A 144,179-nucleotide genomic window follows, 5' to 3' on the forward strand; every position below is an offset into this window, starting at 1 on the left:
AAAAATATGCTAATCACTAATAGTTAAAACCTTAAAAAATGTTGTAATGTATTTATGTTGTTTTTGATAAGTTGTGCACTATTAATTATGATTATTCAGTCATAGTAATTTTTTAAATAACCATAGAAAATTTTTCAAATATTTAAATTTATATACATATTTTTGTTGAAGAAAAGGATGATAAAGTAAACAGTAAGACTTTCAAGGTTAAAACTATATTGCCTGGGCTTCCCTGGTGGCGCAGTGATTGAGAGTCCGCCTGCCGATGCAGGGGACACAGGTTCGTGCCCCGGTCCGGGAAGATCCCACATGCCGCGGAGCGGCTAGGCCCGTGAACCATGGCTGCTGAGCCTGCGCGTCCGGAGCCTGTGCTCCGCAACGGGAGAGGCCACGACAGTGAGAGGCCCGCGTACCTCAAAACAAAAACAAAAACAAAAACAAAAACAACTGTATTTCCTTAGTGTAAATTGTTGTGCACTACTCTTTGTTGCAGTGTGCAGGCTTCTCATTGCGGTGGCTTCTCTTGCTGCGGAGCATGGGCTCTAGAGCACAGGCTCAGTAGTTGTGGCACACGGACTTAGCTGCTCCGTGGCATGTGGGATCTTCCCGAACCAGGGATCGAACTTGTGTCCCCTGCATTGGCAGGTGGATTCTTAACCACTGCGCCATCAGGGAAGTCCCAGGCCTTTATTTTATTTTTAAAAAAATATTTATTTATTTATTTGGTTGTGTGGAATCTTAGTTGCGGCACGTGGGCTCTTCAGCTGTGGCATGCATGTGGGATCTAGTTCCCTGACCAGGGATGGAACACAGGCCCCCTGCATTGGGACTGTGGAGTTTATCCACTGTGCCACCAGGGAAGTCCCTGGGCCTTTATTTAAAATGCTACTATTTACAATAGAATTCATTGTCAAAATTTCTTCTTTTCAATTATTTAAGTAATAAGGGGAAATTTTAGATGCCACCCTAAAATTGTGCAAATGAGTTACATTGTTTTTCAAAAAAAATTTTTTTGGGGGAGACCTGAACAAAAACCTGTGAAGTCACTGTCCTAAGGAAATCAGAGGAGGTAGAATCTTTTGGTATAGGGATAAATCCTATCTCTAGAAGATAGGGGACAGGTTGCCTCATTCTCCAAAATGCAAGGTGTAGTATTATACTGGACCAGATCAGCTTTTTGCCTTTCTCCAGTGATATTTCGGAGGGGAAAAATAAAATGAATGATGGGGTTTGCCCAAGGTTGGGAATTGATTGGTACTGTATGTAAGAGAGAAATCAAGGAAAGAAAAACTTGAAGGTGCTAATAAGGATTCATTGCCATGAACATAAAGTGGTCAAAAACTTCGAGGTGATGATGAGGATCTAAAGTGTATTCTATGTTCCTAAAAATAAAGGTTTAAGCTAATCAGGATTTCGTTTTTCTCATTCAGTAATAAAATCGGAATCAGGCTGACCATAGCTTGTATGGCAGCTCTCACAATACATTCAGAGACCTGGCCTTGTGCTATGTTTCTGCTTAAATGGCCTGTAGGTATGTCATATTCACAACATGGTCACTGGAGCTCCAGCCTTGTCTAAATTCCAGGCAGAATTAACAGAAAAGGCAGGAAGCAAAAATGACATATCTGTTGACTCAGACCTTTCTAAACAAATTACAGCTATTGCGTTAGTTTCTAGATGCAGTCAGCCATTCCGCAATTGGAATTGCTTCAAAAATTGCTTTTCCACAATTTTCTATGTTCTTTCCACCCAGTCTTCTAATAGAGAAGTTCGAAGCTTCTATGTTTTCAAACTTATTTTTTGTATTTTCTCTCTCTTAATTCTTCTGAAAGACATACTTTTAGCATTCCTCTATCTCCCAATTTGCTAATTCTCTAGTTTGCTATGACAAGCCTACTGTTTTACTTGGTTATTAAAATTAAAAATAAAATGTTCAATGATTAAAAAAATGTACTCCAATCTACAGGAATTAGGAAAAGAGAGGAAAGATTCTATATGGTGGTTAGAGACTGATGTTTCTGAGTTCAAGTTTTAGAAAGTGGAATGTTTTGAGTCATGACATGGTTTTATGTGCCATGAAATATGTCTTCAGTCAATAACTGACCGAAAAGAGCAGAGAAGATCATTAGGGTTGTGCCTCTGTTGGCAGATTGGATCCAGTCCCTAACTTTTTCAGCAACCAAAACAATTAGACTTACTTATATAAAGTCTTATTTATATTAGACTTATTTATATAGAATTTTGGCTTGTCTGGGGCTCTTTGGGAATGGATAATTGAATCTTTTAGGATAGCTGGATTTTCTAGATAGCTTAGAATTAAACCTTTAAGCACCAGAAGTTGCTTACTTATTATAATCATTTTAGATGAAAAGCTTTGTAAAATATACTTCATACTTCCTTGATTTTTCTTGCTTGAAATTAGACATAATTTCACCATTTCTTTTTTTTTTTTTTTGGCCATGCCACGCAGCTTGTGGGATCTTAGTTCCCCAACCAGGGGATTGACCCCAGGCCCTTGGCAGTGAAAGAACGGAGTCCTAACCACTGGACCACCAGGGAAGTTCCTATTTCACCATTTCTTGATGTCAGGATTAGCACCATAAACATCACTTATTCAAGTGAAATGATTTCAGGGCCTATGTGGTGGGTAGTGCTTTCAGTACTTTATAAAATAACCCCAGCATGCTTTGCTTTTTGAGTTCTTATAGCTTCTTTTCATAGTTTTCCTACTTCTTCCCTTGTTTTCAGTGTGTCCGTTAGTACTTTTGTCATCCATGTACCTGCCCAGAAGAGTGCCCTCTAATATTCTGCTTCTACTCTGCTTTGACTGACTATGGAAGCAAGATTGTTCACCTTATCAGAATCATGCAGGCATTTACTGTGAGTAGGACCTACAAGAGGGAGAGGGGACTTCTAAGGAGTAAAATACAAATTTTTAGTTCTTGGATTTTGTGATATATTATTTTGGTTTCTCATTGGCCTTTCTTGGCCCCCTCTTACCCTCCCCCAATTACTTCTTGTCTGTTTTTTGAAACTGAAAATTAGTTGATGTACAATATTACATTAGTTTCAGGTGTACTACATAGTGATTTGACATTTGCGTACATTACGAAATAAATGATCACCAAAATAGGTCTAGTAACCATCTGTCCCCATACAAAGTTATGATATTATTGACCATATTTCTTACGCTGTATATTTACATCCCTGTACTTATTTATTTTATAACGAGCTTTGTACTCCTTAATCCCTTTCAGCCATTTTGCCGTCCAGTCTCCTCCCCTCTGGCATCACCTGTTTGTACTCTGTATCTATGAGTCTGTTTTCTTTTTTTAAAATTAATTAATTAATTATTTATTTATCTTTGGCTGGGTTGGGTCTTCGTTGCTGTGCACGGGCTTTCTCTAGTTGTGGCCAGCAGGGGCTACTCTTTGTTGTGGTACGTGGGCTTCTCATTGAGGTGGCTTTTCTTGCTGCAGAGCATGGGCTCTAGGCACATGGGCTTCAGTAGTTGTGGCTCACAAGCTGTAGAGCGCAGGCTCAGTAGTTGTGGCACACGGGATTAGTTACTCCGCAACATGTGAGATCTTCCCAGACCAGGGATCGAACCCATGTCCCCTGCACTGGCAGGCGGATTCCTAACCACTGCGCCACCAGGGAAATCCTTTTTGTTCTCTTTGTTTTGCCTTTTAGATTCCACATATAAGTGAGATCATATGGTATTTGTCTTTCTACGTCTGACTTATTTCACTTAGCATAATGTCCTCTAGATCCATCCATGTTGTCCCAAATGGCAAGATTTCTTTCTTTTAATGGCTGAATAATATTCTGTATACATGTATCCATTTCTTCTTTACCCATTCATCTACTGATGGACACTTAGGTTGCTTCCATATCTTGGCTATTGTAAATAATGCTGCTATGAACATTGGGGTGCATGTATCTTTTTGAATTAGTGTTGTTTTCTTCAGGTAAATACCCAGGAGTGAAGTTGCTGCATCATATGGTAGTCCTATTTTCAATTTTTTTTTCAAATTTTTCTTTTGGCCGCACTGCACAGCTTGTGAGATTTTAGTTCCCCGACGAGATATTGAACCCAGGCCCTCGTCTGTGAGAGCACGGAGTCCTAACCACTGGACCGCCAGGGAATTCCCCTATTTTCAATTTTTTGAGGAACCTTCATACTATTTTCCATAGTGTCTGCACCAATTACCATTCCTACCAATGGTTCATGAGGGACTTTCTTGTGGATTTTTCTTTTTCTTTTTTTTTTGGTTGCTTTGGGTCTTCGTTGCAGTGCACAGATTTCTCATTGTGGTGGCTTTTCTTGTTGGGGAGCATGGACTCTAAGCACACAGGCTTCAGTAGTTGCGGCACATGGGCTTAGCAGTTGTGGCTCGCAGGCTCTAGAGTGCAGGCTCAGTAGTTGTGGCACATGGGCTTAGTTGCTCTGCAGCATGTGGGACCTTCCTGCACTAGGGCTTGAACCCATGTCCCCTGCATTGGCAGGCGGATTCTTAACCACCGTGCCACCAGGGAAGTGTCCTGTCTGTTTTTTAAAGTTGAAATAAATTCTAGATAGGAAGTATCTCAAGGCTACTATTTAAAACCATAGTGCCTAGTAAGATGATGACGTTATTTAGTGGGAAAAATAAACTATAAGTAGTTTGAAGGAAGAAGCAACTATAAAAAAGCTTGAAGAGTAGTGATTAGAAGCAGCATTGTAAGCTGCTATAAACTACTGTATATAATGAGATGTTAAAGCCATCTCTTTTTTTGCCTAACAATTCCATGTCTACATATAGAAATATGTAACTTCATAAAGATATAAGAATGTTTTACAGTAGCATTGTTTGCAGTAGTGAAAAATTGTAAAAACTTAAATGCTCATCAATAGGAGAATGATTAAATTTTGTCATGTACTTATCATGAAAGGTTTTTTTTTTTTTTGCAAGTCTTTGGAAAAGACTATCATGCAGTCATTTAAAAGAATGAGGTAATTCTGCACATACAGATCAGAATGGTTAAGAATGTAGACTCTGGGGACTTCCCTGTGGCACAGTGGTTAAGAATCCACCTGCCAATGCAGGGGACACGGTTTCGAGCCCTGGTCCGCAAAGATCCCACATGCCACGGAGTCACTAAGCCAGTGCGCCACAACTACTGAGCCTGCACTCTAGAGACCACAAGCCACGACTACTGAAGCCCGCGTGCCTAGAGCCCATGCTCCACAACAAGAGAAGCCGCTGCAATCAGAAGCCCATGCACCGCAACGAAAAGTAGCCCCTGCTCGCCGCAAGTAGAGAAAGCCCCCGCGCAGCAACGGAGATGCAACACAGCTAAAAATAAATAAATAAATAAAATAAATTCATTAAAAAAAAAAAGAATGTAGACTCTGGATCCACACTGTCTGGGTTCAAATTCCTGCTTCAGCGCTTACTAGTTTGTGGCACTTTAGTTTTGTTCCTCAATCATTCTGTATCATAAAAATCCCTACTTCATAAGATTGTTGTAAGGATTAAATGAATTCATCCAAGTAAAATACTTTAAATAGTGCCTGGCACAATTAGTGTTAGCTATTATTACTGATATAGAAGGATACTTGTGATATATAGTTTGGTGAAAAGGTAAAGTTACACAGTAATATGTATAGTAGGATTCCATTTTTGTCAAACAAAATCTGCGTGTAAATACCTATATGCGATTTGCACACATGTGGGATTCTGGAATGTCTATATAGGAGGAATTTATGAGTTGCTAACTGGCCTTGTCTGGAAGTTAAAATTTCAAACGAACTTTTTTTTTTTTTAACTTAGATTCTATACTTTTGGCAGGGGTTGGGGGGTGGGTGGTGGTGGTGGGTTGGCTTTAGAAGGATCTGTTGGAAATTACGGGAAGTCAGTTTCCCCATACTAGTCCTTGGTACAGTCACTCTATACATTCATAGAAATGGTCAGGAGAGGTTGTATGCACCAAACTGTTAACAGGGATTATTTCTAGGGAGTACGATGAGGGGATGGTGAGCAGGAAGGTGGCGGACAACCTTTACTTTATACACTTCAGTATTGTTTGCGGATACTTCATTGTGCATCGATTTTGTGTCACCATCAAACAAAAAGAGCCAAAATGTGCTCACAAGAAGGGACGGGTTAACGTAATACTATGAAGTCATTAATAAAAAGAGTGGTGGTGGTGTAGAGCTTTTTGAGTTAACGTGGAAGAATGTCTATGGAGGAAAAACACTGATACAGAACTTTATCATGAGTCTGAACCCCCTCCCCACTTCGTTATTTTGGGGGCCATATACACATGTGCACAGAAACAAGACCTTGGAGGGTGCATGCTCAACTGTACCTGTTAACCATAGTTTTCTTAGGGGAGTGGGATGCTGGGAGGGGAAGCAAGGCCTTTCACTTTCATTTTTAAATTCTGAACCATATGCAATTTTTACAAAGATCATGTATAATCGCTATAATAAAAGCAATAAAGGACATAAATGTCTTTAATGTTGTGTTAAGTACCTTGTACTTGCCCAAGTTACATCTGGAATGACATATATTCATTTTGCAAGACATTAACTAGGGCTTTACAGATTTCTTTTAGGGATAAAGGCAATTTCAATTCAGTTAGGATCTTGATTTCTTCCTCTTATACCAAAAAAAAAAAAGTGTATCTGACCTTGTACCTAATTTATGACAGTACTGTCACTTAAAGTACAGCAATTATGCAACCCCTTAATTTGAATTCCAGATTGCAAGTGTTTTTCACTAAGTGAACTCACGGACAAACTGAAGGCATAAAGTTAAAATCGCTATATTCAAAATAAATCACTCGGGTTACCGAAAAGAACGTAGGGATTAGAACTAAAATCTAAGAAAACAACCCCTATAAGCATATATACTTGAAATTCAACTTTAAAAATCTTGGCTTATTGAACTTTAGTGCGGCTTAGTGATCTTCCCTCACTCGGTAGTCCTAGTTCTAGTTTCGAAGAGCATCAGAAACCTACAGTTTATCACCATCTTTAAGTAAAAAAAGGCGCCCTGGGCACCCGGGCTCGCCCGGGACTGAGTCAGCGGCGGGGCCGAGAAGTTCAGCGGGAGGCGCAGGGCGGGGCTTCCTCCCGCCGACTCCGAACCCGGCTCAACTTTTCCGAGTCCACGTCTCTTCCTTCGGACAGGCGTGTTTCTCCAGGTCGGGACCAGCCAACGTGACAACCACAGACCTTTACAGAAAGAGCTCCCGTCCCGCCTCGAGGACCTCCCCCGGCCGGGGCAGCCCGGGCCAGCTCGACCAAGCCCCTCACGGACTGCGGCGCGCGGCTCCCCGAGGCCGAGCCCGCCTCTCGCCTCGCTTCTGGGCGCCCGCGTCGCGGCGCTGAGCGCAGCATCCCCGGCATGGAGACCGGCTCGGACTCAGGTCAGAGGCCTGCGCGTCCGTTCTGCGCCGGGGCCGCCGGAGGCTGCGCGGGCAAGGAGGGGCGGCGAGGAGCGGCTAGGCCGGGCCGCCGGTGAAGGCCGCCGCGTGCCGGGTCCGCGCAGGGAGCGCTCGCGGGCCGGCTCCCGCGCGCGGGGCGGGTGGCGGCAGGTGGGCAGGACGAGCCGCGAGCGAGCGAGCGAGGGCGGGCGGGCGCGCGAGGGGCCCGGCGGGGGGGCCGCTGGGAGGATGGCTCAGCTCTTTCTAAATATAAAACCGGCGTGAGTTGGGCGAGCGCGGCGCTGAGCCGCAGAGCCGCCGCGCGGGCCGGGCGTACCGGGCCTCGGCCGACGGACAGCGGCGGCTCCGCAGAGGCGCCGGACTGCGGGAGCGCCCGAGTCGCGAGCTCGCGGGGGACGGCGAGAACTACGCGTGCAGCGAGGAGGACGCAGGCGGCGACGGCGACGGCGGGCGGGCCTCGTGGGCGCAGCTCAGCCCGCGCCGAACTACCAAAGGCGGCTGCCGGCCTCTGCTGCACCGAGAGCGGCGAGCCCCCAGTGCCGCCCGTCCGTGCCCTCCCCCTCCGGCCCCTCCCTCCCTCCCCGGCGCAACATGGCTGCGGCCGCCGCCTCCGCCTCCCAGGACGAGCTGAGTAAGTGCCACGGCGAGCCTGCGGCAGCGAGCCGGAGCCGGCGCAGCGCCGGGCCGGGGGCGGCGGCCGGGGCCGGGCGGGAGGGCCGGGGAGCAGGGCCTGGCTGGCGGGCGGGCGGCGGCCGCGGCGTGCGGGGGGCTAGGGCGCTCGGGCCTGGCGGGCGGGGCGCCGGCCGCCGCCGGCATTTGTAGGCCTCAGGTTTGCACCGTCACGTTGCGAAATTGAAACCGGAGCCCCGGGCGGAGCCACCTCTGTGTGCGATCCGCCCCGGCCCGGGGGTGGGGGGAGCCTAGCCCCCTGCCCGTAGGAGCTGGGCTGGCTGGGCGGCCGGAGTCCCATGGGGGCGGGCTGTGTCTGCCGTCCCGTCAGACCCCTCCGTGGACCCCGGGCCCAACTGTTGGGCGAGTTCTAGAAGTGGAGCTTTCGGGGAGGAGGAGAAGGTGCCGTGTTGTGACACCAGAAATCAGCGGAAAGGTCAGGAACAGGCGGTGACCCTCAGGTGGAGCAGGAAGGACGGGTGGGCAGGGAGCGTCGCGGCGCTAGCCGCAGGGGAAACCTCGGGGTGACGGCGCTTTCAGAAATGAGAGCCAGTGCACACTTGACCTTAAACGTTGCAGTTTTCCGGGGGACGGCGATCCACGCTCGGGGAGAGCGTTGGTCACCCTGAATCGCAGGCCACCTCGCCCGCCGCCCGGGTTCGCCTCGGTGCTTTGTGGGAAGTGTAGTCCCCGGACGCCGCAGGCCCACGCTGGGGTCATAAAAATTGAATTTTCCTAAGACATGCAAGACAATTTCTGATTGCCTTTGGGGTGGTTAGGTGAAAAGCTTTAGGCTGAGGTGTTTCCTCAACGCTGCCCTTCAGTTTATGAAGAACAAGAAAGGTGTTATTTAGGGGTGAGGTGGGTTTTAAATGGAATGAAGCCTGGGTGAGGTGTCTCAAGCCTTGTGAAGTTTCTGTTGTTACAGCCCCCTCTGAATTTTCATATGGAAGTAGCTATACGCACAATAATTTCTGTTTCTTTGGTGCTGGCAGTTTAAAGATACTTTTATATACATGATCTCACTTTTGTCCTCCTAACAGCCTAGTAATGCAGGTAGGTAGTAATTATCCGTGTTTTAAAGAGGAGGCAGGCTTAGAGAGATAAGTTCCTTGCTGCTTTGACACAAAACTGGTGTAGCAGCAGTGGTGTTTGCTCATTTTGAGGCTGAAATAAAGAATTGGTGTCACCCTGGGCACGATGGAGAGTCTTGAGTAGACAAGGTCTCATGCGGTGGTTAGAGATAGACAGGGCCTGATAGCCACAGAGTTGATTGCTTGTGTGTCAGTTCCAAGCTGGAGCACCACCAGGCCTTTTGGGGAGATCAGCTCCCTGATCTTTTTTCTTCCATTTTTTGTTATGTGGTAAAATACACATAACATAAAATGTACCATCATAACCATTTCTAACTGTACAGGCCAGTGGTCTTAAGGACATTCATATTGTTGTGCAACCATCACCACCGTTTATCTTCAGAACTCTTTTCATTTTGCAAAACAGAAACTCTATGCCCACTAAACCCTTCCTTTCCCCCCTCCTCCCAGCCCCTGGCAGCTACTGTTCTACTTTCTGTCTCTATGATTTTTTTAGAAAATAAATTTATTTATTAATTTTTGGCTGCGTTGGGTTTTTGTTGCTGTGCGTGGGCTTTCTCTAGTTGCGGCGAGCGGGGCTACTGTTTGTTGCAGTGTGCGGGCTTCTCATTGCGGTGGCTTCTATTGTAGTGGAGCACTGGCTCTAGACGCACGGGCTTCAGTAGTTGTGGCACACGGGCTCTACAGCGCAGGCTCAGTGGTTGTGGCACACGGGCTCAGTAGTTGTGGCACATAGGCTCAGTAGCTCCACAGCATGTGGGATTTTCCTGGACAGGGATCGAACCCATGTCCCCTGCATTGGCAGGCGGATTCTTAACCACTGTGCCACCAGGGAACTCTCTGTCTCTATGATTTTGATATCTCTAGGTATCTCATGTAAGTGGACTCATACAGGATTTGTCTTTTTGTGGCTGGCTTATTTCACTTGGCATAATGTCCTCAGGGTTCATCGGTGTTGTACCATGTGACAGGATTTTCTTTTTTAAGGCTGAGTAGTATTCTGTTGTATGCATATGTCATATTTTCTCATCCATCTGTCGAGGGACACTTGGGTTGCTTGTATGTTTTTAGCTATTGTGAATAATGCTGCTATGAATATGGATGTACACGTCTCTCTTTGAGACTGTGCTTCCAGTTCTTTTGGATATATACCCAGAAGTGGGATTGTTGGATTATATGGTAATTCTATTTTTAATTTTTTGAGGAACTGCCATACTGTTTTCCACCGTGACTATACCATTCTATGTTCCCACCAGTGGTAACAAGGGCTCCAGTTTTTCTAGGACCTCGCCAACACTTGTTATTTTCTCTTTTTTTTTTTTGCGGTACGTGGGCCTCTCACTGTTGTGGCCCCTCCTGTTGCGGAGCGCAGGCTCAGCGGCCATGGCTCACGGGACCAGCTGCTCCGCGGCATGTGGGATATTCCCGGACCGGGGCGCGAACCCGTGTCCCCTGCATCCACAGGCGGACTCTCAACCACTGCGCCACCAGGGAAGCCCTATTTTCTATATTTTTGATAGTAGCTATCCCAGTGGGTGTGAGGTGGTCTGACGTTTTAAGTTGTTCCACAGCAAGATATCTGAGTTCATGTTGTAGCACTAAACACATTAAAATATAAATTACTAGTTGGAATGGGGAACAAAACTAGAGGAAGAATTGGATATCATTCTTAAGTGGCTGATGTATTTGTATTGTGCTCCTGTACATCAGGTACCTGTTAAAACGTTTTTAGTTCTTCTGGTTGAGGAATTTACTGGCTTTAGCAGCTACTGGAAAAGTTAGGAAGAAATAATTCCAGTGCTTGCTTTTTCATTGTTTTGTTTGGTCAAGTCACCAGTCTTTGGCCACAGATGTCTGTTAACTTGGTTTCTGCATTTCTTCAGGGGAGATTAAATACTTGGCAGTTGGTACCTTGGAATAATTTAACTTGAAATCACACTCATATATACCGAACATGTATATAAGGAACTTCAAATAAGCCATTTTCAGTTTCAGAAAGGTTATAGTAAGAGGAGAGATGGCTGGTAACAAGGTGCTTTTTAGAATTCTGCTATAAGAGAAAGGAGCTAAGTATCTGAATATTAGCTGGCTATTATTTGTGACTAATAGATGATAAAAAAGCAAACTACTAGATGCCAGCATTGTTTCTCCCCCTAATATTTTATCATAAAACTCTTCAAAAATACGGAAAAATTGAAAGTGAGCATTCATATACCCACTACCTAGATTCTACATGTGATATTTTACTACTAGCTTTATCACATATGTGTCCATTTTCAAGCCACATTTAAAAATGTTATTTTATTTTAGTTATTATTTAAAAACGATTGTGGTAAGATACACATATATAACATAAAATTTATCATTGTAACCATTTTTAAGTGTACAGTTCAGTGGCATTAAGTACTCAATCCATCTTATTTTGATGCATTTCAGAGTGAATTGGAGACATCAGTACCCTTCCCCCTAAATATTTCAGCACTAGCATTTTTTTTAGCACTAGCATTGTTTTAAATGCTTTGTATATATTCTTTTATTTAAAGATTTTTTAATATTTATTTTATTATTTAGTTTTGGCTGTGTTGGGTCTTCGTTGCTGCATGCGGGCTTTCTGTAGTTGTGGTGAGCAGGGGCTACTCTTTGTTGCGGTACGTGGGCTTCTGACTGTGGTGGCTTCTCTTGTTGCAGAGCACGGGCTCTAGGTGTGTGGGCTTCAGTAGTTGTGGCACGCAGGCTCAGTAGTTGTGGCTCGCAGGCTCAGTAGTTGTGGCTTGCAGGCTGTAGAGTGCAGGCTCAGTAGTGTGGTGCACGGGCTTAGTTGCTCCGCGGCTTGTGGGATCTTCCCGGACCAGGGCTCGAACCCGTGTCCCCTGCATTGGCAGGCGGATTCTTAACCACTGCACCACCAGGGAAGCCCCTGTATTCTTTTATTCATTAAAATAATCCTAAGAGGTAGGTAAAGTTCTTATTGCTGTTTTATGGAGTGGAAAACAGACATTTTAGGTTCCCAAGGTCCCTCAGCTAGTAAGTGGTGGAGTTGGAACTGGATTCCAGGTGGCTCACAGGCACTCATGACCAGTCTTTAGGCTGGGTTACCTCCATGTACCATAGAGTGTTCATGCTGATGAAGAGATCAAATCAGATGCATTGCTAAATTCTCAGCTACTTGTTACTTTAATCCAATTATTTGACTGCTGTTTAACACTGCTGTGGTGTACAAAAGAAGCATGAAAACTCTACTGATGGAATTATAATACTACTGAGAAGAAAGAGGAAGAATACTTGTAAACAGATATGTAAGGACCAAAGTGTATGATTTGTTATAGTTAGTAATGCTAGAGTAATACTATCATTTTTGGTTCCCAGGTCTGTTATTTTGAGATGTATAACTCGTAACACTGCCTTTCTCTAGATTTTAAATCAATGCATTTTACCTTTGCATTTGAAGTCATATACATGTCATAAATTTAAATGAAATCTGTAGCTGCTTTCAGTTGTATTTGATACTACACTCTGTAGGAGCTCCTGAGAAGCAGAATTGACAGGTTTGTCTTTTAATTATCTCTTTTCTTTCTTTTTCTTCTTCTCTTTTTTTGTTTTCGAGTAGTATCATGGAGTAGTATCATGTATGAAAGTTGTCAAAAGGTAAGCAGGATAATCTTGGGTTGGGGTTTGTTATCCTTTCAAAGATATCCTGTAATTGTCACTTTGAGTCAGGTGATTGTAATAGAATAATGGTAAAGCTAATGTTTTTGAGAGCTTACCATTGTGTTCTACACTTTGTACGAATTAATTGATTGAATCCTTACAACAACCCTGTGACTTTGGTACTATTGTTGTCTGGTGTTGCTTCCCTCATGTTACAGAGTTAGGGCTTGAACTCAGATTTTTTGATTCCAAAGTTTATGTTAATTCTGTGCTGCTACTGTACTAGTGTCTCTGAAAGGGAAAATATAGTTTATAAGAAGATCAACATGGCTTTTTTCCCCATGTCTTGATAGCCTGCAGAAGAAACGTGCTATAGTGTATAAAATGTGGCAATATTCTGGTTCATCCAATAGGACATATTAGATTTGGGGGTAAGATGCCAAAATAGAGAACAATTAGTTCTGACTGTTAAAGGCAGTTCTGAAATCTAGTTTGTAAATTACTTAAGGTCATAGTCTGTAGTTTTCTTTCTTTATATTTAGGGTAATATAACTGTTTGGAATGGAATGAAATTCAATGCAAGGCATGTGGGCTAGTTTTTCTTCTAATATTATCCTCTGCCAGTTCATGGAAAAGTTGACATTGTAGTTATATTTCAGCAATGGGTAGGGAGATTTCTGACAGAGGGAAGGAAGCATTTGAGACTTTTCACCTGGTCAGCTGTTCATTGGTTTCATGTTCTGGGCTTTATAATTCTAAGGCATCCTTAGAATCTGATCTTCATTGGGATAAAGACAGCTCATGAAGGAGCGACAGCCTATAATCTTAAAGCACATTGATGCTATTCAACTTGACCATTCAACATAGCCACTTCAGTTGCAAAGTTGGCCAGGTAATCAAAATGTCAGGTGTCTTCTGAGAGAGTCTCTGCCGGTGACAGGCATCCTAGTGGCTCTTTTAGAGATGAGATGGGGAAGCTATGTGTGTAGCTGTGTAGGTGAACGTGATTCTGTGAGCATACTGAAACAGCCCCAGAGAGATGGCTGCTTTAGTGACAGCCAAATATGCAGCTGAGCTGAGCTATGTAGAAAGGCAACATCAAGGCTGTATTATTTTAATTTTGGGTACTTAGCCAGATCGGAAGGTTAAAATGGAAAATAGTGATGATATTTCTGTTTTTTTATAATTTCTAGTTTTCCACTTCTACCCCATCTTGTTTTGAATTATGCCTTCAGTAAATTGTAATATTTAATAAAGGCCAGTGTTGGTGAGAATAGTTGGCACTGGGACGTTCGACCTTGTTGAGAAGATAGATGTTAAAATTGTAGGCACTGCCAGTGTGCTCAAAGGGTCTGATCTAAGTTGTTGGTCTCTGTTTTCAAGCCTGGCCGGTCTCTGCCTTGGGCTTGCCATCTTATATGACTTGTTTTCCCCACACATTTTCCAATTCAATAAGCAGTCTTTAAAAATGGAGTTACTGGGCTTCCCTGGTGGCGCAGTGGTTGAGAGTCCGCCTGCCGATGCAGGGGACGTGGGTTCGTGCCCCGGTCTGGGAAGATCCCACATGCCGCGGAGTGGCTAGGCCCGTGAGCCATGGCTGCTGAGCCTGCGCGTCCAGAGCCTGTACTCCGCAACGGGAGAGGCCACAACAGTGAGAGGCCCGCGTGCCGCAGAGAAAGGGAAAAAAAAAAAAACCATGGAGTTACTAACTTATGGTCCTGGCCTCACAGGGCTTATAATTCAGTATAGAGGCAGATTTATATATAAATATAAATAGCTAATAGGAAGTATGATATGAAAAATGCCTAACACAGTTCTTTAGAAATGTCAAGGAGTGAGGATAGTATTCCAGGCTAAGGGAACAATAGCTTGAGCTCTGTCATAGAGTTTGAAAACTATTGTGCATTTTCAGGGAAGGTTGGAATGAGTCTGATATGCTAGAATGGGGGTACTATGGCTGCATGAAGTACTAGGAAAGGAGTTAAAATTTGGAGTCTGAGACTTGGCCTTTTCTGCCTTTTACAATTTGGGATCTTGAGCAGATTATTTTACCTCACTAAGTTTAAGTTTCTCATAAAATTGGGATAATTAGAAATACTCATAGTGTTGTTAGGCTTAATGTACATGTTAATGCACTGTGTAAACAATTAAATTCTGTATAGATTATTATTTTTAGTGGAGGGGGTGGTAGGAGAGAAAGCTAAGGATAAGGTTGGGACCAGCTTGTCTAGGAATGCCAACACAACTGTTTTTATTTATTTTTTTGGCTGCGTTGGGTCTTTGTTGCTGTGCGCAGGCTTTCTCTAGTTGTGGCAAGCGGGGGTTACTCTTCGTTGTAGTGCGTGGGCTTCTCATTGCGGTGGCTTCTCTTGTTGCAGAGAATGGGCTCTAGGCATGTGGGCTTCAGTAGTTGTGGCACGCGGGCTCAGTAGTTGTGGCTCGTGGGCTCTAGAGTGCAGGCTCAGTAGTTGTGGTGCACCAGCTTAGTTGTTCCGCAGCATGTGGAATCTTCCTGGGCCAGGGCTCAAACTCGTGTCCCCTGCATTGGCAGGTGGATTCTTAACCACTGTGCCACCAGGGAAGCCCCACACAACTAGTTTGAACTTTGTTCTGTAGACAGTAGAGGACCATCAAAGGCTTTCAAGCGGGGGAGTAACCTGAGTAGACGCTTTTTATAAGGATAACAGGTGGCAGTGATATAACATTGATTGCAGGGGTCCAGAGACCAAGAGCAGCAAGACTAAAAGGAAGATATTACAGTAGCCAAGTTAGAAGAAACCTAGGGTCTGAACTGGGATAGTGGAAGTGGATTTGACAGGTAATATAATCTAGAATCCCTAAAATATGCAGAAACTATTGGCTGAGTAGTGGAGAGTTATTCAACAGAAGGAGGAGTTAGAGAGGATTCCCAGAATCTGCCTAGAGAGTAAGGGGGTCGAGAGTACAGCCTCTAGACAGATTGGGGGAGGTAAGAGTAGAGAGAAGAGAAAGCAGGTTTTGTTCAAGAAATAAATCATTTGTTGAATGAATGGGTTGAATTATTGAGGCATCCATGTTGAGTTGTTTAGGGAAACAGTTTTGAATAGTGACTAAAACCTCTGGTGTTGAAGTCAGAACTGATTTTGAATCTTGACTCTGCCACCTTTTAGTTTTAATGTTAAGGGATCTAACTTTTAAGCCTTGGATTTCTCATCTGTAAAATGGGATAACAAAACTATTTTACGGGGTTGCTATAAGAATAGGAAGTTAAGAACTTGGTATAGTGTTGGGCACATGGATTACAGGTGTGTGGGAGCTTTGGTTCTGAAACTTGGGCGAGTGTGGGGTGATGTGGACAGATTGTCCAGAGGACAGCTGTCTGGGGGCTATGAATGTATAGGGATGAGAAGAAGACAGAAAAGAACCAGGGAAGGGGATCAGAAGTGCCTAGAGAGGGCAAAGGTTTCCCAGGGTTATGACTATCAAATGTTTGCATTCTCAGTTGTTATAATGTGTTAATCAAGTGTGCCCATCCACTAATACTCTTCTTATAAAATTATTATGTAAATCAGACACTTTGTTCTAATTTTAATGTAAGGTTTTGTATGTTTATGATATATATGTACACACACACAATGTATGTTGTATTGGAGTTTTTTAGCCTTCAGTGAATAACTATTACTATATATGTATTTTAAGTATTAACATATTTGTTCTACACACTCAATTTCTTTAAATTGAGTATTGTTAATTTACAATGTTGCATTAGTTTCTGGTGTACATCAAAGTGATTCAATTATACACACACACACACACACACACATACACATATATTCTTTTTCATATTATTTTCCATTATGGTTTATTATAGGATACTGAGTATAGTCCCTGTGCTGTACAGTAGGACCTTGTTTCTACACACCAGATTTTATTTATGGACATATTCCTTACTATTTCTCCAATTTGGTAATCACTATGATTTGCCCCCCTCATTCTGAATTTGCAAAACAGGGCATCAAATTAGGAGCTCTTAGCATGGAAATGAAAAGTGTTTATTTTGTTTTTTTAAATGGTAGCTATGAGTATAAATCTTTTAATTGTTTTTCTTTCCCCTGGTGTTCCAAATAATAGATTCTTTATACAATTGCATATGTACGAGTGGATGAACACACCATTGGTGATCCAGAGGATTTTTGTCAAGACTGGATAAACCATGTATCACATTGATTGTAGAGGTTAGTAGATTTAGTTCCTTAGGATGTGTGCATTTTTTGTAGTAACATTTAAAAATGCATAGGTTATCAAGTAGCAATTTCCCCCCAAGATCTTCATGGGTTTTTCTCCTTTTTTAGCTATCCTCAGAGAATCAGTGAAGTTCATTTTAGCTTATATATGCTTGAAGCTTCTATTCTCTGTCATCACATAAACATTAATTAAAAAAATTAGCAAGCAAAAGATAAAACTTGAAGATGTTCTTTAGCAGTGTGTGCAAGGAAAAGGCTGTGGGTGTTAGTTTACAAGTAGTATTGTCTGCCATGACCATGAAGTATGATGTTATGTGCTCCAGGAATGTCATCATGATTTAATTGTTTTATTTGTGAAAAGAGGTAAGGAGAAAGGCAGCATCATGGTATTTGGATATTCCTGATTCTGCCATTTTGACATGCGCTGTGATGGAAAAGCCACTTAATTCTACTTTGTTCTGAGGCTGAACAAGAATATGGTGTCAGGGGCTTCCCTGGTGGCGCAGTGGTTGAGAGTCCGCCTGCCGATGCAGGGGACACGGGTTCGTGCCCCGGTCCGGGAAGATCCCACATGCCGCGGATCGGCTGGGCCCGTGAGCCATGGCCGCTGAGCCTGCGCGTCCGGAGCCTGTGCTCCGCAACGGGAGAGGCCACAACAGTGAGAGGCCCGCGTACCGCAAAAAAAAAAAAAAAAAAAAAAAAAAAAGAATGTGGTGTCAGTTTCACTCTTGGATGATATTGGATGGTCCTTTGGTTGAAATTCTGTAAATTCAGATTGTAATTCTCTGATATCATGAGCTCAATATCCAGGGAGTACCTGAGATTTTGTAGCTTCAATCCAAAGGTGCATTTTGTTGCCGTCTTTCAGTTTAACTGCTGGATTCCCCTTCTCCCAGTGCATTCTATTGTTTTTTGGTGTGTATGTTGCTGCCAATAGTGTATGATGCCTTAATTCATTAGGTGGAATTTTGAGTGATGGAATGAATGGAATATTTTATAAACCAAAGTTCAACTTTAGAATAAACTTTGGCTTAGTTTTACTATTTCACATATCTTCATTCCATTATAGAGGAATGGAAAATTGGAAGGTTGGAGAAAGTGTTTAGAAGAGAAGTGACATTATTTACACCTAGATTCTTTTTTAGAGCTTTTGGACCTGTATAGATGTGTTAATTGCGATATACCGAAGGCAAGCAGGTCAAACCACAAATGCTGGGATTTAAATAGTGACTTAAATAAAAAACATTCTAGAGTTTACACATCCAGATAAGCATTGTTCTAGGTAATTAGCCGCTTTGGGTGGATCTTAGCTGTCATACATTTGACTTGTATGCAGTCTGAACCCTTGCATAGAATGTATCATCTCCTTTAAGCTGACTTTCATAAGCTGAACTAATCTTTCTTCTCATCAGTTTACTAACACTGATTTCTAATTGGGCTTCTGCCAGCTGCTGTATCTGGGGGAAAGGGCCTCCTTGGGAGTTGGAAGTGTTTGTGGACCTCAGTGCATCTGGAGTCTGGCACTTATTCATTAAATGTAGGGTACAGATGAGCGCTGCTGTTTCCTCACTTGACCCAGCCATGCCAGGGTAACGCTGTGATGTCTTCCGTCCCTCCCCCTTTGTGTGTGGTGTTGTGGGGGTTGAGGAGTGATGGGCAGGGGCTGTGTGTGAACAGGGAGGCATCGCCTTACTTTGGGCTATACTGGGTTGGTATGGGGCTTAAAGTAGCCTGACATCATATGCAAATGGCTAGGACTTCTGAAGTGGCAGAAGAACGGCTTCTTTCCCTTCCCTGGAAACAGTCTAGTCACTAGTGCATCCTGATGCAGGGGTTTCCACATTGGGGTATCTGCTTGGGCCCTGGGGGTAAGACTGGTGGGCTAGGGAACAGGAAGATGGCTTGTCGGATTGCCTTAGTTCTGGGGGAAAGGAGTATCAGCAGGGACTTTGTCAGCAGGAACCTCCTGCTCAGGACCTCATTGCCTGCAGAGGTTCTTATCTACTGACGCCTTGGTTCTTGGACTGCCCTGGGTGGAGGGAGGCAACTCCTGCAGGAACCATGATGGATTATCTCTTTCTGGGAATGAATCCTCCCCCAACCCCTGACTTAACTATATTTGTGTTTACTGCTGGACTTTTCAACATTCTCCTTTTAATACATTGGTGTTTAATGAGTTCTTTTTAAAAAAAGTGGGGAATGGGGGCAAGCCTGTATTTAAAAACACAGAAGTAGACATCACAGTTCTAAGCATTAATTCCTAAAGAAGTATCCTACTGGCCTCATTTAGATTTTGCCAAGTATTAGAGTGGCATATAGTGAATTGAAATGGTATATAGGAACCAATAGATGATGTGGACTTTAACTACCAGTTAGTATTTGGTTAGATTTTTTAAAAATTAATCAGTTTATTTTTGGCTGCGTTGGGTCTTCGTTGCTGCACGTGAGCTTTCTCTAGTTGGGGCGAGCGGGGGCTACGCTTCATTGCGGTACGTGGGCTTCTCATTGTGGTGGCTTCTCTTGTTGCGGACCATGGGCTCTAGGCGCGCCTGCTTCAGTAGTTGTGGTGTGCGGGCTCAGTGGTTGTGGCTCGTGGGCCCTAGAGCGCAGGCTCAGTAGTTGTGGTGCAAGGGCTTAGTTGCTCCGTGGCATGTGGGATCTTCCTGGACCAGGGAGTGAATGCATGTCCCCTGCATTGGCAGGCGGATTCTTAACCACTGCGCCAGCAGGGAAGTCCTAGATTTTTAATTCTGGTAGATTGATCTACCAGAAGGGATTGAGTATTACATAGAAAATCTAGATACCAGCTAGGGCTTCCTTATTCATAGTTTTAGCCTCAGACTCCTAATTGAAGATTGTCAAAGTCCAGAGGTACTCACCCACCTACCCCTGCAATCTATCACATCCAATTTTTGTGAATTTCCTAGTTTAGTTTAACTTACGCTTTTCTTAGCTTCTGGGCTCCCATTTCTGAAAATGGTGTTTTGGTTCCACCCATGTCAGTTTGGACATGAAACCCGCTTGTTTCACTGGCACGCACACACACACACACACACAGACACACAGACAGACACACACACACACACACACACACACACACACACACACCTCTTTTCCCAAGCATTTCAAGAATTCACTTAGCTCTTCAAGAGCTCTTAGCTCTTAGATGTGGTGAGTCATGGGGAAAGGGCTTGACTTTCTGCCCTTTCCTGGTCTGTCTTCCCCTTCTATCTTTTTTTTTCTCCTATCCTCCTCTTTGCAGTAACTACTGCACCCTTCCTGATTTGGAGCAGAATAGTTCTGTCACACAGTCAGACCTTCCGGAATTTATCTCCTCCTCTTCTTTTTTTTTTTTTTAAAAAAACCTTAAGCACTTATCATGATTTTAAAACCATAGGGCTTCCCTGGTGGTGCAGTGGTTAAGAATCTGCCTGCCAATGCAGGGGACACAGGTTTGAGCCCTGGTCCGGGAAGATCCCACATGCTGCGGAGCAACTAAGCCCCTGTGCCACAGCTACTGAGCCTGCGCTCTAGAGCCCGTGAGCCACAACTACGGAAGCCTGTGTGCCTAGAGCCCGTGCTGTGCAACAAGAGAAGCCACCGCAATGAGAAGCCCACGCACCGCAACGAAGAGTAGCCCCCGCTCACCGCAACTAGAGAAAGCCCACGCGCAGCAACAAAGACCCAATGCAGCCAAAAATAAAAATAAATTGAAAAATAAAAAATAACATGTGGTCCAAGAGATTCTGATGTCAGGTGTTATGAATTGCAACTAATCCCCTCATTTCCTTTGCCACAGATGTTAGATGTATAAACTTCTAAATGGCTTTTCCAAATATGAGGAATTAACATTTCATACACTCAACAGAGATTTGAGCAACTTCTTTCTGTAAGGCACTGAATTAAATGCTGGGATACCAAGAGACTACGTCAGTTTCTCAACCTGAGGAGCTCTGGAGATGGATGGAGCAAATGAGTAGGCACTCAGGTGGAGTCACACCTCAAAGAACTGTTACGGTCTAGGGAAGGGATGATCGGGCAGTTAAATAATGTACAGCAAAAGATAACAAGTGCCAGGAGAGATGTAGAAAAGGTCTGTGGGAGTTTGTAGGGCCAGGATGGGATGTGTAAGTGTGGAGCATGTAGTATTTGAGCTGGGTCGTGAATGGAGAGGATTTGGATATGTGGAGATGGAGAAATGGTCAGGAGAGGTTGGTAGAGTATTCCTGGATGAGGGACTTGGTTGATCAAAAGAATTGTGCAAGAAGAACATATGGTGCACTTAAGAAGCTCTTGCAGTTTGGACACCTGTTGGGGAGCGGTGTGATGCATGGTCAAGAAGGTGCTTTGTGGCTAGATTGGTCTCCTCTTAGGAAGGACTTCCTCTCTCATCTGATACTCACCTCTGGCATATGCTACATGTGCCAGCTGCTTATTTTTAATGTACTTTTATGGAAGTAGATTTTTTTTCCCCCTTGGCAAAAACCTTCCATTTGCATTTGGACACAGTGCTAAGGTGGCATAAGCAAAAATGGGGCACTTACTGTAAGGAATCATGGAGTCTTATGGAAATAAGAGGGACCCTCAGGAGGGGTTTGGAACTAAGGACTAGATGTCCTCCAGTTCTTCACCTTCTCTCTGCACCCCCTGCCATTCTTTCTTCAGACCAGCTTCTTGTGATTTTGTGCTCCATGGCGTAGGCTGAAGATGCCCATGTCATATCTCCTGGCTTACTCTTAGAGGTCCAGGCACTCAAGGGAGGCTTGACTCTTTGGTCCCAATTCTGAGTTCCTGAGGAAAGGGACCATTCCTGGCACATTGGCTGTGGTCAGGGTACAAAGTCATGTTGTGCATAGTTATCTAGTAAGGCTTAGTGTCATCCCCGCCTACTTTCTCTGCCTCAGCTGTGCTGTAATTCAGCATACTAGAAGGAGCATTGGGTTTGCAGTTGACCGCCTGGAGTTTGAATCCTAGCCCTGCCACTTACTTACTACCTTTGTAATCTTCGTCAACATTCTCATTGAATTCTAGGCTCTGTTTCCTCATCTGTAAGTTGAAGCTAATATTACCTACTTCAGTAAATAGTACTTTAGAGGGAGGTACTGTGTTCTGTTGTGCACTTGGAGGATAAAGACCTCTCTAGGTTCAACTTGTGATTCTTTGTGTCATTAGCTTGGTGACCTTTGGCAAGTCAGTCAGATCCTGAGCCCCAGTTTTTCATCTTCAAATGCAGATAATCCCTGCCCACCTCACAATGTTTTTCTGAGGCTCAGAAGGCCATGTGAAACTGCCTTGTGACTATAATGTATTTACATATGTGTGAAGCAGAAGAAGTTAAATACTATTAGGGAGACTGTTTTCCTTGTGAAATTATTCTGTTATAGTCGAATGTATTTTGGTAGTAACTTGACAGATCTTTCTCAAAATACCCTGTAATGGTAGATTATTAATTGATTTATGAGGCAATGGGCAGTGGTCCAAGTATTTTCAGCTTTCCCTTTCAATCTCAGCTTCCACTTAAGGCTTCTAACCTGATTTATAATTTAAAATTTACTTTCACATTCAGGAAAAAAATGATGTTCTTTGTAGAAAATTTAAACAAATGTAAAGAAATCTTAAACCTGTCACACTGGAATAACCATTTTCTCTTTTTAATTCACGCTCATGAAATAAGTTAGTAATGACATAGAATTAAACCAGTAAGCCAAAAAAGAATCCTCTGAAATTCCACCACATAAGGATAACCACTACCTTAAATATAGCCCTTTCCCTAGTCTTTTTGACAGTAATGTTTTTCTTGCACTTTCTAAGGAACGTTTTGATGTTCAAGTTGTCATGAAGAGGTGATTCATCTGAGGAAAGTGATTTATTTTTCTTTCCGTCTTTTTTTTTTTGCGGTACGTGGGCCTCTCACTGCTGTGGCCTCTCCCGCTGCGGAGCACAGGCTCTGGACGCGCAGGCTCAGCGGCCATGGCTCACGGGCCCAGCCGCTCCGCGGCATGTGGGATCTTCCTGGACCGGGGCTCGAACCCACGTCCCCTGCATCGGCAGGCGGACTCTCAACCACTTGCGCCACCAGGGAAGCCCCTTTTTCCTTCTTTCTTTTTTATTTTTTAAAATATTTTTTCCGTAAGTGATGATATGAGTGAAAAGCCAGTATTTGCCTTTTATAATCCTGTGAAAAAATAGCCTTTCTTCCTTGACTCAGAAGCCAATGTTGTATTTTTTTGGAGAGATATGAAGAATGAGTGATTTACGTGGACAGTTTTATTTCTCAGGAATAATTATATGTTTTCAGAATTATCAGTGGCCAATGGTAGATAACACTGAAGTGAAGTCCTTAAACCTTTACTGGTTATTTCTTCCTTGTGGGGTAGAAGGAAGGAAGGTCCCATCTTTCCCTTTAGATAGAGAAATTAAAGACAAGCAAATAATATGAATTAGAGAATTATTTAATGGAAAGTAAATGAATATATTTATTCTTTTTTTAAAATCTTTTTTTCTTTCTTTTAGTATTTATTTACTTATTTATTTTTGGCTGCATTGGGTCTTCGTTGCTGCGCATGGGCTTTCTCTAGTTGCAGCGAGCGAGGGCTACTCTTGGTTGGGGGGTGTGGGCTTCTCATTGAGTTGGCTTCACTTGTTGCAGAGCACGGGCCCTAAGCACACAGGCTTCAGTAGTTGTGGCATGCAGGCTCAGTAGTTGTGCCTTGTGGCTCTAGAGTGCAGGCTCAGTAGTTGTGGCGCACGGGCTTCGTTGCTCCGCGGCATGTGGGATGCTCCCGGACCGGGGCACGAACCCGCATCCCCCGCATCGGCAGGCGGACTCCCAACCACCGCGCCACCAGGGAAGCCCTAAAGACTATTTTTTAAGAGCAGTTTTAGGTTTACAACAAAATTGACAGGAAGGTACAGAGATTTCCCATACAACCCCTGCCCCCATATTTGTATAGCCACCCTCATTAGCCACATCACTCACCAGAATGGTACATATTTTACGAAGGATGAACTTACACTGACATATCATAATTACTGCACATCCATAGTTTACATTATGGTTCACTCTTGGTGTTGTATATTCTGTGGGTTTGGACAGATGTATGATGATATATATCCACCATTGTAATATCACAGAGAGTATTTTCACTGCCCTACAAATCCTCTGTGCTCTTCATATTCATCCTTCCTTTCCTCTTCCTCCCTGGCAACTACTGATCTTTTTACTGTCTCCATAGTTACGCCTTTTCCAGAATGTCATATAGTTAGAATCATACAGCATGTAGCCTTTTCAGATTGGCTTCTTTCACTTAGTAATATGCCTTTAAGGTTCCTCCATGTCTTTTCATGGTTTGACAGCTCATTTCTTTTTAGTGCTGAGTAATAGTCCGTTGTCTATATGTACCAGTTTATTTATCCATTCACCCACTGAAGGACGTCTTGGTTACTTCCAAGTGTTGGCAATTATGACTAAAGCTGCTGTAAACATCCATGTGCAGGTCTTTGTGTGGACATAAGTTTTCAACTCCTTGGGTAAATATCAAGGAGTATGATTGCTGGATTGTATGGTAGGAGTATGTTTAGTTTTCCTAAGTTGTTGTCTTCCAAAGTGGCTATACCGTTTTGCATTTCTACCAGTAAACTTTCTTATTTTTGTTCTACCATATTCTTTTTTTTAAAATTTATTTATATATTTATTTTATTTATTTGGCTGCATTGGGTCTTCATTGCTGCACGTGGGCTTTCTCTAGTTGCGGGGAGCAGGGACTACTCTTTGTTGTGGTGCATGGGCTTCTCATTGTGGTGGCTTCTCTTGTTGCGGAACATGGGCTCTAGGTGCGCGGGCTTCTCATTGTGGTGGCTTCTCTTGTTGCGGAACATGGGCTCTAGGTGCACGGGCTTCGGTAGTTGTGGCTCGTGGGCTCTAGAGCGCAGGTTCAGTAGTTGTGACGCACGGGCTTAGTTGCCACGCGGTATGTGGGATCTTCCCAGACCAGGGCTCGAACCCCAGTCCCCTGCGTTGATGGGCGGATTCTTAACCCCTGCGCCACCAGGGAAGTCCACTTCCATGTTCTTTAAGGTTCCTTTCAAGTTGTAAAGTTCTGTGATTTAAATTTCTTTATCCTTGAAACATGGATTCATTTAAAAAATTTGTATGTTATTTCTGCTAAAAAGAAATGTATTTTTACTGGAGTATTTGAAAAGTACGTGAAAATATAAAGAAGAAAAATTACTGATGTATTTTCTTGTTTTTATATAGTATCATAAAACAATTATTATGGTGTATATATTCTTCTTAACTAATGAAATATTTCAAGTATGAAGAAAAGTATAGAGAATTATCTTAGGAACACTTAGGTATGTCCCACTCATATTTGTCAAATCTGTACATTTTTTGCTATTAGCTTCAGGTCTTTTATTTATTTAGCTATTATTATTATTTTTTAACTTAAAAAATTTTATTTTAATTATTTATTTTTTGGCTGCGTTGGGTCTTTGTTGCTGCATGCAGGCTTTCTCTAGTTACAGCGAGCAGGGGCTACTCTTTGTTGCAGTGCATGGGCTTCTCACTGCAGTGGCTTCTTTTGGTGTGGAACATGGGCTCTAGGTGCACGGGCTTCAGTAATTGTGGCATGTGGGATCAGTAGTGGTGGCTCGTGGGCTCTAGAGCACGGGCTCAGTAGTTGTGGCGCACGGGCTTAGTTGCTCTGCAGCATGTGGGATCTTCCCGGACCAGGGATCGAACCCGTGTCCCCTGCATTGGCAGGCGGATTCTTAACCACTGCGCCACCAGGGAAGCTCCAGGTCTTTTATTTTTTAAAGACATAAACATTACTGATACAATTCAAACCCCCTGTGCTACCCCTTACAAATTTTCCTTTTCTTTCTTTTTTTTTCTCTCCTCTCCCCTTCATTTTTTCTTCTCTTTTATCTCCTTGACCAAGGGTTGTCATTCCTGTGCTGTACATATCATAAGCAATGCATGTATTGCATTTAAAACCTTGAAATAAGTGGAACCATAATGTACATATCCTGCAACTTGCTTTCTCTGTTTGATCTTAGTTTTTAAGATATTGTCATGTTGGTCCATGTGACATGTGACTCTTGCTTATTTTCATTGTTGTATGACCCTGCCACATTTTCTTTATCCATTTTCCTGTTGACTGACATTTAGATTGTTTCCTTTTTTTTTTTTTTTTTTGCATTTACTGACCATGTGGCTATGAACAGTTTCTTACAGTGTCCTTGTGCTTGTCTTTCCCTGGGAGTTTTTCTCCAGGACAGTGATACACAAAGAAGTGTGGTCTGAGGACTGGGGAATTATGTCTTGCAAATAGGGAACTTGTGGCAGAATGTAAATCAACTCTCACTGTTAATTTATTTACTGTTTCTTATCCTGGTAAGACTTTCTCAGTGAAGCAAGAAGTGTTCTTTTCTCTTAGAGGGCTGGTGACAAACAGTTTGCAGCTGTGCTACTTTGCAGCTGGGCACTGCTCTAGAGTATGTTCCCCTGGAGCAGGAGTGCTGGGTTGAAGGGGATGTGCCTCTTGAACCTCACTAGAGGCTACTGAACTAGAGCTTTGTTCCTCAGAGATTGTATCAGTGTACACCCCATCAGTGGTGAGCCTGAGTTCCTCTTGGTTGGTTTCCAGTCTTTGCCAACATTTGAAGAGTTTTTCTAATGTGTAGGGTGCAAAATTGTATCTCATTATTGTGTTAATTTTACGTGTTCCTGATCAGTGTGATTGAGCATCATTTTATGTGTTATTAAATATATGACTCTCATCTCTGAATTGCCTGCTTATATTCTTTGTCCATTTAAAATCTTTGGATTAATTTGCTTTTTCTTGACTTGTAGGAATTTTAAAAGTATATTCTGTACTCAATTTCTTTTCATTTAAAAACATTGTAGCTATTTATAGCTTATTCTTTTACTTTATAGTGTGTTTTATGATATTTTAAAATCTTAACCTGTTAGTCTTTAATGCCTTGTGCTTGCGTTTTAATTTTCCCTTCTCATTTTTCTTTTAAAAGCTTTAAAATCTTGCTTCTTACACTTGTGTCATTAATTTACCTGCAAGGATTTTTTTAGGTTTTTTTTTTTTAAATGGGCAAACGAACTTTTTCCAGTTCTTCCTGACTAGTTCATTTTTTTCTTTCCTGAGTTGTTATGACCCCATACTCAGTTTTCTTCCTATTTTTGTCTGTTGCCTATCCTTCCCTTTTTCAGACTCTCCTTCCTCCATCCTTAAATGCTCTTGTCTTGAGCAGTCTATCTCAGGCCTTCTGTTGTTTTCTTTCTACTGCAGTTACCGTACACGTGTGCTAAACCTGGACACCAGCCTTGCCTCGTCCTTCTCTACTCTGTACCCCTGACCACCAAGCTCTGGCACACAGTAGGGCTTCAGTACATACTGAATGAGTGTGTGAGTGAATGTGTGATCTAGATAGGGGAATTAGTGCTTCACAGGGTGAAGATAGCAGGGTGCTGGGCCTTGATGGAGGAGAGAATTTGGCAGAGCAGGGAGAAGGAGGAAGGGTAAATTTAGTTTGACATGTTTGGTCTTAGCTTCTTATTCATAGTAGTGAGCTTTCTCTGGTGTTGTTTTCTGACCTTTGAATTTGTACATTTTCCCGTTGTCATAAATACCACTTGAATGAGGCAAATTCTTATGACCTTTTGGTGATTCTCTCAAACAGGGCTCCCTGGAGAAGGTGCAGTATACAGGGATAGTATCATATAAAATACAGGGTCAACGTTGTAGACAGTTGCATGGGTAGGTAAGGGTTTTTAGACTGAAGGTCAGAAGACCCTATTCTAGTTCTTGCTTGGCTGTAATTACCTCCGTGACCTTAAAACTCACTGTGCTTTTTTATATTCAACAGTCTTTCAGTCCTCTCCAACTCCAAGTGGAGTAGAAACCTTTCTTTGTACAAGTTTCATAATAAATTTTTTTTTCTTGACTTGGGCAATAGTTACATAGGTGTTTATAATAACTCATTAAGTTACACTTATGTTGTGTACGCATTTTCCTAAATGTTTTATTTCACAATGAAAAAGATTTAAAAAACCCACAAAAGACTAGGTTTCTTACATCCCTCATGTGCCAAAAAAACTCCAGTGGGATTAGAGACTTGGATACAGAAAGGAAAATCTTAAGAGCTAGAAGAAAACATAGATAAATATGTGTGTCAGGGTTTCCAGAACCACCCCCAGGTTCCATGACTTGCTAGGAGGATTCACAGGACTCTGCAGATATTTGTACTCATGGCTAACATTTATTACCGTAAAAGGATAAAAAACAAAATGAGCAAAGGGAAAAGGCACATGTGGTGGAGTCTGGAGGAAACCAGGTGCAAGCTGCCGAGAGTCCTCTCCCAGTTGAGGCACATGGGACACGCGTAATTCCTTCAGCAGTGAGTTTTGACAACACATGTGAAATGTTGTCTACCGGGGATATTCTTTAGAGACTCATTACCAAGGGTTTTTATTTGGTGCTGGTCACGTTGGCACCTTCTGCCTAACACGTACTAGAATTCTAGGTTCTCAGGAGGAAAGCACGGTTGAGCGTAAAGCATATTGTTTGCACAAACAGTTCAGGCACAGCGAGTAACTCTCATCAGTTCTGGGAACTGTGGGAACCCTCCTGAAATCCAAGTCTCCAGATGGCAGACAAGGACCAGCCTTGGCAAACAAAGCCTTGTAAGGATAGCAGTCTCAGGCGCGCTGTGTTAACTCTTCTCTGCAGAATATAATATTTTTTATAATCTTAGAGTTAAAAAGGCATTTCTAAGCATGACTAGAAACTCAGAAACCATAAAACAAAGGAATGGTAAATTTATGTTTAAAAAACTTAGATATGAAAAGAAAGAATGTGCTGTAGAGTCACAAGGCATACTAGGAAAAAAGTATTTTAATGTATGAAAGAACAGGGGGTAGTTTTTTCAATATTGTATAAAAGCTTTTAGAAGTCAGCAACTCAAAAGAATAAAGTAATTTGCTGAAGAATGTATTTCAAATGACCAATAAGGGACTTTCCTGGTGGTGCAGTGGTTAAGAATCCATCTGCCAGTGCAGGTGACATGAGTTCAAGCCCTGGTCCGGGAAGATCCTACATGCCACGGAGTAGCTAAGCCCATGCACTACAACTACTGAGCCTGCGCTCTAGAGCCCGCGAGCTACAACTGCTGAGCCCAAGTGCCACAACTACTGAAGCCCACGCGCCCTAGAGCCTGTGCTCTGCAACAAGAGAAGCCACTGCAGTGAGAAGCCCGTGCACTGCAACGAAGAGTAGCCCTCGCTCGCTGCAACTAGAGAAAGCCTGCGCACAGCAACGAAGACCCAACACAGCCATAAATAAATAAATAAATAAACAAACTTTGCCATAGTAATAAAAGATATAAAACAACAGTGAGATTTTTTAAATTTATCATAGTCAGCTAAGGTTGATTACTTATAAGATTGATTACTCATTGTAGGAGTGAGTATAGGGAAATTGGTACTTACATATACTGCTGGTGGTATAAATGAGCACAGCCTTTTTGAAGGACATTTTTCCAAAATCTCTTAAACTTGACACTCCTACCCTTTGACTCAGCAGTTTCATTTCTAGGGTTTTAGCTTACAGAAACACATACAAGTGCACAGATACACATGGATAAGGATGTTCTTTGTTTTTTATTTTATTTTTTTAACATCTTTTCTTTTTAACATCTTTATTGGAGTATAGTTGTTTTACAGTGGTGTGTTAATTTCTGCTGTATAATAAAGTGAATCAGCTATACATATACATATACGTATATCCCCATATCTAAGGATGTTCTTTGGAGCATCGTTTGTGGTACTGTAAATCTGGTAATAGCACAAATAGTTAAATAAATCATACTACTTCTATAGGCATAGTTTTATCAATTAGATCTTTATTTAGTGCTGTGCAAAGATATTTACGATTTTATACATATCCACACTTTTTTTTTTTAGTGTAATTCTTTGGGTATTAAAACCTGACCTGAATGGATATGAGGTTCTTTAAAATCTTTGACTATCCCACTTAGTGTGAGCATCCGTATGTCTTATTGCAGTAATCTGAATGTATTTAATTATAGGAACTGCCCTAGAACACACAGGGTGGATAGGGTTATTTGAAATACACAGCATATACACTTTATTTTAATTCAAAAATCTGAAAAGTCCTGAGACATCTATTGCTCCAAGGGTTTTAGACAATATGTTTGTGTTAACTAAAAGAAAAAAAAGGCAAATTGTAAAATAGTATGTGTCATATTCCAGTTTTTAGGTTAAAATAATGTTAGTGTATGAATAGGAAAAAATAGTTCAGAATATATTCCCCACCTTTAACAGTGACTATCTGAGGTTATAGTGATGTCTTTAATTTTCTTGTAAGTGAAATTAACTCAATATGAGTTTGAATAAGAGGAATAATATCAAAATTGTGGAGAGGGTAGAACTTGCCCCTGACTCTAAAGTAATGTTTGTCATACCTCAGATACTTTGGTGATGACCTGGAGGATCTCAGTTCCTACAACTAAACACTGAGTCCTTGTGAAAGGTGAACTTGAGTTTTAGATTCCTTTTGAATTTTCAGAACTTTTGGTTACATCCCTTCTTGTTTCTGAATAGACACGTTTGGGGGCAAAGGCCTAATTTGGATTGTCACTTTCACGGGGCTCAGTTTCCAGGGTTGAGGGTAGAGGCACAGGGTTCACCCTTCAGTGCCGTTAACAGCAGGATTCAGGCACCACACTGTTGCTGAATCTTTGCCCATATTTTGCTAACTTCGGTAGGCTGAAAAAGTTAGTGGTTGATTATATCTGCACTTGTATTTACATTTCTTTTCATAAAGTTTGAACATGTTTGATGATCGTTTATTTAAAGTATAGATGTTTGTCAGAATGACGCAGCAGTGTTACATCGATCCTCTTCCTTTGCCTCTTCCTTGGGTATGCTTGACCTCTTTGACAAGGACCCCCGTGTGATGTTTGGTGCCCTTTCTTTCCATTCCCACATTCGCATCATAAACAGTGTTACTGCGTTGAGGATGTTATCTTTTCCTTTCTAGTGAGGGAGAGTAGAAAGTGTTAGGTGCTATGCTGGGGATACATAGGAAGCACCCAAATGGTTGTATGAAAAATGAAAGGACCAGATATCACTTGGTTTTTTTTTTTTAAGCCTTGGGCACAGATGTTGCAGGTCAGTTTGTTATGAAGAATTTAACTTTCGGCCTTCTTCCGCAGAACGGTTCTTCTAAGTTTCTGTAGCTAAAATCTGCAGGCAGTTTCCACTGCCTAAGATCTATAAGGCGCTGGGGCAGAGACTCCTTACCTGTAACTTCCATGGATGTTGTGGATTGAATCCACTGTTCCTAGGAGCTCCTTTTATAGTAGCATTCAACTATTAGCAAATAGAAGCATTTGGTCTGATAATCTCAGAGTCAGCCTGCCTGCCTTTCCTCCCTTCCTTCCCTTAGTATTAATTTTAAAAGCTAAACTCAAGACTTTATTTGGATTTCATCAGTTTTTCCGTTAATGTCCTCTTTCTGTTCTGGGATCCAGTCCAGGGCACCACACTGCATTTAGATGTCCTGTCTGTCTCCCCGGACTCCTCTAGTCTGTGACAATTTCTTAGTCTTTCTTTTTTTTTTTTTTTCTTCACAGTCTTGAAAGTCTTGAGCAATACTGGCCAGGTAGCCTGTAGAATGTATTTTAACTTGGTGTTTCTGTTGGTTTTTTATTTTACTCATGAGTAGATGAGGGTTATGAGTTTTTGGAAGGAATACCACAGAGTTGAAATGCCTTTCTTGTCATGTTAGTGATCCTGATACCACATGGCATCGCTTGGTTAAAACAGAATTTATCAGGTTTCACCACTGTAAAGTTAACATTTTCCTCTTTCCCTTTTCTGTTCTTTGGAAGCAAGTCACTAAATCTAGTCTACCCTCAAGGGGTGGGTAGAGGCACGAATTAAGCTCTACCTCCTGTAGGGGGAGGTAGCTACATAATTATTTGGAATTCTGTAAGAAAGACTTGTCTCTTTTCCCCAGTGCATTTAATCATTCAGTCATTTATTTATATCATGGAGTCATGTAAATTTATTTTATACTTTGGGTTAGAATCCAGTACTATGTTATTTATTTGGTTCCTCAAATTTATTCCAGCCTTGGCCATAATGGAGCTCTTTCAGGGTGGTTCCTGCATCCCTTTGACTTATCAGGCCCTGTTTCCCTTCTGGCCCTACAGGATGCTTCAGGTTCATCTTGTTTTTTCCCTGCCCCAGCCCTAGAATCAGCCATTTCCCCAAGAGTCTGGCTCCTTTTGCTGGAGAAGGGTGTTTAAAAACCCAGGATCCGGGTGCTGGGTGCGCTTGTTGCTACTAGGTTGTGCCAGGTTGTGACTGCTTCTAGGCTCCCTCTGGAGACACATATCTATATCTATATGTGTATATATATCTCTTCCTGTAAAAAATTATTATGGAAATTTCCAGCATATACAGAAGTACAGATTCTAAATATCTATCACATAGCTCGAACAGTTATCAGCTAGTGACCAATCTTGGTTTCACTTATATGGCCCCTCCCCATTTCTCACCCCAGCACCCCCAATTATTTATTTATTTTAAAATGAGGACCTGAATGAGGCCATGACTTTATTTTTAGTTTCTGAAATAATTATATATATTTAAGGTGTACAATGTGATAATTTGATACACATATACATAATGAAATGATTACTTCAGTCAAGCTGATTAAGATGTCTTTTTCTCACAGTTGCCTTTTTTTTTTTTGTGAGAACGTCTGAAATTTACTCTCAGCAGATTTCCAGTACACCCCTGATTATTTGATGTAAATCTAAGTAACTGTTATTTCAGTTATATTTTAGTCTTTATCTCTGAGAAAAAGGACTCCTTTAAATAAATTTTTTTGTTTTTTATTTTTAAATTTTAAAATTAAGGTATAATAGGTACAGTAGAAAGCATGAAAGGATAGAGCTTGTGAATTTTTATAAATGTATATAGCTGTGTAATCATCATGCAGATTGAGATGTAGGACATTTCCAGTGCCTTAGAATGCTCCCTAATCACTTACGGATAATTTTTGTAAGAACCCCTAAAAAACAAACATAACCACAATACCATTGTAACACCTAAAAAATTAACAATAATTTAAAAAAATCAAGTATCCAGTCATTTGCCCTTGATAGGTTCCCCTTTCACCTCAGCACTCTCCCCTCCCCTGCAATGTATTGATTGAAGAGACAGAAGCTCTGAGTGTGTTAGTTGCTTGTTCTGTAGTTGCCTGGGTTTTGCTGAGAGCATCCCTTTGGTGTTAATATGTTTCTCAGTGGCTTTCTTCGTGGAAATTTGTCTCTCACATTCTGGTTGGCTAATTCCAGCAGTAATGGGCAGTGATTCTGTCTTTGAAGAAATTTCATCAGTAAGATGGTTTCACCAAAGATATAATATTATCCCTGGTATATGATTAAAGTTCTCCTGCATGGCTCTGCTAGCTAGGTCTAGACGATTTCTTCAAAACTTTTGTATCTTTTCTGGTATCCACATCCTTTAGAAAAACGGAATAACCTTGTAAATAGGAGAGAAATTTGTTGTTTTTGTCTTTGTTTTCCTCTCTTCTAGAGGTTAAATGACCAGGACAGTTGTAAGACAGTATAATTAGCTAGTAAACCTTTTTAGTGTTGTTTCATTGCTGTGTCAAAATCATCTGCATACAGGGCTAGCTATGGTTAAAGTTCTGGCTGAAGGATCTGCAGTATAGAAAAAAGGATTAAGCTATAAAAGTGATTAGTCTTAGTTCTGTTTGATGTGCTAAGTTATCCTTTTCTCTTTTTGTATTGTAGATCAGCTTGAACGAGTCTTTTTACGACTTGGCCATGCTGAAACAGATGAACAATTACAGAATATTATATCTAAATTCCTTCCTCCTGTTTTGCTCAAGCTGTCCAGCACCCAAGAAGGAGTACGTAAAAAGGTAAGCATGCTGGGACAGTTGGGGGAATTAAATAGTGAATAAATGGATGTATTTTATGAAGTGAGTTTTCTGTTCCCATTATTGAAATCTAGCTTCATGATCCCAATTAGGCTTTTCAAAATGGACAGTAAGTCTAGGACCAGCTTCCACGATTTAAAAGTACCTTTTGTATGCTTAGCACAGCTGCATTTAGCTCCAGCTGTACACGAGGCATCGGTACTGGATGACATAATTGAGATATTTATTCTGGAATGTATGGAGGTCTGATTTAAAATCTATGCCCTTGAGTCCAATATGAAAGTCAGGTGGTAATGGGTCAAAAATATTCTTTAATCATTGGCTGACGGTGAATATGGCCTTAATTAAAAGTAAGCAAAAGAAATGTTTTTAAAAGCAAGATACTGTTGTACAGCTCCTGTTTTAGAATTTTTTGAAGAACTGTTAGTAAAAGCTGGGTAACTGTCACATCAAGAGTTTCTTTTTTAACCTAATGTTCTACATGGAACATTTGGATGCTTCACCTTTAAAATAATTCATTTGTCTTCTCGTGTATTTATACTAGACCTTTGGGTTTTTGAGCTATCATCAGGTTTCAATCCTTGAGCCACTGTAATTGATTGGCAGTGACCTTCCCGGAGGTCTGCCCTGAGAGGGATTCTGAGGCCTGATTTGAGTTCAGTGGAGAAAGAGTATCTTTAAGAATGTCTGTTATATTTACAGGAAGGAATAGGGCATTCTTGTCACGTATTTGACATGCCTGTTGTTAATACTGCTTTGCTAAGATAGATAACGTGTTTGATCACGTCATTCTCCTATTTAAAACTCTTCTATGGCCTTTTCTTACCCTAAGAATAACTAGGTATAAAAGGCCTTCATGTGTTGGTTTCTGTTTCCTTATTTAGCTTCATCAGTCTCATCATTTATTTGGCAGATATTTACTGGGTACCTTCTATATGCCAGGTGTTAGGAATACGTTGGTGAAGGAAAGAAACGTGTACTTGGGGAGATGAGTATTAAACAATAAGGCAAAGAGTATAGAGTTAAAATGGCAATAAATGCTAAGATGGCAAAGGATTGTATGAAAGAATATATTTGGGGACTTGATTTAAATTAAGTATAGGGTGTAAGGGAGGTGTGTAGGAAGTAGCCAGGCATAGAGATGGGGAGACCACTAAAGGCAGAGAAGGCCCTGTGTAGAGATTCTGAGCCCGAACTGAGTATAAAACCTTCAGGGAGCTGAACAAGGCCACAGAGATGCACCCTGTGCACCAGAGGAAGAGTGATAGGAGTTCAGGCATGGGGATTCCAGCGGCAGCCATTTGAAAGGGTATTGGTGGCAGTGACATAATCATTCTGGCTGTGGGGTGGAGAAAGACTTGCAGTGGCGCAGAGGAGAGTAAACAGAAGGAAGTTTTTGCATTAGTCCAGGCCTCTCGGCTGAGTATTTTCAGTAGGGTTTTTTCTTTTTTTTTAAACTTATTTACTTAGGAGTTTTATGTTTCCTTGTATTTTATCTTCTGTAGAAAATCATTCGTCTCTAACCATCTACTTTATATGTTCAGTTGTATATTATTCACGTCTATCATACTATTATTCTTAATATTCTGTTACCATTCAAGTGGAGAAATTCCATTCTTGTTTCTAATTTTTTTGTTCCTACCAAAGGTTTGCTTTTTTTAATGGGCCAATTTAAAAGGAAAAAGAGCTTTTATATTAATTTTTTCAAGTGTATTTTTCTTCTATTTTTATTCAAATTACTCCTTTTTTTGTTTTCCTTTGATATGTTTTTCTCACATAAGATTTCAGTTTGTAAAGTACGTAATGGTAAAGGTCATTATGTGCCAGGAAAAATGCTAATCACTTAAATACTCACAAGATTATGTGAGGTGTAGGTGTTATTTCCATTTTATAGATGGAGCTGAGGCTTGGAATGATTAAGTGACTTCATTAAGGTCAGATAACAGAAAAACAGAACTGAAAATGACCTCAGTTTCCGGATTTCTCTTTGATTACTATTTTGGTTATACCCCATAGTTACACTGGTGAGCAGTATTAGGTTATTTTATTTTTGACCTAATAATTAGTTTATAAGAACATTGTTTTTGGTTTTAAAATAGTGTAAAATTTGTCTGGTTTTACTGCATTCTGATTTGAAACCACAGTGAGCAAATGTTCTAGTCTTTTAAAGCATATTATTTCTGATGTTCATAAAAACTATTCATAAGATTAAAAAAATATTTCCTATTGGTGGAATATGGAGCTCAGTGTGTGGATAGGCCACTCAACACTGCTCTCATTTCTCAAGAAACCTATCTTCCAGTCCTGTTGTAAATTAATAGTGAATTACAATCTCCTGCTGCTGTTGTAGTTTTTCTGATTTTCCTTTTAGTTTTAATAGTTTGACCTTGATGCGCTTTTTTTTTAAGTGTCCTTATTTATTTATTTATTTTTAACATCTTTCTTGGAGTATAATTGCTTTACAATGGTGTGTTAGTTGCTGCTGTATAACAAAGTGAATCAGCTATATGCATACATATATCTGCATATCTCCTCCCTCTTGCGCCTCCTTGATGTGTTTTGATGCACAAGTTTAAGGTCTTGTGTTTCTTAGTAATTTGTATTGTATTACTTACTTTTCTTTTTTTAAATTTTATTTTATTTATTTATTTTTTTACTTACTTTTCTTATCTTTCAAATCTCATTTAAGATTTCTTTCCCCAATACCTCTATCATCTAAGACTAGTATTGTAGCCAGTGTTTTCCTTTGGTGTAAGTTAGATTGAGGAATCTTTGCCCCAGCCAGCAATCTTAACCTTATTTACTTTAGCTGCATATCTTCATCAATGTAATTGAGATGTCACATTTTTTTTGAGGTTTGGATTGAGGGCATGTACATCAGTTCCAGTTATTAACCTTTCTCATCACTTGATCTGTTCTCATTCTTTCCATCTCTCCCTCTTTTCCCTTCTCTCCTCTTCCTGCCACACATTTTCTGTTTAAGAGTTTGATAACCTATATTCTGTTTTAATATAATGATTAATCAAGCAATTCTATCCACATTCTTAACATTTCAGTCATTAATTTGTATCTAAGTAAACAAGATGTTTTACTCAGTTACCCATCAAGTAAATTATTTTATCTTGTTCAGATTTCTTCCTTCTCCCCCTTCCCTTATATTTCTTACTAGAAATAGTAATTACCTTCTTATTTCTTCGTTTTTTCATTTATATTTATTTTTCATGTTGTCCTTTATTTATCTATTTATTTTTTAAACATCTTTATCGTAGTATAATTGCTTTACAATGGTGTGTTAGTTTCTGCTTTATAACAAAGTGAATCAGCTCTACATTTACGTATATCCCCATATTTCTTATTATTTCTTACTAGGTTTTTCCCTAGAAATTTTCCTTTGATTTTCTTCTCATATTCCAAATAATGCTGACTTTGATCTATTGGTGAATTTTTCTAAACTTTTTACAAAAAGCTTGAAGGAAATATACGAAAATGTGTTTACTGTGATGAGTCGTACAGATGATTTTTTAAAAACAACTTTGAATCCCATGGAATATTATGCAACTACTACAAAGAATGAGTTAGGTCTAAATTAAGAAGCTTATATATTTTTAACTGGAAACAAAGCAGACTCTGTGCTAACGTGAATGACATATAGCTCATTTTTGTAAAAAGTAAACAAGTAAAATCTAAAGATATAGCTAGTGGGAATCAGCAGCATAGCACAGAGAGATCAGCTTGTGGTTTGCGATGACCTGGAGGGGTGGGATAGGGAGGATGGGAGGGAGGCTTAAGATGGAGGGGATATGGGGACATATGTATGCATGTGGCTGATTCACTTTGTTGTACAGCAGAAACTAACACAGTATTGTGAAGCAATTATACTCCAATAAAGATCTATTTAAAAAAAAAGATATAAATATGTTTGTAGAAATTTTTGTGGATACAGAGAAAGATGTGAAGATGAACACCGAAGTATTAATACTGGTGTCTTCGAGTGGCTATGATGGACTAGGGAAAAGGGATAATTATGATTTTTCACTTAATTTATTGTAATAAATGTGTTTTTCTATTATAATTTGAAAAAGCAAGAAAATAGAATAAAGAGAGATATAATCATTGTGAACTTGTATATTTAATTTATATTGTAAAATACTAATTTTGTTTGCTTTTTTTACATATCAGATTTCTCTTGGTAAAGGGGTTTTGTTGTTAAGTAAGTTTGAAAGCTTCTGGAATAAGGGAAAAGAGATCTAACAGCTGAGACACCTGTTTACATTCTAAGCAGTATGCTAGACTCTGACATATCCTTCCATTTAATCCTCATAATAGCCTGTGAAATGTTATCATTTGATTTCTGCAAATGGGGGAAAGTGATTCAGAAAATGATAATAGTGCAAAGCATTAAATGCCTATGTGGACATTGTCTCAGTTCATTACAACTCATCTAACAGCTCTGTGGGGTATAGGTGCTCATGTTATTCCCATCTTATCTAGGAAGAAACTGAGGCTCAGAGAAGTTAAATAACTTGCTTTGTGTCACATGACTAACAAGCGACTTTACACATGAGAGATAATTCCAAGACTAAATGATTTCTGCCAGGCTTTGCCTTCACCTGATGGCAAACACGTTCATTCTTTAGCTTATGTGTGAAAGTGAATTCAGTACATGAGGGGTCAGTGAATGAAAGTTGAGGATAAAAGAATGTCTGAAAGCAATAACATAATTTGCCTGCATGTTATTTTGACTCCAGGTAGTAGAGGCTCGATGTGTGTTTCCCTTTTATTTGTTTTGAAGTATAGATACTCGGTCAGACTTTTATTTACTTTGAAATATAGCTACCTGGTCAGACTTTCATGATTTGTACAGTCCTGTACTCATACTAATACCTCTTGCAAGTAGAACCAATATGATAATTGGGAGTTTTGGTTATTATATAATTGTTAATAAAACAAAGGATGTAGATATTGATCACAAATCTAGAATGCAGTTACAATTATTAGACCTTTTATTACCATATAAAATAAGACTGTCGTGAAAGCAGAGTATTTTTTAATAAAAGCTTACATATAAATAATTTCAGTATGTAAAATTTTGTAGTCAGTGACACTAGGGATTAATCTAGTATTGACTTTCAGTTCTGTAATTTTAGGGCTCCTGACTGTCAGTTTCATAATGTTTGTTAGGCTTAAGCAGGATACCTGTAGAGTAGCAGCTGATAATTTGTGGATAAATTGGGTGAAAGAGAAATGTTTTATTTTTGATTTATTTATTTTTTGGCTGCCCCGCGTGGCTTGTGGGATCTTAGTTCTCCGACCAGGGATTGGCCACTGGCCCATGACAGTGAAAGCGCCAAGTCTTAACCACTGGACTGCCAGGGAATTCCCAAGAGACATAAGTTTTAGACTTCTACTGACATATCACTATTTTAAGGAAAATGAGATATGTTATGTAGAATTCTCTTTTACAGTGAACCTTGTATATTCTGACTTCTTAGAATAGGTAAAAATTAAAAACTGACCACTGCTGGTGGGAGTGTAAATTAGTATAACCACTTTGGAAAACTGTTTGGAAATATTCTAAGGCTTATCATATGTATACTTCATGACCAGGCATTTCCAGTCCTGGGTTTGTATACAACAGAAGTGTGTATATCTGTGCACCAGAAGACATAGCTAAGAATGTTCATAGCATTATTCATAATGGTCCAAACTGGAAATAATCTTATATCTATCATGATATAGGAGAATGGATAAATTCTGTTTTTTTCCTACTAGAGCAGTGAAAGTGAACAACAACATGGATGAATCTCAGATATAATATAGAATGAAAAACACAGGAGTTCATCCTATTTGTTCCATTTATATAAATTTAAATATGGTGTTAGAAGTCAGGAAGAGGGGTTAGTCAGTGGGGTGCAGGGCCTTTGTACTTCTGGTGGTTACAAAGGTGTGTTTACTTTGTGAAAATTTATTAAGCCATACATTCTCAATTTTGCACTTCAGCTATATGTTATACTTCAATTAAAAAGTTTACTAATGAGTAAATGAATATAAATGAATGAGTAATAAGGGGAACTGATAGGGACAAAATACTATATGCCCGAGGCTGGTAATTCTGTAGGCTTACTGACAGAGGTTAACTGTTGTCAGTTTAGCTGGGAGAGGGACTGGTTCAGCGGATTTCTTAATTTTTATGGGTTTATAGAGGATTGCAGGCAGTGGATAACCGAATATAGGAAATGAGTCAATATTTAAGGTGATAATATTGCTAGAAGAAAATTAAGTAGTTAATCTACTTAAAATTTAAAAAATTGTCATAAAAAAGAAAGTATGTAATTGTGGGCATGATTGTCTGCCACCATCAATAGTGATATTCCATAGGATCCTTCTAGGAAGCAGCCTAGCTTAGATCATCAGAAGAGGGCTGTTGCCTTTAGCCTGGCTCCTTCTGATTTTTTCCCCTGTCATCCAGCTGAATCACAGGTCTGGACAGGCAGGAGGTTGGGTGAGGTATGTGTGGTCATGCAAGTTTCTAGGTCTTTGTAATGTTTGAGGGCTCCCGAGGGTGTCTCACAGTGACAGACACTTCAGCTGAATTAAGCTCAACTGTCAGTGTCTGATAAGGTTAAAAATATGGATTCTGGAGTCAGATCTTGACTGTGCCACTTGCTGGCTCAGTAACTTGCTGGACAAGTTAACTTCACTTCCTGACCCTCTGCTTCCTCACAGGGTAAAATGGGAATGACAATAGCACCTCTCCAGTTGTTGTGAGAATCAGATGAGCTAAGGAATGCAAAGGGCTGTCCTGCGTGGAAACTGCTCAATAAATGTCAGCTATTTTACGATTATTCTTATCACTCATTTAACAAACATTGATTTTTAGATTTGTTGTTATTTTAAAAATTCACTTATTTCATGATTGCTGTAGATAACTTTGAACTGTTGCTGTTGCTGTGAACATCTCTACAGCTCTCCTTAATACTTGCTTTGAAGCTAGATCTCAAATTTCAGAAGTGATGGAGAGTAGTGTAAGCCTGGCCCTCTGGAATAGTCACTTTAAATTCTTGAGTCTTTAGGTGAGGCTTTCTAAAAATCCTGTATCTCAGTGCTCCTTTCTTAGCAAGATAATCCCACTTTCATTGTAAGCTTGGGGTCATTTGATGTAAACCTCTGTAGCTTCCTTTCCACCCATGGGTATTGTTGACTTATTCACCTCTATTTCTGTCTTTTCCCACTTAAAGGAGAGGAAGTTTGATATTACTTACTTAAAACTTTTTAGTAGAACCAGATGATCTTCAAAATAAAGTAAAAATTTCTCAGCATTTTACCCAAATCCTTCTGTAACCTAGGTCCTGCTTTTATCTCTTACCACTCTGTGTTTCAGTCAGATGCAGCACACCATGTTCTTTTAGACCTCTTATACCTTCTTATAACTGATCTTCTGCTTGGAATTTCATCTGCTCTTTGGGACTTAGTTTCCTGTCAGTTCCTCCGGGAAGTCCTCCTTGATCTTAGTAGATAACTTTTTCTTCCTGAAACTCTCAGTACCTTGTATATTTCTCTTGCTGTAGTGTTCACGTTGTATTTTAGTTAGTTTGGGCTGCTATAACAGTATACCACAGACTGGATGACATAAACAGCATTTGTTTCTCACAGTGTTGGAGGCTGGAAGTCCGAGATCAGAGTGCCAGCGTGGTCAGGCTCTTCGTCGGGAACTTTTCATCGTGTACGGAGGGCTGTCTTCTTGCTTTATCCTCAGACGGCAGAGAGAGGAAGAACTCTGATACCTTCATCCCCTTAGAAGGGCACCCATCCCATCGTGGGCCCCCCGCCCCGCGATCTCCTCCAAACCTGTTTACCTCTCAAAGCCGTCACAGTGGGGTTTAGGGCTTTAAAGCGTGAATTTTGGGAGACACAGACATTCAGTCTGTAGCATAGTGTGTTGCTATCATTTGTTCACAGGTCTTCTGGGAGACTGTGCCTCAGTGTAGGCCCATCTGGAATCTCAAGTTTAATTAACTAAAGGACATTGTAAAAATAAATTCACTACTAAAAATCTGGTGCATGGATTCTTGGGGATAACATTTTGGAACAAGATTTTAATATTGTATACTCCCTTTCTGGGATGTCAAATTTACCTCCTTTAAGAGAACAAAGTAGCTACTATTCATTAAAATAAGTAATATCTGAGAAATGAATTCGTTTTTAAGATACGATCAATAATTTCAGTTTATATCTTCCTGTATTTTAGGTAATGGAACTGTTGGTCCATCTGAATAAGCGTATAAAAAGCCGCCCCAAGATACAGCTCCCAGTAGAGACACTCTTGGTTCAGTACCAGGACCCTGCTGCAGTTTCCTTTGTCACAGTGAGTGTTATCTTGGAATATTTTCTGACTTACAGTAAGTTTTCTTTCATAACATGTATTAGATGCCATCAGTATATTGGCCAGCCTAGAATTTCACCTTAGACTAAATGAAACGTGAGGTGTTTTTCTTCAAAAGGACACACTGTTTTTCCACTGAGTATTGATCTGGAGGAAATGGTAGGAACAGGATAATGTATGGCCATTTACACAGGGCAAAGGAATGTTGGTGTAATGACTTGTCAGGTATGTTGATTTACAAAAAGAATGATTGATTCTTAGTAAAAGATTATGAGAGGTCAATCTGAATTAGAAAGAGAAGGTTATTTTAGTAATTGACCAGTTGGGAAATGGCAGCCTAGGATTTAACATGGGGTCTCCACTTAGCTTGAAAGGATTAATGTAACAAACTGGGAGAGCTGATACTGATGTGTAGTATGTAGGTTTAGGTAGGTCAAATGATTACTTTTTTCTTTTCAGTGAAAAGTAATTGCACATATGAGTACTTTATTTTCTCCCCAGCTTTATTGAGGCATAACTGACAAATAGAATTGTCTGTATTTAAAGTGTACAATGTGATGATTTGATATACGTATAAGTGCTTTAGACTAGATCATGCTCTCTCATATGAAGCCCATCTTAAAAGTAAGCATTTTGAGTAATTGGGGCTGGAGTTCTTCCTGAGATATACTAGTTGGTCAAGCTGTAACAAACAGGTGATAAACATGAGGAAGGAGGATTCAATTTCTTTGTTATAACAAAGCTGCCTAGGTTATTAGTCATGTGTTTTTGTTGAAATCCTAGAGTATTTCTTTCATACTTACTTGACTTTCTCTTGTTGCATTAGAATTTTACTATAATTTATGTTAAGATGGGCTATCCTCGCCTACCAGTGGAAAAACAATGTGAGCTGGCTCCTACGCTTCTTACTGCCATGGAAGGGAAGCCTCAGCCCCAGCAGGACAGGTATGCTTTCCTCAGTTACCTTATTGCCCACCTGTGAGAGTCAACAGCTGCCATTCAAAAATAGATCCACACATTTGGTTTCACTTGGGCAAATACAAAGGCTTGAGTTGAGCTCTTTGAGTTGACAGTTCTGTGTTACCTCAACATTACTGTTTTGTTAATTTTATAAATTATAAAATTTCTTGTGAGCATATCAAAAAATGTATAGAACTAACATTTTTCTCAATCTAAATGCATTTTTATTTCGGTTAGTTATTTTGAAGCAACTGATTTTCTGTGATTGCAGAAATTTGAGATCTAATATGCTTTTCATCAGACATTTCTTTCTTGGAGGATATAAAGTTTCAGAGCAGTTTTCTTAAGGAACTAATTACTCGTTTGTATTAATATGGGAATTGGAGAGGTGAAAAGGAATATCATCCTTAGTTTCTAGGCTTAGCTCAAAACTTCTGTATCCTAAGCCCTGTTGTGGTGACAACCATGAAAAGAAGTTGTGGAGGAAAGATGGATTTAAATCATGTTTTCACTTCACTTTTTAGAGCATAAACATTTTTAAAAGATTGTAATACAGATATTTACAAGTAAAATTAATAGACATTGTAAACACTGTTTGAAATTTTCATGTTTTAATAGCAACAGGTTTAGTGAAAGAAGAAAAGAATCTGTTACTTAAATTCACACAGTGGAAATTTAATATTGTATTCCAAATATTGACATGATTGATGTTTAATTTCTTTAGATTTAGAATGACTTTATTTTTAATTAAATGTGGAAAGGAAAAAAATGATTGACAGGACATGTTATAAGTTGAACTTTACCTAAGGTTTAATATTAAATCTCTTGTGGTAATAGATATTAACACTGAGCCCATATTATGTACATTTTTCTCAGGTGTTTTTGGTGATGAGCCAGATTGGCTAAATGTCACTTATTACTCAATATCCTGAGCTTTTAATAAGAAGGAAATAAGAATGAAGTCTAGGCCACTCCCTAGATTAGGACTTTGTAAATTAGTGGTATTGAAAATGAATGGCCCTTGCTACGATGGCTACTTTTTGTTATGTGGTTTTATTTTTTTTTGGTTTTGTCTGTTATTTGCATGTATAAAAAACCTTATTTTTTAAATAGTTGCAATAAATGTAATTGTTTTTTCAGCTTAATGCATCTTTTAATACCAACCCTTTTTCACATGAAATACCCTGTTGAATCATCAAAATCAGCTTCTCCGTTTAACCTTGCTGAGAAACCAAAGACTGTGCAGCTGCTTTTGGACTTCATGCTAGATGTCCTTTTGATGCCTTATGGGTAAGTAAAAAAAAAATAAAAACGAAACAAAGCAACCTTGTTCTTGATTGCTTTTACTGTGTGCAGTCAAGTACTCTTTTCAGTGATTCAATTTTCACTTGAAAATGAATGTCTCAGATTTGCTTTGCTGCAGCCCTGACCTCTTCTAAACTGCAGCGCCGCTGCTTACTGACCTTATGGGTGTGGAGCTGCTGCTGTGCTTTCAGACTTGCCCCGTCCAAGCTGAAATCAGTCTTCCCAGTAAACATAGTTTCTCTTCTTTAACTACCATCAGTGCTGTGATGATTCTCTTAGCCTTGTAGGCGCTCAGTTATAAATTGCCTCTAGCTTTCTCTTCCTCGTTGCTGCAGTATCAGTTCCGTAAGACCTCCTTCCTCCTCCTCCATGTGTCCTGGAACCATTCCCACTGCTGCCGTTCTAGTTTCGGCTCTTTTCAACTCTTTTCATCTCTTTTCATGACTTTCTCACCAGCTGCTCTTCTTCAAAACTTTCTACACTGCCACAGAGTTTCCTGATTTTTAAAACACAGATTTTATCAGTGACCCCTTAAAATCCCTGGGCTGTTATTTTCCAGTCATTACATGCACTCATGCATTTCATGTACTCTATATCTCCTTGCCTGTCTACATTTTAAGAGAAGACAGTTTTCTCTGCTTAGAATGCTTCCCCATCAAGAAAGAAAGAAGGAAAGAAAGAAAACAACAGAAAACGACAGCCAGGAAAACCACTTTGAAAAAGCCTCACAGACTAGCTTAGAGGCCAGTTCTGTTGTCTCTGACTAACTCCCTGCCCTACGCACAGGACTCTTCCTTGTCCTCAAAAGGCTAAGCACCCATCTGAAGTGCCACTTTGTGCTTTTATTGCGTTGTTGGCTTATCCCATCCTAATAGATTGGGAGCTCTTTGAAGTCAAGAGCTGTTTACTCTAGCTCTGGTTCCTGGCGTAGCGCCCACGTTGTCATCTGCTTCCAGCCTGCTCCTTTTCTAGGTTGTCCTGCTGCCAGAGAGATTCTTCTAACATATTGCTTTCATTACATTTCTTCCCTGACCAAAAATGCAGTATACACTATGAGCGTGGCATGGGGGGGCTCCACATCACCTGTCCCTCCATCCAGCCACGAGAGTTCACGCTGTACGATTTCTTTCCTCTCCTTTTTGCTCTCCTCCCACTCCTCTAATTTGGCGGCTTTATTTTTCTGGACCTTCCACTACCTCTGTCATATCATTTCTTACTTCCCTGCAGTTTCTTTGTCATCTGATAACATATCATATGCTGTTGTACTAGTTGTGTTGTTATTGTCTCAACTTGCTCCAGATGGCAGACACTCAGTCTTACACCTCCTGCTGTTCCTCTGTCTTGTGATTAGGATGGTGTTTTGCACGATGTTAGCTGTTCAGTAGTTATTAATTGATTTACTTACTGCTGCTAGTCTTGCTATAACTGAGAAATAAATGAAAACCTCCTTTTATAGTTGTTGAATCAGGAGGCAGCCAGAACTGGCAGGTGATGATGGCTTTGGTAATTTAACTTTGAAATCCAAATTTAACTTAGGCACACAATGTACCCAAGCCAGTAGTTCCTCACATTTTTCTTACCAGTGAGAATTTGCCTTGTTTATATAAAAATATTAAAACGATTCTTTAACAGGTTTTTTAAAAAAAATTAGATGAATTTAGGAATGGAACAAATATGGTATATAGTAATGTGGAATAATTTACTGTGCCATTAGGCTTCAGGTGTTTTCTTTAATTTTTATTATAACAGGTATTTTATTTTAATATCCAGTCTGGTAATTTGTCAGCATAGAATTTTAGAGTTCAGAAGGACTTGAATTAATATTCATATCAAAATTTTCATTTTGTAGATGAGGAATGCTAGTTTAATGGTTCAAAATGAATTTATCAGAAATCTTATTTTTAATCTATAGAAGCTAAAAAAGAAATGGGATGATAAATTAATAACTAGCTGCAAAGCTGTATGCTTTGAACATATAATGGAAAAAGCTGGTCCTTATTATGATTTTTTTCCTCTTTGGATCCTTTTGAATTTTTTCATTTTTGGGGTGTATGTGCTTGTATGGTAAGTGGTTTGGAGGTTTCAGTGAGTTTTTCTATTTTTTAAAAATAAATTAATTTTATTTATTTATTTTTGGCTGCGTTGGGTCTTCGTTGCTGCGTACGGGCTTTCTCTAGTTGCAGTGAGCGGGGATTACTCTTTGTTGCAGTGTGCGGGCTTCTCATTGCTGTGGCTTCTCTTGTTGTGAAGAACAGGCTCTAGGTGTGTGGACTTCAGTAGTTGTGGCACGCGGGGTCAGTAGTTGTGGCTCGTGGGCTCTAGAGCGCAGGCTCAGTAGTTGTGATGCATGGGCTTAGTTGCTCTGTGGCATGTGGGATCCTCCTGGACCAGAGCTCGGACCCGTGTCCCCTGCATTGGCAGGTGTGTTCTTAACTACTGCGCCACCGGGGAAGCCCTCAGTGGGTTTTCTAATGCAGAAATATAAGGAGTTCAAGGAGAATTGAACAGAAATGGGAATGACTATATTCTCTGCTTTGGGTATAAAACAGTAGTTCCCCCTCCACCCCATTACAGTCAGTAAACCTTTGTATTTGTCAACTAAAAACTTAAAATGTAGTGGGTCCATAGTGGCTTTTAGAACAATTATTTATAGATTGAGAGTGAACAGAATGTTTATATTCATTGTTGGTAACTGTTACAGTTCATTTGTAACCAGGTTGAGCAGATGTACTCTAATGGTTAATTTGCTGAAGATGTAGATACCTTTTTTAGATAGTTCTAAAATTTTTCTTTATGATAAAATTTTAATTTCAAGTGTTTATTCTTCTAACAGCATTCTGTGGGAGGAAAGTATATAACTGAATGTGCTATATATATGCATGTGTTTGTATGTGTTTATAGAGAGGTTAAATTCCTGTTTCCTTTCCAGATACGTGTTAAATGAATCCCAGAGTCGCCAAAATTCATCTTCAGCACAGGGTTCTTCTTCAAATAGTGGGGGAGGTTCTGGAATACCACAGCCTCCCCCAGGAATGAGCTTTTATGCAGCTAAACGAGTTATTGGAGATAACCCATGGACACCTGAACAATTGGAACAGGTATCACACACTGCTTGTTCATACGGAGCTTAACCCTGCACACTTGCCCCTTTGAAGTCCGTGGAAGTATGTGTTACATAATGCCAGCGTATTCAGGCTCTGTAATGAGATACGATTGATGTAATGTGTTCTGGTCATCATGTCATTTATTGGTTAAAGCCCCAGGGAAAGGGAGGAGTGGGAAATGCTGTTTAGTTTTTCTAATACTGCTTACATATTTCAAGTATAAAATACAGCCCATTTATAAATTGAGTAACTTTCATTTTAGTTTTTAATTACAGGTTTAATAATTATCTAGCTGCTTTGGTGCAGTTGAAGTACAATTTATCTTACATTATTCAGCTTTTTAGGGCTGTACATTTTGTGTAAAGTGAGGAACAAGTGACCATATGGGGGAAAAGCATGACCCCCTTTTATATTTCTTCCTGGGAATTGAAAAATTGGCATTAAGAATTTTATTCTGGATTTAAACAGGACACAGATGTTCTCTGAGCAGCTTTTAAAAAAGATTGGTGCTCTACAGAGAAGGTGCCTCACTGTGTCTGTGTCATCAGGCACCTCAGGGAAGAACAGATGAGATCAGTATGTAATTATTTTGGAATTCAAGCAACATGGGTTAGTCTTCCAATCCTTCCTTTATCTCTCCATGGCAGTCTAAATGATTTGATCCTTTTCTTTTTGGCAGTGTAAGTGATCACTGATCAAAACAGTGTTCCCAGGAAAGGGAAAAAGGCAAGTGGGCATTCTTGCCACTCAACAAATTTATAGAATGATTTGTTCAGCAAGGGCTCTATTTGATTAGATTAACATCTTCGTGTTTTATAGATCTTTTTTCTTCTTAAACCATGATGTAAGTAAGAAAGAAGGGTAAATAGTAACAGAAGCTACTCTTTACTGAGTGTGATCTGTGTGACAGACTGAGTACTGAGTACTTTGAATACATTATCTCATTTAATCCTCACAGCAGCCTGAGAAGGTATAGAAATTTAGTTCCATTTTGTAAAAGGAATTGAGGTTTTGAGATTCACCACAGTCTGACTCCTAGTAGTAGGCTTATGAATCTAGGTCTGTCTGAGGGCTAAAGCTATAAGTGCTGGAGAATCATTGTTAACATTATAAATTGTAATCTTACGTTGGTCGTTATTTGCTGATTCCTAAGGGCTCCTGTATGCCTTTTGTCAATTTCATGATCTAGTGTTCAACAGTTTAGTTTCAAGGATGACAGCTGTTTTCCTCTAATTTTTAAATATCTCTTTTGTTTTTTACATTTTTTTCTTTCAGATAAGACAGCTTTTATTTTTTTCAAATTATAAAGTTAGTGATAATGTAAATGTTCAAGTAATATAGAACATTATAACGAGAAATTAAAAATTACCTGGAATCCTGCCACCCTAGTTTGTCATTCACCTACAGCCTGCTCTGTGTACATGTGTGTGTACACAAATATAATTTTACACAATACATTTTTACGTATCACATAACACATTATTTGAACTTCATTTTTTTCATTTAATAGTGTATCAGGTTTTTAAATAATGTCCTTTTTAATGTCTGTATTAAATGTAATTATGTGTAAACCACATATTTTTTAAACTAGTCTCCTATTGCTGGACATGAGTATTGTTCTCAGTTTCCTTTGCACACTTTTTTTTTTTTTGGTGGTACGCGGGCCTCTCACTGTTGTGGCCTCTCCCGCTGCAGAGCACAGGCTCCGGACGCGCAGGCTCAGTGGCCATGGCTCACGGGCCCAGCCGCTCCGCGGCATGTGGGATCTTCCCAGACCGGGGCACGAACCCGTGTCCCCTGCATCGGCAGGCGGACTCTCAACCACTGCGCCACCAGGGAAGCCCCTCCTTTGCACACTTTTTTGTGTATATCTTTGTGTAGTTGACTTCCATAACTGTGGGTGCAGTAAATGCTTGCATCTTCTCTGTTGTAACTCTTGTTGCAGGTCAGTTGTGTTGAACATGGGGAGGGAAGGCAGGCATTTTTATGATCCTTTTTAATTGCATCCTTTGTCATTTAGTTATTGTAAACTTTATCAGTCCTAATTCATATACATGAGAACTATCATGTAACTGATTCTTAAAGGTAAAGTTTCATTTTTCAGGTATATTTATCCTAAATAGTTATTTGTATTGAAATTCATAGCTCCTTCACATTGCATGAAGTTCTAAGCAGAATCTCTCTTCAGTCTGTGTTTCATTTTAGCCAGTTAGATTGAATACTGTTTGATTAGAATTTCACTTGCATTTGCAATTCTTGCATATGTTTGAAATCATGTTTTTTTCAGTATGTAAGAATATTGAGGGCAGAGTTAGTATGTTAACAATAGATTAGAACTTCATGGAGTGTGAGTTTAGTTCTTTTTGAACTGTCAGAAGAATCCATGGAGTACTTCTGATGTACCCCCACTTCTACCTGGAGGCTCCAGATTTGGACTTCAGTTCAAGGCTTCATCATTTTAGAGAGGCTGTTAACCTACGTAGGAAGGCTTCGTATCATAATGGCCTTGGAGTCCAAGACTTGGGTTTGGATTGGGCCTTCATCGTTTACTAACTGTGTCTTAATCTCTTCAGCCTTGCCTCAGTTTTCCTTATCAGAAAAATAGGTATAATGGTACTCATCTCACAGATTGTGAGGGTTCAATGAAATCATGAATATATATGGTTTAGTATAGCCCCAGGCACATTTAAGCCTAAACAGGAGTGGCTGCTATTGTTTTATTAATCTTTGCTTTAGGAGCATACTGATACGTGAAACAGATGTTATAGGTTGGTGGTCTTTGTTTCTCTGATAAGTGGTTTTCCTTCCCTTCATTTATCTACAGTGCAAATTGGGTATAGTGAAATTCATAGAAGCTGAGCAGGTGCCTGAGCTCGAAGCTGTTCTCCACCTGGTGATTGCTTCTAGTGACACACGCCACAGTGTAGCCACAGCGGCGGACCTGGAGTTGAAAAGCAAGCAAAGGTAAACTGCTTCCCTTTTAAACTTTCGAAATTAAAAAGAGGCCAGATTTCTAAAAGCTTGCCTAGCACATATTGGTTCATGTTGGGTTTTGTGTAGTGAGACATTCAGTTGATGAGATTGTGAAATATACCTAATTTGTATGAAAGACAGTTTGCTAAAGAGCAGAATTCTGTATAAGACAAAGAAGAAAAGCTGTTTGGAGAAGTAGTTTAAAATTGGAATGGGTCAGGATTATAACCGTAAGAATTGAAACCTTTGTCTAGGTAAGTGAACTTAAAGAACTGATGTTAAGAAAAATGTCAAAACCCGGAAGTTATTCATTTTTGATTCTTCCTCTATCTCAAATTATTTGAGATGGCTTTTAATAAAGGATATGTAGGTATTATGGTTAATATGATGAAAATCAGGTCCCGTGAAAAGAGGTGTTGAATAGATCTTAATTTACGCAGGAGGAAATACATATAGTAAATAGGCTCATAGAAAATATTGTGTTTAAAAAATCAAATCATGCACAAAAAGGCAGTGGTATGCCAGTTTGTACCCATTGGTAAATAAAATTGTGCAACATTTGATTACTCCATTTAAGTTTCTGTTCAAACTGCTATTCTTATACCCTGTTGATTGACACTGTAAGTTGAAATAATTTTTGGAAAGCAGTTTGTAGTAGGTAATGAATCATAAAAATATTTACAATCTTTTATCTGAATCTTCTGGGAAGTTATCCTAAGAGAATCATTCAAAGAAGAAAAATATTTAGAAAAATGTTACAGGTTCATTCATTATACCATTTCCTGTAGTTGTTCAAAAAAAAGGAAACAAATTCAGATTTCCACAATAGGTAAATAAATAAATTATGTGACGTCTATGGAATATTATATATCTGCCCAAATAATTATAAAAATAATAAAGCAACATGTAAATTGCCTCCAAGTAATGGCAAATGAATAAAGCATAATACAAAATGATATACGTACTGATTTTAATAAATGACATGTGCAAAGACTGGAGAATACATGAAAAATTGAAGATACTTCGTTAAAAAAATCAGATTATGGAATAGTTCTTTTTTGAATTTAATGCTAAATGTAGTTAACAAAATGGGATATCTCTAGGTCCATCCACGTTGTTGCAAATGGCATTATTTCATTCTTTTTTTATGGCTGAGTAATATTCCATTGTATATATGTACCACATCTTCTTTATCCATTCATCTGTTGATGGACATTTATTTAGGTTGTTTCCATATCTTAGCTATTGTGAATAGTGCTGTTGTGAACATAGGAGTGCATATATCTTTTTGTATTATTGTTTTGTTGGGATATATGCCCAGCAGTGGGATTGCTGGATCTCACTGGCAACTGTCTTTTTATTTTTTTGAGGAACCTCCATTCTGTTTTCCAAAAAATCTTCTTTTAAAACTTCTCATTGTGTTTGAACTGACTCCATTCTTTACACCATACAGTAGATTGGATTGTTGGAACTATAAATGTGGTGCTGAAGTATTCTAATTAGTTTTGGTTTTGTTTATTAAAACAATTGTATTTTCCCAAAAATAGCATAACATTGTTAAGAGGTAAAAAGTGAGTTGAGAACAATATGTAGATATCCCATTTTGTTAAATAAAAGTATCTCTTCAAGTGATACGTCTGTTTCTTTATCTACCTGCCATGCCCATCCAACTATTTTACATGCATAGGAAAGAAGTGTAGAAAAATATACACCAAAGTTAGTTGTTACTGAAAAGGAATAGAGAGGATTATGGTGCAGATTATAAGGAATTTTATTTTCTGTGTTATTCATTTCTGAATTTTCACAAGCATGTAATCAGGAAACTAAAACTAGAAAGGTAGCAAGAGGAAAAGTAGAAGAAACAGTGAAAATTATCCTTATTAGTTAATCACTATTAAGTTTTTAGTTTGTTTTACTAAAGTGTGTGTGTGTTTTGTCAAAAATCTCTAAACCTGAAGTATTTATAGGAAGGAAACAAAGATGGAGCTTGAGGATTAGTTAGTAGCAATCAGCTGAGGAAAGATATAGGTAAATAATAAGTAGAATTGTAGAATGTCTTTGAGGCTAGTGGAATTGTGGATATCCAGACAAGAGGTGGATTGATAAGCTATGAAAGAAGAGATGGATTAGAAAAACAGTCAAAGCAGCATGATAAATTATGTTCGCACAAATATAACATAGTTTGAAAGCAGAATCAATGTCAAAAGAGAATAGAGTATGGTTAAATCTCACTAATCAAGTGAAATGCAGGATTGCATTATTGCTGGGTTTATAAGATGACTGGCAGGGGCTGCTGCAGAGGGTGGGTGCCCATCAATAGTAAGTCACCTTATTGTGGTCCCCAATTAGGAATAAGTCTTAGTGACTAATGGCAGCAGGACTGCTCTGTAGAATTAGGTGCTAAAATTGCAAGTGGGTGCTGGGAGATAAGAGGGGGGATACTGGGGATCACAGTGACATGGTATTTAAGAAATGCCATGGGTTGAAAGCTTCCTAGGGTTGTGGCTTTAATGGGTAAAATGTTTTTTGTCACTTTCTGTATCACTTTTGAATTTCCACGTGGCTGAACAGAAGAATCATGCCTCAGGGCTCTTTGAACAAGTGTAGTATGGCTCTGCTGTGTTGTAACTGCTCTGTGGCGTTGGCCCTGAGAGTGGAAGACAGTCCAGATTTCTTCAGTAGTACCAAATTGGGCCACTGGATACACTGATCTCTTACGTTGAATCATGGTGGGATAAGTGACTTTTTTTTCTGTTTGAAAACTAACTTTGATAGAAGTTAATCCCTTTCCTTCTCTTCTTTAATGGGCAGTGTCAATTGCCCATTTCATTTGTGTATTATAATATTTTTCTTTGGTAACACATATTGAGGCTATGATTTTTTGAAATTATTGGAGTGGGAGAAAAAAATAATAATTTTAACAAGCTTTGTTGAAACCTTCTGTAGCTTGATAGACTGGAATAATCCTGCCATCATTAATAAGATGTACAAGGTATACCTTGGAGATATACCACTGAAGACAAAAGAGGTAGGTTTTTTTTGTTTACTCTCACATCATCATAAAAAGCATTTTATTGACATGGCTCTATGTATTTGAACATTTTCTCCAGGTTATTTTGATTTAAGCTGAACCTATGCTGTGGGAAATATTGATACTAGTTTTAAGCCGTACTAGTCTAGGTGGATTAAAATCTCCTGGTACCTTTGTTTGCCTGATCTGGTGTTTTCAATTCAGGTGCTTAAATAACGATTGTCCAGATTATGCCTCAATGAACGTTTTCTGTAAATATTTTAGGCTTTATTGGATATATCGTTCTGAGGCTGCAGCTGCTCAACTCTGCTGTAGCATGAAAGCAGCCATAGGCAGAACAGAACTGAATGAGCATGGCCGTGTGCCAGTCAGGCTTTATCATTACAGAAATTTGAATTTCATATTATTTTCATGAAATATACTTTTACAAAATATTGTTTTTATTTTTTATTATTATTTTTATTGTTTTGATTTTTAAAAAATCATTTGAAGATGTAAAAACTACTCTTAACTCACAGACCTTACTAAGATAGATGGTAGGCCAGATTTGGCCCATGGGCTGTAGTTTGTTGACCCGTGGTCTAGAATCTAGAACAATAGGTGGGTTCTTCTGAATTCTGGAAATAAGATGTTTGCTTAATAACATAGGTTCTGTTTAGTTAACTGTGTTTAAAAGTGTTCCAAGTAGAAACTTAGACTCTAATACAAGATTATTTGTTTGCTTTCTAAACCATTAATAGTTGTTTAAAAAACCATATTAGCTCCAGGGAAAACTGGACAGCTACACGTAAAAGAATGAAATTAGAACACTTCCTAACACCATACACAAAAATAAACCCAAAATGGATCAAAGACCTAAATGTAAGGCCAGGCACTATAAAGCTCTCAGAGGAAAACATAGGCAGAACACTCTATGACATAAATCACAGCAAGATCCTTTCTGACCCACCTCCTAGAGAAATGGAAATAAAATCAAAAATAAATGAATAGGACCTAATGAAACTTAAAAGCTTTTGCACAGCAAAGGAAACCATAAACAAGACAAAAAGACAACCCTCAGAATGAGAGAAAAAATTTGCAAATGAAGCAACTGACAAAGGATTAATCTCCAAAATGTACAAGCAGCTCATGCAGCTCAATATCAAAGAAACAAACAACCCAATCCAAAAATGGGCGGAAGACCTAAATAGACATTTCTCCAAAGTAGACATACAGATTGCCAACAAACACATGAAAGGATGCTCAACATCACTAATCATTAGAGAAATGCACATCAAAACCACAATGAGGTATCACCTCACACCGGTCAGAATGGCCATCATCAAAAAATCTACAAACAGTAAATGCTGGAGAGGGTGTGGAGAAAAGGGAACCCTCCTGCACTGTTGGTGGGAATGTAAACTGATACAGCCACTATGGAAAACAATATGGAGGTTCCTTAAAAAACTAAGAACTGGGCTTCCCTGGAGGCGCAGGGGTTAAGAATCCGCCTGCCAATGCAGGGGACACGGGTTCGAGCCCTGGTCCAGGAAGATCCTACATGCTGCGGAGCAGCTAAGCCCGTGCGCCACAACTACTGAGCCTGTGCTCTAGAGCCCGTGAGCCATAACTACTGAAGCCTGCATGCCTAGAGCCCATGCTCCACAACAAGAGAAGCCAGCACAATGAGAAGCCCTCGCACCGCAACGAAGAGTAGCCCCCGCTCGCCACAACTAGAGAAAGCCCACACGCAGCACCGAAGACCCAACACAGCCAAAAATAAATGAATAAAAATAAATAAATTTATTTAAAAAAAGGAGTAGAGAGGCAAACTCTAGTTATTGAGATGGGTATTTGGCATGTATTTTCTCTTTTAAAATGAAAAAATGAGGCTTCAAGAAAGCAGTTAACATGCTTTATTGGCAAAGATGAAAGTTGAACTCTTAAGCAAAAGCTAGAATTTTGGGAAATTTGTATTCATCACGATGAGCTTGACAGCTTGTCAGTGCTTACAGACTTTTCTGATGAGATTGGTCATGATATTAATGTGATTTTTTTGTGTACGTGTTTATGTTTTGTAATGAAATATTTGCTTAACTCGGTGAGCCAGTATTTTCCAAATGACCAGTGATGTTACAGAAGCATACAGGGTAAGGGAGCCATTCAGTATGCAGATAGACTGGTGGAATTTAGTAGAACAGTATGCAGATGTTCCATTGATACGGTTTCAAATCCACATGGCAGTTAACCTTTAAGAACCTATTGCATATCAAGTTTGGGGGTGGCATCAAGTATCTGCAATTACCTGAAAAGGCTGAAACCATCCCCACTTTTCCGGTCACATATCTTTGTGAAGCTGTTTTTTTTTAACATACTTAAAACAAAACAACATATTACAACAAATTAATTGCTGACAAAGATATAAGAATCCAGCTTTCTTTTATTAAGGTGGACAGTGAAGAGATTTACAGAAAATATAAAACAATGCCACTGTCTCAGTGCAGTTTTTTGTTTTGGAAAATATAGTTTTTTATTTTTCTTAAAAATACGTTATTTATGAAAGTATATAATGGGTTTAATATTATTATTATTATTTTTTTTTTTTTTGCGGTACACGGGCCTCTCACTGTTGTGGCCTCTCCTGTTGCGGAGCACAGGCTCTGGACGCGCAGGCTCAGCAGCCATGGCTCACGGGCCCAGCCGCTCCGCGGCATGTGGAATCTTCCCGGACCGGGACACGAACCCTTGTCCCCTGCATTGGCAGGCGGACTCTCAACCGCTGCGCCACCAGGGAAGCCCAATTTTTAAGTGAATAAGTACTTAAAATATTTTCAGTTTTAATTTCTAGTATATTAAATATTGATAGGTATTCAGTATAAACAAAAGCTCTTTGGAAGTTTCAGTAATTTTTAAGAGTATAAAGGGATCCTGAAACAAAAGTTTGAGCGACCATTGATTTAGATGATCTTTCATGATTTTTTTTTCAATTCACAGTAATTTTGAAGTGCTGAGCTATAATCACACATATTTTCAACAGGGAGCAGTTCTGAAGCCAGAGCTGAAAAGGGACCCAGTCAGTACAAGGGTTAAGTTAAAGATTGTCCCCCACCTCCTTCGTTCTAGACAAGCTGCTGAAACGTTCCCGGCTAACATTCAGGTAACTCATTCTTTCCAGAGAAAAATGGCCTGTTTACAACTTTCATGTTTGTTTAACTAGACAAAGAACTGCGTTAATGGATATTCAGGAGGTAGGTTGATATGTATTACAAGATTAATGAGATTCTTTCTCAAGTTGAGCTGCAGAAAATACTTTTTAATTATAGCTATAATAAAATATATATTTTATCAATATATTAATATATATTATATATAATATAGATTATAAATTTTTATTATAGAATATATGCTGTATATGGTTACCATTCTCCCTAAATGTATGGTGATAATTCCTTTCAAACTAGTGCTTTTCTGAGTGGCTTTTTTCCAAAAATGGTAGCACCAGAAACTTGGTCACTTAGGTGGAAAAATGAGTCATCCTTGACTGGAATCCCTCGTGAAGGCAGCGGCCACAGCCTCTGGATGCTGCTGCCTCAGTGTCTTCACCCTCGTCTGCCGAATGCTGATGTTAATGGAGATTGTCACTTCTTGTTCTGCTTGCCACAGTCGTCTTCCTTGTTGCCCTGCCTCTAGTCTTCCCCACAGCCAGTCTGTTTTCTGTGTTGCCACCAGAGTTATTTTTGCAGTTGGAAATCCTTGTACTTTGTTGGTGTGGGATATGAGCCCCTCCGGAAAAGCTCTTGCCTTTTGGTCCAAGTAATGAAATGACCAGCTCAGTTCTGGAGACAGATTCATTTGAGCATAATTTTGTCATTAGTTACTTACTTTTGATCTTAAATAAGCCTCAGGGTTTTTCCTGTTTTTCTTTAAACATAAAAAAAGTCTGTAAAATGGATGTAGTGATAGCAGCTACCTCATAGCAATGTTGTAAAGACTGAGTGGGTTAGCAGGTAGAAGCTTTAGAGCAGGGTGGCTAGTACTCATTCAGTTAGCAAGTTCTCAGTAAATGGTGGAAAGGCAGCAGTTATGTCCCTTCTGGTCTCGTATCTCACCATACCCTTGCCCTGTACCTTATGCTCCAACAGAGATTGTTGCTGTTTAAGTATGCTGTTTTCATGGCTCTGTGTCTCCACTCCTGGCATAGTGGCCCTCCCCCCTGTAGCCTGGTAAACATCTACTCCAGTTTCAGGATTTGCTCCGGTGTGCCCCTTGCTATCTGAAATGTTCCCATTTCCTGCCTCTCATCTCTTTCAGTCCCAAAGTAAGAACACTGTCCTCTTGCTCCCTGTATGTGTGTGGTGGACGTTGGCTTCTGCCTTCGCATCTCTCCCTCTTAAGGCTTATTTGTTTAAGTGGCTGTTTCCTCCTTTTAGATGATACAACTTTTATTCCCAGTATCTGGCTCTCTAATATTTGACTGATTTCAAGTACTCTGTTCTGTGTTTCCATAAACATAAAATAATCACAGAGCTTCTTCTATTTCACTTTCCAGGCACTGTTTCCCTGACAGTGTTTTGATAATTTTGGTTCAGAAAATTTGGTTGTAGTAACACTACATTATATAATAAGCAGCTAGAAGTTTGTGGCAGAATATTCATAGACATCCTGTAGGTGTACACTTTATTTATAGTTATTTATGTTTTCAAAATGAGTCCACGTGTAATTAAGAAACCTAATACCCCCAAAATAATCTTCTCTGCTCACGTCCCCTGCATGAGAGTGGCAGCCCACTGCAGCGTGAACTCTGTGTTGCTTCCTAGTGGTAGCCCCACGAATTTTGCAGACTTGTAACATCTACCATTGTGTTTGTTGTTACTCCACAGACTGTTAATTGAAGCTACTGACTGGCTTCCTAAGGCCGTCAGCTAAAATATTTGTATGAAAGAGAACTGCATTAATTTCGAAGAACAAGGCGTAGTGCAAAAGACCTACTGTTGAATACTTAATAATATTTGAAGATAGTAAATTGCTATTCTTGTTAATTGGTATTCTTGACGTTTGTTCCTTTTTCATAGGTGGTGTATGATGGGCTCTTTGGTACAAATACAAATTCAAAATTAAGAACATTATCCCTGCAATTTGTGCATCACATTTGTGTAACGTAAGTTTTTTGAACTATTTATAAAGTCTTCAAGCTGTTGGAGTGATGAAGTGATGCAAGTATATCTTACCTAGAAAGAAATCGTGTTTATCTTAAAATATTTCATATTTTAATAGATTATTTAAATTTACTTCAGTTATGTCTCTATTTTAAGTAATAATCTGAAAAGATATGTAATTATGAGATTCTTATATCTTGCTTTGTATGTGTTATTTTTTCAAAAAGCTGTCCAGAAATCAAGATTAAGCCATTAGGTCCAATGCTTTTGAATGGCCTCACCAAGCTAATCAATGAATATAAAGAAGTAAGTGACTTGTTTTTTTAAATTTTTGTTAACATTTTATATTTTAAAGTATTTTCTGTTATAAACTTTGCTGGTCTATATGTTGATATAGTTAAAGTTTGCTGTTGCTCCATCATTTCTTAACATTTTTAATTGAAGTGGCGCAAATTTCAGAAATTACCATCATCTTTTGCCCTGTTTTTTTTGAAATAAGTATTAAAAACTGATACGGATCTTGAGGTTGTCTTATCATTTCTTTAAATAACATTTTAAAAAGCTAGTACATTTTATTTTACTTTTAGGCACTGTGCAAAAATGGAATGAAAAGAATTAAATTTTACTTTATGATTTATTTCCATATAGGTCTATTTGGATTTGCTTGTTTTGAGAAACAGTGTTAATTCTTAGGGACTGAGATTTTATTGATTCAAAACTCTGTCAGACTACCAAATACACTACCAAATGTAAAATAGATAGCTAGTGGGAAGCAGCCACATAGCACAAGGAGATGAGCTCCGTGCTTTTTATCCCCTAGAGGCGTGGGAAATGGAGGGTGGGAGGGAGACGCAAGAGGGAGGAGATATGGGGTTATATGTAGACATATAGCTGATTCACTTTGTTATACAGTAGAAACTAACACACCATTGTAAAGCAATTATACTCCAATAAAGATGATAAAACAAACAAACAAACTCTGTCAGAACATGCATTCAGTAAATTTTTGATTCCTTAAGCTAAGTGGAATGAGGATTCCTTGAATTGTAGATTTTCAAATCCTGATTTTCCTTGCTGTATTACTCGTACCATTTCTAGTATTTCAGGGGAATTTGCTAAAAAAGGTAAGGTTTCAGGAACTCTAGTTAGTATTTCTTCCTAAGTCGTAGCTAAACATGAATGCATGTTTGCAGTAGTATGGTGACCAGTATTTTGCCATTTGGATTTAGAATTGAGTTTGAATTCTAGTTTTGTTCCTTGGTGAGTTACTTAAATTCTTTGGGCCTTGTTCTTTATCAGAAAAATGAGGATAATAGTATCACTTCATTGGATTATTGTGAAGATTAAATGAGATAATTCATGTAAATTATTCAGCACAGTAAAGGCATATTAGTAGATATTATTAATGAAAAGCTATTCATTTGTTGTGCAGCTGTGCTTTGGGGCAGTGTTAGGCCTGACTCTCCTGTCTTCTGTTGATTGAATAGAGCTTGCATGGTTCATAAGGCCTTGGGAAACTTTCAGATTATTTTTATGGCGTAGTCAGATTCTTTGGATGGTTGGTAGAAATAAAAATGCTTTGGGGCTTCTGGGGAGGAACTGTATATTTGAAGATAGGTTAGAGAGGCCAGATAAACTACAGGGCTGTAATCCTTTTACCTCCAGATGACACTGCATGTCTTCCCAACAGATGAGTCTGTAAGAGTGGCCATGTAGGTGTGTGAATCCTATGTTAAATGTATAAACTTCGGCTCATAGAAGTGTTACTATGTTCTAAGTAATGTCAGGCTATTGGTTTTCATAAAACCACGTAAAATTCTATCTGTATCTTGAGTGGGAACCTCATTAACTCACCCGAATACTATGATCCCTTTAATTTTTTATGGTGGAAGATATGAGAAGAAGCTGTTTCTAATGGTGCAGATTTTTAGACAGTTGCTCCCCAGCTTACTACAATTTTGGGTGAGAGAGAGTGGATCCTAGCCTGTTGGGCAGGTGAATTTTCTAATAAGTTAAGCTGTTTTCCTAGTACGTTGGTGGTGAATTTTGGTCTTTGCGGGTTATATAGTATTGAAACTATCCTGAACTTAGCACCAGCTAAGAGAACCTTTTCATATATGACCACTGCATTTTCCTTTTGGAGTAAGTTGGGGAGGTAAAGTTTTGTTTTGTTTTTCCTTTTAGTAGTGTGATGCATTCTGGGTTTGGACATTTTTGTTTTGTTCAGATGCTGATATCATATAGTTAGGCAGGGTGAGACCTAGGTTTAACAAGGAGTAAAATAATGCATTTAATTGCAGCAAAAAGGTTTTGCTGTTTACTGTTTTTTGTTCTGTCTGCTTTTGTTCTTTTTTTTTTTTCCCCTTAATTTCAAGGACCCTAAGCTACTGTCAATGGCATATTCAGCTGTTGGAAAACTCTCCAGGTGAGTAAACTCTTTTTCAGTGAGAGATATCCTGTTGGTAAACTAAGAAAAACTGTGGCATTTAATAATGGATGGAGAATAAACTTATTATGATTCTGAAAGGGTCATAGGTTGTTTAGCAATGTCTTCCTTGTAGAAGGATAATGAATGTGAGACATTTTAACTTACATCTGAAGATGTGTTACCATATTAAATGGCAGTCTTGAAATGAGATTTTGAACTGGATTGTGTCATAATGTGTTACAGTTTTCTTGTACCCTAGAGACATTTGATTGACCTTAAGTGTTCTTGTTGCTACTTACTACCAGTGTTTATAATCTCTATAATCAAGAGTTTTTCTAGCGATTGTCTTTTCTGATAGCATTATATTATGATTCTGAGCGGCCCTGTTTCCAAAGTTGGATTTTTTTTCTTCTGCTTAGTATGGTTTCCTGTACCCAGTTCCTCCTGGTTTCCTCTTCCTTCACTGTATTTCAGAGCAGGGAGATAGAGGAGCAGCATCCTCAGTGGTACTCGGTGCTGCTTACACCCTGATACACACAGGCTCTGTGTTGGCCTGTGTAGACTAGGTCTTGCTCTTCTGCACTGTGTAGGGAAGGAGTTTGGGGGCTCTGAAGACAGCCACTTCAGATCAGCGGATACAGCATAGGGTTGTCAACAAACCTCGTCCCTTGTGTGTTGGCATGAAGTGACAAAGCTCCTTGTTCACAAGAATCATTAGTTTAAATAGCATTTAGCCTCGTCTGTTTTCTTTATTTTAAAATCAGAAATGTTAACTGAATGCATGGAATATTCTAGTGAGAATATCTGGATAATAGGTATATTAATCTAGAATTACATTATTAGACAGTTGAAGAATTAAATATTTACTTTAAAAAGTGTTTGGTTCTTTGGGGGAGGTAATCCAGTGATGCTCATGTGGTTCAGAAGTGAAACTGCAAGTTTAGGAAAGCTTGTGTTTAGTTTCTTTTTTTTTTCCATCTTATGGAAATTTTTGATAGTAATGATGACCTCATATTCTCTTACAGTCGAATGCCCCATTTATTTACTAAGGATATAGCTCTTGTGCAGCAGCTCTTTGAAGCCCTATGTAAGGTAGGGAAACACCTGGCAAGTGTATGCTTTCTGTTTGGATGCTCACTTGGAAACCCAACAGGGAGGGAAACACTGTTTTTATCATCTTCATAGGAAGAGCCCGAGACGCGACTCGCTATTCAAGAAGCACTATCCATGATGGTTGGAGCTTATAGTACTTTGGAAGGAGCACAGCGGACTCTCATGGAGGCACTTGTGGCTTCGTACTTAATAAAGGTAGGTCCAACTATGGGAACTACAATGGCTGGTGGTGTATGCATTTTACATTTTCTTTTTAAACATATTTTTTAAGCTCTCAGTTTTTTTTTTTTAATTTATTTATTCATGGCTGCGTTGGGTTTTCGTTGCTGCGCGCGAGCTTTCTCTAGGTATAGCGAGTGGGGGCTACTCTTCATTGTGGTGTGTGGGCTTCTCATTGCGGTGACTACTCGTTCCGGAGCACGGGCTCTAGGTGCATGGGCTTCAGTTGTTGTGGCTCATGGGCTCAGTAGTTGTGGCTCACGGGCTCTAAAGTGCAGGCTCAGTAGTTGTGGCACGCGGGCTTAGTTGCTCCGTGGCATGTGGGATCTTCCCCGACCAGGGCTCGAACCCGTGTCCCCTGCGTTGGCAGGCGGATTCTTAACCACTGCACCATCAGGGAAGTCCTACTTTTTTTTTTTTTTTTTTTTTTGCGGTACGCGGGCCTCTCACTGTTGTGGCCTTTCCCGTTGTGGAGCACAGGCTCTGGACGCGCAGGCTCAGTGGCCATGGCTCATGGGCCCAGCCGATCCGCGGCATGTGGGATCTTCCCAGACCGGGGCACGAACCCGTGTCCCCTGCATCGACAGGCGGACTCTCAACCACTGCGCCACCAGGGAAGCCCGCCCCCTACATTTTTTTTTTTTTTTCGCCCCCTACATTTTTAAGATCAAAATTTGAATTGCTTTTTGCCTTAGCTCTCTATAATGAAGAGGAATATTTGCTTTCACTTGGACTGATTTATGATCTGCTTTTAATTCTTCGTTATTGGAATCTGATTTTAGGGAAGAAAGAGTAGTGATATTCACAGAGGCCTTATGGTTAAAGCCTTCCTTGTTGGAAAACTGTTTTTAATGTTATGCTCTCCCAGTTGCAAGTGTTTTGTTTTAAGTGGTAGCTGAGCACTACAGTCCACTGAGGTGGAGTTCTGTGGGTAACATTGGGGGAGAAAAGCAGAAGGAAAGAAAGACACAATTTATGGATCAAAATGAGTCTGTAGGAAGTAAGCCAGTACCATCAAACATACTCTTCTTCCTTCTAGTCCTCTTCATTTGCCTGCCATGGGAGTATGCAGGAGAATTTTTAATATCTGTGGTTATATACACATATGTATACATGATATATAATATGCAATATAAAATAATACATTATGTATTTGCTTTAGTCAGTTCTTTGTCCTCCATTTCTAGGAGTAGAGAGGGAGATTAAAGAGGGAATGATGTCAAATATTGGTGAGATTAATATGAATTGCATCTTAACTGAAATTTGGCTGCATTGGGTCTTCGTTAGGTCTTCAGCCATGTTTATTAACACATTTATATCGAGGAATTATTAAAGGTTCAGAAAGGTATCTGGTTTCTGTTGAAATATGACAGGATAATTATGTACACTCAGAAGGCTTATTATATATAGTGTCCCACTGTCAAATGCTCTTGGTGTCCAGTGTACCTGGTTCATGATCATAGAACATGGACAAAGAAGTATAGGCTTATTTGGAAGCTCATTAGAGTCAAATACTTAAAACTTTTTGTAGGTAACCTTACAAGGAAATGGAATGCTTGTATAATGCACATGGGTGCTGGTTATACTTATGCAGAGCAAATCATGTAACAGTATTACGAAGCCAAAGGTAATTTATTTTCTTTTCTCAGACTACATGTAAGGCAGCCAGACCCTGGGCTAAATCATATAGACTGGTCCTTAATATCATTGCCCTTTACAGTAGCTCCAAAAATGCTAAAGAGCAAGAACACCTGAATAAACGAGGTAGTACATGTTTCTAAGCATCTCTCATCTCACTTATTTTGTGACTGGAGGAATGACCCAGGGGGAAGATACATGAGAATAAAGCTTAAGCATCAGTAGACTCTACAACTGCTTTTCTGGTTGAACTTCCTATTCATAGATTACAGTCTTAATCTATTTAAGTTAATTGGATATATTTATGTAGTTGAAGCTTTGCTTTGGAGTCAGTTTTAATTTAAGAGCTAATCTGAAAGCGTTGGCGGTATTTTGCTTTAAATTTGTAGGGATTCCAAGTAAGCTCTGTTTGTGTTCCCTGCAGAATATCTGAATTTCACTCATGTGACTGAGAGTTTAAGAGTTGGAGAAGCAGAGGTGGTGGCTAGAAACTGCCACAGTGACCTTGGTCTGATGGTTGGGCTGAGGATGTACATCTACAGAGAGATTCTCTGGTTATGGTCTTGGTGGGGTTTCCTGCTCTACTTGGAGTGTCCTCTTAGATCATAACAGTATTCTTTAAATAATGTCATCGTCCAGAGACTTTTAAAACAACATGATTAAAGATCTTGACTAAATGATGTTTTATTTATTTAGATATATTTATTGAAATAGCAACTTAAATTTTGATTGTTTACAATTAAAATGACTCGACTGGAATGAGTTGTTGGTAATTGAATTCTTTTTTTTTTTAATCTCTGTGTGTGTGTGTGTGTGTGTGTGTGTGTGTGTGTGTGTTCGTGCGTTTATGTGTCAAATAGCCTGAAGTTCAAGTTCGACAAGTGGCTGTGAAATTTGCCAGCACGGTGTTTCCCTCAGACCATATACCGTCCAGATATTTGCTCTTATTAGCTGCAGGAGATCCGTAAGTTTCAAAGGTGTTAATTTGAATTTGGGTTCATTTAAAATTTAGTTGAAAATTGAATAAAATTTGTGTTGTTTGCAGTGTTCGTCTGTGGAACTTAGGAGCAATTTGTTAGAGTTAAAAATATGGCTCCCTTGATACAATATATAGACCTGTAGTCATATCCTGTCGTGTTTTTTCCTGTGGGTAAAATTCAAAGATGAAAGCCACATGACTCTCCACATCTAATGAAATTTCCAAAAAGAAGCGATTGCTTATCATGTATTTTATGCCTCTTTGCATAGATAGCCAAAAATATATTTAAGACAGATGACAAATAAAATTGCTGTTCTTAGTCTTCATATGATCATTCTCCAGTTGGTGAAATTTATTTATGTTTCTTATTTATCTTTCTGAAAGACGGGAGGAAGTTCATGGAGAGGCACAACGAGTTTTAAGGTGTCTTCCTGGTAGAAACAGAAAAGAAAGTGCTTCTAAGCAGATGCCATCTTTCCCAGAAATGGTGTATTATATCCAGGAAAAGGTATGGTATTTAACTTCAGATAATAGTTTAAGTCATATAATGAATGATGAAAATAAACTTACATTTTTTTAGGTGACACATTTAAAAATGCTAATCACTAAATGTTGAATGGTTAGTAAAGTTTCTAACAATGTTAATACAATAAGAGGAAGGTACGAAGTGAGGAGAAAAATATAAATCTCAAATGTAATTAATCTGTTTTGCCCAAATCTAAATTACTTACAATTCCTTTTATGTTTTTCAACATTTTGGCTGTGTTTATTTTATTTTTTATTATTATTATTTAAACAATTTTTATTGGAGTATAGTTGATTTACACTGTTGTGTTAGTTTCTGCTGTACAGCAGAGTGAATCAGTTATACATAAACATACATCCACTCTTTTTTAGATTTTTTTCCCATATAGATCATTACAGAGTATTGAGTAGAGTTTCCTGTGCTATACAGTAGGTCCTTATTATTTATCTATATTATACATAGTAGTGTGTATATGTCAATCCCAATCTCCCAGTTTATCCCTTCCCCCCTTTTCCCTCCTGGTAACCATAAGTTTGATTTTTACAACTGTGACTCTATTTCTGTTTTGTAAATAAGTTCATTTGTACCATTATTTTTATTGGCTGTGTTTAAAATTTTTCCCCTTGGCATGACATGCTTAAAATATACCTTTTTAATTTTTAAGGGCGTTATTTAGGGCAGCATAAGTTTAAGAATGCTTCAGGGAGCAGTTCAGACTTTTTCCACCATGATCATAAGAGAGCATTGCATCTGCTTTTGCAAGTCTCCTGTTTTTGCTGGTAGATCAGAGTATTGACAGTCATGACCCCCCACCCTGACACTATCCTACTTTTTACATTGATGTTTCTCTTAGTGTGCTGGGGGGATACCTTACAGCCTTTCACTTCTACTGGTGGTCTTAGCTTTTGGCTTACATAGACATCTTAAGGGTGCTGGAGGTCAGTATGTAGCAGCCATGATTCTCTTCTCCATAACACTGTCATATTTGTGGGCAGAAGATGCTTTTGTGCTAATATTTTCCTTCTACCTCTATTATTAATGAAAATAACTGGAATACAGTGCCCTGGGGTGACTGTCAGTAGATGCCTGGAGTAGGTTTATTCTTTTTATTTTATTTTTTTTACTTGCTACTGTGTCATCTTTGCAGCTTTTATCTTTCTTCCTTTCTTTTTAAAGTATAGTTGATTTATAGGTTTATTCTTTTTTTTTGCGGTACACGGGCCTCTCACTATTGTGTCCTCTCCCGTTGCGGAGCACAGGCTCCGGACGTGCAGGCTCAGCGGCCATGGCTCACGGGCCCAGCCGCTCCACGGCATGTGGGATCTTCCCGGACCGGGGCATGAACCCATGTCCCCTGAATCGGCAGGCGGACTCTCAACCACTGCGCCACCAGGGAAGCCCAGGTTTATTCTTTTTAAACAAGCCAGTCAAAAGGCAACACATCTGTAACTTCGGGTTTGAGGTCCATGCACAATCAAGCATGATTAATGGAAAAATGTTTTGACTAGAAAAAAAACAGTAACAGACAATAATGTATCTAGAAATACAGTTATTTTTGAGTTGAGAAAGGGTACACGTGCTTTGTTTTCCAGTAATTGATTTTTGGGGTTTATTTTTATTAGGCTTCCCATCGAATGAAAACGCCAGCCAAGTACATGACTGGGACCACTGTCCTTCCATTTAATCCAGCAGCCTTTGGAGAGGTAGGACTGACATATATTTCTATTTTGCTTTCGCTAAAGGTTCTTAACGATAATGTCACAGTCAAAGAGATGACCGTGAATTTTTTGTGTTCTAGGTAAACCCATATAGTGACGTCATTGTTTTATACCAGGTTGTTTATTAGGAAAACAGTACTTAGTAATTGGTATTATTTTAAATCATAGTGGAGTCTAGAAATACATTTGTCTCAGTGAGATTCTCTTCGCGAAAGAAGTAGGTGCTCTGCCTTGATTGCTATTGGGAATTTACAGCAAATTAGGTTTCAATTTTAAAGCCAACAATATATTGAGGTTATTTGGATTATCCAGTTTTGAAGGTTGGAGAATTAGATTAATTTATCTCATTTGCTAAGGGAAATTCTATTGTTTTAGTCACTGATTTGCACTAATTAAATGGCAAGAGATAATCTTGTTCAGAGTAAGAAGACTCATGATGAAATTACTGCCTGTCCTGTTCTAGCTGTCAAGGAAAGAGCTTCCAGAGGACTCCTTAGTAGCTAATTTATGTCAGAGGTTTTTAATGACGTTGTAGCTACTCTTCTGTAGATGATTTGAACCCATTTTTTCAAATTCTCGTGTCAGTGGAGATTAAATGCAGCTCAAGTTCCACAGGAACAGATCATTGGTCCCGGGTTTCTGCCCAGTGTCTGTCTGTCTGTCTCTCTCACATACATACACACACATCTTTAAAAAAAAAATAATGATTTTCCTTGTTATATTTTAGACTTTAAAAGTGGAGTTTGTGTTTTAACTCCATTAAACTCTGTTAAAAAGCACTCTTTGGATTATAAAACTGGTTATATAAATTCTGCTCCCTTGTGATAATTTCAGTTCACACGTTGAGTCATGTTTTCCATCTTCTGTGAGGGTTGTTGAATAGCTTTTGAAGGAAGGTGGAAAATCAAAGCTGGGAGCTGTCACTTTGAAGAACATCTCCTGCCTTGATTTTTTGAGACGCTTATCTGGTGTCCTTCTTCCTTCTGTCTGTAGATAGTCCTGTACTTGCGCATGTGCCTGGCTCACAGTGCGGGAGTGGTGCCCACCTCTCAGAGTTTGGCTGATATGCAAGATCACGCCCCAGCCATTGGACGCTATATACGGACTTTAATGTCGGGCAGCCAGGCGACACCCTCCTCGTCTTCTTCCAAGAGTGGGGAAACCAACCCTGTTCAGATCTACATCGGCCTGCTTCAGCAGCTGTTAGCAGGTGTTGGAGGTAGGAGGTCATGCCGCTGAGGATTATACTAAAGCACTTAAGCAAAAATCTAATTTTAAACTCAGCTGAGAATTTATAGCAAAATGATTTTCTGTCTTCTCTCCTGCAACTGAACATGAATCTCTGTTTCTTTTCTAAACTTGCCTGAGTTCATCTTTGATACACTATTTCTTTTTTCAGAAAGAAATGCTTAACAATAGGTAATATATTTTTACTTTGGAAGTGGGTGTGAAGAACAGGGCATCTTTTTATAGACAATAAGTCTGTAAATTTGTGTATTGAATCACATACTGTATTTAGGTTAACTTTTGTTTTGTAGAACTGGGGAATGCCTCCTAAAGCTGTAGCCTTATGCTTTAAAGGAAGTTAGTGATCCCTGTGCGTTTATTGCTTTTCTTGAAATCAGGATGGTTCTGAATTCCTTCTTATTTAGGTTTGCCAGTCATGTACTGTCTGTTGGAAGCTGTCTCAGTGTATCCGGAAAAGCTGGCTACCAAATTTGTAGACAAAACCGAATGGATAAAGGTATATCCTGTGCATGTGTATTTCTTTTTGATTCTGTATATTTTAAACTTCGGTCTCATGATGTCGCCTTCCTACCAGTGTTTCTGTGGCCTTTTCTGCCTTTAGGTCATTTTGAAACTCTCATCATTAAACACTTACTGGGCAGCGAGTAGGTCCATACATTGCAGTGATCCATTTAGGTGAGAGGGGGAGATGAATTGGGAGTCTTATAAGTAAGAAAGAATTATTTTTCTGTTTCAAAAGTTTAAAAAAGTAATAAATATATATAACTTAAGTAAACAATTATGTAAGACGTCTCCTTTGCATAGTCTCTCAGCTACCCAGATCCCTTCACCTTCCTGCCTCTTCCTCTCTCACCTGACAGACATGCATAGGTTATCACTTATTTGTATATGGTGTCCCTTCTAGAGTTTACTTATGCATATACACACAAGTGAAATGAGCATTTTTGAGTTTTCTTCCTTTTTTCACACAAAAGGGTATTATACTTCTCACACTGTTCTGTACCTTCTTTCGCTTAGCGTTAGAACAAGGAATTATTCCTATATAACTACAGAGAGAACATCCTTTTTGTTTTAACAACTTCATTGTTTCCCACTGCATGAATGTGCCATAATTTATTGTAGGTCCTTATTGATGGTCATTTAGGGTACTTCCAGCCTGCTGCCATGAACAGTCCATCATTTTGAATATGAGTGGGTATATTTTTAGGTAGATTCCCCAGAAGTGGAATTGAGGACACATGGATGCAATTTTAATAGATAATGCACATCCTCCATATGAGTAGTTCCAATTCACACTCCCACCGGCCATGTTGGAGAGTATTTTTGTCCTGTGGTCACACCAAAAGGGTTACCAGGTTTAGCAAATAAAAATGCAAGATACTCAGTTAAACTTGAATTTCAGATAAACAGTGAATAATCTTTTTTATTACAGGTCTGGCTCATATAGTTTTGTATACCTTTTGTGCTACATAATGTAGTTCTTTTTGGAAAATGCAGTTTGAATTATGGTAAAATGTACCAATTATTTAAGTGTGAAAGCATGAAGGTAATTTACCAAGAGGAGTGAGTTTTGTACTTTTCTGGAAAATCTAGTCTCAGGAAATTGCTTCTGGTTTAAAAAGGTTTTTTAATTCTTTGTGAATATTTGCTGATTTTAAAATGATCTTAGAGTTTTTGACCTTTGATCTTGTAGATCAGGAGTCATTAACTTGTGGCCCATGTACCAAATCTGGCCCGCCTCCTGTTTGTATGGGCTGCAAGCCAAGAATACTGTTTACATTTTTAAAGGGTTGGAAAAAAAATTAAAAGATGAATAAAATTTCCTGACATGTGAAAATTAGAGTGTCTGTGAAATTGTACTGGAATCCAGCCACACCCATTTGTTGTCTATGACTGCTTTTGCACTACAATAGCAGAGTGGAATTGTTGCGATAGATTTGGCTCTTTACAGAAAACGCATGCTGACCTCTGTTTCAGATCAGCTGTGTATTAATTCCACCTGTTTTATACTTTGTATCTTTGATGAAAATGCACGTAAGATTTTGGTCTATACCTCCGCTTTTATTTCGTTTTGAAATAATAGCTTGTTGCGTTCTTTTCTCATAGTTACCAGTAGATTGAACATTATAACGTTTTAAATGTTAGACATTGTCAGCAGGGAGATGATCATATATTATGTGTGTATTTCTTTTTCTACACCGCTCAGAGTCTGATGAATAGCAGTAAAGAAGAGATGCGTGAACTGGCAGCATTGTTTTATTCTGTGGTGGTATCTACAGTGTCAGGAAACGAGTTGAAGTCAATGATAGAACAGCTTGTAAAGACTACGAAAGACAATCATGTATGTTATCAGTTTTGTCTCTGTCCTTTTTTGTGGGAAATAGTTTTACAAAAGCATCTAATATATTTTTAGTTTTTGTGTTCTCACTTGTAAAACGAACTCATAAATTTCTTGCCTTTATGATTGTAAAGATTAAATGAGATAGATAATACATGGATTCAGTCAGTTCAGTCAACAAATTTGAGTGCCTTGTGTCTCATAGGCATTGTTTTAAGCTCTACGAATACGGCGGGGAGTGGATACATGAGAAGCTCTAGTAGTGCTTGGTGCTCAGAAATGTTAGTTCCTTTTTTCCTCCCCATCTACTGCCACCTCTCATTGTACCTGTCCCGTTAGGAAACACTGTTGAAACCATGTGCTTTCAAATATTTTATTTGCATTTGGAGGTTTTAGCAATTAGAAATAGGATCCGTTCATTGTATTTTGTTGGCAGTAGAGGAAAATTATGCTTGAAAGTTATGACGGTATATTTACCTAAGTGTTATTTATAAGCTAGAAGAAAGTGTGGGTGCTTATAAGAGCATGCAATGGAGTCACCTCACCCATAGTTGGAGTTGGGTATGGGATTAAGGAATCTAAATCCAAGTGAGTCAGGACTCAGCTTAACTTCTCAGAATTCTGTGTTTGAAACTCAAGTTTTCTCTTGTTCCCTAACCTATTTATTAACATCCAGTGGAGCCTCACATGATCACTTTATTCTTTGGCCTTATATTTTATTGGGGAGATGACTGTAGTAAACACACAGTTATTTCATTGCATTCACGCACGTGTGAGAGAGACAGACCTACGGTATTGTGTTGTTAAATCCAGAGCCCGGAGATACAGCACGGATCCTTGCTTGCATTGGGATTCACAGTAGGAAGATATTTGGCTAAGAAGAAAATGAAAATGGCAGAGCAGCAAGACGTGGAGACAAATGCTGATTTTCTGCCCGAACAAGAGGAACTCATTCAGAGTGCCACAGAAACTATCGGTAATTAATGTGTTTATGCTGATTTGGATGTCAGCATAAGTAGGTTACAGTTTTTTTGAATTAGGTTAAAATTTATTGTAACATTTTAATTTCTTTTTATAGCATTGCACTCTAAATACACGCGGTTTTTCCACAGAGTCTTGATGCGGAATAAATTCTTTGTTTTTAATAACAATGCAAGTACTCTAGTTTTTGTATATACATATTTTTCTATATGTTTCTATTTAACAGAGATGATTCCGTTATGGGAAAAATTGTAAACATTAAGAAAGGACATGACTCTGGTGTTTTATTACTAAAGAAATGCTAACAAATTATCAACTGGAAAATATGTTGTAGACTTTGATTTTGGTTTGCTGTCTTTAAAAAAATCTTGAGTACATTGCTGGTTGCTTTGGATTCCAGGGGTAATGATATAAAATTCTTTTGTGTCTAAATGTGTTTACAGGCTCATTTTTGGACAGTACATCACCCCTCCTGGCAATTGCTGCCTGTACAGCCCTGGGTGAAATTGGCAGAAATGGTCCACTCCCAATCCCCAGTGAGGGATCTGGCTTTACTAAGTTGCATCTTGTGGAAAGCCTGCTAAATAGAATACCCTCCAGTAAAGAAACAAATAAGGCAAGTCTCGTCCTTTTATCCTTCTTCCCTGAAATTCTTTCTGTTCATAGATAAATAAATGAATAAAAACAGAATCATAGTCAGGATAGATGGCATTACAGCTGGAGGAAGGACTGAATGTGGAAAAGAGTGGTAAAGAAGAAAGTCTAGGTGACTGTTTAATTTTGAGTTGGGGATGATTTGTGCACTGCTTTCGTGTGTGTACTGTTTGACCCAGTTACTCCAATTTAGGCCCAGAACTGTTAAGATTTGGGTAAATATTAAATGCATCAGGTAATTCTTTTGTCATGCAAAAGGGGGGTAATAAAGTGTTAAATAGTTTAACGATTTTTGTAATTTCAGACCAAAGCTAAATCTTAACTTCCTATACTTAGTTTGGTTTTAAGAAATCTGGGCATTCGTAAGCAGTGTGAGTAATCTCTGAGGAAAAGGACACTTATGTTTTTTTTAGTTTCAGATAAAAACTTTCATAGACTTTAAAAATTTTCTTTGGGATAAGAACACCTCAGTGTTGAAGTGTAAGATGATTTAATGAACAGAAAAATCGGTTTACTACAAGTTTAATAAATATGTAATTTTATTCTTGATCTAGGGACTATTTAAAACTTTCTGAGATCACAGTAGTTTTTATTAGATGTTAGCAACTACTCATTACCATCCATTGTTGAGCACTTGCAATCTGCCAAGCATATGCTGAGTGCTTCACATGCATTAATTAATTGAATCCCCAAAAGATCTAGTGAAGTAGGTACAGTTGTCATCTCTATTTTCAGAGATGAGGAAATAGCGTCACAGAGAGGCTAAGTAACTTGCCTGAGGTCACACAGTTGTAAAGGCTATTAAAATGGTCGAGCTGTGACTTAATCTTAGGTCCTCTGGGCCCAGAATTTACATTTATAACTGTTATAGCTTGTAGGATAATGAACTAGTTAAAGACTTTGTTCTTCCTTCTTTTGCAGCTGTGGACCCTTAATGAACTCAGTTTTATGTCTTTCTACCTCCAATGTCTTATAGACATAATTCTGTAAAATTGGATACTTAAAAAAAAAAAAATTGTGCTGATGCATTAGTTAGACAGACTCCCCCTCCCTGCTTTCTCATTTTGGAAACATTTTTTCTGGGACCAAGCTGTTATATATACTTCATTTAAAAAAAAAAAAAATTCTGTGTTCTTCCAGATGAAAGAAAGAGCTATCCAAACACTGGGGTATTTTCCAGTTGGGGATGGAGATTTTCCTCACCAGAAACTCCTCTTGCAAGGTCTGATGGATTCTGTGGAGGTATTTATATTGCTATCTGGTTGTTAGTCATTCAAACAAAAGGCATTTTTCTTAACTTGGAATTTTGCGTGCTGCGAGGTTTTAAATTAAAACTTTATTCATTTATTCACCAAGTACTTACTGAGTACCATCTGTGGGTCCATCACTGGTAATCGTAGCATTGACTAAATCACCTCTGTGGGGAAGTCCTTTTCTCATGATTTTTAAAAATAAATTTATTTATTTTTATTTATTATTTTTGGCTGTGTTGGGTCATTGTTGCTGTGCGCGGGCTTTCTCTAGTTGCGGCGAGCGGGAGCTGCTCTTCGTTGCGGTGCGCGGGCTTCTCATTGCCGTGGCTTCTCTTGTGGAGCACGGGCTCTAGAGTGCAGGCTCAGTAGTTGTGGCATGTGGGCTCAGTAGTTGTGGGTCACGGGCTCTAGAGCACACGGTCAGTAGTTGTGGTGCACGGGCTTAGTTGCTCTGCGGCACGTGGGATCTTCCCGTACCAGGGCTCGAACCCGTGTCCCCTGCATTGGCAGGCGGATTCTTAACCACTGCGCCACCAGGGAAGCCCTTCTCATCATTTTTGAGTAAAACGTGGTGCAGTGTAGGTAGAAGGGGAAACGTACCTATTCAGCTAGATGTGGGGAGTGGGTGCCAGTGTTCTGGTTGCCCTTGAGTCTGATGACTTTGCTTCTGTCTTCTAGATAAATGTCCAGTGTGGTGGACAACTGCTAGCCAATATGATGAGTGACCTAACACAGTCTGATGTGGCCCCTGATTGGGCCTTGGTTCTTGTCACTTACTCACCAGCCGCTGTTGTTCACCAGCCTCTTAGTCCTTCTCTGCTCTGAGCTTTTGACAGACCCATGCTTCCTTCTTTCTCAGGTTGTTGCTATAGGTCTTTGAAAAGTTTCCTGACCCTTCAGACTAGAGTAGATTTCTTTATTTATTTGTGCTTTCATGCTGCTCCGTACTTTGCTTCACAACATTCATCACAGTTGCTAATTGCCCACTAGGCTGAAGGCAAAGGCTGTTTTGCACCCCCATCCTCACCCCCTTATAAAACAGGGGCCTGGCAGCATAACTGGTAGTTGCAGGACCTCAAACATTTTTGGAAGCGTAACTGAATGAAGTGATGTTTGCGTGTAAGGCAGTGGACTCACGAAGGCGGCGTGAGCACTTCTGTCTGGGGGAGCTGGTGCACGTGTTTTGGTGGCAAAGTCGCTGCTGGGCCTTGAAGGAAGAAAGGGAGGAGAGAGGAGAGCTGTGGTTGAGGAATAAGGCAGCTGAGTGATAGAGCCGACATTAGGATGCAGGTCTCTGGATTCTTGATGGAGTATTTTTAAGGTGACATTTTTTGACAAGAAATTATAACCATATCTCATTCTCCCTGGATGTCACTGACATTGTAACGTCTTGGGGAAAAGCTTGTGATGTCTCCTTTCTCATCTTTTTTCTTTTTATATATCTATGATAGAGATGGGTTTCTTCCAGTTTTGTTTAAATGAATGAAGGTTTGTCTCGGTTCTCAACTTGCTACTGAAGACATTATTTTAAGAGTTTAGGAGTACAGAACTATATGAAAAGCTTGAAACATGCTAGAGAGACTGAAGGAGGAGAATTTTAAAAAAGCAGGAATCAAGAGAAGCAAAAGATCTTCACAGTCATCTAGGACAAAGTCCTAAAGGTTTTTTTTGTTGTTGTTTCTTTTAACTTTTTATTACGGAAAATTTCAGACATGCACAGAAGTAGAGAGAATAATTATATAATGATTCCTATTTATCCACTCTTTATTTCTAGAATATTTAAAGCAAAATCTGGATATTATCTTCACAAATAGAGTTAGGGAGTTTTGTTTTTGTTTGTAATGCCAACTCTGTTGTTATTAACATGTAAACAGGTAAAAACAGGCACATAAAATGACTCCCTAATACGGGATACTCTGTGTTGAGATAACCTTTTCTCAGCTTAGAGTTGCCAAGAGAAACTTTGACCAGGAAAGCTGTAGGACTGAAGCCTTCAAATACTTTTTCTCAGAGTAGGAAGTGTGTGGTATCAGCACTTAACACCTCAGCAAGCCTAGAGCATTTAGTTGATTAAGCTTGGAAATGGCTAGACTGTTGTCTGTATGCTTTACAGTGTTCTCCCAAAAGTCCCATATTCCCATACCCCTCATATTCTCTGTTCTTCATTCTCTTCTTACTCTCCTATTCTTAGGTCTTTTCTGATTCCCAGCAAACATTAGAGAAAAATGCCAAAGGGAGCTGAGGCTGGTCCAATTCCATATTAGTCAGTGGTTCATAATTGTGAGATGTGTCAATTTCTAAATCTGATTTTTAAAATTTGAGTATGTAGGGCTTCCCTGGTGGCGCAGTGGTTGAGAGTCCGCCTGCCGATGCAGGGGACACAAGTTTGTGCTCCGGTCCGGAAAGATCCCACATGCCGCAGAGCGGCTGGGCCCGTGAGCCATGGCCGCTAGGCCTGCGCGTCCGGAGCCTGTGCTCTGCAATGGGAGAGGCCACAGCAGGGAGAGGCCTTGCGTACCGCCAAAAAAAAAAAAAAAAAATTTGAGTATGTATAGTTTCGAATTTTTTAAACCTTTGATTTTTGAAACAATTCCAAATTTACAGTGTGGTTGTCAGAATAGTGTAAAGAACTCCTTTATACCCTTTATCCAGACTTAGCAAATTATAGTATTTTACCACGTTTGCTTTGTCATTCTCTGGTTTTTTTTCTGAACCATTTGAGAGGAACTTGCAGATATCATGTAATTTAAGCCGTGCAGAGAGGAGGAGGTGTTAGTAAATGATAAAGGCCGCTGTTAAGGGTGCAGTTACTACCAGTCAGATGTCTACTAGGTGCTTTATGTACGTTAACCTCGTTCAATCCCTACGGCCTGACGAGGTGGATGATGGTATTATTTATGCTCATGTTACAAATGACGAAGTTGAGTCTCAGAGTTTAAATAAGTGTATGTAGCTGGTGAAAAACAGAATTTCTACCAAGATCCATATGGCTCCACAGTCCATGCCCTTCTCCCCCAAGTAAATGGTTCCATTCTTCCAAAGATTAAAAATCCCTGCTTAGTGGTTCTCTGCTGAGGGTGAAGAGTGCAACACAGACTTGGGAAAAGATCCTCAAGTCATTCTTGGGTTCTCTGTTCCCTCACCCTGCCTCACTTTCCAACCATCCTGTTTGCTGAGAGCATTGCAGGCAAAAGAGTGAAAACAAAGCATGCCGAGAAACAGGACAGTAAGCAGGCTTTTTGTGGAAACGGATGTTTTGGGGCAGTGTTCTCTCTGACTCCTCACTTTTGTCCCCTTCATTGCAGGCCAAGCAGATAGAGCTTCAGTTCACTATCGGCGAAGCCATCACCAGCGCTGCGATAGGAACTAGTTCTGTGGCCGCCCGGGATGCCTGGCTGGTGGCTGAAGAAGAATATACGCCCCCTGCCGGTACCATATAGTCAGCTAATCAGTTTATTACCACCAAGTAACCCTCTTCTGTTCTTGTTATCACCTTTGAGCAAAAGAAAAAAACGTATACATTCCATTTTAACTCTCTTTCCAATATTTATATATGTATTTATCAGTTTGGCTCAGTCGAGAAAGATAGTTGGTTAAAGGAGACTGAGCACAAAATGAATGAGAACTGTCTCTTTAGTCCTTTGGCAAGGCAGGCAGGGGAGTTAGCTATCGATTACCTTCAGACTTGTGCTCTATTCGTGAGGATTGGTGTGGTTAGCCAGTGTTAGAGGTTGAGGCCTAGCAGTTTCCAAGTTTTGTGTCCCCTAATCCTTTATCACACAGTGCAGGTCGTGTAGCAGGTGCCTCTTCACTAAGTCCCTCTGGCTTTTAGTGACCACATAGGTGAAGGGGCATGCGTTTTCTGACGACATGTTACAGGTACTGTGATTTCACATGTCTCATATGCTGTGAACATCCTACAGGGCACAGGATGGCTCTCCACAGCAGAGTGTCCTGCCAACCTCAGTAATGCCAAGGTTGAGGAACTCTGAAGTGACAAAGGAAAGGAGAACAATGGCATAGTAGCTGGAGGAGGAAAGTAAGGTTAATAGCGGTTGGTTTGCCTGTTAGTTTTTAGATGGAGATGGGAAAGATACGGTAGAGAAAGAAAAATTGCTGACACTAGAAAGAATGGGGATAATTTTAAAAAATTAAGACAAAACTAATACAACATTGTAAATTAACTATGCTCCAATAAAAATTTTAAAATTTAAAAATAAACAAAGGAAAAAATACTTATTTTAAAAACTCCATGTGCAATTAAGGTCTAAAAGGAAATATAAAGGAAGAGAAATACTTTTTTTTTCCTGCTGTCACTGTTTAAATGAGTAAAATTACATTAATCATATGAGTATTAAAAAAAACTTAAGACAGATTTTTAAAAAGAGAAGTTTTAGGTTCAGAGCAACATTAAGAGGAAGGTGCAGAGGTTTCCCACACCCTCTACCCCTACACATGTCTAGCCTCCCCCATGATAGTGATAATTTTTCATTCTAGGGAACTAAAGTTATCTGAGTACCTTTGAAAGGTTATTTAGTTTATGCTAGGTTCTGAAATGAATGATTATCAGTTCCTTCAGCAATTTATTTAAACACCTTAGTCATTTAGATCTTAATATGTTGTAGGATTGTTGTATTGAGTAAATGTTGATTAAAATTTTATCTTTTTCAGGGAGCTCTATTCAGTTATGTTAATTGCTTCTTATCATCCTTTCCCTTTCCCTAGGAGCTAAAGTTAATGATGTGGTCCCCTGGGTGCTGGATGTGATTTTAAATAAACATATCATCAGCTCCAACCCACATGTGAGGCAAGCAGCCTGCATCTGGCTCCTTTCCCTTGTGAGGAAGCTAAGTACCCATCAAGAAGTGAAGGTAAGCCATTCTGTAAATGTGGTCCAGCTCTGTTGGAAACTGTTTATGAAGTATGTATAATAGAAAGGTGGTAGGAGGGGAAGTGTATGAGGGTGAGGGCCACTAACCAGTAATATGTATTTTGAAATAAGCTATACATGAAGGAATGAAGGATGGTACCTGATATATATGGGCTGGAAGATGATTCTTAAGTTGAAGGTACAATGTCAGAGGAAGTGGTGAGGATGGGGGAGGCTCAGACTGTGTGCGTTAGAGCACCTGTAAGTGCCACAACCTTCAGGTAATTTGGCCACCTTCCAAGATGAGAGCACAGCAGGGTTTGTGACTGCCTCTGGTCGTGAGACTTCACAGGGGTTGTGTACCCTGAGAGCAAGATTTTTATTCTCCCAAGGAGGCAGAGTTTCAGTGTTCTGAATGCCTTTTTTCTTCTTTCAGTCTCATCTTAAAGAAATTCAGAGTGCATTTGTTTCTGTTTTGTCAGAAAATGATGGTAAGTAATTGGTAAATATTTGATTTCCAGACTTCTTTAAACTTGTATTTTTTTTTTGTTTGTTTTTGCGGTACGCGGGCCTCTCACTGTTGTGGCCTCTCCCGTTGCGGAGCACAGGGTCCAGACGCGCAGGCTCAGCGGCCATGGCTCACAGGCCCAGCCGCTCCGCGGCATGTGGGATCTTCCCGGACCGGGGCACGAACCCGTGTCCCCTGCATCGGCAGGCAGACTCTCAACCACTGCGCCACCAGGGAAGCCCTAAACTTGTATTTTAAATTTTGAAAAACCTGGATTAATGAACGTAAAAGAAGGCTACAGGAAACTTGATTCTTAATGTATTTATTTATTCATTAGATTATTTATTCATTAGATCAGTTTTGCATTTAAAAGTGGAGCCGAGGCCTTCTTTAACTCATACTTGTACCAAATAATAGCTTTCTTCTCCTAATACTTAGAATTCCTTTTCTCTCTGTGATTTAAGCCAGGAGAGAGTGCAAATATTTGTGTTAGACATTTAAATAGTAGCTTTGTTTTATTAATTGTTTTAAACATGTGGTCTAATGTTGACTTTTCATTTAAAAAATTGCACGTGGGCGTCCTTAAATCCTGTGATTACTTCTCATGTGTGCGACGTGCCTCCACTGACCCTTTGTCACCATGCACTACACACTAAGGCCCAGCAGGGTTGACTTGGCTTGTGAGTTGGATGTTCTGTGAATGTAGTTCTCATTTACAGAGACTTGCTGGTGTCATGTCCGCTCAGATGATTTAGTATGTTTTTAACAAAATAGGCAGGTTGATTATGTTTTCATACCTTTACTTTGATATCATTTTGGGTTAATGTTACAAGTTTAACTTTTTTTTAACTTGATGCCCAGAGGACAAATTTTTCTTAAAAGAATATTGTTTTGTCTGACTTCTGTGTAGAACTTAGCCAAGATGTTGCCTCAAAAGGCCTTGGGTTGGTGTATGAACTGGGCAATGAACAAGATCAACAGGAGTTGGTTTCTACTCTTGTAGAAACACTGATGACTGGCAAAAGGTACAGTGAACTTGAAAATTTCAGATTTGAACACGCAGGGCAAGTTTTGCACATACCGAGAATATGAAGTGGAGGAAGGAAAGTTCAGCTTGTGATTTTCCTGTTTATTAAGCCTTTTCTAAATTGCAAATCATCGATTGTTATGCTGTGGATAGCAGTTTAATTATCCAGTGTATACTGTTTAGAAACAGGCCAGTAATTCAGGCTTCGAAAATTGAATGATCTTGGGACAGGTAAAGCATTGGATTACAGAAGTACCGTAATTACCGTTGGCTAAATGGAATGAAGATGTGGAGAGGAAGTGTGTCACGCAGGTCCGATCTGTGAAGAGGAAGAGGCGGGCAGTCATTCTCGTAATTGGTTTCTGCTTTATGTTACTTTCCTTGTAGGAAGAATAGTTCTCAATGTGTGACCACATTTAACTCAGTGTAACTTTATGTGGGATGTCTTTTATTTCTATTTGTTCTTCCTAGACTTCATTTTACAAAATTCTCTGGCTGATGGGAAGGGTTAGTTGACTTTTACATCTTGCACACTGTAGATACTTGATAGGGAATTTGATTTTATCAGTTTACAGATGAAATGTATGCGTTAGTTGAATGGTGGTATGAAAAATTCGAGGCTAATTTAAATTCTTTGGTGTTGTTTTCGTTTAGAGCTAAGCATGAAGTTTCTGGAGAGACAGTGGTGTTTCAAGGAGGAGGCCTTGGCAAAACCCCTGATGGGTAAGTGTGCCGGATCCATTGATCAGTCATCAATGAAGATGTAGAGATCTTCTCTCCGTTGGGAAGGGTGCTCACCAGGTTGATTTCCACCCTCGTGGGAGGTGTTGTGTGTTAGTGGAAGAAGAAAATGTCAGTGAAAAAGCCTAGTGTTTTAGATTGGGTTTCCTGGGGGAGCAGACTGAGATGGAGGTGTGTGTGCTGGAAGTTTATTGAAGGGTGCCTGGAGTCGTCACCCTGGGGGACTGAGGAGGCAGGACAGGTCCAGTGGCCAAGGAGGAGGTGACCTGCTGCCCCCGCTTACGAGACCGTGACCCATCACGGAGCTCTGGGACTGGGCTGGGAGGGCCTGCAGGGAGGTCCTGCTCTGTGTCCCCTCCTCAGGTCTTTTCACCCCCTCAGTGACTAGCCGTTGGTGGTGGGCTGCTCTCGGGGAGGACCTGACCTTGGACTGAGGGCAGTTCTGTCAGCTCCCAGCCAGCGGGTCCTCAGGGAGGAATCAGCACGCACTGCACCTAGTGTTTTGGAGGGGCATCTCTACTTGGTACTGTGGAGTCCACCAGCTGGGCATTTCAAATTAATTCGTAGAGCCTTACTTCTTTTGTCTTATCACTATTCCATCATGGTTGTACTGTTGCTTCTCCTCTGAAAACCCTCAGGTCCAGCTGCAGCTTGCTGGGCCTCGCTGGGGAGTCCCCAGAGCCCTGCCTCAGGCTGTCTTTCCCGTAGCTCCATGTTTTCACACTGAAGTTGTTTCATTCCACTTACCCTCCCTCTAGACTCCCTCTGAGTTTTAAAAGAAGTGCTCACTTTTCACAAAATAATGAAAAAGATCAGGTAGTTGAGCAAATACAGAGGGAAGTTAACAGGACTTGAAGAAGTTGTTATCAGGATAGGGACGCTGTAGCTTAGAAAAGGTGTAGGGAAGACAGAAGCTGTCTTCAGACGGCTCTCGGGATCCTGAGAGAGGCTGGTGCACAGTGCACCGAAGAATTATTGCTGTCTCCTGAGGTGATAAGGGCTCCACCCTCATGGGCATCACAGGTGCCTTAGGTCATTTACCAGCCATTGCTGAGAACTGAAGTAGGCGACTTTTTATATTCTCGTCACCCTGGTTCTCTGCCTCTGTGGTAATGAGATAACGCAATATTGGAAATTTAGCGCAAACATAATTTTAAAATGCCCTAGTAATACTGGTAGTGTAATTTTTAATAGTCTGGAGGTGGAGAGATACATTACAGCATACTTTTCATCTTTGTTTTCAAGCCAGGGCCTCTCTACTTACAAGGAGCTTTGTTCTCTGGCAAGTGATCTTAGTCAGCCCGACCTGGTGTATAAATTTATGAATCTAGCCAACCATCACGCAATGTGGAACTCTAGGAAGGTAAGTGGCTATTGCTGGACATTTTATTTTTTTCTTCCCTCCAAATCAAACCTCCTGCATTGGCAGACGGGGACAACTGTTATGCAGTATGTTTTGTAAAAGTCTGTGATTAGAGAGATCTAGATCACCACATAGCTGCTATTACTGATGGGTAAAGCCGGACACCCAGTAAATCAGGCTCTATTCAGGGACAAGAATTTTGTGATTTTTCATATGTGGATATTATATCTGAGCCACTTTGTTATTATTTTTTTAGGGTGCTGCTTTTGGTTTTAATGTAATTGCTACCAGAGCTGGAGAGCAGCTAGCTCCTTTCCTGCCTCAACTAGTTCCTCGTCTTTATCGTTACCAGTTTGATCCCAACCTTGGCATTCGACAGGCCATGACAAGTATTTGGAATGCGCTGGTCACTGACAAGTCAATGGCAAGTATCTGTGAACCCTTGTCCCGGGCTACACATGGCATGTAAACTCATGCTCATCTTCCTTTCTACTTTGTGTACTTTTTTGTTTAAACAAACAGACTTTCTTTCATCCCTTGCTTTCTTCCTTCTTTCAAGGTATCAGAGATGCTCATGGCAACATTTATTGAAATCTCAAAAATGGAAACAATCTAAATGTCCATTGGGTGGATGGTTAAGGAAGTGGCAGTGTATCCACACAAATGGAAAACTGTATGTCGATAGTTAACCACTGATGTAGTGGAGAACAGGTCGTGGTTCTTGCCTTCAAGGAGTTCACGTAGTTGGGGAGGTAGATAAGGAATCAGGCAATTACCATATTTGGTTTTTTCTCATCTGGCTGCTTCTCATATTCTCCTTCACTGTTAGATACTAGGATTTCTCAGGGCTTGCCTCTGAGTACCGTTGACTCTCTCCACTTTCTCTTTTTAGATCAGCTCCTCAGTTCCAGGGCTTATGTGTCATCTTGATTGTGATGGTTCCCAGTCTTTACTTATGGCCCAGGCACGACTTGTGCTCCTGACTTGTCTATCTCACTGCCTGCTTGACATTATCACTTGGATGTTGTTTCAAGATACCTTAGACTTAATATGTCTAGAATGGGACTTAAAAAAACAAACTTCCCCCTCTCTTCTCAGCGTTCATTCATTTACCCCAGCTGGGAAACTGGGCATCATCCTTGATTATTGTCTGTCTCACCCTCACCCTCAATTGAATCCAGTAGCAAATTCTGTTGATTCTGCTTCCAAAGTATTTCTCCCTCCCTCCTTTCCCTTCTTCCCTTCTTTCTCTTTCTTTTTCTCTGTTTCTCTCTTTCTTTCTCTCTCTCTCTTTCTCTCTTTTTCTCTTTCTTTCTTTCTTCCTCCCTTCCTCCCTTCCTTCCACTGTGTGGCTTGCGGGATCTCAGTTCCCTGACCAGGGATCAAACCCGGGCCCACAGCAGTGAAAGCGCTGCATCTTAACCACTGGATCTCCAGGGAATTCCCTCCAAAGTATTTCTTCAATCTATTCTCTTTTTTCCTTATTCCTCCCTGATGAACAGGTTGTCACCTTTCTCTTCTCTTTGCCTTCTTTCATTTAATTACCAATAGTAAAAGTGATTTTTAAAAATGCAAATTGGATTGCATTTTGGGTTAAAATCCTTTGTTGGCTTCCTAGTTCACTTTAAATAAACCCCATGACCCTTACCCTGTCTTTCCATGCCTGAGCATGATGCAGCCCTTTCCTGTCTCCAGTCTGATGCTGGTGGGCACTGGAGGGTTCCACCTTGAGGGTTCTGTGAGTTCTGTTTGCTCTAGGAGAGTACTTGGTACCACTGGGTCAACTTGAGATCTAATAGGTCGAGTTCAGGGCCCAGGCTTAGGCTCGCAGGATGTGAGTGTCACCTCTGTGTGAGTGGAAGGTGAAGCCACAGATGTGGATGAGATCACTGTGGAGACTGTCTAGAGACATGGACATAGAAAGACATCAGTTTCTTAAATCTTAGGTGAGTTATTTCCTCCCTGTCTTGGTTTTCTTAAATGTAAGTGAGGATAACAAAACCTCTCCTACCTACAAGAGTAATAGTGGAAAAGCCATAAGTTTTGAAGTTCTTTGGATTAGCATAAAAAGTGAATCTACTATCGGTGTGTGTAGTTATTACCAAATGGATAAGTGTATATCAAAACTAAAGAGGCTTAAAAGATTAAATTCGTCTTCATTCTGAACAATCAAGTGCTTCTTTATGTGCCAGACGTGGTGCAGGCTACCAGGGAGGGAAGGACAAGTGAGACACTGTCCCTGCCCTCGAGGTCTCAGTGTGAAGGGGCAGGACAGTTACTATGCTGTCTGATACAGTGTGCGTAAGAAGGTGCCGTGGGAACATAGGGCAGAGTAGGCCAGTCCTGTCTGCGAAGGTGATGCCTGATTTGAATCTTGAACAAGTAGGAGATGGAAGAGGTAGAGGTAGTGTGTGCTAGGGAGTGGAGGTGAGGCAGGACATACAAGAACTTGGGAGCTAGATGGCCCCAGGAGGGCTTCGTACCCACGCCTGGGTGATTGGACTTTATTCTCATGCACTGAGGAAAATAAGAGGATCATGTTTGCATTTCAGGATGATCAGCTGGGCAGCTTCCAGCAACTAAAGTGGGGAGAGAGTTGTGGACAGAGAGGCCTAGGGAGACACTTAGGCTGTTACGTACAGAAACACAGTGTGGTAGAGATGAATCATTTGATTATTGATGGATTTTGCGTTCTCAGTTTTATCCTTTTGTTTTCATTAGGTGGATAAGTATTTGAAGGAAATTCTTCAAGATTTGGTTAAGAATCTAACCAGCAATATGTGGCGAGTTCGAGAATCCAGGTACCATTTTTGGAAATATAAGACTAGTCAAATAAAATTGAATTTTTTTTCCCTTCAAATTTCCAAGTTTTATACTTTGTGCAAAAGGAATAAGTTAAAACCACTAAAAAGCATATTTCTGGTTGGGTTAGACAGTTAATGATATTTAAGCTCTAGTCAGTGGTTTTCCTAAGTTGTCTTAGTTTTTGTAAGTATGAAATAACAGAAGTAGATCACTTGTTAGATTAGACATCAAGATACATTTATATACTCTCATGACTTTGTAGGGTAGCATTTATTTATACATATATAATTTATGTTTATTCAGTGCCTGCTATATGCTTGGCAGTGTGCTAGGCCCTGGAGGTATATTGGTAAGTAAAAAATGATGTATCATCTTGAAGAGATTATATTATAGTTGTGGGAAATAGACATTTGATGAGTGTACATGCCATATGCCTGTGGTATATTTGAGGCACCAAGAAGAGAGTAGTCATTGCCGTTTTGGGGTGAGGGGGTTAATACTAGAAATATAGGCAGAATCCGTATTGTTGTTTGATATGACTGTTTCATAGTAAAATATTGAGCTTTCTTGATCATATATTTGAAACCAAATTGTTTATTTTCAGCTGTTTAGCTCTGAACGATTTATTGAGAGGAAGACCCCTAGATGACATCATTGATAAACTTCCAGAAATTTGGGAAACTCTCTTTAGAGTACAAGATGATATAAAGGTACTATATACATAAATCTGCATTTATTTATAGAATAGCATAAATTGGAATTGTTAAAATATGTATGTTACATATTTCAAAATTCAATATCCAGACAATTTTTTTTAAAAGACCAGAATTTTCCTCCAAAGTTTCAGTTTTGTTTTTTTGGGGTTTTTTTGCGGTACGCGGGCCTCTCACTGCTGTGGCCTCTTCTGTTGCGGAGCACAGGCTCCGGATGCGCAGGCTCAGCGGCCATGGCTCACGGGCCCAGCCGCTCTGCGGCATGTGGGATCTTCCCGGACCGGGGCACGAACTCGCGTCCCCTGCATCGGCAGGTGGACTCTCAACCACTGCGCCACCAGGGAAGCCCCAAAGTTTCAGTTTTGATGTGTGTGTGAAGTGGCAAGTTTAGGTATCTTTAGATCTAAATTTAATTAAAGTTAAAAAAAAAAAAGAAAAAAGGGTAACTACTGCCTGATTTTCTTTTAGTAGAGATCTTGTGATGCTGTTGTGAGGAACAAATAACAGTTTAGAAATAATCCAAAATAACTCTACTTAGATCAGCTTCGTAAGTTGGATCAGTCATTCCCAAATAACGTGACCAGTTTCTCTTTTGCCTCAGCAGTCTAAATTTAAAATTTTTCCATCTTACCATTAAAATTAGGCACTTCAGTTTTTTGCTTTATTCGTCAGAGTTTTTTTAAGTCTTTCAGAATCTTCACATAGATCTCTATATATTTGCTTTTATAATATATTTAGTTTCTAAACTGTCATACTTAATATCCATATTTTTGTAAGGTCAAAACAGGTTGTATCTAATTTAAAAAACAGTAGTATGGAATGGTAATATGTTCCTTGATGGGCAAAGAGCCTAGTGAAACACCATTTTTTACCTAGTAATGAAAGTGGGATTTTTCACCAATTTGTGTAGATTTGGAGGCAGTTTAAATACACATTTTGGGGTAGATAAGAAGGAAACTCTGACGTTGTATAATGTCATATTCTTCTCATTTTTAGGAATCTGTACGAAAAGCAGCAGAACTAGCTCTGAAAACGCTGAGCAAGGTGAAAACTCTAGTCTTATACTGGGGGGTGAAGTGGGTCAGGATTCTATGTGACAGTGAAAATTATGACTTATTTTTTTGTCATATAAAGTGACATTTAGTTGCAGTGTAACTGGCTTCATGTTACAGCCCACTTCTTAACAATGAATGGGAAACTGGTTGCTATTATGTTAGAATGCTAGTATTTTTAACAAAGTGTGTCTCTGGGCTCTTTAAATGGAGAGCTTTCCTAGGCCTTTATATAAGATAGGACTTTCTCTCGACCCTGAAGTACACATTACATTTAGATCAAGCAACATCTATTCTCTTTATTATTGCTATGTTTATATGTTAATCTGCCTTTCATACTTCTGAGGTTGGCAACCTTTTTTTTTCTTTTGTGGTACGCGGGCCTCTCACTGCTGTGGCCTCTCCCATTGTGGAGCACAGGCTCCGGACGTGCAGGCTCAGCGGCCATGGCTCACGGGCCTAGCCGCTCCGCGGCATGTGGGATCTTCCCGGACTGGGGCACGAACCCGTGTCCCCTGCATCGGCAGGCGGACTCTCAACCACTGCGCCACCAGGGAAGCCCTGGCAGCCTTTTTGAAACTGGTTCCCCACTTGAACTTGATTTCGTGGTATATCAGGGCCTTCTAATGTGTTAGAAGGTTTTAAATCCAAGTGTTTCTTATTCCACATTTGTGTTCTTGACCTCTGTGTTATGCTGCCACCCAAAGTTACTGATAGTAATACCTTAAGCCTTCTTCAGTGCTTTCTAAACATATTCTCGTTTCATCTTCAACTGTTTCCTGTTTCACAAATTAGAAGACCAAAGCTTAGAAAGTAAAATGCATTACCAAATTTTCTGTATAGTTATTGGCAGACATAGGACTCAATCCCAGATCATGAGATCTTCTTTTTCTTCCTGTGATATTGTAGAAAGTAGAGTCACTTACCCTTTTCTATGGATATAGGAAGTAGGAAGTATTTTGTCAGATGAACGCGTTATTGGGTGAGAGGTCAGTTTCACTAATTTCCATGCTCTTTGTATGTGAGGTTTGTGTGAAAATGTGTGACCCTGCCAAAGGAGCCGCTGGCCAGAGAACCATTGCTGTCCTCCTGCCCTGCCTTCTGGACAAAGGAGTGATGAGTCCTGTGACAGAAGTTCGAGCCCTCAGGTTTGAATCAGCTGATGAAATTGAATGCATTGGATTTACTTAGTTCTTAGCCACCCAGTAGAAATTGGGTTTCTTTGAATGTTAGATTCTTGAAAGAGTGGAGAAATGAGTTGAGAATCCAGTGGGGTGACCCAATAGCAAATGCGAGAAGTGGTGAGTCAGAACATTTTTGCAGAGACATTCTCATGGGAGCCTTGCTTTTGTCCAGCCTTCTGCCACTCTGCCTCAACCTTGAGTAAAGTGTGTTTGTTATTGTCTTGTCATTGGCCTCTGCCCCCAGCAGGCACATCGTCCTATTCTGCTACGCCTCAGGTCCTTGAGAGCTTGCTTGTTGGTTATACCACTTAGTAATGTTTCACAGATTATTATGTTTAAAATAAACTGTTTACCGCCTGTGAAATACTCAAGTCGTACACATTTAGATATATATGGCTCTTTTAAGTTAAAATCGGCAGTGAAGGATTCTTTTTTTTTTTTTTTTTTTTAACCAGAGTGCTATCTGGGAACTTCATCTGTTCCATTTTTTATTTCCCTCTTGAAATTAGCTCAAATTAACAGTACCAACACTATTTCATGGTAACTAAATAGTTGCTATGGGAAAGCTCTTCTCAGAAGGATTCACCTAACAAATGCAAAGGAATGATAAAATTAGGGTATCACCATTGTGCTCTCCTCACTAGGATACTCCAGGTAGTGATCATAAGTGGCTCCTGAGTCCACTGGTAAAGGCTGACGGGAGGAGCATTATAATGGATGGTTGGTTCGTGCTGACCAAACTTGAACCTGCTGTTCATTCAACAGCACAAAAAAACATAAGCATCTTGATGTGATGAGACAGGACATGTGAAGACCACCCGTGAAAGATTCTTGTTTTAAAAAAAATTGAACTGAACTTGATTTTAGCCTGCAGATCTGTATAAGCTACAGAGGAACCTCTTAAGTGACACCATCAGAATACAAATCAATAGCTTAAAAAAAAGAGGACGGAGAGAGCACTGTTGAAAAAGATTCAAGAAATGCAGTAAATTGCAATGTGTAGATGGACTCTGGATTCGATTTCAGCAAACCAACTCTTACGGACACTTGTGAAGCAGTCAGGAAATTTGGATATTAGATGATATGAAAGAAATTCTTAATATTTTTTAGGTGTGAAATGGTATTTTGATTATGATAAAAAATCTGGGTCTCTTCATGATACATGTAGAAGTTTAGTTCGGGAATACGCTTCAAAATACTACAGTGGCAGGGGGAAAAGTATATGAATGGTCTGTATGTACGGTGGATGCCTAAGTGAGACAAAACTGGCCAAAGGTTGCTGCTTGTTGAACTGGGTGGAGAGCATACGGAATTGCATTTATGATTCTCTTTACTTTCATATATGTGTGAACATTTCTGTAATAAAAAGTAAAAACAAAAACCAAAAACAAAACCCAACACAGAGCTAAGACCAGGCTCTGTACCCAAGGGAGTATGTTCCTTAATGCAATAAAGTGCAGAAACTCCTCATGATTAGACCTGTAGGGCTTCTTGCTTTGTTAAAGGGACTCAGGAGTTGTGTTTTGTGTGTCTGTAGCATTAACACCCTCGTGAAAATCAGCAAAAGTGCGGGAGCCATGTTGAAACCACATGCACCAAAACTCATCCCAGCTCTGCTAGAATCCTTAAGTGTCTTGGAGCCTCAAGTTCTCAATTATTTGAGTCTCCGGGCTACAGACCAAGAAAAGGTGAGTTGACAACACAGCCATATTGGTAATTATCATGAAGGGAGAGTCCTGTTAAGATACTCAACAGGCCTTCCAGGGTCCTTAGACAAACTCCATGACTCAGATGATACTTTCACCACTCTTGAAACAGCTCAACTTCTATAACCACATGCAGTGTTTCTTTAGCGGGGCTGCAGAGGGCTTATACACTGTTATGTGAAGTGAATGAAAAATGACACTTCTGTCCAAAAAAATACATCAATACATTTATTTAACACGGTTTTTTGTACATGTTCGTTTATTTTCTAGGGGTTGGGTCTACACCCTCAGAGTCCTCCTATGGACCATTCCTGCTTTGCAAATCAAGAGGATTTGTAGCTAGACTTTTGCATAGTCCAAAATTATTCTGCTTTTTAGGTATACTCTAGTTCCCTAGTCTCTGATTAGAGTTTTGTTTTGTTCTGTTTTTTTAATTACAGAGGAAACATTTATTGTGAAAAGTTAAAACAACACAGAAGAGTAGAAAGTAATCCCCTAGGAGTCCCCTCTGCTGTGGCAGCACAGTATCATTTCCTGAGGAGTACTCACTGTCAGCAGTTCCTGGGTCTTTTTTCAAATTCTTTTGTAGTCATAGGCTTCAAAATCAAACAAACATACTAATTTTAAAATCGAATCAGACTGCGAATATTGTTCTGCAACTTGATTTTTGTTTTTAACAAAATACCATGTGTATATATGGATCTATTTCATTCTTTTTAGTGCGTGCATAGTATTCTACAGTGAGATTATTTTGAACTTTCGTGTGAGAGATTTTGTGGCATCAAAAGTTACGAATGTTCTGTTTTCTCCACATCTTTGCCAACATTGAATAATACCAGTCTGATAAGCAAGAATCTAATTATTCTAATTTAGTTTCCTATTATTAGTGTTGTCCATTGTCTTTTCGTATTATGTTACCCATTTATAAATATTTCTTCTGTGAGTTGTATGTTTCTACTCTATGTCTGTTTTTCACTTGTTTATGTTTTTACATTTGTCTTTATTAGAACTGTCAAACTCCTGTTATATGATTGTAAAAGTTTTCTCTCAGTTCACTATTTGGTTTTTAACTTACCTAAACTATTATATTCTAATCACTTACTCTGTTTTCCCTTTGCCTCTGATATTGCTGTTTCTTCTCCAGTCATCATTCTTTCCTCTTTCAGCAGTAATCTCGCCTTTCCTAGGTTCTCACCTACTAGGTGTTGAGAATTAGGAAACATAAATTCTAGTCCAGACTTTGCAGCCCTAGGCAAGTCACTTCTGTATGCCTAATTTTTCTCACTTACTATGTCTGGATAGTGTCAACCTCTCCCGTACCATAGTTATTTGATTAAAATGCGATAGGAGAGTCCTTTATAAAGTTAAAACAATACATGTATGAAATTAAAAATCGTGTATTAGATAGAAAATTATTTAGTCTGTTTCTTTATTTAATGGAGGGAGAACCTGAGGCTCAGGAAGGCTGGATAACTTGCTCAGAGCCATACTATGTTATTTTCTAACTGCAGTTAATTTCTAACTGTTGTCTGCATTTCTCACTTACAGTGAGATGCTGCCTCTACATATATATGGTTGAGCGTAGAACAAAAGAAATTATTTAGACTTGTGTTTGAATTTGTTGTATCTATATATTATTTTTTTAAATATTCCTTAATTTGTCAGTAAGGCCCAATTTGAGTGTGTGGAGGTTCTTCTTTTATTTTGGCTGTGCCGTGTGCAGCTTGTGGGATCCTAGTTCCCTGACCAGGGATCAAACCCATGCCCTCAGCAGTGAAAACCGCAGAGTCCTAACCACTGCGCTGCCAGGGAAGTCCCTGGAGGTTCTTCTTAATTGATTGAATGTGCTTGCATTTGTGTTCTCAGGCTGCGATGGATAGTGCCCGACTCAGTGCTGCCAAATCCTCTCCCATGATGGAAACAATCAACATGGTAAGTGCCTCACGTAATGAGAACATTTACGTTTGCTTACCTTAGAGTGTAATTGTTCAAAGTCTTCAGGTTACATTAAATGAAGTAGAGGTTTAAGGGATGAGTCAAGGCAGCTGTTGTGACTCTAGTTTTTTCTTAGTATAGTTCTTTTTTCTTTTCCTGTATTACTAAATGGAATACTTTCCCCAATACTAGATTGCATTAGTCCAGATTTGTGTTACACAGGAGAACAATATATTAAAAGGTCTGCCTATAAATCTATATCTGTATATCTTTTGGCCTGCCCATTTAGAAAGTTCGGATACTTGTGTCTGCCTGAGCATTGTTTCTGGGAGGACCTAGGAAGGTGTAAGCTGGAGGTGTTAGTGAAGTAGGAAGCATAAAAGGTAGGGAGAGAGAACTGAGCAATGTTGGTAGGTTGTTCAGTTAAAGGAAGGGGATTTGCAGAAAAGAGCTGCTTGGCACCAAGTTTCGAAATTCCAGTGTTTCTGGAATCATGGGTTAAAGAGTCTCTAAGGTCACAAAAGCCGACTCTGCTGTGCATGCCCTGGAGTGGTTAAATGAGAGCTTGTGAGCTACTGGAAATTGTTTTGATGGGCAGATCACAGGTCTAGACAAGAGAAGAAGGAATTTTTTTAGTGCTTACTGGGGAACTATTACCAAAATTTGGTCTAAGGATGTCTTTGTTGGATTATGAGGGCAAAAGAAAGCTTAAAGAAATAGGAATAGTTAGCAAGCACCTTATAGATATGCTCATCAGTAATAGAATATATGTCATTGTATTTTCAAAAATATATAGTATAGCAAATTCAGCTAAGAAGTCAACTTTAATAAGGTGGCTTGATAGGGCAGGACCACGGAAGAAGGTCAGTTTTAATCTAGGTCTTTTACACTAAACATGGATTGTTAAAGAAGAAGCAGGCCCAGAGAGATCCTCTCTTCTTGGGTACTCATTATTTATTTTCTCCTTTATAAATCAATGTTTTTTATTATTTTTGTTTTGTTTTTAATGTTGATCCACTGATGAATGGTTTTCTTGTTTGTAGTATAATGATTTTAACATTGAAATTGGAGCAAAATCAAACCAGTGGTTTTTGCACTTCATGTCAAAACCAGTTGGGTACATAGTTGACGTGGGCAGTTTTTAATTGAAGATGCGGTACTGACTTAATTATTTGCTAAGGTTAACTTTTTATATTTATTCTCTTCCAAAAGTGCCTGCAGTATCTTGATGTGTCGGTGCTGGGTGAGCTAGTTCCTAGGTTATGTGAACTGATCAGAAGTGGTGTAGGTCTTGGAACTAAGGTAAGCAAGTGTATTTTTCATAAGCGGAATTTGCATCTTCATTCGTTTGGGCCACAAAAATAGAACAGCCGTCATGTGTGAAATTCATTTTTTTTTCTTAAAACCTGACTTTATTTTATGTTAACTATTTTGTTTCTATGACTGCACTAATAACTTAAAACATGTAACTCATTCAGAATATAAAACATGTGACTTATATTCAGTAAACATTGTCTTACTTTTTTAGTGGAATCATTTCTGTCCCCTGGTTGCCAGGTACATGCCCTCTGGGTCCTCGTTCATAATCAGTTATTAGTGGAAATGCTCATCCAGTTACCAAGTCATGGTTGCTTAAGGTGGTGATTAGTATTTTTCACAGAGGAATCAGTAGGTATTTAGATGGAAAAATGTCTTCCTTTCCAAGACTTTTCAAGGATCAGATCCCACACCCTACACTTTGAAAACAAACAACTCACGTTTATTTCTCCTGACAAAATTAACATTTACTTGTATTTTAAAATTTTAGCATTTATAGATCAGAAGAAAGTTAGAAGTTGTCTGTAAGTTTACCACCCATAGGTTAATTGCTGTTGATATTTCAAAATGTTTCCTTCTGGTCTCTTTCTGTGCATGTGTCTTCTACGATGTCCTCTCTAATGGCCATATACTCTCTCATGTGGCTGAAACATCATTTATTTTAACCCATCAAGGAATACCTGATTTGTTTTCAGCTTTTTTGATACTAAACAAAGCGCTGTGATGAATGGTTTTGGACACATCTGAAGCTGCTTCCTTTGGTTAGATTCCTAGAACGGGAAATGTTAGAACAAGGATGGACAGGATGACATGTTGCCCTCCCAAAAGATTGTACGAGTCTCCTTCTCACTTGCAATGTATGAGAGCAGTGTATACTTGCAGCAAGACCTCTGCAGGAAGTCTTGAAGGAAATCTTTGTGTTAATAATTTAAAATAAGAGTTTTACTCTTTCTAGATAGAATCTTGGAGGGGCTGTAAGGCTTTGTGTATTTCTTTAAATCTTTGACTCCTAAAACCAAGGGCTTGATAGAACATTGTGACCATCAAATTTAGACCTTTGCCTTTGTAACCCTGTAGGGAGGCTGTGCCAGTGTCATTGTGTCATTAACCACTCAGTGTCCCCAGGACCTAACACCTTACTCAGGTGAGTTTGTCAAAACCACTGGGGTGATGTTTTTGTATGGCCATGTCTCGTGTGACAAGGTTTTAAAAGGAAAAACAGCGATCATTCAGACATGCTTGTGATATCGTGTACTTTTTCTTCCCTCAAACTCTCCCACTTCTACCTTTATCTCTGTTTGCAAGAGGTACAGGATGATCAAGCTTAGCAAGTTTTTACTATTTTATAAGTGTTTATTTCTTGGTGGTATAAGGAGGTGAGAGTATCTGTTATTCTGTACTGTATAAATGGTTTATTACCATTTATATTTAATTTTACATCAGCATTTTTCTTTTCTTGAATTGGCTTCGAGATGGGGCTGATGAACTTTATGTACCTAACTCTTGTTTTTGCAACTGTCCCCATAATAGTCTAGATTAATTAATTAATAACAGGTTAATTTTTAATTTTATACCAGGCAAAGAGGAGCAAATGGATATACAAATGTAACATGCAAGGGTTCTAGACTACTATGGAATAAATCAGATATTAATTATAGGGTTAAGTTTGTTTTGGTCCTATGAACAGAGCAGAGCATTTGGTCAGCCAAGTATCAGATTTTTCTTCTTTGTTTCCACTAGGTAAACTCATGAGTGCTTTGCTTAGTGGCCTGACAGATCGGAACGGTGTAATTCAGAAATCCTGTGCATTTGCCATGGGCCATTTAGTTCGGGTGAGTTGAATTTCTTACTTAGTTAAGTAAGTATACTTTGATAATTATGAAGAACTGACCAGGATTGTTTCTCTTCCAGACATCACGGGATAGCAGCACAGAGAAACTCCTGCAGAAACTCAATGGCTGGTATATGGAGAAAGAAGGTACCTTTTTTCTTCCTACTTAAATTATTGTTAAGTTAGATGTAAACAACCTAATGAAACAATACAAATCAGATCTTACCCTTTCTGATTTTATGTGGTTTGCTAGGAACATTTCTGATTGATTTTACTGGTTTGTTTTGCTGTGGTACAAGTCGAGCAGTAGTCTGTTTTTCGTTTTGTTTTGTTTGTTTTTTTTGCGGTACACGGGCCTCTCACTGTTGTGGCCTCTCCCTTTGCGGAGCACAGGCTCCGGACACGCAGGCTCAGCGGCCATGGCTCACGGGACCAGCCGCTCCGCGGCATGTGGGATCTTCCCGGACTGGGGCACAAACCCGTGTCCCCTGCATCGGCAGGCGGACTCTCAACCACTTCGCCACCAGGGAAGCCCAGAGCAGTGGTCTGTTTTGATCAGTTACCCTAAACACAGTAAGTGTCATAAAGATTGTTTTTTTCTGCTTCTCTTTAGAACCCATCTACAAGACCTCTTGTGCTCTGACTGTTCATGCTATTGGACGGTACAGCCCTGATGTACTGAAGAACCATGCCAAAGAAGTTCTGCCTTTGGCATTCCTAGGCATGCATGAAATTGCTGATGAGGAGAAAGCAGAAAAAGAAGAATGTAATTTATGGACTGAAGTATGGCAGGAAAATGTACCTGGTTAGTAAACAGTGCCTGTGAATTAAACCTGTTTCTTAAGAACCACAGTTGAAAAGTTTAACTCATATTTTTTTATTCATAAACTTCTGTAGTTACTTTCCCGGGACCTTAACAATGTGTGTCCCATTGGGTTCTCAGCCCATCCACATTTCCAAGTTCTCAGGTTGGCGCTCAGATCTCTTTTCTTTCCTCCCTCATTGCTGCCCATGTGAGAGAATAGAAACTGCCCAAGCGACGCAGGGCTTTGCTTATTTCAGTTGAGAGTGATTTTCGTGTTGCCTTGAGTATTATTTTAGAGTAGTGCTTCTCCACTCTGCTCTTCATCTTGACACACATTAATGGACGAGAGCCCTCCCGTGGACATATCCAAGTTCATAACGTCCTGCTGTTGTCAAGATTTCTCACACCACCACCCACTTTCTCTCCCTTTCAGAGAGTGATGTGATGTAACCATTGAGAGTCACTGCTTTAGACTGATGGTCACTGACTTTTATTCCAGACTTAGAAAAGAAAAATCAGTTAGTTTACATATATATATATGTATATATATATACACATATACACACATATATATATACACACAGACACACACACACACACACACACACACACATATATATATATATATATATATATATTTTTTTTTTTTTTGGTCACTTAAGAGTTGCTTTTAATTTTGCTTTAGGTTCCTTTGGTGGCATTCGGTTATACCTGCAGGAGTTGATTACTATCACCCAGAAGGCTTTACAGTCTCAGTCCTGGAAAATGAAAGCCCAGGGTGCAATTGCCATGGCATCAATTGCAAAACAAACCAGCTCCCTGGTACCTCCGTATCTGGGGATGATACTGACCGCATTACTGCAAGGCCTAGCTGGACGAACATGGGCAGGAAAGGTAAAGGAACCATTCATGCCCAGTTAAATTTAAGGTATCCTTAAAGGATTATGACTTCATCTTTCATTTTCTATAAAAATTAGAATGTTGTTTTGTGGGACATCAGATGGGTTGTTGTTGTAAACCAGATTTCCTAGGCAGTTGGGAAGCTTTGGGTAAACTTTGCCTGATTAAATGTGATATTTCATCAAAGTATAACCCACGTGTCCTTGAATACTGCACAGTAATGCTGGAGGTTGGTTTTTATTTATCATGTTCAGCTTTCCAAGAGAAGTCTTAAGCCAAGTGGTCACCCTTTTGTCCCTGTTGACCTCATGAACAGATCAGAATTTGGGCATATGTGAAATTGAGTAGCAAGGCAAGCTGTATCTAAACCCCGGGCTGAGGATGCCCATCTCTGGGGCCTCTGAATTAGTAAAAGTCATTTTTTATACAAGGGTGATGGTAGGTTATACACAGTGACTACTCAGTGGGGAGCGCGAGACTGTGGCATCATACACAGTCTGGTTGACGCGGTAGATGCCAGGAGTGGCCAGTACAGAACTGTAGATGAAGTACGGGTCTAGGAGTCGACACAGTTCTGATTCCATTGTTGATGCTTCTGCCTCTGTGACCTTGGACAAGTTGGTTCTCTAGGCTTTATGAAATGGTGAGGAAGACAGTTATCCTGCTTCCGTGGTTTGGAGTAAAACTCTGTGGATGTGCTTGTTAAACAGTTAAGTGTGTCAAAGATATGGTGACTCTGGTTAATTTTTGTTGTCATAATTTTTAAAAATTTATGAGGTAATTATAGTCATGTACAGCGTATGTAAATGACACGTTTGCTTAATAGTATTTCCTCATCTTTCAACCCTTTAGGAAGAACTGTTGAAAGCCATTGCCTGTGTGGTGACAGCTTGCAGGTAAATGTTCCTTCAGTGAAGATGCCATTTCTTACACTGCACCTGAAAGCTGCAGCCTTTATTAACTGTTGTGATGCTTTTGTATGGATCCTGCAGTGCAGAGCTGGAGAAGCCTGTGCCCAGTCAGCCTGGCACCAGTGAAATCCTCCAGGCTGTTCTGAAGGAGTGTTGCAAAGAGAATCCCAAATACAAGATTGCAGCAATCAGCTGTGCAGGGGATGTCTTAAAGGCCACCAAAGAAGACAGATTCCAGGAGTTTGCTGACATCGTCATACCTCTCATCAAGAAGGTAATGATCGCCATATCCTTTCAGGTCTGCTTTATACTTTAAAAAAATAAAAAAATTGAAAAAAAAGAAAGAAGGAAGAGATTTTCCTGTGTCCTGTTTGCATATTTTAGGAGGACTCATGTAGCTGCAAATAGCAGAAAAATCCCCAAATACCATGGCTTCACACAAGGTAGACATTAGTCTCTCACAGGAGAGTTTAGGGAGTCTGGCTCTTTGCAGCTCCCGGCTCTGCCTTCCCTGGGGTGTGGCCATTGTCTTCACGGTCCACCGTGTATCTGCATTCCAGGTGGGTGATGGCAGAGGAGATGAAGAAAGGATGAAGGATCAAAGTAGGTATGTCAGTTCTCTCTTAAGGAGAGTTCCTGGAAGCTGCTACAGGGCCCTTTCACTTCTATCCCACTGGCCAGTGCTTAGCCGGGTGGCCACACCTGGCTGCAGGTGAGGCTGGGAATAGTAGTCTTCATTCTAGGTATCCTTTTCCCCTCCATGGGAGAAGGGTGGCTGTTTTTTGTTTTTTTTAAAAAAACAAAGCAGAATGATGAGTTTATTGCAAGGGTTTCATCCAGCGAGCCGGGAACCTCAAGGCCGTGGGAGCGGTGAGTTCCCGAGAGTGGTGTTGGAGTGGGCGAACAGTCCCTGTCTTGCTGCTGATACGCTCTGCCTTGAAAGCGTGTGCTGCAGCCACCCCGGGCACCCCAGAGTGAAGAGAGACTCTGCCACATGCTGGGGGACTTTGATCAAAAGCAGACTTTGGTTTCATTTGGAAAATGAAGTGCTCGTTTTTAAAGGTTGGGCACTGGTTCAAAGAAAGAAGAGTATGGTTTACCTACTTACTTTTTTGTGAAACATGAAAATTTTTAAATAGCATTCTCATTCTGTTTCTTGTGTTGCTGCTAATTTGCTGTTGTAAAAAAGCTGTTTAAATAATGTCTGTTAAGAGGGAGGGGATCTGGGGATATGTGTATTCATGTGGCTGATTCACTTTGTTGTACAACAGAAACTAACACAGTACTGTGAAGCAATTATACTCCAATAAAGATTTGTGAGAAAAATAAATTCAAAGTAAAATAATTAACTATCAAAAAAAATTTCTGTTACATACATAATGATAGTGTATGACTTTGGCAGTCTGTATCATCAGCTTGCTGGACAAGTCACTTCTCTGCCTGTTTCCATATCTTATTAAGAAGGAGTTTCGATTTAGATTATTACCGGGTTCTTCCTCCTTTAATTCTGTGATTCTAATGCAAGTCTTTTTTATGTTGTGCTCAAAATACTACATATATGGTATTTTTTTTTCACCTTTGCTTACAGATTCCTTTAGAGGATTTCCGAAATTTATTGGAGAGGTGTAGTACTCCTGTTACAAAATCTTTTTACAAATAGGAAAACTCATGGTAGAGACTGTAGCATTTAATTCTTGGTTAACATCTCCTACTCTGGTACCCTGATTGTTTTAATAGTATGCCTGTAACTTTGAAGGAAAAAAAAACTAAAATTTGCTTTCCTTTTTTTTGACATGTCCTAGAACTCACCTGAAAGCATTGGAGTCCAGACAACCAAAAATGAAGATGAGAATGAGAAGGAAAAGGAGCTCCAGCTGGAATCTCTGCTGGGAGCCTTTGAGGGCCTGGGCAAAGCCTGGCCCCGAAATGTGGAGACCCAACGTAAGCAGCAGAACCTGCCTTTGAAGAAGTGCTGTGGCCAGGGGTTACTTCATGACAGCGAAGGAGTTCCGTGTGACGAGTTATAGCTGCCGTTTCTTGTAGAGCCAGACTGATGAACGGCGAGAATCATCCAGTATAAATTTTACTCCTACGTTGGCAGATAATCTCATTGACTGTTTGTTTGCTAGGGCTGCTGTAACATATAGTACAACAGACTGGGTGACTTCAACCAGGGAACTGTATTTTCTCACAATTCTGGAGACTAGAAGTCTGAGATCAAGGTGTCAACAGTGTTGGTTTCTTTTGAGCCCTGTCTCCTTGGCTTGTAAATGGCCGTCCGTGTCTCTGTGTCCAGTACGTTCTTATAAGGACACCTGTCGTCTTGGGTTAGGGCCCACCCTAATGGTCTCTTTAAAACCCTGTCTCCCAACTCAGTCACATTCTGAGGTACTTGGGGGTTAGGATGTCAACATGTGAGTCTGTGGGACACAGCTCAGCCCGTAACAACCATGATACATTTTATGTAGATAGTTTGACTACAAAAAGAATTCTTTCACTCTTCTTTATGGTGCTGTATTCAGAGGAATCCACAGAACTTATTAGTGGGGTCTCTTCATCTCAGAATTAATGGCCTTGTTGCCAAACCTTCAATAAGCAAATGAAATCTGTATTTCCCTGAGAAACTTGAAACTTTCTGAGAGTTTTTCAGAATTGAACATATCTTTCCGAAGGATTAAGTAAATAAACAGTAAGCCTTTACTGTTGGATTGGGTTGTAGTTAGTAGGAGTTTGCCTTGTGTTGGTTCCTGCAGGGCATCCTACATCTTAATATTCATGAATGTTATGAAAAGTATTGTTGGCTGTGATTGGAGGTTTCTAAAATCAGACTTAAAGGTTGTCTCTGAGCCTTGCCATCCTTTGTGTGAACTTCAGAAAGTATATTTGCTACGTATAGGGAGGGTTTTCCAAAAGATACAGATTTGTAAGAGGCCTTATTTCTTGGTATTATGTTATGGACTGCAGTGGAAGTCCACTTATTTGACATTATTAGGACTACTAACTTTTGCTTGATAGGTGGAAGAAGTTAAAGTAGGGAATTATATAAAAAGATGATACATACACAAAGCAGTTTTAGTATAAGGAGCAGAAATGTACATTTGCTGGATTGGTTGTCATCTGGGGGAATGGCCAGGGCCTTTGAGGATTTGTTCCACACTGGCTTCTCGTATACATCTTACTCATAATGTATCAGTTTCTCGTCTTGTATCTTTATAGTGGAGAAAGAAATTACAGTCTCTTAGGAAGCAATTCAAGTGCAGAATTCTAGATTTTTTTACCCTCATCCATCTTTACATTTGTGAACCGTACTAAATTCTGCAGCATTTAAAAAATAACTACTTTGTTGAGTTTTATACTCCTGTTTCATCACTTAGCATAATATTAATTATATAATTATAATAACAAGTGCAGTTGGCATAACAGGTTTGGATAAAGCACCGTTGACTCTTGCTAAGCCTACAGCATGCAGAAGCTTGTGAGCCTCCAGAGTTCTGCTCTCTTTGGCTGTCATTCAGGGTGTTTTATGGGGAAAAGGCAGTGTGGTTTAGACTCTGTGTCAGTTCCTTAGAAAAGGCTGTTGCCTTGACAAAGAACACTTATGAACAGATATATAGGATTTTGCGGGGGGGGTGTTTCTGATCAGGGAAGTTTGTGGGAATTGGGCATAAAGTCATGCTGAAGTGTTTCCGAAATGTCATGGCTTTAATTAAAGGCATTTGTTGTTTTAATTTTTCCTCTCCCCTTCCCTCTCTCTCTCCGTCTATCCCTCTCTGTCCCTGTGTCTCTCTGTCTTCCCCTCACTTGCTCTGTCTCTTGCTTCTTCACATGCTCTGACCTGCTCTGCCCCATTCCTTTTTTCCAGGTTGTTATCGTCAAGAGCTTTGCAAACTGATGTGTGACCAGCTAAAACTCAGCACATGGAAAGTGCAGCTGGGAGTCCTACAGTCAATGAATGCCTTTTTTCAGGGGTAATTTGCTTCATAGTTCAGTCATTTATTTAACCTTCCCCTACCCCTTAGCATTTTATGTATAATCAGTGGATTTTTTCTCTTTTTTTTTAACATCTTTATTGGAGTATAATTGCTTTACAATGCTGTGTTAGTTTCTGCTGCAGTGGAATTCTTTTAAATTTTAAAACTAAAAGCTAAAGTGACATCATAAAGCAATATATACAGATAGAAATTGTTTGTGCCAGAAAGGTTTTGGAATGTTTCTTAATAACTAGTATTTGTATCTTGCTTTCTGATTTGTACAGATTAATGCTTTTAGAAGAAGAACATGCAGATCCTGAGGCTCTGGCTGAAATTCTCCTTGAAACTTGTAAATCAATCACCTATTCTTTAGGTGAGTGGTAAATTGACATAGATAGGGAGTGTTCATTCTAAAGCTCAAGGAGTTAAGCTTCAAACATTCCCTGCCTTGTGCTAGGAACTAAATTTATGGAACAACTACTGAACTCTCCTATTTAATATACTCAATATGTGCCCCCAAACTGGAATGTATTAATCTGGAACTGTAATTTAGGATTTCAACACCTAGATTAGAAAAACCTTTGTGACCAGTATTTTTTAAAAACCTGTACTTGGAAATAATTTCAAACTTACAGAAAAGTTACAATAATAATGCATGTAATACTTGTATGTCCTTTAGCCAAAGTCACCTGTTAACATTTTGCACCACTTACTTTATTACTTGCACTTCTGTATACATACTTTTTCCTCAACCATTTGAAAGTATATTGCTTACATCTTGCCCCTTTCCTCCTAAATTCTTCAGTGTGCCTTCTTTTACATACCAACTTTAGATAGTATAACATTGATGCAATATTTTTTAACCATTCATATTCTAGGTTTTCAGTTGACTCAGTAATATTCTTTTTTTTTTTTTTTTTTCGCGGTACGCGGGCCTCTCACTATTGTGGCCTCTCCCGTTGCGGAGCACAGGCTCCGGACGCGCAGGCTCAGCGGCCATGGCTCACGGGCCCAGCCGCTCTGCGGCATGTGGGATCTTCCCGGACCGGGGCACAAACCCATGTCCCCTCCATCGGCAGGCGGACTCTCAACCACTGTGCCACCAGGGAAGCCCCACTAATATTTATATAATTTTTTATAAAATTTATATAATTTTTTCCTCTCCTCCATTAAGGAATCCAGTCCGGAATCATTTAGTGAATTTAGTTGTCGTATCGTTGTAGTCTCCTTTAATCTGGAACACTTCCTCAGCCTTTCTTTGTCTTATGTGACATTGACAATTTTGAAGAAAAGCCTCCCCCTCCCCACATTTAAAACTAGAATGTTTCTCATTTGGTGTTTGTCTGATGTTTCCTTGTGATGAGATCCAGGTTATGAATTCCCAGTAGGGCTGCTCTGTAAGTGATGTTATGTCCTGTCACATCAAGAGGCACACAGTGTCCACCTGCCCTCGTTGGCAGTGTTAATTTTGATTACCTGGTCAAGGTACTACTCAATTTCCTCTGCTGTATGGTTACTATTTTTCCCCCTTCTGTCTGTTAAGCAGCCTGTGGAAACACACTTTAAGACCATTCAGATAACCTGCTCCTCATCAGAACTGGGTCTACTAAGCAGTCTGGGAGAAGACACTTTAAGCCCATGCACATATACTGCTCCTCTTCAAAGTGTCTCTTCTAGACTTAGCATGCATTGATGGGTTTTTCCTGAACCAGCTTTTACTAAGATGATTTTCCAACTCTAGCACTTCTTCCACATTTACCATTTGACAGTTGGCATCCTCTCATAAGCAAGGTCCCTCCCTCTCTCGAACTCTTTATTTATCTATTATCCATATTGATTCATGGATTCCTTTATTTTCCCCTTTGTTTATAATTATTTTCCTTAATTAATTTGTTGCTCAAATTATCCCAGATTTGGCCAGTGGAAGCCTCTTCGAGCTGTCTCCTGTGTCCTGTTGCTGTCTCGCCACCATTCTTTCAAGCATTTGCGTACTTCATAGCATGACAGCCTGTTATAAGCTCATCTTTTGCTTCCTTTGTCTTGGGTCTGGTTGAGTGTTAGTTTTTTCAGTAAACAGTTTCACTGTGAACAAGATGCAGTGTCTAGAGTAGACACCAAGGAAGCGTATTTCAGTTGTGATTCTTGGAGGTGCCACATGCCTTTGGATAAATAACTGGCAGCTGAGAAACTAGTCTTTACAGGGTCGGGTCGCAGCCGGGTGTCCCTCAGTTGGCCTTACCCCTGGGTGATGTAATGTTCTTGGGTAAAATGAAGAGGTCTTGCAAACCTAAAGACCTTTCTTTGGCAACTTCTAAAATGGGTCCTTTAAATATTACCACGGAGATTGGTATATTTGGCCGACAGCTTTTTTTTTTAAAGTAAGGAATGTGGACATATAGCACATTTCAAGTATTTGATGATAAATTGGCTAAGGGAAGCTTACTTAGGAGCACATGTATCTTTCCCTAAATTTATAATTTCCAAACATCTTTCTTTCGGTAACACTAACTTAATCTTAGATGTTCTGTTTGTAAGGCATATAAAACAAATAATGTGAACTATATGATTTTCTTCTTAGAAAATAAGACCTACTCATCTGTGAGAACAGAAGCTTTATCTGTGATAGAATTGCTGCTTAAAAAACTTGAAGGTGAGTTCTTGATACTTCTCATTGGAGGACAGGAAAGCCAGGAGACTTTATGGCATAGGTTTTAGGAATTTTTTTTATTTCCTGTTTTTGTTTTTAATAAGCATATACTCCAAAATGTAAATTAATATATTTGTACATGGAAGTGGAATATACATAGCTAAAACCTTCCAATTTTATGAAGTGTTAAATTTGGTACTCTTTTATTTTGTATACTTTTAATGCATTATGAAGCTGTGGTTATCTCAATGAAGTTTTGGGTTCCATCGTGAATCTTGAGTTAATCTTGGTTAATTACAGCAAGAGGCTGACAGTGGCAGAACAGAGCTCACTATACACATGTAAATGAACAGAATGACACACTGAAGAGTGGAGTTAGGAGAACATTTAACAATTATCTACCTGAGTTATCAAATTTGATAGCAGTTTTCTTAATCCTATTTTTTTTTTCTGTTTTCCTTTTTCTAAACCGTCTTACAAAGAAGCAGATTTCGTCTAATGGTCTGTTCTATCACTGGTAAAAGAAGACTGTTAGCATTTTCTCCAGTGGTGTATCTGTTACTGATTTCAAAAGGAGGCCTCTTTTCTTTTTTCATTTCCCTCTTTTTATTATTTTAACCACGTGGATGAAGAATGGGGAATATGGAACACTTTTCTCTAGAGCATTGTGTATCTGCTGTTTCTCCTTCTGTCTCTATCTTTGCTTAGCAATTAAAGCACCTCTCTCAGGGCTCCATAAAACAGGCCGTTTAGACTCAGCGACACTACGTGTGTCATAATCCCTTTTTTCCTTGTTGAAGTAGAAGAGCTAGACACTTAGATATATCTCTGAATTCTCACAGTTTGCCAAATATGTATGAATACATTCTAGATGAGGAAAACGAAGCTAAACAGTGAGATGACTTGCTTGAAACCACATCACCAGGAAGTATCAGAACCTCATAAACAAGATTTAGGATCTGATGTACTTTATGAATTTCTAATATTTTGAGTATGCCTGTAGTTCTCTGATGCTTTTCTTAAAGGAGTAATAAAGTGTCATCTGTTCAAACTGGCTTTGCAATTATGAAATTTATTGAGGACTTTTTTTTACTGAGCATATCTTACAAAGATATATTCAGCTCAATTGCTGAAATAGCTTTTTTGTTACTGTGTGCCCTGCCTCCATACTTCCTGCTTCCCAGTTGGCTTCAGGCTCCCTTCATTCTCTTTGTCCCACCAGCTCTGGGGACAGAGGATGAAACTCCCTGATTGGCCCTCAGGTTATTGTCAGTAATTAGGCTTGGAGACAACTCTTAAACCTGTGATCATTATATACAGAACTGTTACCACGGGGTTGCTTTGCATTTATTTTGGGGATAGGATGTGTGGAAGAAAAGCAGAAAGAATAGTTTTGGATTCTCTGCTTGCTTCTTCTGTAAGGATTCTTTTGTTGCTCTTTCTCTTTCCATTCAGAATCTAAACAGTGGGAAAGTTTGACATCTGAATGCAGAGTGCTCCTGATTGAGTCTTTAGCAACTATGGAGACAGACAGCAGACCTGAGCTGCAGGAGAAAGCATCGTTACTGAAGAAAACACTTGAAAATCTGGAATAAATTAGAAGGGGAAGAAACAAACAAGTGCCATGTTCATTGGGGGTTGAAATGGTGGTATTCTCTGTGGGGGAAAGTAAAGATTAATCTGTAGCATGCATCATTCCTTGGCTGAAATAAAAAAAAAAATGCCTTAAATTTTGTTCCTTATTAGCTTTATTTTACTTGATGTTTTTAAAGTATCTGGGCTGAATAAACTAAATGGAACCTTGGATATTTGAGAGGTGGTTGTAGGTGAAACTGACAGAAATAGCTGTTGAAAGAGCTAAAGGTGTTAATAAAGGAAGAGACAAAGTTGCAGAGGAAGCTGCATAAAAATCTTAGAACTGCATCCAAATTTTAAAAAGTTATTTCAGGAAGGGGCTGTATCGACTACTTAGTTTAACCCCCTTCTTTACATCTGAAGAAACAGGTTATGAGATGACGTAGCTCCCTTTCGGAGGCCTGTGCCGAGGCTGGAACCTGTGTGATGGATGACCTGCCCAGGACACTTTCTTTTACAACCTGCTGCTAATCAGTGCTAACCCTGGCCTACCTGAGAAACTCCCAAGATGAGATGGTACAGCAGTCCTGGCACCAGAACTGAACTGACCCATTATGTAAGCAACACTGGATTCTTGAAATTCAGAAGTTGAACATTGTCTTGTCATTTGTTTAGATGACTGGTTTTTAGAAAATGATTATCTACCAACCTTACAGGTTGAGAGGGAGGGAAAATTGGGTCTCCATGTAATCGTCCTCCTTTTATAAGCAGATGAAGGTAGATTAGGACAAGATTGTTCATTTTGTCTCTTACGTATTTTGCAAAACACAAACCAACAACGAAATCGTGACTGCTTGGTTTAGACCATTTATAATCTCAAAACTGTAAAGACAAATTAAAATTTTCTACCCACTTTTATGCTTACAGTCACGACTGTGGGATAGAAAGGAAAGCATTTTAATTAGCCGTCTGGGAATAACCTGATACCATTCAAAGTAAATAACTGCAGCTGTAGGGTTTCTTCCTTTCCTTATGCTGCTCAGGCCCCTGCCTGAGGATGTGGGGTAAGGGGAAAAAACAAATTTAACACAAGTGTTTATTCAAGTAAAAGGAGAACTCTCTAGCTCACCTTGGATTACAAGCACAAAATTGGCGTACACTCAATACTGACCCCTTACTGACATTAACACCAGGGTGGAAACTCCGTGTTTTTATTTTTTGTGGTCTCTATTAACCAAAGTATTTAAAATTTTCTTGACTGTGACCCATAGTAAAACTAACTTTTCTTTCATCATGACCCAGAGCAATGTGTGTGGGGTGGAGGGGAGGGAGGGAGGGAGAGAGAAACAAAGAATGAATATAAAATCTTTAACTGAAATAAAATGTTTTGTGAAATGGTACATTACTATGTGTGACCTGCTTTGATCCCTCCCCGCCAGCTCCCCACCACCGTTCTGAATGCTCTTTCAGACCCACTAAATTCATTTCCTGACTCATAAATGGGTTGTTATTCAGTTTGAAAAACACTGCCATAGATAGTACCTAAACCTAGCTGCATATGCTATGTTCTGGGGTTGCTTCTGTTTGGAAAAGGGGTTTACAAATGAAAATTTAAGTGTTTATTACCAAAACATCCTCTTAGCTGGTACTAAATATAATTGTGAGTTTTAGTAGCATCATGAATTTTAAGTAAACTATCGTGGACTTCCACTTGAGAGTGGTGTTTGCTTGGGGAAAAAAAATCAACTCTGGGTGTTTTTCAGAAAGCTTGCATCCTCATAGGACTTGGTGTTTTCCAGATCTGTATTTCCCCATCCATGAAGTGCTCTCTGACTTTCATTTACAGTACCTGGGATACTCTTCCTAGGCAAGAGTGCCATGTAGGTCAGGTATTGTTGGAAGGTAAGAGTGTAAGGGCAAGAATTGTGCTCTTGGCCTGTATCAAGTTTAAAACCTCATCAGATTTTATGCTTTTTAAACTTTTTGTTATTCAATATTGGGAATTTCCCATGGTGCTGAGAGAGGTGCTAAGATACTTGAACCTTAGTGCTTAGTGCTGTTGAATTTATTTGTTTTAGTTTTCTAAGCACATTTCTAAGTTTTACACTTAACTGCCTTCATCTTGACCAGCCAAGTCATTTGTACAACTAGTAACGTTAACTATGGTCTCCCAGTGCAGCTTGTGTTGGTGTGCATGGGCGCACGTATTTATTTAAAAGAGCTAATAACTGAGAGTTTGTCATTGTGGAATGTTGATATTAGTGAACAGAGGGCAAAAGGACCCGTGAACATTTATATCTTTGGCCTTCATTTTCCAAAGCTATGTGGAACAGATTTTTATTATTTTTTTCCCTAGGAATATTCAGTGCTACTTGTCATATAGGCAACTGATTTAGAGAGTCTACTGAATTCCTTATTCCTGGAATATATATCGTCACAAATTTACTGATATGTGAAAAGGAGGTACCTGAAATTTGGCAATTGGAAATCAAAACAAAGTATCAAATTGTCTTTTTGGTGATAAAGAGCAGCCATTTCTTTAATGAATGTTTGTGTCTAATTTACAGTTGCCGGTGTGTCTGCCTGTAATACAGTGTACCTGCGCAATAAAACTGATTGCCACCAAATGCCCACTGCTTTACCCTTCCATCTTTTACTTGTGTATTCACTAATGAGAAGAGAAAAGAAAAAAAGATGTGACCTTGTTGGTCTGTGCTCTAGTAGCATTTGCACTGTATGAACACTGTCTGCCCGTTGGGGGAAGTTTCTATCTGCTGCTGCCACAATATATTCATGCTGCTTGTGAAGTACAGGGAGTTATTTTGACATTGGCACTCATTGTAATGTACAAACTGTTGTTAAATGGATGTATATGTAACAGATTTTTGTATTTTATATGCGAAGTCTTCATAGAATCCTCTGCAATATGTACTAAGCTAGCTAAGCATGTGGTAGTCTTGAAAGGAAAACTCCTTCCCATGCCCAAGAAGATATTAAGTGGTAAATAAAAGCTGCATGATCAGTTCTTTGAAGTGGTGCATTAATTTTTACTGGTTCTCTGGGAAAATAGTTAACTTCCAAGGCATTGCCTGGTTATACTTTAAAGACCAAAAAAAGCCCTACTGCATGCAGTATTCTGAGCTACTTCTACCAAACAGAAATTGTTGGCTTAAGTGTCTGGGAGTTCCAAGGCAAAACACAAACAGAGGCAAGGCACCTGAATAATTACTGTTAAATGCTTAGAGAGAAGCAATCATTGAAAGATTGGATTTTTTGATATAGGTAATCCCTGATGAACACATAGAAACAACAAGCAGTTCTGCTTTTGGTTAAGATTAACATACATGGCTATGCACATAAAACATCAGAGCTCTAGGTACATCCTATGTTGTAAATAGCCAAACAGATTTTAGGCTGTGGCTTTTTGTCCGACATCTCAGCGAGGCGCAGTGGTAGCAGCTGCTCTCCCGGCTTCGCTGTGTCGCTGTGACGACAAGAAGAAGAAGGATGCCGGAAAGTCAGCCAAGAAAGACAAAGACCCAGTGAACAAATCTGGGGGCAAGGCCAAAAAGAAGTGGTCCAAAGGCAAAGTTCGGGACAAGCTCAATAACCTAGTCTTGTTTGGCAAAGCAACATAAGACAAACTCTAAAGAAGTACCCAAACTATAAGGTTATAACTCCAGCTGTTGTCCCTGAGATACTGAAGATTTGTGGTTCCCTGGCCAGGGCAGCCCTTCAGGAGCTTCTTAGTAAAGGACTTACTAAACTGGTTTCAAAGCACAGAGCTCAAGTAATTTACACCAGAAATACCAAGGGTGGAGATGCTCCAGCAGCTGATGAAGACGCGTGAACAGGTCCCACCAACTGTATATTTTGAAAAATAAAACTTTATTAAATCAAAAAAAATTATTTTTAGTCTGTGGAAGATATGCTTGAAGGTGAGAGATACCTTGCTTTTTCTCTCATAGCAGCTAAAAAGCCTAAGCTGCTCCCTTCTATGCTTTTCCTCCTTTTTCCCTTCAAGCTAGTACCAGATTATTTGATTAGAATAACAATTGGTTTTTAAAAACTGGAAAACCCACAACTAGAAATATGAAAATTACTAAAGGAAAAATCTTATTGGTAAAGGCAAATATACAGTGAAGATAGTAAATCAACCACATATAAAGCTAGTATGAGCATTAAAAGATAAAAGTCGTAAAATCATCTATATCCACAATAAGTTGAGGGATACACAAAACAGTGCAAAATATGTCAAAAATAGTAAACGTGATTAGCTCTGATAGTTTTCTCGTAGCATCTTTATTATAAAGCAGAATCTAACACACCATTGTAAAGCAATTATACTCCAATAAAGATGTTAAAAAAATGTAAACGTGGAGGCGGGTAAAAATGCAAGGATGTTAAAATGCATTCAAACTTAAGGGACCTGCAACTTAATCACATATATATATATATATATACAGATTGCTATATATAAACCTTATAATAACCACAAACCAAAAATCTGTAATAGATACACAGAAAAGAGAAAGAAATCCAGGCATAATATTAAAGATAGTCATCAAATCACAAGGGAAGAGAGCAAAAGAAAAAGAAAGGAACAAGAAAGCTACAAAGACAACCCCCAAACAAAATGTCAAAAGTACATACCCATCAATAATTACTTTAAATGGACTAAATGCTCCAATTGGAAGACACAGAGTGGCTGAATGGATACAAAAACAAGACCCATATATATGTTGCCTACAAGAGACGCCAGATCTAAAGATGCACACAGACTGAAAATGAGGGAATGGAATGAGGTATTCCATGCATGTGGAAACGAAAAGAAAACTGGAGTAGCAATAGTTACATCAGAAAAATTGACTTTAAAACAAAGACTGTGACAAGAAACAAAGAAGGACATTACATAAGGATCAAGGGATCAATCCAAGAGGAGATATAACAATTGTAAATATATATGCACCCAACATAGGAGCACCTCAATACATAAAGGAACACCTAATACATAACATACACCTAAAACACCTAACATAGGAACACCTAAATACATAAAGTAAACCTTAATAGATATAAAGGGAGAAATCAAGAGTAACACAATAATAGCAGGGGATTTTAACACCCCGCTTAATAATTTTCATATATAACGTACAGCAGTGTTAATTATATTTATATGTTGTACTTTATATTCCCAGTACTTATTTAACTCATAACTGTCAGTTTGTACCTTCATTCAATTTTCCTACCTCCCAGCCCCCACCTCTGGTAACTACATATCTAATCTCTTTTTCTGTGAGTTTGTTTGTCTTTGAAGTAAAATTGACCTACAACACTATGTTAGTTCCTGGTGCACGGCATAATGATTTGGTATTTCTGTACATTACAAAATGATCACCAGGATAAGTCTAGTTACTATCTGTCACTGTACAAAGATGTTATATTGTTATTGACTATTCCCCACACTGTACATTTTATCCCCATGACTCATTTATTTTGTAGCTGGAAGTCTGTGCCTCTTAATCTCCCTTACCTGTTTCTCTCATGCATCCAACTCCTGTCCCCTCTGGTAACCACCTCTTTGTTCTCTATATCTGTGACTCTGTTTTTGCTCTGTTTGTTCAGTTGCTTTGTTTTTTAAATTCCACATGTAAGTGAAATCATACAGTGTTTGTCTTGTTCTGTCTGAATTATTTCACTTAGCAGCATGCCCTCAAGGTCCATCCATGGTGTTGCAGATGGCAAGATTTCATTATTTTTTAAGACTGAGTAATATTCCATTGTATTTATATGTATATATGTGTGTATATATATGTATATATATACATATACACACATATACGTATATATACATATCACAACTTCTTTATCCATCTGTTGATGGGGACTTAGGTTGCTTCCATATCTTGGCTCTTGTAAATAATGTTGCAATGAACATGGAAGTGCATATATCTCTTTGAGATAGTCATTTAGTTTTCTTTGGATATGTTCCCAGGAGAGGGATTGCTGGATCATATGGTAGTTCTATTTTTAATTTCTTGAGGAAACTTCATACTGTTTTCCATAGTGACTGTACCAGTTTATATTCCCACCAACAGTGCACAGGGTTCTCCTTTCTCAGTATTGAATTTTTTTTAATAGATGGTGAAATGTTCTAGGATTGATTGTGCTGATATTTGCATGACTCTGTGAATACACTAAAAAAAAATCATTGAATTGTACAATTTAAATGGGGGCAATTGTATGGTATATGAATTATATCTTAGTAAAGTTGTTTTAAAAAAAAGACAATCCATTGTAACTGGGTCATTTTAGAGTATTTGTAAGTTATAGATAACGAAACATGTACTGATTATTTTTCCATACACACTATTTGTTAAAATATGTTAATAAATTGTGTTCCCTAACAAAATGAAGCACAAGATACCTCTAGATACCCATTGAAATGGCTAAAATCAAAAAGAGCTACAATACCAAGCATTGGCACAGATATAGAGTAACAGAATTGTCATATATTACTAATGCAGTTTCAAAATGGTACAGCATCTTTTTAAAAAAATAAATTTATTTATTTTTGGCTGCAGTGGGTCCTCGTTGCTGCGTGTGGGCTTTCTCTAGTTGAGGCGAGTGGGGGCTACTCTTCATTGCAGTGTACGGGCTTCTCACTGCGGTGGCCTCCCCTGTTGTGGAGCACGGGCTCTAGGCGTGTGGGCTTCAGTGGTTGTGGCATGCGGGCTCAGGAGTTGTGGCTCACAGGCTCTGGAGCGCAGGCTCAGTAGTTGTGGCTCACGGGCTCAGTTACTCCGTGGCATGTGGGATCTTCCTGGACCAGGGCTCGAACCCGTGTCCCCTGCATTGACAGGCGGATTCTTAACCACTGTGCCACCAGGGAAGCCCCCTCGTACAGCATCTTTAAGAAACAGTTTGGTATATCATATGAAGTTAAGCATATACTTGAATTATGACCCAGAAATTTTACTCCAGAGTATTTACCCAGGAGTAATAAAATAAAAACCTATGTTTGCACAAAAACTTGTAAGTGAAGAGCAGAATTATTCATAATAGCTCAGAATTGAAAACAATTCAAATGTCTATCAAGTAGTGAATAAACCATTGTGACAGATTTATACAGTGGAATACTACTCAGTAATGAAAAGAAATGACCAATACAAATATAAAACATTTTGCTAAGTGACAAGGCTGTATATTATATAATTCTATTTATAGGAAATTCTAGAAAAGGAAAACTATAGTGACAGAAATCAGATCAGCAGTTTCAGGCATGAGCTCAGGGGAGACTGACTGCAAATGGGCACAAGAGAACTTCTTAGTTGTTGGTAATATTCTATACCTTGATTATGGCCATAAAACAAATTATGGGGCTTCCCTGGTGGCGCAGTGGTTGAGAGTCCGCCTGCCGATGCAGGGGACACGGGTTCGTGCCCCGGTCCGGGAAGATCCCACATACCGCGGAGCGGCTGGGCCCGTGAGCCATGGCCGCTGAGCCTGCGCGTCCGGAGCCTGTGCACTGCACTGGGAGACCCCACAACAGTGAGAGGCCCGCATACCCCCCAAAAAAAAAACAAACAAAAAAAAACAAATTATGGCTCTCACTTATTTAAAACAGCTCCCCATTGTCCACAAAATTAAATTTAACCTACTTAGTCTGGCATAAAAACCATTTATGGGGCTTCCCTGGTGGCGCAGTGGTTGAGAGTCCACCTGCCGATGCAGGGGACACAGGTTCGTGCCCTGGTCCGGGAAGATCCCACATGCCGCGGAGCGGCTGGGCCCGTGAGCCATGGCCGCTGAGCCTGCACGTCTGGAGCCTGTGCTCTGCAACGGGAGAGGCCACAACAGTGAGAGGCCCGCGTAACGCAAAAAAAAAAAACCAAAAAAACCCATTTATGATGTTATTACTGCCTAGTCTTAACAACTTGTAAGTTTATGCTTCTGCCTGACTTTTGTCAATCAAAACAACTTTCAGATGCAAGAATGTGCTAATCTAGAAGTTCTGTGTTTAGAAAATAAGGCTTCTTGAGACCTCCTTGTTCACCAACAATTCCAGTGTGTGCTTGGAATCTTTTTTGAGTCATCTGGGGAGAAGCCTCCATGGGCCCTCTGTACATTTCTGCTCACATAATTCCGTCACGAAATGTATACAATCTGACTGCTTTTAGGTGTTCTTTTTTATACGTAGCTCCCAATATTACACTTTAAATTTCTTGACAAAATAACTTTCTCTTTGAATCCCTAAAGAATATTTACTCACAGAATGTATCCTATCTTTTAATTGATTTTACCGAGGCTTTTTAGTCTGAGATCAGCTCACCAGTTCTGACCGCAGCTTGAATAAATTCCTGCCTAAAGGAAAAAACGTCTCAAATCCAAAATCCTTACCAAGTTCACACTACACAGTCTCTCACAAATATTACCCTTAAATAGTCTGAATTCCTGACCCAGACTCCGTGGGATATGAGAAAATGGCTATTGTTTTACAGCAATAAGTTTTGGTTACTTTGTTATGTAGCAACAGGAAACTGTTACTTCTGATAGTAAATTTTCATACCATGTTGGGAAATCACTTAAAATCTACTAAAGGTGGGCTTCCCTGGTGGTGCAGTGGTTAAGAATCCGCCTGCCAATGCAGGGGACATGGGTTCGAGCCCTGGTGCAGGAAGATCCCACATGCTGCGGAACAACTAAGCCCGTGCGCCACAACGACCGAGCCTGTGCTCTAGAGCCCGTGAGCCACAGCTACTGAAGCCCGCACACCTAGAGCCTGTGCTCTGCAACAAGAGAAGCCACCTTAATGAGAGGCCTGCGCACTGCAACGAAGAGTAGCCCCCACTCGCTGCAATTAAAGCCCGTGCACAGCAACGAAGACCCAATGCAGCCATAAATAAATAATTAATTAGATAAATATATAAAAGCTAGAGTAAATATTAAAAAAAAATCTACTAAAGGTGACTTAAGCGTGTTCTATCACTTATTGCTTTCACTCCTAAGTATAAACTCATGCACAGACATGAACCAAAAGGTACACGTGCAGGTTTGTAACAACATTAGTTGAAGTAGCCAAAAGGTGGAGCGAGCCAATTAAAATGTCTAACAACAGAACAGTGGATAAAGTATGTTATGATCATAAAATGGACTATCATATAGTAATAAAAACTGGACAAACTGCAGCCACGTCAACGTGGATCTTGCAAGCATACTGTGGAGGGAAGGAAGCCAAACATACCACAATGCATAATCTGATGGCATAAAATCAGCAGGTAATGTTCTGTGTGTCCTCGAGAAAAATGTGTATGTGTATTTGTATATTTTGTTGGGTGGGTGTTCTATAGATCGTGTGAAATCTGGTTGGTTTATAGTGTTGTGCCAGCCTCCTATATCCTTGTTGGTATGCTATTTAGTTTTTTTTTTTTTAACCAATTATTGAGAGTTCAGTATTAAAGTCTTCAACTATTACTGTTGAATTGTCTAGTTCTCCCTCTTATTCTGTCAGTTTCTGTTTTGAGTGTTTTGGGGCTCTTCTTTTCAGATGCATATATATATTTATTTTATTTAGGCTTTAAAAAATTTATTTTATTTATTTTATTATTTTTTTAAATTTATTTACTTATTTGTTTTTGGCTGCATTGGGTCTTCGTTGCTGTGTGCAGGCTTTCTCTACTTGCGGCCAGCGGGGGCTACTCTTCGTTGCGGTGCATGGGCTTCTCATTGCCGTGGCTTCTCTTGTGGCTCGTGGGCTCTAGAGCGCAGGCTCAGTACTTGTGGTGCACGGGCTTAGTTGCTCCGCGGCAAGTGGGATCTTCCTGGACCAGGGCTCGAACCCGTGTCCCCTGCATTGGCAGGTGGATTCTTAACCACTGCCACCAGGGAAGTCCCCATATATATATTTATAATTGTGTGTCTTCTTGATGGGTTGACCTTTCTATCATTACTAAATATGGGCCATATTTTCCTGTTTCTTTGCATTCATCATATTTTGTTGTTGAAAACTGGACATTAAAAATAATATTTGTGGCAAATCTGGAAATCAGATTCCCTTCCCATTCCAGAACTTGTTGCTGTTGGTGTGTTCTATTTTTAGTGATTTCCTGAACTAATTCTGTAAAGTCTCAATTCTTTATTGGACCTGACCAATGAAGTCTCTACTCAGTTAGCTGAATGGTCAGCTAATGACTGGACAGAGATTTCCTTGAATACACTGCACCAAGAAGCTCCCCATTCTGGCAACTACTCCTGTTCCCCCATTAGCCAAAGCTCAATTATCCAAGAATAATAATAGAGAATAGCTAAGACCAGCCAACACCCTATAATTCAATTTGAGCTATCGCTACTTTTTTTTTTTTGCGGTACGCGGGCCTCTCACTGTTGTAGCTTCTCCCGTTGCGGAGCCCAGGCTCCGGACGCGCAGGCTCAGCGGCCATGGCTCACGGGCCTAGCCGCTCCGCGGCATGTGGGATCTTCCCAGACCGGGGCACAAACCCGTGTCCCCTGCATCGGCAGGCGGACTCTCAACCACTGCGCCACCAGGGAACTCCCTATCACTGTTTTTATAGATCCTTAGTCTTCCCACCCAGACCCTCAGGGCTCAGTCCGTCTTCCACCCTTTGTTGAGCAGCTTCACTACCTCATCGTAGATGATGAACACGAGGGCCACGTCCAGGCAGGTTCGGCCCCGTAGGGGGACGATGCCACTGTAGGACGCTTTGAGCTCCTCATACCTCAGGACCTGCGAGCAGCCGTCCGTGTTCGGTGTTGCTCCGCCTCCCGGCCCTGCATCCGGTCTTGACCTAGTCCAGAGGCGTGTTCCCAAAGACGCTGGCTGCGCTCGCGATAGCTTGAAAACCCCGTGATCAGCAGTTTCCCGGGCTTGCCGGAGTTGGGCGCTGGGTACCGGTTGTGCAGGGAGTTTCTGACCAAGAAGCGGACGGCCCGGTGGGATCTGCCGGCTGGCGGCCCCGGTAAGTCTTCTTCAGCCCTTGTTCCCGAACAATCTCCCTGACCCCGTGGAGGAATCCTCTGTACTGTGGGTTTAGGGGAGATCTGGTCGTGTATGAACTTCACCTGGATGGTCTCCCTGGGCGCACAACCACCACGGCCTCGGCCTCGCGGGCGCCCAGGCCACACAGCGGCACACGTGCTGTCCAGCGGCCCCTGGGCATCCTGCGCGTGGGTGCTGAGGGATGCGACCATCTGGACGTGATGGCTGCTTTGGGGCTGGAGCCGTAGAGTGGGGAGGAGGCCTCGGTGCAGCCCGGTGCACCAGGACGGCCGACCTCCTGCCATACTCAGTCCCAGTGCCCAGGGACCCGGCTGTGCGAACGCGCGTAGGGCTGCACCTGTGTCTTCATGTACCCGGTGGGGAAGGTGATGCAAACTGCGATCCGGCCGCAAGGGCGCCTGTGGGGACCAGGAACCCGCTCCTGAGAACCCCGCCGCCCCGCCTCTGCGGACTTTGCTGCGTCTGAGCCGATGGGAGGCCTAGCCGGTCCCCACGCTCCACCTCCGTTTTCCTGGCGAGGCACGGCGGGGTGACACACAGGTCAAGCCCCTCCGGAGTGAACTTGTAAAAACATTTATGAATAGGCATTTAGGTGCCCCAAATATAAAAATATTGTGGAGATTCTTGCAGCCATTGATAATTCAGTGACTAAAAAAGTTTAATATTTCTGTAAGAAAAATACCTTAGTAAAAAAAATATTAAAAATTTTTTTATTTTATTGAAGTATAGTTGACTTACAATGTTGTGTTAATTTCTGCTGTACAGGAAAGTGATTCAGATATATATATATATATATATTCTTTTTCGTATTTATTTCCATTTTGGTTTATTGCAGGATATTGAATATAGTTCCCTGTGCTCTACAGTAGAACCTTGTTGTTTATCCAGTTTATATAATAATAGTTTGCATCTGCTGATCTGAAACTCCCAATCCATCCCTCCCCCACCCTCCTTCCCCTTGGCAACCACAAGTTCGTTCTCTGTGTCTGTGAGTGTGTTTCTGTTTCATAGATAAGTTCATTTGTGTCATATTTTAGATTCCACATGTAAGTGATATATGGTATTTGTCTTTCTCTTTGTGACTTACTTCACTTAGTATGATAATTTCTAGGCCCATCCATGTTGCTGAAAATGGTATTATTTCCTTCTTTTTTATGGCTGAGTAGTATTGCATGGTATATATGTACCACATCTTCTTTATCCATTCATCTGTCAGTGGACATTTAGGTTGTTTACATGAATTGGCTATTGTGAATTGCGATGCTATGAATATAGGGGTACATGTATCTTTCTGAATTACAGTTTTGTTGGGCTATATGCCCAGGAATGGGATTGCTGAATCATATGGCAACTCTATTTTTAGTTAGAAAACATATTTTTTAATGAACTATTTAAGGATTAGTTGGAGGATAAGTCGCCCCTTTAATAACAAATACTTCAGTATTTAACAACAAGAACATTCTCTTACATAACCACAGTGCAGTTATGAAGATCAAGAAATTTAACTTAGGGACTTCCCTGGTGGTCCAGTGGTAAACAATCCGCCTTACAATGCAGAGGATGCGGGTTCAATCCCTGGTCAGGGAACTAAGATCGCACATGCCGCGGGGCAGCTAAGCACACGTGCCACAACTACTGAGCTCGTGTGCCTCAAGGAGAGAGCCCACGTTCCACAAACTACAGAGCCCATGCGCTCTGGAGCCCACACGCCACAGCTGGAGAGAGAAAACCCACATGCCACAACTAGAGAGAAGGCCGCACGCCACAACAAAAGATCCTGCATGCCTCAGTGAAGATCCTGCATGCCACAACTAAGACCCAACATAGCCAAAAATAAATTAAATAAATAAATAAATCTTAAAAAAAATTTTAACTCAAAAAAAATAAAAAGAAAAAAGAAATTTAACTCTGATACCATACTGTTATCTAATTCACAGCCCATATACCAATTTTGTCCATTGTCCTAATAACGTCCTTTAGAGCTGAGTTTTTCCTGTTCTAATATTCAATGCTGGGTCATGCGTTGCCTTTAGCTGTCATGTCTCTTCAGTCTCCTGGAAGATTTCCTTAGCCCTTTTGTTTTTCTGTTTCTCGACCTTGACATTTTTGAAAAGTATAGGCTGGTTATTTTGCAGAGTATCCCTCAATTTAATTTTGTCTGGTTTTCCCTCATGATTAGGTTCAGGTTATGTGTTTTTGAGAGGAATCCCACAGAAGTGATACTGTGTCCTCAGTGGAGGCATGTGGAGTCAATATGTCCCATTATTGGTGATGTTAAGGTGGCTCTCTGCTGTAAAGATATTATCATCTTGTTTTTGAAATTAATAAGTAGTTTGTGGTGAGATACTTTGACATTATATAAATATCCTGTCTCATCCAGCTTTTACCTATGCAACTATGATATTTACATCTACCTACTGTAATATTTTACCTATGATAATCTATTACTATAACAACTTGAACCTTGATTGATGATTTTCTGACTATATCATTCTTCTGTGTTTATATTTTGGCATCCTACTGTAAGGCAGACCCCTCCTTTCCCCTCCCCTCCCCTCCCTCTCTTCCTCCCTCCCTTCCTTCCTTCTAAAAGAATTCATGCATTCTTATTTCAGTCTATGGACTATAATCCATTTTTACCATTAATTATTTTGATGCTCGAAATTATCTGTCCCAGACCTGGCCAATGGGAGCTTCATCAAGTGGGCTCCTATCGCCTTTTGAAATATCCCAGTTGTTCTTTGCATACTTCCTTATGTTCTAGTGCAATAAGGTACTCCCAGCTAATCTTGTCCTGTTCCTGCTCTAGCCTTGGCATCAGCCATTTCTCTAAGGAGCTACGATATGTTTCCTATTAGTTGAGAATTGCATTCATTTAGAAACCAAGGTGTGGGTGGAGGTGTTCCGTTGCTTAAACGCCCTCTCAATATGTGTAATTGAATAAAAGTTCTGATCACTTGTTGGGACAAGTGACTTAACGAGTAAACTTTCTTCCTTTAATCTCTGAAAACTAGAGAGCGGTTTCACAAATGAAAAAAATACATGTCTTAGAATTCTAAGGATACCTTTTCTCTATATACTGTTAAGTATTCTACACTGTAATCTTTCAAGAAAAAATCTTGATATAGCTAGCTTGGACAGGGAGGAGTAGAAGACTCTGTTTTTATGAGTTCTTTGAAATTATTTTGGGGGAACTGTGGTTCACTCTGTCTCAATTTTTAAAAGTTTGATATAATTGGATCTTTGGGACATTATCCCTGAAGGAGCTGAAGTTTCAAACCTGTGCGTATTATAGCTGCTGAACTATTAATTGTTCAGGGAGAACAGGTGTTTCCCCCAAACAACAGATGATTTAAATTTACATAGTATTTCAGTTGTTATACTTTGGTATTTTTAGTTACTGAGGTAACAGTCAATACTTTTTTTTTTTTTTTTTTTGCGGTACGCAGGCCTCTCACTGCTGTGGCCTCTCCCGTTGCGGAGCACAGGCTCCGGACGCGCAGGCTCAGCGGCCATGGCTCACGGGCCCAGCCGCTCCGCGGTATGTGGGATCCTCCCGGACCGGGGCACAAACCCGTGTCCCCTGCATCGGCAGGCGGACTCCCAACCACTGCGCCACCAGGGAAGCCCAACAGTCAATATTTTTGAAAAAAATGAATTGCATTGTTGACTTGCACGTAATATGTTTAACATTTTTAACATGGATGCATTCATTCTTTCTTGCACATAGCTAACTTTATGAAATATATCATAAACAATATTTTAATTGGAATTTGTGACAGGGAATTGAATTTTTCTTGGCTACTATTTCTAAACAGTGGAAAATATCAAGGTGCAGGCAACGGGGCTGATTTTTCATTCTAAAAAAATTGTGGGAGTGTCCTGTGAAGAGCTTCAGCACACGTCCCAAGCTAAGGTGTCGGCTCAGCCGTTTCACGAGGAACTCTGGTCTGAAGGGCAGGGGGCAAGGCTTCTGCACGGGGCCCGGTATGAGCAAGTGAAACAGACTAAGCACAAAGGGAAAAAAGGTGATGGGCTAGGCTTGAAGTCAGACTGCCAGATTTATGTCCTTTCCAGAAGAAGTGTGGATCCTCTAGCAACAAGAGTTGTGAAGAGAGAGGAACTTAAGGATGGCGGAGGAGTGAGACGTGGAGATCACCTTCCTCCCCACAAATACATCAAAAATGCATTTACATGTAGAACAACTCCTACAGAGCACCTAGTGAACACTGTCAGAAGACCTCAGACTTCCCAAAAGCTGTGTGGCTGACAGGATCTTGGTGCTCCGGCCGGCTGTCAGGCTTGAGCCTCTGAGGTGGGAGAGCTGAGTTCAGGACATTGGACCACCAGAGACCTCCCGGCCCCACGTAATATCAATCAGTGAGAGCTCTCCCAGATATCTCCATCTCATCGCTAAGACCCAGCTCCACTCAATGACCAGCAAGCTCCAGTGCTGGACACCCTATGCCAAACAACTAGCAAGACAGTAACACAATAATAGTAGGTGACTATTTTTTTTTTTTTTTTTTTGCAGTACACGGGCCTCTCACTGTTGTGGCCTCTCCCGTTGCGGAGCACAGGCTCCGGACGCACAGGCTCAGCGGCCATGGCTCACGGGCCCAGCCGCTCTGCGGCATGTGGGATCTTCCCGGACCGGGGCACGAACCCGTGTCCCCTACATCGGTAGGCGGACTCTCAACCACTGCACCACCAGGGAAGCCCTAAGATAATTTTTAAAGGGAGTTTAATTTCTGCGTTTTCTGGATCTTCATGAGTTTTAATGTATAATAAGAGTATTGCCTGGGTATAATTTTTAGAACTATTTACATACTCACAAAGGTATGGGTCCCAATAATGAATGAAACTGTACAGGGGATGTAATAGTGTTTAAATGAGGTGGGTTATTTGGCATGACTTGTAAACTGGCTCTTACATAGAATCAGAATGGGTATCTACAATGCTTCAAACAATGTCATCATTTTTGAAACAAGTGTGTGGACCTCTAAGCTGTTAGCTGGAAAGGACAGAGTTCATTTAGACTCAGAACTTCATAGGTGTTAGTATAAAACTCATTTATTTGTTCCTTACAACATTCCTCCTCTTCTTCCACTGAAGATCATTACTGGTTTTTATTTTTACAAATGTGCTTTCTTTTCCTCATTTATTTGACTTTTTCTAATTAGTGCTCAATAGCTTATTCAATGTTATTTCATATTTTTTCATTACTCAGTACTTTCAAATCTTTACTGAAAACCTGCTGTGTGCCAAGCAAAGGATTACGAGCTGAGATTCAAATATTAAATTTGTTTATTCTGGTTTTCAAATTCACTCTTTTCTAAATTTTGTTTTGAAAGAAGGGCAAAGAAAACTGAAGAGACTTCTAATCTAGTGATTCTGCTTTTCAGACCCAACATCAAACTGGCTGAGCTCTAGTTGGTTCGTCTGTAAGTCGCCGACCCACCGCTGAGGGACACAGGCCAAACCTGTTTCCCCTCCTCTTAGATTGATAGATACATTGTCCTGTGATTTCTTATGGTAAAACTGTGCTTATAATAGCGAAAATAAGTTCGAAAGTGTTTTCTTAACTCAGTGAACATTATACTTTATCCCTCTCTTTGTGTCCTCAGATGAAATGAATAGAATAATATTAGAATAACTACAGGTAAAAGGAAGCAAATGCAAGGCGAAAATCTCACCAGTTGGAGTTTTTTTTTCCTGGAAGGTTTTTCTAGATACCCAAAGTTAGAGATTGTTCTCTTTGTCTTCAGCCTTGTAATGTGTCTGATAACCCTTTTGGGCAACAGCACTCTTATTTTAATCACTGTCCTAGATTCATGCCTTCAAACTCCCATGTACTTGTTCCTTGGAAATCTCTCTTTCATGGATATTTGTTACACATCTGCTTCTGTTCCCACTTTGCTGGTGAACTTGCTGTCATCCCAGAAAACCATCATCTTTTCTGGGTGTGCTGTACAGATGTATCTGTCCCTTGCTCTGGGCTCCAGGAGCAATGCCTGCTCCTGGCTGTGATGGCGTATGACTATTACGTGGCCATTTGCAAGCCGCTGAGATACCCCATCATCATGAACAGGCAGGTCTGTGTGCAGATGGCCACTGTCTCCTGGGTGATGGGCTCTCTGATAGCCCTGCTGGAAACCAGCTTCGCCGTGCAGATACCCCTCTGGGAATTTCATCCATCACTTCAAGTGTGAAATTCTGGCAGTGCTGAAGCTAGCTTGCACAAGGTCATTGGTCATGGACACGATCATGCTGGTGGTCAGCGTGCTCCTTCTGTCCGTTCCAATGCTCTTAATTTGCATCTCTTATGTCGTCATCCTTTCCACTATTCTGAGAATCAGCTCAGCAGAGGGAAGAAACAAAGCTTTTTCTACCTGGGGTGCTCACTCAACTGTGGTATTCTTGTATTATGGGGCTTCACTCTCCATGTACCTAAAGCCTTCTTCGTCAGGCTCACAAGAAATAGATAAAATCATCTCGTTGCTTTATGGAGTTCTTACACCTACGCTGAACCCCATAACTTACAGTTTATGAAACAAGGAAGTCAAAGATGCTGTGAAAAAGTGCTGGGCCAAATATACTTGCAGCAAATACAGGAAAATCTCTGACTGGGGGCCTGCGGTTTCACCAGGGGTATGCTCCTGGCAGAACTCACCAGAGAGATTCAAGACAATACACTCACCCTTAGAACACTGACTTGAACTTGAGTTCTTTCATCTTACAGCTGTGAGATAGGTGTATACAGAGTGATTGTGTATGGGCGATAATAGGTTCCAATTTGCATTTAGTAGTAATTTCTGTCTTTTCTGTCTTATGCTTGTGAGAAGTTTGGGGCTATAGGGTCATCACACATTTGCTCCAGAAGGAAACTTGTATGAATTTAGAGTCAGTGAATGTTGGTGCAGAAGAAACTTGTCTATCATTTCTGCCTTAAATCCTTTCCAGAATGAGGTGAGAGCATAAAGAAACAAAGAAACAATAGACATTGGCCTTGGTTACTTAAGCGAGAAAACAGAATCAGTGAAACAGAATCAATGAAAAATTAAAAGACTTGCTCACAGGTCACAGCTGTAGGACCAGAACTGCAACCCTTATCCTTTGGACTTCTTTGCCAGAGCTTGTTCTACACACTGAGTGGCTCCCTAATTACCCTTCCTCATTCAAAACTCCTCATTAAAACTCTTGACTCCCTGAATAAGGCAGCAATGCCTACTTGATTTGCTCAGCTGTCAACCTTGCTTTTCTAAGCACCTAGATACTTGCACAAATTGTATGCATTTCTATGCTAGTATACCACCCATACACTAATTAGGTCTTTTTTTTATGTGTGTTTGTCTTTTTTTCTTCATTGGATGATTGACTTCACAAAGTCATGGGTTCCTGTTATTTTGTACCTTTTGTTTACAGCAGCCATCCGGTAAACTAATAAATTTATAGCTTTCAACCAATTTCTTTATTTGAAAAGTAAGTACCATTTGTGAAAATTATGAAGAAGAAACAGCGTGGGCAAGGAGGTCAATTGCTTTGTTAATATCCAACAATTACAGAGACTATATTTACATTTGTTGTTTTAAATCTTTTATTTGTATGAAAATATTGCTTCTTAAAAATGCAGATTCTGGGTCCCTACTCTCAGATGTTCTGATTCAGTAATAATCTAATAGTTTCAGATTATTCTGATAATCTGCACTTATAATAGATCCCCAAGAAACTCTGAAATAGGTTATAAGATGACCATACATTGGGAGACATTATTTCCAATGAAAACCTATCATTCCAACAGAAAAGTGGGAATAGCTCTAATTTATCCGTTTTTCCTTTTCCTTTTGTTTTTTCCCCCATTCTTTCTGCCTCCATGTGTCCCTTCTTACTTGCTTACCTCCACTTCTACAGTAGGGAAAGGGAGAGGGTTTTGAGTGGAGGAAGGTTAACCTACTTGAAAAATTTCAAAATACGAAAGACCTAAAAACTTTTAGTATTGGACGTTGAGTTCTGGGTCGTTTAACTCTTAGACCATTCCCTTGGATCTGCGGCTTCCATTACATGTTCCTGGATGTGTAGCCCACACAGAGAGACCCTTGAAATAATCCCATGGCAAAATTCTGGTGGTGGAGCAAGGGGGCAAATTTAGTGCCAGATGTTGTTGCCAAGAGATGTTTGATGGTGGGGGATGGAAACAAGCCCTGAGTAGATGGTTTTAGGATGGTAGGGGAGAGCTGACCAGGAAGCTTTCATCCTAGAAGTAATTCTTTTTCTCTTAAATACCTCAGCCTTTTCAACCCAGCTACCACACTCATTTCCTGGCAATTTCGAAATCATTTTGAAGTGACATTTGATAGTAGGCTTTTATTAGAGTAGCAGAGCTGGATTTTATAGTAGAGTCGAATGAATTGTCTGCCTCCTAGACTTAGTTATAATATGTGTGGTACCAAATATAAACAGGAAGAACCAGAGTTACAGAAGTAGCTGAAATCTTTACTGCAAAGAATGAGCTATGAGAATGTGAAGACACAGAGACTGAACACCCTTAGTAATTAGTATATCAGCTTTGACACAGGGAACTGAGCATATTGATGGGTCACTGAAGTAGGTTATAAATGATCCTGATGTCAGAAGAGGACCCAGGATGGAACCCTGGCAGATACCTCCCTAGTAGCTCTTGGCTAAGAGATTAGGAGTTACAGTAGTTACAGTGATATGTTACATAAAGTTACTGTGAAAAACAACAAGTGAACATAAATATAAATGTGTTTCATATATTACCGGCAATACTGAAGTTCATTATTGGCAAATGGTACATTCTGTCATTTGCGTTAGATTCCATCTCAACCAGTACTAATTACAGTCATTAGTTTTATAGATTGTCAGGTAAGGTATCATTAAAAAGAGGAATATATTTGACAGAGAAGGTAAAACCACCTCTGACAGAGTCAGTTCTTGAATGAATGATATGACCAGATTTATGCTTCAGAAAAATGAGATCCTGTCACTTCCCCGTTTAAATCCCTTAGTGGCTTCTTATTACCATAAGCTTGAAGTCCTTAAGATGACATGCATAGACTTTCATAATCTGATTACCCACCATTTACATCCTCTGCTCCGGGAACCCCAAATTCCTTTTAGTTCTATTAAAGTGTTGTGCTCTGTCTTGCTTCTTTTATTAAAAGCACTTAGCACAATTTGAAATTTGATAATAATTTGTGGGTGTACTTGTTTAATATCTCTCTCACTAGTCTGTGGGTTCATTGAGGCAAGGACGGTATCAATTTCATTTTCCACTGTAGACCCAGAGCTTAGCGCAAGGTCTGGCGCAGGGAAGACATTCGGTGCATACTTTTTGTGAAGGACCAAGTGCTCAGTGAATATCTGTTGAATACAAATATGCATGTAATAAACTTTTGATGGCTCTTCAAGTAGGTACTCGACCATTCCTGCGGTGAGAGAGATGAGGATGTCAAAGGTGACTTCCAGGTGTCAAAGAAGGCTGATAGGGCTTCCCTGGTGGCGCAGTGGTTGAGAGTCCGCCTGCCGATGCAGGGGACACGGGTTCGTGCCCCGGTCCGGGAGGGTCCCACATGCCGCGGATAGGCTGCGCCCGTGGGCCATGGGCGCTGAGCCTGCGCGACCGGAGCCTGTTACTCTGCAACGGGAGGGACCACTGCAGTGAGAGGCCCGCATACCGGAAAAAAAAAAAAAAAAAAAAAGAAGGCTGATATATCATTAACTGCCACAGGGGATACTTGAAGAGGACCAAGTTTGGGGGTTAAAGGGTAAACCATGAGTTTTAATTTAGACATGTGGAATTTGTCATGATTTTGAGATATGTAAGAGATATCAAGGAGTCAGTTGGATATGCTAGTGTGGAATTAACAAGAGAGATCAGCCTGGAGATATAAACTTGTGACATATTTGCATATATGTAATAATTTAAGTATTGAACATGGTTAACTTAATAGGGAGAGAGTATACAGTGAGAAAATTGCCTAAGTGAAACTAGAGGAACACTAATATTTAAAGCCCATCAAATAAGAAAAACCAACAAAGCGGCATTGAAAAGGAGCAACCTCTAAAGCAGGGAGAGGGCAGAAGCCAGAAGACAGATTCCAGTTTTGATCAAGATGAAATAAGCCCACTCTACCCTGCTTTTCCCACGGACTGCAATTAAAAACTGTAGACAGAATGCATGGACCAGTCATTTGAGGGCTCTGAAAAATAAATGGTAGCACACAGACCTGGGAAGGAAACTAGAACACAAGGTACCAACAAACTGATGGTGAATTTTTTTTTTTTTCTTTCTCTCCTCCACCCATCCAGCACCTCTTGGCCTAAACTCAAGGGCAGCCTGAAACCCAAACCTACACACTGGGTTCAGAGAGAAAGATAGAAGGAGCTCCAAGAGAAGCTCCCTTTTTGTGGTCTGAAAAGGAGAAATGGGAGCAAAGGAAATTTCCTGATATAAAAAAAATTACCTCTGGGCCAAACTCCCAGGCAATCCTGTGGTGACAGTGGCAGCTCCAGCAGTGGTGTCTGGGCAGGCACCTAAAATCCTTAGGAAAGAGAACCTTCTTCCTGCCTGGAGGAACTGTGGTCCCACGAGCTTGGGAAGAGTTCCCACTGCTTTTTTTCTCTCTATCCTCTCACTCTTTCGTACCTGAGGCAGGGACTTCCAGCCTCCAGAACTATGAGAAAATACATTTCTGTTATCTAAGCCACCCATTCTGTGGTACTCTATTATGGCAGCCTGAGCAGACTAATGCATGGCCCTTGCCTCCATCTCCAAGGCCAGCAAAGATGAGTCCAGTCTTCCTCAAACTGCATCACTCTGACCCTGCTTGTGTCATCGCATCTCTTTCTCTGTCTCTTCCATCTCCTTCCAGTTTTAAGGGCCTTTGTGATGACGTGGGACCAAGACAGATAATCTCTTTATTTTAAGGTTAGCTGATTACAACCTAATTCCATCTGCAACCTTTATCTTCTTTGCCATCTAATCTAACATATTCACTGATTCTGCATCCTGATTGGATGTGGACATCTTTGGGACCTTTATTTTTCCTGGTACATCTTGATTTCAAAAGGACTGTGCTGTGAAATGGGAGCACTTTTGGATTCTTGGACATTCATGCAGATCTTACTCCAATTCCTAAAGACCCAGAATGACACTGCAGTATATATGTCAGTGAGTCTGCCTATGAATTGCAGGTGATTGAGATTCACTTCAGAGTTCACACATGGAAACTCTGAAGACAGCCCCATGGTTATTTCCTCAGTTTGCATGTAATATTTGGAATAGATATTATCAACAAGTGGCACATTCCCACGTTGGCCCTATGAATTATGGAATAAGGAACATTGTAGTCGGAAAATCCAAGCTGAGGCCCCCGGAACTTCTCTTTGCTACAAAATTATAACATTAAAGACCATATTGCAGAACTTCCCTGGTGGCACAGTTGTTGGGAGTCCACCTGCCAATGCAGGGGACATGGGTTCAAGCCCTGGTCCAGGAAGCTCCCACATGCCGTGGAGCAACAAAGCCCGTGTGCCACTGAGCCTGTGCTCTAGAGCCCGCGAGCCACAACTACTGAGCCCACGTGCTGCAACTACTGAAGCCCGTGCGCCTAGAGCCCGTGCTCCACAACAAGAGAAGCCACTGCAATTAGAAGCCCACATGCCACAACAAAGAGTAGCCCCTGCTTGCCGCAACTGGAGAAAGCCAGCACACAGCAACGAAGACCCAATGCAGCCAAAATAAAAAAAGACCATATTGCATTCTTGGTGGAATCATAGAAATCAAAGGCTTGGCATAAGAAAGAACAAAATAATGCCATTTGCAGCAACATGGATGCATCTGGAGATTATCATGCTAAGTGAAGTAAGTCAGAAAGAGAAAAACAACTACCATATGATCTCACTTATATGTGGAATTGAAAATACGACACAAATGAACCTATTTATGAAACAGAAACAGAATCCCAGATATAGAGAATAAACTGGTGGTTGCCAAGGGGGAGAGGGGGGAGAGGGATGGATTGGGAGTTTGGGATTAGCAGATACAAACTGGTATATATAGAATGGCTAAACAACAAGGTTCCACTGTATAGCACAGGGAACTATATTCAATATCCTGTGATAAACCATAATGGAAAAGAATATGAAAAACAATGTGTGTATATATATATATATATATATATATATATATATATATAAAACTGAGCCACTTTGCTGAACAGCAGAAATTAACACAACTATATTTCAATTAAAGAAAAAAGGAAATCAAAGTCTTAGAAGATTCAAGGAGTGGTGATTTCTATCACATCCTCAACTTTCCAAATTGGTAGGTGCAAGAAGACTGACAGGTTTGGGGGAATGAAAATGAATTAAAATATACTTATTTTTATGGTGGTTCTAATTGCAGCTACTTTTCTAGACCTTATTAGAGTGGTGGCTTCCTTCCTTCCTCCCTCCCTCCCTCTCTCAAAAATATGAAAACAAGAAACCATCTGTTTTCACTTGGCAGAGTTAGCAGTATGCCTTTACCTCCACCAGATTACTTCAGGCCTTTTCCTCAATTCTCTAGTTCTAGTTGACAAATAGATATTGGGATATTGGTCTGTAGTTTTCTTTTCAAGTGATTTAAAAAATACTAATACATTTTAATTTATTTATTCATTAATTTAATGATTCAGTAGATATTTACTCAATACTGAATGAGTGTGAGGTGCTTTTTTGGGTGTCATGGAGGACGCAGACATAAGCAAAACATGTTTTTTTGTCCTTAGGAGTCCAAAATCTAACAGGAAAGACATGTGTGAAAAAATCTAAAAACCAAGGCAGAACAATCACTTCACATTATAAATAATGTTTTTATATTACCATACATCATGATGATAACAAACCTTTAGGTGATTTCTTTGTCTTGCTTTGGTTTAAGGGTAATGCTGGTCTCATAGAATGACTTAGGAAGTGTTTCTTCCTCTTCTATTTTTTGGAAAAGTCTGAGAGCATTGGTGTTAATTCTTCTTTAAATGTTTAGAAGAATTCACCAGTAAAGTTTCTGGTCCTGAGATTATCTTTGCTGTGAGAATTTTGATTATTGATTCAATATTTTTTACTAGTTATAGGTGGGTCCATATTTTCTATTTCTTCATGAGTCAGATTTGGTAGTTTGTGTGTTTCCAAATTGGAAAGGAAGACATAAATAATCCTTGTTTGTAGATGACATGATCTTATGTATAGAAAATTCTATACAATTGAAAACAAACTCAGTGGTTGAAGATACAAGATCAACACACAAAAATCAGTGATATTTCTATACAATATCAGTTGACGATGCAAATAAGTTAAGAAAACAATTCCATTTGTAGTATCAAGAAGAGTAAAACACTTAGGAATAAATTTGATTTAAGAATTACAAGACTTGTACACTAAAAACTACAAAATTGTTGAAAGAAAACCTAAATAAATGGAAAAATATTTCATGTTCATGGATTGGAAGACTTAATACTGTTATTAATTTTTAATTAAATTAAAAATTTAATTGTGGTTAAAAAACTCATACATAAAATTTACCATCTTAACCATTTTCAAGCATACAGTACCATAGTGTTAAGTATATTCACATTGTTGTGCAGCACATCTCCAGGACTTTTTCATCTTGCAAAACTGAAACTCTATACACACTGAAAAACAACTCGCCATTTCTCCTCCTCGTAGCTCATGGCAACCATGATTCTACTTTCTGTTTCTATGAATTTGACTAGATGCCTCATATAAGTGGAATCAGACAGGATTTGTATTTTTGTGACTGGCTTATTTCACATAGTATAATGTCCTCAAGTTTCATCAATGTTGTAGCATGTGACAGAATTTCTTTTTTTAATGAGGTTGAAAAATATTTCATTGTATGTATATACCACATTTTCTTTATCCATTCATCTGTTGATTGACAGTTGGTGGCTTCCACCTCTTGGCTATTGTGAATAATGCTGCAGTGAACATGGGTGTGCAGATATCTCTCTGAGATCCTGCTTTCAGTTCTTTTGGATATATATGCACAAGTGAGATTGTTGGGTCATATAGTAGTTCTACTTTTAGTTTTTTGAGAAACCTCCATAGTAGTCGTTAAGTTTTCCATACATCTACACCATATAACATTCTCACCAACAGTGCACGAGTGTTCAGTTTCCCCACATCCTTGCCAACACTTGTATTTTTTGTTTTTTGTTTTTCTTATATTAACCATCCTAATGGGGGTGAGGTGATATCTCATTGTGGCTTTGACTTTCATTTATCTAATGATTAGTGATGTTGAGCATCTTTTCATATACTTTTTGGACATTTGTATATCTTCTTTACAGAAATGTCTATTCAAGTCTTTTGCCCATTTTAATTATTTTATTTTATTGTCTCTGTTATGTCCTTAATTCTTCAATATGGGTAACTTGGCTCTTTTTTTTTTCATTAAGACTTTAGAGTAGTTTTAGGTTCACAGCAAAATTTAGGGGAAGGTACAGAGATTTCCCATATAATCCCTGCTCTTGCCCCCTTAGCCTCCACCATTATCGACATTCCCACCAGAATGATACGTTTGTTGATGAACCTACACTGACACATCCTAGTCACCCAAAATCCATAGTTTACATTAGGGTTCACACTTGATGTTGCACCTTCTGTGGGTTTGTACAAATGTATAGTGACCTGTATCCATAATTATGTCATCAGAGTATGAAACTTTACAGTATTTGTAATTTATAAAATGGAGTAAATTTCTTAAACTTGAGCGTAATGCTTTCCTTGGACATTTTATGAGTACTCTGAACACCTCCACCTCTCAATACTGCGCTGTTACTCATAAACAGAATCATTTCACTTTGAAGGCACTTCAAATTCCCTTAGGAAACTTTCTGAGAAGAAGAGTTCCCCTACTAATACGTCTCAATTGGATTTTCGCAAGTTCACTGCAAACCTATTGCCTACCCGTGGGGCTAAATCCCACGGTGTCTTATTTAACCTGTGAGCACCTCCAGGGCAGCAGGGCCACATGGGTTCTAAACTGTAATGGAGCCCAGGGAAACACAGCTCCCTCCAGGGCAGTCAGGACTGGCCTGTGACCTGTACTTGTGTAGTGGGAATGGTGTCATAATGAAGAACTGAGGTGCTATAGAGAAAGAAAAGCATCATGATTATCTTGGTTAGGTAAATTTTGTCAACAAAGATATGTTCTAGTGCTATTTGGAGAGCTAAGTCAGGTAGCTGCTCCTCAGGGGCCATGGGAAGATCTTCTCAGAGGAGTTGTGGAGCATCTGGAATGAGAGAAGGACTAGGTAGAGCGGTGTGCGTGCTTTTACTGCTCCCTGAGCAAAGAAGTACCTTCCCAGTATGATTCTTTCTTCATCTTCTATTTCCTTTCCTCAAATGGGCCTTCAGATTAACCTATACAACATTTCCCTCTACAGGCAAACCTTGCTTTATTGTGCTTCACTTTATTGCACGTTGCAGGTAGTGGTTTTTTTTGTTTTGTTTTGTTTTTTTACAAATTGAAGGTTTGTGGAAACCCTGTGTCGGGCAAGTCTATTAATGTCATTTTTTCCAACAGCATTTGCTCACTTCATGTCTCTGTGTCACAGTTTGATAATTCTTGAAATGAACTTTTTCATTACTATTATATTTGTTATGGTGATCTCTGATCTTTGATGTTACTGTTGTAATTGTTTTGGGGCACCATGAACTGTGCCCATATAAGATGGTGAACTTAATCCATAAATGTTGTATGTTGTCTGACTGGCCCACCAACCATTGTTCCCCCATCTTTTTCCCTCTTCTTGGGTTTCCCTAATCCCTGAGACACAATATTGAAATTAGACCAATTAAAACCCTACAGTGGCCTCTAAGTGTTCAAGTGAAAGAAAGATTCAAACATCTCTCACTTTAAATCAAAAGCTAGAAATGATCAAACTTACTGAGGAAGGCATGTCAAAAGCTGAGATAGGCTGAAAGCTAGGCCTCTTGTGCCAAACAGTTAGCCAAGTTGTGAATGCAAAGGATAAGTCCTTGGAGGAAGATTCACTACTGTAGTGAACGCATGAATCATAAGAAGGTGAAAACAGTCTTGTTGCTGAAATGGAGGAAGTTTTAGTGGTCTAGATAGAAGATCGAACCAGCCACAACATTCCCTTAAGCCAAACCTAAGCCAGAGAAAAAACCTAACTCTCTGCAATTCTATGAAGGCTAAGAGAAGTGAGGAAGCTACAGAAGAAAAGTTGGAAGCTAGCAGAGGTTGGTTCCTGAGGTTTAAGGAAAGAAGCTGTCTTTGTAGCATAAAAGTACAAGGTGAAGCAGCAAGTGCTGATGTAGAAGCTGCAACAAGTTATCCAGAAGATCTAGCTAAGATAATTAATGAAGATCACTAAACAACAGATTTTCAGTGTAGACAAAATAGCCTTCTATTGGAAGAAGATACTATCTAGGATTTTCATAGCTAGAGAGGAGAAGTCAATGCCTGGTTTCAAAGCTTCAGCACACAGGCTGGCTCTCTTGTTAGGGGCTAATGCAGCTGGTGACTTAAGGTTAAAGCCAATGCTCATTTACCATTTTGAAAATCCTAGGACCCTGAAGAATTGTGCTAATCTACTCTGCCTGTGCTCTAGAAATGGAACAACAAAGCCTGGATGATAGCACATCTGTTTACAGCATGGGTTACTGAATATTTGAAGCCCACTGTTGAGACCTACTGCTTAGGAAAAAAGATGCAAAAAAGATGCATTTGACAATGCACCCAGTCACCCAAGAGCTCTGATGGAGATGTACAATAAGATTCATGTTGTTTTCATGCCTGCTAACACAACATCCATTCTGCAGCCCATGGATCAAGGAGTAATTTCAACTTTCAAGTCTTATTATGTGAGAAATACACCTCATAAAGCCATAACTGATGGGTCTGGGCAAAGTCAGTTGAAAACCTTCTGGAAAGGATTCACTATTTTATTTAATTTATTTATTTATTTTTGCTTTATGCGGGCCTCTCACCGTTGTGGCCTCTCCTGCTGCGGAGCACAGGCTCCGGATGCGCAGGCTCAGCGGCCATGGCTCACGGACCTAGCCGCTCCGTGGCATGTGGGATCCTCCCGGACTGGGGCACGCACCCGTGTCCCCTGCATCGGCAGGCAGACTCTCAACCACTGCGCCACCAGGGAAGCCCAGGATTCACTATTTTAGATGCCATTAAGAACATTCGTGAACATTAAGAACATTCATGATTCATGGGAAGAGGTCAAAATATCAACATGAACAGGAGTTTGGAAAAAGTTGATTCCAGCCCTCATGGATGACTTTGAGGGGTTCAAGACTTCAGTGAAGGAAGAAACTGCAGAGGTGGTGGAAATCACAAGAGAGCTAGAATTAGAGGTGGACCCTGAAGACGTAACTGAATTGCTGCAGTTCCACTGTGGGTAAAATGCTATCTAACAGTATTGCATGCTACAGAGAAATCGTTTGTGAAAGAAAAAGTCAATTGATGTGGAAAATTTCATTGTTTTATTTTAAGAAATTGCCAAAGCCACCTCCACATTCAGGAACCACCACCCTGATCAGTCAGCAGCCATCAGCACTGAGGCAAGATTCTCCACCAGCAAAAAGATTATGACTCACAGAAGGCTCAGATGATGGTTAGCATTTTTTTAGCGCTTAAGTATTTTTAAATTAAGGTATGTCGACTGAAGAAAAATGAACAACCTAAAAGCTGTGAGTTAAAATTTATTAGGAGAACTTACTGAGGACTAATAGCCCCAGGGACAGCCTCTCAGATGGCTCTGAGGACTGTTCTGAAGAGGTAAGGAAGGAGCCAGGATACATAGGAGTTTTTGCTGAAAAAAAAAGGAACCGACAAACCCATGTAATCAAACATCAGAAGATTACTGCTAATAACAAAAACAGACATCTCAAGTTAATGATTTAATTGCTTTCTATGTATGGCAAGATGGAAGAGTCTGGGCTCATTGAAATGATTCCTTAGATATGCACCTTATCTGTCTAGGGCCAGTGTCCTGAGCACAGAATATTTCCTGTTTTTCTCCATCCTGAATTCCCCTCAGGGTGCACCGTGGTGTGGGGGAGGTTAGGGGGAGGGTCTGCAGTGGCTGATGGCTTGATGGTGCACAACATTCGGTATTTACTGGAATGGCAGGGACCATTCTGTTTCCACAGGTATGTACTTTCTTTTATTTATTTATTTATTTATTTATTTTTGCGGTACCCGGGCCTCTCACTGTTGTGGCCTCTCCCGTTGCGGAGCACAGGCTCCGGACGCGCAGGCTCAGCGGCCATGGCTCACAGGCCCAGCCGCTCCGCGGCATGTGGGATCCTCCCGGACCGGGGCACAAACCCGCGTCCCCCGCATCGGCAGGCGGACCCTCAACCACTGCGCCACCAGGGAAGCCCTGTACTTTCTTTTAGACATAGTGCTATTGCACACTTAATAGACTACAGTATAGTGTAAATATAACTTTTATATTCACTGTGAAACAAAAAAATCGTGACTAGCTTTATTGCAATATTGACTTTTTTGTGTTGGCCTGGAACCTAACCTACAATATCTCCAAGGTATGCCTGTATCCTTATCCTCTTGACCCATTGTAAGGGAAGAAAGTTCCTTTGACATTGTATTAATAGTAGCACACTGCCCAGAACAAATCAAGGGCTAGTCCCCTCCTCCTGCATATGGGTCAGAACTATGTCCGCAATGCCTGTTAATTTTAGATGGAATGTACCACCTACTTTAGCAATTATTCTGAGCAGTCCTGGTCCAGGGGCGGCTACTTCCAGTATCAGGTTGCCTACCAGCTGTGCTTCAAGAAGAACTTTAGTAGCTCATCAAAATTCTTTAAAATTTTCCTTCTAGCATTTGTTGTTTTTCAGCCAAAAGGCAAAGGTTAGCACGGGATGGATGGAATTTACATCTGGAAAATGGCATTCCAACTTAAGAGAGACATTGATAAACAGGGGCTGAGACGTATTTTATGCAAATAATTTGTAAGCACGTTATCCTTGAAAAAAATTATTTTACCTTCTGCTGTATTTTTAAATTGCACAGTCAATGAATAAATATATTCTTGTAAAAACTATTAAAGTGAAATGCTTTAGCAGAATTCTCCTTTGAATACATTCACACTGGTCCCAGACCCCCACCCCAGAGTTAATTCCTCTAATCAGAACTTTATGCAATACTATAGTAGTTCTTGAACTTGACTGTGCTTGAGAATCACCTGGAGAGCAAGTGGCTTGATTCCACAGCCCCCAACTCAGAAATTCTGGTTCAGTAGTTTTGGGGTGGGAAGTAAGAATGTGCTTTTCTAATTAGATCTCAGATAATGCTGGTACTGTTAGTACACAAATCACATTTTGAATAACGCTACTATTGGCATATAGTATAGAGATATTTAATACAACTTTGTGTATATGGTTTTATGCAAATGTTATACTGTTTGCATTGTTGTATAATTTGCTTTTAAAAATTAACAATGTGTCTCAGCAATAGCATCATGGCAATACATAAAGATTTGCGGTATTTTTCTAAGCTCCTGCTTAGAATATCATATATTTTCTTCTAATTTATTGCGTGCTTTTATTAGAATTACTTTTCCTTTCTCGCACAATTTGTGTTCCCTAGAGTTAATACTTGCCTTTTTTATGCTTTTTTAAATGTTATTTTTAATTAACTCAAACCCAGACACCAGCCAGAGTGTATATTTTCTTTCAATATATTCACATACATTAATTATTGTATAAATTTCACCTTTTGAAGAAATCTTTCCTCGGATACTTCTAACTTGCTAAGTCTTTACAGGCCACTCTTTAGACTTGGTATAGAACTATGAATTTTGGGTCTCTCTTTATATTAGCCCGAGGGTTGCTTTTGCCTCTGACTATGGCTGTGTTCCCTGATTCCTGATTTGATGTCTTCCTCCTTCTTGGTTTACTGCCTTGTTTTTTTTTAACATCTTTATTGGAGTATAATTGCTTTACAATGGTGTGTTAGTTTCTGCTTTATAACAAAGGGAATCAGCTATAAATATATATATCCCCATATCTCCTTCCTACTGCCTTGTTGTTGTGTTTTTTTTTTAACAGAGGAGTATTTATTTATTTATTTATTTTTAAATTTATTTATTTGTTTGGGGCTGTGTTGGGTCTTCGTTTCTGTACGAGGGCTTTCTCTAGTTGTGGCAAGCGGGGACCACTCTTCATCGCGGTGCGTGGGCCTCACTGTCGCGGCCTCTCTTGTCGCGGAGCACAGGCTCCAGACGCGTAGGCTCAGTAGTTGTGGCTCACGGGCCTAGTTGCTCGGCGGCATGTGGGATCTTCCCAGACCAGGGCTCGAACCCGTGTCCCCTGCATTAGCAGGCAGATTCTCAACCATTGTGCCACCAGGGAAACCCCCCTACTGCCTTGTTCTGATGACCATCCTTCAGTAGCTTCCCAGGAAAAGGTGCATAAGTGCTCATTTCTTTGAGACTTTGAATGTCTGAAAGTATCTGTTCTGTTGATGGTTTGTCTGGCTATAGAATTCTAAATGTTTTGAAATTTCTTGATGATATGCCTTTGTATGGAGATTTTTCACCATTGTGAGTACTACCTGGAAACTTTCGATATTAAAACCCACATCCTGGGACATTAAACAAAATACTTTGATGATTTTCTTCCCTTTATTTTCTCTGTCTGTTTTTCTGGAACTTTTATTATTATGTTGGAACTTCTGGATTGGTACTCTAATTTTCTAATCTTTTATCTCTCTTTGTGTTTTTGGTTTATCCTCTGGGAGGTTTTCTTAATTCTGTCTTCCAAATTTTCTGTGTAATTTTTCCTGGTTTTGATCATATTTTTAGTTTCCAAGAGGTATTTTTATTCTTTGAATGTTCCTTATATACCACAACTTCTTTATCCATTCATCTGTCAATGGACACTTAGGTTGCTCCCATCTCTTGGTCATTATAAATAATACTCCAATGAACATGGGGGTGCAGATATCTCTTCGACATAGTGTTTTTGTTTCCTGTGGATATATTCCCAGAATTGGAATTGCTGGACCATATGGTAGTTATATTTTTATTTTTCTGAGGAACCCCTATACTGGTTTCCATAGTGGCTGCACCGATTTACTCTCCTATCAACACTGTGCAATGGTTCCGTTTTCTGTACATCCTCACCAGCACTTATCTCTTGTCTTTTTCATGATAGCCATTCTAACAGATGTGAGGTGATATCTCTGTGTGGTTTTGATTTGCATTTCCCTGATGATTAGTGATGTTGAGCACATTTTCACGTACCTGTTGGCCACCTGTATACCTTCTTTGGAAAAATGTCTATTCAGATCCTCTGCCCATTTTTTAATTGAATTTTTTTTTTTTTGCTATTGAGTTGTATGAATTCTTTATATATTTTGGAACTTAACCTCTTACCAGATGTATGATTTGCAAACATTTTCTCCCATTCCATAGGTTACCTTTTCGTTTTGTTAATGATTTCCTTTGCTGTGCAGAAGCTTTTTATATTAGATTTTGATTTATATATTTCAAAGCTATTCAGTTAAATCCATAAAAAATCATGATTATTGTATCTTCCTGATGTATTGAAATGTGCTTGCATAGTTATTAATATATAATAATCCTCTTGGGTCCCTCTAGTAAATTTCATCTTGTATTCAATTTGACATTAATATTGTTACAGTTTATTTTCCATTAAGCATTTTAAATATCTTTTTTAAAATTGTAGTATAGTTGATCTACAACAGTGTGTTAGTTTCAGGTATGCAGCAAAGTGAGATATTCTTTTCTCATCCCTTTGTTTCAACATTGTGTTGTAATTTTGAGCCTGTTTTTTAAAAATAGCAAGAGTTTATTTTTACGCTCCTCAGTCTGTGAGTCTGTCTTCTAATATAAATTTTACTTATTCATATTTATTGTTATTTATGATATACTTAGGCTTGTTTCTACTCTTATTTATTTACTCATTCTTGCTTCTCCCTTTTTTCATTTGTCTCCCCATTCCCCTCTATTCATTCTTGAATTGATTGTTTCTCTATTTTTTCCTGCTATTAGAAGAAATAATGCCATACACATAATTAAGCTTACATCCAGGCTCTCTGTCATGTAATTTTGCAGTGCCCTCTTAATATCCTGGAGCTAACAATGTCTTATCAATTAATATCTACATCTGTATCATTTGGCTATTGCTATGATGATGTTTCATAACAAACTAAATAACCTAAATAAACCCAAACAATAGCCATCTTTTTCACCATTCATGCAGCTATGCAACGGAATTGAGGTTCAGCTGATGTAGACTAGGCTTGGTGGCACAGCTCTGCTACTCACTGTAGCTCTGTGGGATGGTTGGAATAGCTTTGCTTCAGGCTGTGGCAGTTGGGTGGTTCTGCTCCATGTGTCTCTCATTCTTTTCTGGGAACAGCAGGGGAGCTGGGGCAGGTTCTTCTAATAGCAGTGATGGAGACACAAAAGAGTAAGCTTAATCCTGAAAGCCCCTTTCAAGTCTCTCGTTGATTCATAGTGGCTACTAGGCACGGAGTCAAGGGGTGAAGAAATAGACTCCAGGATATTAAGAGGGCATTGCAAAATTGCACGACAGAGAGCATGGGTGTATAATCCTATTACTAAGGAAAGGGAGAAATGTTAGAATAACGACCCAGTCTACCAGGACATTCTTCCCTTTAACAAGATGCATTTAAAAAAAAGTATACAGTTCCTCCGTTATTCCTACCTGTCATCTTCTGTGTTGATATTTGAGATTTTTGTTGTTCGATATTAAAAATGGCTATTATTTTTAATCTAAACACATATACTTATTGAGATAAGGACATATAGGGCACTGCATGGATCTGAGTTCTTGCAGTGGAAGCTATGATGTGCTGATCTGAAACTCCATCAGGAATGAAAGACTCTCAGTTGTAGAGAATGCTGCCAGCAGCCAGTTTTCAGCTCTCAGCCACCATAAAGGATTACCTTGACTGAAGACAGCTGCCTTGACAAGGTCATGCCCTCTTCCCAGGTGGTCACATTCAATGACTGTTCAATACAAGGGTATAAAAGTCCAGCCCTCGTGCCCCAGTTTGGGATGGGTCTGAAGGGTAATGCAACTGTTGGCACTCCTCAGAGAATCAGGTAAGGCTTCTTTCTGTTGATATTGTATGACTGCCCAGCTTCCGCCTCATCTTGCTCCCTTCTCTTCCCCAGGTGTTTATCCTCGGAGCACTCCCTAACAAACGTTTTTACACACTGACCTCTGTCTCGGGAATAACTTGTGTTGGTCTGAAAACTGCTAAAGGTCTTTCAGTATTATGCCTTGTGGTTTTATGATCCAGAGCGTATACACACAAGTAAGAATTAATTCTGTTAAGATAGATGGGTCTGCTTACCTGTCCTCCCCCCCATTTTGGAAAATGGAATGTTGCATGTAATCGTCAAACGTGATTGACTTCATCAAAATGTATTTCCAAAGCAGTATGTGGAAGGAGTACTTCTGAAAAATCAAACCTTTTGAAAACACCAAAATGGGAAAAGAAGTACTTATCTGCTAAATAGTCATGGGGAATTATGTACAGTGAACCTACACATATACAGTGGGTCTTTTTTTTTTTTTTTTTTTTTGCGGTACGCAGGCCTCTCACTGCTGTGGCCTCTCTCGTTGCGGAGCACAGGCTCCGGACGCGCAGGCTCAGCGGCCATGGCTCACGGGCCCAGCCGCTCCGCGGCATGTGGGATCTTCCTGGACCGGGGCAGGAACCTGCGTCCCCTGCATCGGCAGGCGGACTCTCAACCATTGCGCCACCAGGGAAGCCCCAACAGTGGGGTTTTGATATTAATTTACAACTGGTGTGTAACTTTGAGAGTTTTCCTTACTCTATCAGGCCTAGATTTCTCTTCTCTAATTTAGGTTTTATTGGTGTTTTTCCATGTAGTGGACATGATGAAGCTTTATTTGCATAACATTTTTGAGGACACGGAGGTAGAGTATAGGCCAAGATTTCTTCCTTGAAAGAAAGTGAAGGGAGTGTTGAGGACAGTAAGATTCAAACAAAGAGGGGATAAGAACTCTACATAAATTCTTGGTGAAACAAAGAGAGAATGAAGTTCTGAGAGTGGAAATGCATAATGGATCTTTATCTTGGGATGTCATTTGGGTCCAAAAGGGGGAATTCTTTTGGGCGTGACATTCTAGGGTTCTTAGCCAGGTGCCTTTGGCTCAGCTGAATAGCTTTTTCTCAGTTATCATAGCATTACTTTTTTTCATGATCCAAAAATGTTGTAAACCCTCAGATATCAGAAACTTCTGGAAAGAGCTATGATCATTTAAGCAGAGAAAAGTAAGTTCCAACTTTGGGGCATTGGTGGAAAGCACCAATAATTGCATAGACGTGTGAAGAGCACTGGTGGTCAGAGCTTACTGATGCTAGCAGGTGGGCAAGAAAAACATTGATAATATGAACTCTTGTGAGAAACTAACAAAGCTTATCGGCTCAGAGCAAACACCATATTATCATCACCCAGGTTCTTCATATTCCGTCTAGCTGGTATACTCTGGAGGCAATCAGGGTCTGTTTCTCCTCCTCTTTCTCCTCCTCTCTCTCTCTCTCTCCTTCTTTCAGAATGCATATTTGTATTTTGGATTATCTCTTTCCACGTGTTTTGATGCCATTTCCTTCTACCCGAATCTGATCTTTCTTAACGACCTATTGTTAGTTGAAAGTAATGTATGGATCTTGTGTAAGTAAATAGAAGAAAAAAAGAAAGGAAAAAAAGAGGAAAAAATAAATAGATTTACCCCCAAAGACAAATCCCTTGATTGTTTAAAAGGATAAATTTATTAATGTCTTTTAATTGACTTTTTTCCAAACAGGATTATTTTGAAATCTTGGGCTCATGCAAATTTTTATAGGCACACTAGGGGGCACTGTTGAGTTATAAATGTCCCAGTGCTGTTCGCCTGGTTTATATTAATGCTGAACTTGCAACTCCTTTCCTTGATGTCAGTATTTCACCTTCTGTGCTAGCAGTAGGATATGAAATAGACGTGAAGATTTGCTTCCAGTGCAGAAAAAAAATAATGATGACTTAAAACAGCACTTGTTGATGAAAGTTAGGGAAGAAAAATGCGTATTTGTGAAGGAGTACTGATTTTTTTTCTTTTGGCTTTTGGATTATAAATTCACATTAGTGATACAGCCAATATACAAACCACAGTTGTAGCAACCAGAGAAAGAAACAGGATATGACCCCCTTTGTGAGACGCTCATAGTATTCTCAAGGAGTCAGGGGAAAACTTCATTCATCTGCAGTTTATTCAGAATGTTCTTTTCTTTTACTTGTCATTTTGGAATGGATTTCACTGTTGCTAAAAAGGTACAGGAACAACAGCCTCAGAGCTAGAAATCATCTGTTTCTTCACAAAACAAGTTCACCCCAGATCAGCCATGTGACCTGCCCCAGCAGTGCCCAGCCCTCTGACCTGAGTCTTGCTGGAATAGCATCTCTTTTGGGACTGAAAAAGAATTCATGTTCTAAGTCCTTCATACTATTTCTCTCAAGTTTGGTGCCTGCTATAATGTTGAGTCCTTTTTCCTTTTAAACCAGGTAGTGAAAAGTAAAACTAAAAGCCCAAATCCATTCAACAGAGAATTCGATGTGCAGATTTGAGATAAAATAAGCCATGAATATTTGAGCAGTATCATGATATACATTGCACAATTTAAAAAAAGTTGGTTAGGGTGATTTGAGTTTTCTCATTGGTAGAGCTAGGTTAGTTATGGGACCATTTAAATTGTTTTAAACATTATTCAAGCCAACCTCAGAAGATTCTTAATTTTTAAAAATGTTTTGTGTTAATAGAATCATGTCTAAGTCTTTTTTTTCCATCTACACTTAATACAGTTATATCAGTTCAGAAATATTTTAGGAGTGATGTGCTCTCATTAATTTCCATTGAAAAGCATTTATTAAAAACATGTATTTGTTTATGTAGTTACTATGCGTAACTAGTTATGTGCGACTCCTAGTCACCTGATGTCCGCCCTGACCGAGGCACCAGATATACCTGGATTTGCATCCCAGCCCAGCGGGTTTTTCGTCCTGGGGCTCTCTTGGGCAACTTAGTTGATTCTCTGAGTCTCAGATTGATGAAGATATTAATACTTTTATCATAATGGCTTTATAAGGATGAAATGATGCACTGATGTAAAGTGGTCAAGTTGGCAAAGTATTCAATGGAATCCAGTGTGCTCCTTTCCACATCTACTTAAGATCAGCAATGATGCAATAGATAGAAACAGAGTCCAAACTGCCACATCACAGTGTGTCCTCACATCACTCTGAAAAAAATCTCACAAAGGAAAAGAAAATACTACAAATGGGGATGCACATTTCATGCACTGTGGTGTCAAAGGAAAAGCATATTTCCTGTCCAAAACCTAGAATAAATTTGAGCTATTTATAGTATATGCTGCACTCCAGAGTATTTTAATCAAAGTCTTGTGAATGACTTTGTTTTTTAATTAATTAATCAATTATTTTCTGCGTTGGGTCTTCATTGCTGTGTGCGGGCGAAGTGTTCTCTAGTTGCAGCGAGTGGGGGCTACTCTTCGTTGCGGTGCGTGGGCTTCTCCTTCTGTGGCTTCTCTTGTTGCAGAGCACAGGCTCTAGGCACACGGGCTTCAGTAGTTGTGGCTCATGGGCTCTAGAGCTCAGGCTCAGTAGTTGTGGTGCACGGGATTAGTTGTTCTGTGGCATGTGGGATCTTCCCGGACCAGGGATCAAACCCGTGTCCCCTGCATTGGCAGGCGGATTCTTAACCACTGCGCCACCAGGGATGTCCCTTGTGAATGACTTTGGATCAAAGAAATGAATCAGTCAACAGAAGTAGAGCCTCTGTTTCCTTAGTGCCCCATATTCATGCTTAGAATATGGTGCTTTAAAAAATTTATATTAAAAACAAATTTTGAAAAGACAATAGGGCTCAAACTCCAAGAAGTGCAAATGAAGATAGATGGATATAAAGGAAATAGTCTCCCTTGTACTCTTCTGATCATTGCCCTTCCCGAAGGCAGTGTCTGTTATATTCTTGAATATCTTTCTATTGAGAGCAGATAGGTAGATAGATAGATGGATGGATGGATGGATGGATATGAATATGGACATAGATATAGATA

The 144,179-nt window shown here is 39.8% G+C and overlaps 3 protein-coding genes and 1 pseudogene across 8 annotated transcripts; 3 read left to right on the forward strand and 1 right to left on the reverse strand.

The window, feature by feature from the left end:
* Positions 1-7,132: 7,132 nt before the first annotated feature.
* On the forward strand, positions 7,133-106,552 carry ECPAS (Ecm29 proteasome adaptor and scaffold). Of its 6 annotated transcripts, none has more exons than XM_060014339.2 (50): positions 7,133-7,419; positions 16,959-17,062; positions 33,941-34,071; positions 42,338-42,454; positions 43,299-43,417; positions 44,573-44,722; positions 47,667-47,835; positions 50,666-50,805; positions 53,761-53,842; positions 56,862-56,981; positions 58,897-58,982; positions 59,208-59,286; positions 61,356-61,405; positions 62,434-62,500; positions 62,594-62,716; positions 65,239-65,342; positions 65,742-65,865; positions 67,506-67,586; positions 68,595-68,820; positions 69,254-69,345; positions 71,056-71,190; positions 72,001-72,163; positions 72,612-72,784; positions 73,963-74,064; positions 77,381-77,504; positions 78,801-78,946; positions 79,382-79,436; positions 80,364-80,478; positions 81,135-81,203; positions 82,467-82,584; positions 82,841-83,008; positions 85,306-85,385; positions 85,994-86,099; positions 87,099-87,146; positions 88,181-88,302; positions 89,876-90,026; positions 91,911-91,976; positions 93,192-93,281; positions 94,374-94,440; positions 95,037-95,128; positions 95,208-95,274; positions 95,741-95,932; positions 96,618-96,826; positions 97,685-97,728; positions 97,825-98,017; positions 99,546-99,684; positions 101,606-101,711; positions 101,999-102,087; positions 104,293-104,364; positions 105,817-106,552. In XM_060014339.2, the coding sequence occupies exons 2-50, from the start codon at positions 17,041-17,043 to the stop codon at positions 105,954-105,956; spliced, it is 5,523 nt and encodes a 1,840-aa protein (XP_059870322.1). In that variant the 5' UTR covers positions 7,133-7,419; positions 16,959-17,040; the 3' UTR covers positions 105,957-106,552. The 6 variants fall into 6 exon arrangements, with proteins under 6 accessions (XP_059870322.1, XP_059870323.1, XP_059870319.1 ...); XM_060014337.1 differs by lacking the exon at positions 7,133-7,419 and adding an exon at positions 7,649-8,068; XM_060014338.1 differs by lacking the exon at positions 7,133-7,419 and adding an exon at positions 8,332-8,542.
* A 2,510-nt stretch (positions 106,553-109,062) lies between these two features.
* Positions 109,063-109,786, forward strand: LOC132427628 (small ribosomal subunit protein eS25-like). The gene is given in 3 exon segments (XM_060015324.1): positions 109,063-109,149; positions 109,377-109,581; positions 109,584-109,786. Coding segments are annotated over 3 exon segments (495 nt in total).
* A 6,753-nt stretch (positions 109,787-116,539) lies between these two features.
* On the reverse strand, positions 116,540-117,144 carry LOC132427629 (tricarboxylate transport protein, mitochondrial pseudogene; annotated as a pseudogene).
* Positions 117,145-122,629: 5,485 nt separating this feature from the next.
* Positions 122,630-123,579, forward strand: OR2K2 (olfactory receptor family 2 subfamily K member 2). Its single transcript, XM_060013336.2, is given in 4 exon segments — positions 122,630-122,956; positions 122,959-123,134; positions 123,136-123,533; positions 123,536-123,579. Coding segments are annotated over 4 exon segments (945 nt in total).
* The last annotated feature ends 20,600 nt before the right edge of the window (positions 123,580-144,179 follow it).

This window comes from Delphinus delphis, chromosome 6, assembly GCF_949987515.2.
Source record: "Delphinus delphis chromosome 6, mDelDel1.2, whole genome shotgun sequence".
Taxonomy (NCBI): Eukaryota; Metazoa; Chordata; class Mammalia; order Artiodactyla; family Delphinidae; genus Delphinus; species Delphinus delphis.

Coding starts and splice junctions, on each gene's coding strand:
- ECPAS (XM_060014336.1), top strand. CDS start 8,029: ATGGCTGCGGCCGCCGCCTCCGCCTCCCAGGACGAGCTGA. Junction 83,009..85,305: donor TGGTCACTGACAAGTCAATG/GCAAGTATCTGT, acceptor TGTTTTCATTAG/GTGGATAAGTATTTGAAGGA. Junction 95,275..95,740: donor CTGGTATATGGAGAAAGAAG/GTACCTTTTTTC, acceptor GCTTCTCTTTAG/AACCCATCTACAAGACCTCT.